Source organism: Budorcas taxicolor, chromosome 18 (assembly GCF_023091745.1).
Source record: "Budorcas taxicolor isolate Tak-1 chromosome 18, Takin1.1, whole genome shotgun sequence".
NCBI lineage: Eukaryota > Metazoa > Chordata > Mammalia > Artiodactyla > Bovidae > Budorcas > Budorcas taxicolor.
The window spans coordinates 54,805,605-54,947,279 of NC_068927.1; the positions used below are offsets into that span (position 1 = coordinate 54,805,605).

The following is a 141,675-nucleotide window of genomic DNA, read 5'->3' on the forward strand; positions in this document are numbered from 1 at the left end:
TCCATTCACCCCCCAGATTTCAGTTCAAACGCCACCCTCCTGAGATGCCCCTCAATCCTGAGGATGAGGTCTGTAATGTCGTGACATCCTGATAGCACCTTGGATATCTTCTCCTGAGCACTTTTCACAGTTTTTTGTGGCTTTGCTGTCAAGAAAGACACTTGAGAATCAGGCCTAGTTGTGCGTTTGATCCTCAGTGAGAAGGGGATGAGTTTCGTCTGGAACCAAACAGATCAAGGGTTTCAGACTGAGGCAAACCACACCAGCCTTCACCCTGCATGCGCAGGTGGGACTCTGAATCACCCTGTAAAGTGAAGCTACTCAGGAAAGTAGCGGTCCAGCAACAGAACTAATCAAAGAGATTGGTCAGCACCAGTGTTGTGGACAGTTCCTTGTGTTCCCTGGACTGACACCATCTGCATTCAGACGTTTTTACTTTTCGGTTTTTAGAGAATTAAGTGTATTTATTTTTGGCCATGCTGGGTCTTCACTGCTGCGCGGGCTTTTGTCTAGCTGTGGCGAGCCAGTTATCTAGTTGCCGTGCAGGGGCTGCTCATCATGGTGGATTCTTCTGTTGCAGAGCACAGGCTTTAGGGGCTCTTGGGCTTCAACGGTTGTGGCTGCCGGTTTCTGGAGCACAGGTCCGCAGTTGTGGTGCACGGGCTTAGCTGCTCCAAGGCAGGTGGGATCTTCCCAGACTAGAGATCAAACCTGTGTCTCCTGCATTGGCAGGTGGATTCTTTACCACTGAGCCACCAGGGAAGCCCTTGATTTTCAGTTACAATTCTGGATATATTCTGGAGATTACCTTTCAGATCTTTATTAGATTTGTGATTTGCAAATATTTTCTCCTATTCTGTGAGTTGCATTTTCACTTTCTCGACAGTATCCTTTGATACACAGAACTTTAAACTTTTTTAAAAGTCCAGTATAGCCTGTCTGTTTTTTTTTTTTCCTTTCCTTCTTTGCTTTTGATGTCATATCTAAGAAATGATTTTCAAATCCAAAGCCATGAACACTTACTCCGTTCTTTTTTCTAAGACTTTGCTAGTTTTAACTCTTCCATTTAGGGCTTTTGAAAAGATACTTTTTATTTTATTGTTGCCTTTGCTTGTGCTGGGCTTCACTGTGGGCTTTCTCTCTAGTTGTGGCGCACATGGGCGTCTCATTGCGGTGGCTCCTCTTGCGGAGCACAGGCTCTAGGCCCACGGTAGGTGCAGTGGGCAGGCTCTCGGGTGTTCGAGCTTCAGTGGTTTGGGCGCCTGGGCTCAACAGTCACGGCACATGGGCTCTGGAGCGCAGGTTCAGTAGCTGTGGGAACAGGCTTAATTGTCCCATGATACGTGGGATCTTCCCAGACCAGGGGTCGAACTTGGGTCACCTGCATTGGCCAGCGGATTCTTATTCATTCATTAAAAGCTTTTTAAAGCTTTTAAAATGAAGACAAAATTCATGGAATATAGGAGAGTGTGCACGGCAGAGTCTCTTCACAAATACTTGGTAATCACATATTTTTGGATTGTGTGTAACTCACTTAAGGATGTAATATCTATTTTTCCCAGTGAGTCACATACAAAGATTAATAAACAGACAAGAGATTGGAAAGACTCCAGGCACAGGCTTGCCTGCTGCTTTCCAAAGTTCCGGTGACTTGCTGTCCCACTGTGTCTTTTGAAAAAATGGTCTCAGCTCTCACGTCGTCCATCCCAGGTGTTTGGCACCAGCGTGGTGTTTCTACCAAAAAGACGGTTGAGGCTGGTGAGGACACGGGCCAGTTCCCAAGGGAAACCAATTGCCCAGGGCAGGCTTGGAGTTGGTGTCGCTTAGGAGTGAGGAAACAGTCCTCTGCCCATCCGGAGTTCACTCTCCGGGTGGCTGAGTCATTTCCTGGGTGGACAAGCAGGAGGAGGTCAGGGCAGTGGGGGTGGGTTTGAAAGGCTGTACCCCGGAAGGCTGTGGGGGGCCCAACCAGGGCTCCATAGACAGAGGACACCAGCCCCCAAAGTGATGAGGGTTTGGAGTCAGAGAGCCCTGGGAAAAAGCCTTCTGCGCTTTTTCCAAAGGGCCAAATAGACCATTTATAGGCAACAGCTTGCGTGAGAGGAGGGTCAGTTTCTCAGGTTTGACTCTGACAACTTTAAAAAAACATTTTTTAAAAATTTATTTATTGGCTGGGCTGGGTTCATCGTTGCTGCACGGGCTCCTCTCTAGCTGTGGCGAGCGGGGTTTACTCTCTAGTTTCAATGCTCAGACTTCTCACTGCGATGTCTTCTCTTATTTCTGAGCCTGGAGGGCTTCTGTACTTGTGATTCCCGGCTCCAGAGCACAGGCTCAGTAATTGTGGCACCTGGGCTCGGTTGCTCCGTGGCCTGTGGGATCTTCATGACCCAGGGATCGAACTTGCAACTCCTGCACTGGCAGGCAGATTCTTTACTACTGAGCCACCAGGGAAGTCCAAGCAGCTTTTTATTTTTATTTTATTTTGTTGAAGTATAGTTGATTTACAAAGTTGTCTTCATTTCTGCTCTACAGCCAAGTGATTCATTGTACATATATAAACATTCTTTTTAATTTTTTTTCCATTATGAATTTGCAGGATATTGGATATAGTTCCCTGTGCTGTACAGCAGGACCTTGTTGCTTATCCATCCTGTATATGTGAGTTTGCAACTGGTAACCCCAAACTCCCAAGTCTGTTCTCTATATTTGTGTGACTTTTGAGCTTTTGAGCTTCACCTCACTCACCTCCAAGGCATTTCTGGGGAGACCGCGCTCTCCTTCTCTTGGGGGCAGAAGGAAAGTCACACGCTCGACTCCAGACACATTCAAGAACCTCACTGTGGAGCTTCCCTGGTGGCTCAGTGGTAAAGAATCTGCCTGCTAACGCGGTAGACATGGTTCTATCTCTGATCCGGGAAGATTCCACATGCCTGGGAGCAACTGAGCCCGTGGGCTGCAAATATTGAGCCTCTGCTCTGGGGCCAGCGAGTTGCAACTACTGAACCCAAGTGCCTTGGACCTAGTGCTTGGCAGCAAGAGAAACGCTGGCACAGGAACAGAGACCCAGGACAACCCAAAACAAATAAAAACTGAAAAAACAAACCTCACCCTGACCCCAGATCCTGGACCCAAGAACAAAGTCAAAGTCACTGTTCCTTCCCGCTTCACATGGCACTGAGCTCCTTGGGGGAGGCCTGTTGCTGTTGTTTAGGGGAAACATAAGCATTATTTTAAGTACAGCGGTGCCTGCGTGTTGTTCTGTCCTCCAGGACCATTCCTGGGCAGTCATCGGCCCAGTGGGCAGCAGAGGCAACTGAAAGCCCACATCCACAGTCCCCAAACACAGGGACTTCCCTGATGGTCCAGTGGTTCAGAATTCACCTGCCAATGCAGGGGACACAGGTTTGATCTCTGGTCTGGAATCTAAGATCCCACGTGCCGCAAGGTAACTGAGCCCGAGCGCCACATCTGCTGAGCCTGCAAGCCCTAGAGCCCGTGCTCCACAAGAGAAGCCACTGCAATGAGAAGCGCATGCACCGAGAGTGGAGAGTAGCCCCCGCTCGTTGCAAGTAGAGAAAAATCCAGGCAGCAACGAAGACCCAGCGCAATGAAAAATAAAATGAGTTAAATTTAAAAAAAATAGCCACAGTCCCCAAACAAGTTGCCTGTCATCTGGGGTTGAGTCTGGGATCTCTATTGGACCTGGAGCTCTGGGAAGACAGGGACCACGGCTGCCTCGTCACCACCATGGTCTTAGGTGCTCCCACTGGCAAAGGATGCTCAGAAAACCATGGGAAAAAAGAGATGCTGGAGCCTCATTGGTTGTGATCTCTCACCTCAGTTCCCTGGAAATAAGGAAAACCCTGGCATAAGGCCCCACTGCAGGTCAGAGACACAGTCCGGACTGGTCCCAGACACCCAAAATACCAACCAGGGAAACTCCATCAGGCTCAAGCCCAGCCCCTGGGAAAGTGCAAGGAGGTCCTGCATTCAGGGACTCCTGAACAAACCCCAGCAGTGCTTCTGGAATGTACCGCTAATCTGCAGAGTCAGGGACTTCCCCTCAGTACCAGGCTGTAAAAAGACTGAACTTCCTCCTGGGTTGTAGGAAATTTTATCACCATCTGGCCTCAGGGATCCCCTACTAGGGAGCAGGCAGGAACTTGGTGGAATATATTTTCTGAAACGATGTCGGGTATGCAGCGTGCCCGTTAGGAGGTGAGACCGGGACTCCCCAGGGCCAGAAGGCCCCGACCTTTGATGTCTGATCATGCTATCTTTCTCCCTGCGGTTGTCATTGTCACAGGCTGGTCCCTGCTCCATGTAACACAGGCGACCCCCTGCCACACCTGAAGGCCAGGCCAGATCCCTTCCTGCTTTCCGATACTGTGAAGCAGCAGAAGCAGCAGTCACAGTGACAGAAAAAAGAAGCTCCTCAAATGACAAATGGCGACAAATAGCAGGACTTTTACAGCGAATGGGATCCGACTCATCTCTGGCAGGGCTGCAAGTGTTGGATTCATGTTCAGACCCCCCCCCAGAGATGACCTGTAACAACACCTCTGAGCTAGAAACTTTTAACTTTTTTTCATTAACATTTTTTAAATTTAATTTTTAAATTTTAATTACAAAACGTTAATTGAAGTATCATTGATATACGATGTGGTGTTAGTTTCAGGTGTGATTAATTCATTTCAAAGTGAACAAGGAACTCTGTTTCCCAAGGAAGAGACTGGGGCAGGGACTTCCCTGACGGGGCAGTGGTAAAGAATCCACCTACCAGTGTAGGAGACCCGGGGTTCAATTCCTGATCCGGGAAGACCTCACATGCCACAGAGCACCTAAGCCTGAGCGCCACAGCTATTGAGCCTATGCTCTAGAGCCTGGGAAGCGCAACTGCTGAGTTGTTGCCACGAACCGCAACTGCTGAAATCCGCATGCCCTGGAAACTGCTACGCAACAAGACAGCCCACCGCAGTGAGACGCCCCTGCACCACCAATAGAGGGCAGTCCCGGCTCTCTTCACCTAGGAAAAGGCCCGCGCAGCAGCGAAGGCGCAGCACGGCCAAAAAAAAAATACAGAAAATTATTTTTTAAAAAAGAACCCGCTTTGCAAGGTAGGGAATCAGGTTTGATCCCTGGTTGGGGATCTAAGATCCAGCATACTTGGGAGCAACTAAGCCCAAGCGCCACAACTCCTGAGCCCACGCGCCGCAACTAGAGAGACCGTGTGCGCTGCAGCGGAAGATCGCATGGGACGCAACGAAGACCCTACGCGCCGCAACTGAGACCTGACGGAGCCAATTTTTAAAAACTGGGACATTTTTGGGTAGGATGTAAAACCAGTTCACTTGGGCATAAACAGTATTATGTTTTCCGTGAATAAGAATAGACTAGAATAGCAGAGAAAGTGCTCTGAGCAGAGTCCTCTGCTACGTCGGTTCATGCGCTTTTCTCTGGGACTGTATGTGAGCCGCATAATGATGTAGTATCTGTTTCCCTGCTTGAGTCACTAAACCCAGCTGTTACTACACTTGGGAATGGAGAAGGTTTGGGGGAGTCACCTCCTCTTTTCTTGAGAAACCCTAACTTACCTGCCCTGTCACGTCATGTTCCCATGACGGGGTTCCTCTCTTTGGTCCTCAGTGTTACCAGGAGTTTTCTGGAGGAATGCAAACCTGGTCAGCATGATCAGAAAGGGGCATGAGGCCAGACCTGGCTCCCAGGGGGGTGAGGGAGAGGAGCACTGCTCGGAGGCCAGCGAGGGGGCTGGCATCACTGAGGAGGGAGGAGCCTAGCCCCCCATGCCCCGGCCTGGAGTCTAGTGTCTCAGGACCGCTGCATCAGTCCCTGCAGTGGGACAGAGGAGGGGGACCCCGACACCGCAGGGGAGACTCAGAGGCTGTGCTGTTAGGAGGGCAGCGGGGGGGCCAGGCCAGGGCTCGATGGACTCTGAGAGCTCTGATTCCGCAGCGATGAGGCTTCGGGCTGGCATCCTGCCTCTGTTCCTTCTCGAGTGTCGTAAAAGCTGTTACACGTGGTGCTTTCCCATGCCACTGCCAGCTCCCTCAGAGACGACCCCCAACTTCTGCCTGATCTCAGGTGGCCTCAGCCTGCAACGGCTTGAGGCAGGATTTCAGTTCCCTGCCGGAGACTGGAATCAGTTCAGTTCAATTCAGTTCAGTCGCTCACTTGTGTCCGACTCTTTGCGACCCCATGGACTGCAGCACGCCAGGCCTCCCTGTCCACCACCAACTCCCGGAGTTTACCCAGACCGCCGCGACAAGAGCACCAAATCCTAACCACTAGCCCACCAGGGACCAGGGGTCAGTGACAAGGCCCAGGCCCATCAGCTGTGTAGAAATATGAAGCGAGTCGAGTGCTTACTGAGAGGAGTTAAGAGTGTGAGTGGATAGACAGGTGGGAGGGCTCAAAGACAGCTGCCCCCTCAGGGTGGTCTGAATCACTTGTGTGGGGCGTTTCCCCCAGGTATCCTGTGGCCAGTCATCTTGCTCCCATGTGTGGACACGCATCTCTTAGCCAACATGGATTCTAGTGAAAATGGCTATGGGTAGGAGGACATCACTTACTAACAGGTGACACCCCCTCCCTTTTGGCCTTTCTGCGCATGTGGATGCTTTGAGGGTGAGGAACATGTGGTCTTTTGTCTCTTATCTGGGCACGGCCTCTTGCTCCTGCTGCTCTGGAGTTTCTGTTCACAGGGAACCGACTCCAGCTGTTCACGCTGGGGCCCATCTGTCCCCTGCCTTTTGCCTGCCTGGGTCCTCTGTGTGCGGATGGCTCTGACTTCTTCTCCTGAGCCCAGGCTTGTGAGGATGCTGAACAGAAGCTATCTCAGCTGTTGGGACTCTGCCTCTACTGTGTGTAAAAGATGCTGGGTTTCTGGACGGTAGATATGAAATCAATTGGCCATTTATTGAATTCTTTCAACCTGATTCAAGCAAGACACTGAGCTGAGGTCCCATGCTGGTCAGTGATACAGGCTGGAACAGTCCCCAGGCCCCCTGAATCCTTCCAAGAGCCTCCAACCCCGCTGGCCCAGCCCATCTGGGAAAGGCAGGCCGGCCCTGGTCACAGACACCCCTGAATAAGCCCCGCCATGTCCTTCCCCCAGCTCCAAGTCCTGGATGTGAAAGGCAGGATGATGCTGTCAGTTCCCATTTCACCTGCTTCCTCACTGGATTTCCCTTTGCCCCAAGAATAAATGGACTAAATCTTCCTCCTGGCAGCATCTAGGTGTTGTTTTTATCTGGCCAGAGAGAACCTCTCCCAGGAAACTTACAGGAAGACAGAGAGAGTGTCAGGTATGCAGGAGAAACTGGGGCAAGAGCATGACCTAGAGACAGACACCTGGTTTTTAAGGCTTACAAAGGCCTTTGAATACTTCTGTTTGTGTGTCAATGCGTGACCCAGAAATTTCCTTGTTTTTTTTTTTTTGGCTGTATAATTTCTATTTTTAATCATTTTTATCAGAGTAGAGTTGATTTACAATGTTGTGTTGATTTCTGCTGTACAGCGAAGTGACTCACACACACATATATATATTCTTTCCCATGATGGTTTATTACAGGATACTGAATATATTTCCCTGTGATTTACAGCAGGACTCTCTTCTTTGTCCAGTCTGTATATACCAGTTTGCAACTGTTCATCACAAACTCCGCTCCATCCCTCCCCAGCCCCCTCTCTCCCTTAGCAACCGCATGTCTGAATCTGTTTCTCTTTTGTAAATAGGTTCATCTGTGTCAAATTGTAGACTCCACGTGTAAGTGATATCACACAGTGTTGGTGTTTCTCTTTCTGATTTATTTCACGTTGCGTGATGATCTTTAGTTGCATCCTTGTTGCTGCTGGTGGCATTGTCTCATCCTCTTTTACGGCTGAGTAGTATTCCATTGTATATATGCACCACATCTTTATCCATTCATCCCTTGATGGACATTTAGATGGCTTCCTTCTCTTCAGTTCAGTCGCTCAGTCGTGTCCGACTCTTTGCGACCCCATGAATCGCAGCACGCCAGGCCTCCCTGTCCATCACCATCTCCCGGAGTTCACTCAGACTCACATCCATCGAGTCCGTGATGCCATCCAGCCATCTCATCCTCGGTCGTCCCCTTCTCCTCCTGCTCCCAATCCCTCCCAGCATCAGAGTCTTTTCCAATGAGTCAACTCTTCGCATGAGGTGGCCAAAGTACTGGAGCTTCAGCTTTAGCATCATTCTTTCTGAAGAAATTCCAGTTTTCATTCCAATCCCAAAGAAAGGCAATGCCAAAGAATGCTCAAACTACCACACAATTGCACTCATCTCACATGCTAGTAAAGTAATGCTCAAAATTCTCCAAGCCAGGCTTCAGCAATACGTGAACCGTGAACTCCCTGATGTTCAAGCTGGTTTTAGAAAAGGCAGAGGAACCAGAGATCAAATTGCCAACATCCGCTGGATCATGGAAAAAGCAAGAGAGTTCCAGAAAAACATCTATTTCTGCTTTGTTGACTATGCCAAAGCCTTTGACTGTGTGGATCACAATAAACTATGGAAAATTCTGAAAGAGATGGGAATACCAGACCACCTGACCTGCCTCTTGAGAAAGCTGTATGCAGGTCAGGAAGCAACAGTTAGAACTGGACATGGAACAACAGACTGGTTCCAAATAGGAAAAGGACTACGTCAGGCTGTATATTGTCACCCTGCTTATTTAACTTATATGCAGAGTACATCATGAGAAACGCTGGACTGGAAGAAACACAAGCTGGAATCAAGATTGCTGGGAGAAATATCAATCACCTCAGATATGCAGATGACACCACCCTTATGGCAGAAAGTGAAGAGGAGCTAAAAACCCTCTTGATGAAAGTGAAAGAGGAGAATGAAAAAGTTGGCTTAAAGCTCAACATTCAGAAAACGAAGATCATGGCATCCGGTCCCAACACTTCATGGCAAATAGATGGGGAAACAATGGAAACAGTGTCAGACTTTATTTGGGGGAGGGGGGGCCCCAAAATCACTGCAGATGGTGACTGCAGCCATGAAATTAAAAGACGCTTACTCCTTGGAAGAAAAGTTATAACCAACCTAGATAGTATATTCAAAAGCAGAGACATTACTTTGCCAACTAAGGCAATGAAACCAAGCCATGCCTGCGGGGCAACCCAAGACAGGCGGGTCATGGTGGAGAGGTCTGACAGAGTGTGGTCCACTGGAGAAGGGAATGGCAAGCCACTTCAGTATTCTTGCCTTGAGAACCCCATGAACAGTATGAAAAGGCAAAATGACAGGATACCAAAAGAGGAACTCCCCAGGTCATTAGGTGCCCAATATGCTACTGGAGATCAGTGGAGAAATAACTCCAGAAAGAATGAAGGGATGGAGCCAAAGCAAAAACAATACCCAGTTGTGGATGTGACTGGTGATAGAAGCAAGATCCAATGCTGTAAAGAGCAATATTGCATAGGAACCTGGAATGTCAGGTCCATGAATCAAGGCAAATTGGAAGTGGTCAGACAAGAGATGGCAAGGGTGAACGTCGACATTCTAGGAATCAGCGAACTAAAATGGACTGGAATGGGTGAATTTAACTCAGATGACCATTATATCTACTAGTGCGGGCAGGAATCCATCAGAAGAAATGGAGTAGCCATCGTGGTCAACAAAAGAGTCCGAAATGCAGTACTTGGATGCAATCTCAAAAACGACAGAATGATCTCTGTTCGTCTCCAAGGCAAACCATTCCATCTCTTGGCTATCACGAATAGTGCCGCTATGATCAGAGGGGTGCATGCATCTTTTTGAATTGTAGCCTTCTCTGAATATATATGCCCGGGAATGGGATTGCTGGATCATACGGTAGTTCTATTTTTAATTTTCTGAGGAACCTCCGTGCTGTTTTCCATAGCGGCTGCACCAGCTTACATTCCCACCAACAGTGTAGAAGGGCTCCCTTTTTTCCACACCCACTCCAGGATTTATTATTTTTAGACTAAATCATGGCCATTCTGAGCACTGTGAGGTGGTACCTCATTATAGTCGTGTTTCTCGCAATGGCACCCCACTCCAGTGCTCTTGCCTGGAAAATCCCATGGATGGAGGAGCCTGGTGGGCTGCAGTCCATGGGGTCGCTAGAAGTCGGACACGACTGAGTGACTTCACTTTCACTTTTCCCTTTCATGCATTGGAGAAGGAAATGGCAACCCACTCTGCCGGGAGCCAGCGTGAGGAACTCCGCCCATGGCAAAGGTCATGAGGAAGGAGGCTTCGGCATACGCAAAGGCGGGTCGAGCCTCAGGAAACCCCCTGTTCCTGAGCATCTACCCCCAAAACCAGAGTCTGCCTACTTTACTGTTTCATGCTCTCATCTACACCTCTGACTTTAGGGGGGCTGTTCCCCACCGGTTCTCGGAGAAGAAGTAATCTTGCAGCTCCAGTCAATGAAAATTCCTGGGCGTGACAAGGGTGTCTCAGGTCAAACCTCTCTGCTGGCAGACTAGCTTGTGTGACAGGATTATCCACACTCCTGCCACTATACACATGATTGTTTACTACCTCTCAACCATAAACAGCACAGAGAGTTTGGACTATTTTGAAAGTCTTAATTAGCATAGGGCTTTTTCTCATTGTTGAGTCAATGATTGCCGCCAGGCCTCCATATCCTTAGGCACCTGGGAATATATTAATCAATGTATTTGGAATATAGAAAAGGAAATATAGTAGTTTTTGATGTTAGCAATACTATACTTTTTTAGTTAATGAATTTCTCTTTTGTAATAGATCACTGTACTTTGTTATAAATCACTGTGTCCTTGCTATGTAAAAATGTAACTTTATCTTACCACTAAATAGATCTTAAGGGGAACATTGGTGAAGGGTTTTCATTTGTTGGGCTGGTGTTTGCTGCTAAATCTCCATATTCCCTGCCCTTATAATGAATGTAACTAGCATATAGGAGAAATAAGTATTAACCTTTAAGATTAATCATGTTAACCTTAGGTTAAATAAATTCCTTTCTTGATTGTAACTCACTACACCCTCACCCTATAGGAATGCAACTTTATTTGGAGGGTGGTGCCTGGTGTAAGAAAAAAACACCCTTGGAGAAAATAAGTTTTTTTGTTATAAGAAAGAAAGGATCATAAAATGTCAGCAGGCCTCATGGCCAGAAGATGATGTAAAACCCCTAAGACCTTTTTTTATATTTATGTGAAGCACCTGATTTTGATAAAGGTCAGGACTGCTGACCCCCGAATGACTCTGTATTCATCCCTATGTATAACAAAAGGTATATAAGCAAACCTAAAAATAAAGAAATGGGATCAGTTTCTGGAAAGACTGATTCCCCCATGTCATTTCTTTCTTGCTCTCTGTCTTTCTGGCTGAATTCCCATCTGGTACGTGGGTACTCGCCAAGCCTGCTAATTTTGCCTGGGCTTCTAAGATCGGACAGGGGAGGCCTCAGTGCCTCCTCTCCTTCCAGAGAACGGAAAGACGCCTGTGGCCAACGTAGGTGGTGATTGGTATTCCACGTAAACCAAGTTATTCAGCCTCTTTTTCTCCACTAATTTTCCTACTACACTATCCGTTTCTAATCTCTCTATATATCTGTAATTAAATAAGTTTTTTGCTAGGACGCCTACTCCGTCTCCCCTTCGAATTACCCTGGATCCACCGGGGCTGGACCCCGGCACCACTCCAGTGTTCTTGCCTGGAGAATCTCAGGGACGGGGGAGCCTGGTGAGCTGCCGTCTATGGGGTCGCACAGAGTCGGACACAATGGAAGCGACTTAGCATCAGCAGCGGCAGCAGCAGCAGCAGTAATTCGTGATATCAACCAGTTCATATTTTTACAAACAGAATTAGTGATTCTGAGGGATTCCTGTCCTTGAGCACATGCTCCTTAGGTGCTGTGTGTGCAACTCCCAAACTTCTATGTCATCTATGATTTGGTTTTGAGTCCCTCAGGCTGTGAAGACCGATCATTTAATGAGAACACACGGAGCCTCTCGTGTCTCTACAGACCTACTCTCCGCCTCTCACATACACCCCTGTCCAAACCTTAACCCTGACGCCCTGCTTCTTTTACCCCCTGATCGGACATCCCCAAATGGTGCCGCCAATATCAGATTATTATCTTGTCCTAGATTAGATTTGTCAGAAATCCCTCTTCTCCAAGTTGATCTTACTTTTCATGTCCAAGGTTCTTACCTCCAAGAAGAGTATGGGATTTTCTAGGCAGGATACCCTACCTGTAATCAACACAACCTCTTGAATAGTAAGCCCTATGCTGTGCTCTTGGACACGACTGAGCAACTTCACTTTCACTTTTCACTTTCATGCATTGGAGAAGGAAATGGCAACCCACTCCAGTATTCTTGCTTGGAGAATCCCAGGGACGGGGGAGTCTGGTGGGCTGCTGTCTATGGGGTTGCACAGAGTTGGACTCGACTAAAGCGACTTAGCAGCAGCAGCAGCAGCAGCAGCAGCAGCAGCAGCAGCAGCAGGCTGTGCTCAGTTGCTCAGTCATGTCTGACTCTTTTGTGACCCCATGGACTGTAGCCCGCCAGGCTCCTCTGTTCATGGGATTCTCCAGGCAAGAATACTGGAGTGGGTTGCCATTTCCTTCACCAGGGAATCTTCCCAACCCAGGGATCGAACCAGCGTCTCCTACACTGGCTGGTGGATTCTTTACCACTGTGCCACCAGGGAAGCCCCATAGTAGGTCCTGCTAAGTGAGTTCAGAAAGGTGAATGAATGACTTTCACTCGAATTGCCTTAAGGGCGGAGGAATGAAGATTAACATCTATACTGACAGCCTTTATGCCTTTGGGGTGTAAAGGACTTGTGCCTGTTATGGGAACAGACAGGATTTATGACAGCACCTGGTACCCCTCTCCATCTGCTAAACTGGATACTACCCAACTCATGAGTATTTGAATAAAACCAATAAGATCTTTAAAATGAACTCAGTTGAACTTTGTCTTCTGACACTTTTCCCCTCCATGGACAGGAAAGAAAAGGACAAGCCCTCTTCCTGTTACAGGATCAGGGAACCAGGTCAGTATTATGAGAATTGGTCCCCCCCAAAATCAAGTATTTATTTTGCCTTTCACGTAAGACCTGGACCTCAGGGCATACAGTTAGTGTAGAAAGAATTTTTTTCTTCATAGAAGTAATCCAAGTTAAAAAAGGCTGGAATAAAGGGCAGGATTACATGATTACTATTTTTGTGACTCGTGGATGAATGGATCTAAGCAATAACTGGCGATGAATGGCTGTCGACATTGTAACTTGAAGGAATGCTCTGCGCCACCTGGTGGAAGCACAGACCACAGGGGGAAAAGTGCCTCTATTATACACAAGTATTCTTCCCGGGTGGGCTTCCCTGGGCTCAGCAGAAAAGAATCCGCCTGTCAATGCAGAAGACACAGGTTCCATCCCCAGGTCAGGAAGATCCCCTGGAGAAGGAAGTGACAACCCACTCCAGTATTCTTGCCTGGGAAATCCCATGGACAGAGGAGCCTGGTGGGCTACAGCCCATGGGGTCACAAAAGAGTCAGACACAACTTAGCGACTAAACAATACAAAAACAAGAGATATTGACAGGCTCAAATCATTAAAAGTAATCAAAGTTAATTTCATGGATAACGATACAAATCAGAATCACGTGTTCCAGGAAAGGACGCAGTAAGAAAACTGAATCCCTTCTGTAGTGTTCCTACCAGAGATACATATCCTGGAGCGAATGATGAGCAAACATCAGACAACCCCAAATCGAGGGCCGTTCTACAAAATAATTGGCCTGTAAGAGTGAAGACTGAATTTCCCTGGTGGTCCAGTGGTTAAGAATCTGCCTGCCAATGCAGGGACCGTGAGTGGGATCCCTGGTCCAGGAAGATCCCACATGCCACTGGGCAACTAAGCCCGTGGGCCACAACTACTGAGCCTGGGAGCTGAAACGACTAAGCTCACGAGCTGCAAGCACTGAAACCCGTGCCCTCTCAGCGCGTGCTCTGCGACAAGAGACGGCACAGCAGCGAGAAGCACGCACACCGCAAGGAAGACCCAGGACATCCAGAAGTAATAAATCAAGTTATAAAAGTAAACGGAAAGTGTTAAAATACGTAACCAGTGTGATCTTTACGTGTACATTGCTGTTTCACAACCAAGCAGACACACACACACACACACACACACACACACACACACACACACACACGCACGCACTTTTTAGGTGTGTATGTTTGGGGTGTGTATATCATCACATCCACCAGGGGGCGCGTCAGGCTTAGATTAGGGCTTGATGGCTTTCTCGTTTAGATAGAGGACTGGTTCTGATATGATTTGGTCTCAGAATGCCTTCATATTCTTAAAAATTATCGAGGAAAGAAGAATCATTTTTATAACATCTCTTTATTTCTTTTAGCCACACTGGGAAATATGCAGGATTTTAGTTCCCTGACCAGGGATCAAATGGGTGCTCCCCTGCTTTGGGAGCATGGGAATCTTAACCACTGGATTGCCTGGGAAATCTCCAGGATCCTGAAGAGTCTGTGTTGGTGTGGGTAGTACACAATATGGTGTGATGTTCATCCAGCTCTCTGAAAAAAAATCCGTGATATAATGCCTCTGTGGTGTAAATCCTCCAAACCATGACCCATTTCATGCTACCAAAGATTTAACAATCGGCACATATGATCAGAAATTAAACAATTCACTCTCCCGAGCCAGTAAGAGCTGGCACCACCACACTAAAGGACAGGTCTTCCAATTTACCATATATAAATCTAAACTGAACATTCTTAAAAATTCTTATTTATTTGGCTGTACTGGGTCTCAGCTGTGGCAAGTGGCATCTAGTTCCCCAACCAGGAGTTGAACCCGGGCCCCCTGTACTGCACTGGGATCATGGAGTCCCAGTCATCACTGGATGACTAGGGAAGCCCCTAAACCGATAACTTTTTAAAGATTTATTTATTGATTGGAAAGTAGCAGTGATAAATACACTGCATGTTAATATCAGAGCAATGACATAATCAAGTATCACACAGCCTCTGGAAAACTTTACCTTATAGCGGGAAGTAGCGTAAGGCCAGGGGACTTCCCTGGTGATCCAGTGGCTAGTCTCCACACTCCCAATACAGGCGACCTGGGTTTGAACTCCGGTCAGGCAACTAGACTCCCACATGCTGCTAAGACCTGGCACAGCCAAATAAACTTTTAAAAGAGTAACACCAATAACATCTTAGTATTCTGATGCAAGTAGTTTTGATCCTACAGAGCTCATGAAAGGAGCTCAGAGACTCCCAGGGGTCTGCAGACCATGCTTTGGGAATCACTGGCTTAGTGATATAATCATTTCAATTGACTGTAATAATAGATATAAAATCTATTCAATCCAGTACCCCCTTTAAAAATAATAGATTTTAAAATATATTCCTTTTGTTACCAGGAAATGAAATTCATGCACAGACTAACTCATCTGTACCTATAATCTCTAAAAATTATGGTAGGACTTCCCTGGTGGTGCACTGGATAAGAAGCTGCCCGCCAATGCCAGGGATCCGGGTTCAATCCCTGGTGCAGGAAGATCCCACGTGTCATGGAGCATTTAAGCCCATGCACCACAACTACAAAGCCCAAGCTCTAGAGCCTGCGAGCTGAAGCTCCTGCGCCCACATGCTGCAGCTACCGAAACCCGTCCACCTAGAACCTGTGCTCCGCAACTAGGGAAAGCCCACCCAGAAACAAAGACCCCAGCGCAACCAAAAATAAAATTAATTTAGAAAAGATGGCAAGATATTATCTGTAGTTTAGAGACGAACCCAAAGAAAAATAAGCTCGACAGTCCTTTACTAAGCATGTGTGTTTAAGAATGAAGGAGGTGTTTGATTTTTAGAAAGGTGGTTTGTATACGTGACATGTATGAGGTCAGCCCACCTGGGTTCAGAGTGAGTCCTGGAAGCAAACAGATCAATATTCCCGCAGTGAAATGTGGGCTGTTTACACCACAGTGGGATAAATATAGATCACCAAAGTGGCCCGGGTGGGGTCAGCCTTTGCCATCAAGTGGACTCGATGGCACGCTCTCCTTTTCAGAGCTCTTTGGATCTCAGAATTGTGGACGACTGATGGTGAGTCTGTAATTTATGATAAATAGGAAGTGATCCACTAGGTCGACGTTCTCAGACATTACAGGGCCGGATGTCCCTGCTTTTGATGACTAATAAGTTTAGATTTAAAGTGAATAAGACAAGATCCAGTCAAATGTCTATCTTTCTTGATAGACAACATTTTGAAATAAGGGCTAAATGAAAACATTCATATATCTATTAAGAGAGAAGAAAAAACAGAGCGACTGGCTAATTTGTCTAACACTCAAATACCCTAAAGACAGGGAATGTCAGTGCTATGATTCTCTAATATGATGAGCATATTCAATTCAGTTCAGTCGCTCAGTTGTGTCCGACTCTTTGTGACCCCATGGGCTGTAGCACTCCAGGCCTTCTTGTCCATCACCAACTCTCGGAGTTTACTCAAACTCCATCTCATCCTCTGCTGACCCTTCTCCTCCTGCCTTCAATCTTTCCCAGCAGCAGGGTCTTTTCAAATGAGTCAGTTCTTAGCATCAGGTGGCCAAAGTATTGGAGTTTCAACTTCAGGATCAGTCCTTCCCATGAATATTCAGGACTGATTTCCTTTAGGATGGACTGGTTGGATCTCCTTGCAGTCCAAGGGACTCTCATGAGTCTTCTCTAGCACCACAGTTCCAAAGCATCAATTCTTTGGCGCTCAGCTTTCTTTATAGTCCAACTCTCACATCCATACATGACTACTGGAAAAACCATAGCTTTGACTATGCTTTTTAATATGCTGTCTAGGTTGGTCATAACTTTTCTTCCAAGGATCAAGCATCTTAATTTCATGGCTGCAGTCACCATCTGCAGTCATTTGGGAGCCCCCAAAAATAAAGGTCCAACTCTCACGTATGTACATGACTATTGGAAAAACCATACCTTTGACTATACAAACCATTGTCCGCAAAATGAAGCCTCTGCTTTTTAATATACTGTCTAGGTTTGTCACTGCTTTCCTTCCAAGGAGCAAGCATCTTTTAATTTCACAACTGCAGTCACTGTCCACAGTGATTTGGGAGCCCAAGAAAAGAAAACTTGTCATTGTTTCCACTTTCCCCCTTCTATTTGCCATAAAGTGATGGGACAGGATGTCATGATCTTTGTTTTCAGAATGTTGAGTTTTAAGCCAGCTTTTTCACTTTGCTCTTTCACCCTCATCAAGAGGCTCTTCAGGTCCTTTTCGCTTTCTGCCATTAGAATGGCATCATCTACATATCTGAGGTTGTTGATAGATTTTAATATATATGCAAAATTCTTGCTGGCTATAGGTAAAAATGGGAGCCTCTGTAGCCTAAGACGGTCGATAAGAGATTCTTCTTGCACCCCATTCGAGCAGGAACCCAGGAAACCCCCTTCTGGTCTAGGCCGCACTGTGCATCGCAACAATCTGGATTCCCTGGCCACCAAAATGTCAGAAGACTTACAGATATACACACATCTCCCAGGATGGCTGCAAGTGCTGAGACTTGCTCAGTGAACCGCGAAGGAGGGATGTACCAGGGAGCAGGGGGGCTTCGAGAACTGGGGAGGGGCGTCCTGGCCTCCAGAGTCTAATGAGAGGTTTCACTGCAGGGCGTGCCAAAGCGTGGAGCGCTCGCGCAGGGGGACTTGAATCACTATCACCCCCGCGGCGGAGTGGTTTCCCACGTTTACACCAACATACACGTCAGAGTCTTTGCAGAGAACCATGTGATGCAAGAGATTTTTAGATGCATGTGCTTACAGTAATACATGTGAGTTTCACGTGTCTTATGGATGACAGGTGTTGTTACAGAACCCGGATACCTACACGCGTCACTTAGCTGTGTATGCATCAACACGCATCCTCGTGCCAACAGCAACAAGCAGGCTAACATTAAGGTATGCCTAAGGCCAAGACGGGCTTCCCTGGTGGCTCAGCTGTAAAGAATGCGCCTGCCAACGCAAGAGACCCGGTTTCCATCCCAGGGTTGGGGAGATCTCCTGGAGAAGGAAATGGCAACCCACTCCAACATTCTTGCCTGGGAAAGCTCATGGATAGAGGAGCCTGGCAGGCTGCAGTCCATGGGGTGGGAAAAGAGTTGTAGGACACAACTTAGCGACTAAACAACAAGGCCAAGACATAGATCTCAATCACGGTATGTGCTAGCACGTGCATTTGTCAGAATCCATGTGTTGCTACTGACTTGTGTGTTAATGGCAGCCTGTTACATGACACCTATGTGTGTGACATCAAAAGGCACATGGACATGTCTGCATGTGGACATGTAGTGACCATGCCTGTCTGAGCTATGCCCGTTCACCCTCCAGAATGGAGCCCCTTGACTGGCAGGGGAGTGAAGGTTTGGAAACAATAGTCTGATCTACTTCAGGGTTTTTCTTTTTTTAAACTAAAAGCATTTTACAGAAATGACTCAGTCACGGAGAAGTTAAGCAACATGCCCAAGCTCACACAGCTGGCAAGTGATGGAGGAAAAATTTGAACCCAAGCAGGCTGGCTGTAGAACCATGGGTCGTAACCACTGATCAGCAGGAAAATAATGGAGCCCACCTAATGGAGCTGTCCTGATGTTCCAGAAAGAGCAGGAATTGCTCGGCATAGAGCCCGTGCATAGCACTGAGGACTCGTCCTATTTAATCCATCGTCTAGTTCCAGGTTGGCTTGGCTCGAGTTTGGAGGGATTTTCTGCTCCTGGCAGTGTTCCAGGAATGCCAGCTGATCTTTATAAGCCCATATTGTTAACAGTCAGAGTCAGGGAAGGGGAGAGCTGAGATAAGATCAAATCACAAGATGGGACTTCCCTGGAGGTCCGGCAGTTAAGACTCAGCTCCTAATGCAGGGGGCCCGAGTCTGATCCCTGGTCAGGGAACTAGATCACACCTACCACAACTAAGACCAGGTGCAGCCAAATAAATAAATATGTTTAGAAATTTTAAAAAGAATTAGATCACAAGAGGTGGCAGCTGTAGAACGGCTAGGAGCTAGTCCCCCCAGGCTTCGACAGCAGGGAAAGTGAGTCATAAAGTGAACGTCAGCAAGTAAAATGCCCAAGCAGATGCTCAGAAAACAGTAGCCAGGAACGCTGACTCGTCAGACTGGGTATGTTCGTGGTTCTGGGGTTTTGTTGCTGAACCCTATTTCCCTGTTGATAAAAGACGAATTTTTTTCCTCCAATATCCCAAACCCTAAGACTCCACCTCCATGGCACTGCTTGTAGGCAGAACTCCAAGGTAATGTTCTGTAAAAAGTGTGGCAGATATTTCCCCAAAATAGCTGCAGTAATGTTTCCAGTTCCACATGTTCTTCCCTGTGGAAGCTTGATCTTTCCCATCGAGATGTGGAGTCTCTTTCCCTCCACTGGGCAGTATTTTGTGATTGCCTTGACGGAAGGAATGAGAGGGAAGTGACGCTGGATGACTCCCAAGGCTAGGTCATAAAGGAGACACAGCTTCTGCGTGTGTTCTCACTCACTCTTCCTCTCCACTGGGACTTGGCAGCCATGATGGGAGGAAGCCCAAGCAGCCACATGGAAGGACCACATGTAGATGCTCTAGCCACAATCCCCAGGGGAGGTTCTAGGTGACAGGCAGCATCAACCACCAGGAAGGTGAGTGAGGAAGCATCAGATCATTTCAGCTTCCCTTGCCAGGGGCCTGCCTGGGTTTGATCCCTGGTAGTGAACTAGGTAGGCTCGATCCCATAAGCCATGCAGCTCAAGCAAAAAAAAAAAAAAATTCACTCCTTTTTAAAAAATTAATCAATTTATTTGACTACATCATATCTTAGTTGCAGCATATGGGATCTTTGATCTAAGTTGTGGCATGCAGGATCTTCTTATTGCAGCATGTGAAACCTTATTTGTAGCATATGGGATTTGGTTCCCTGACCAGGGATTGAACTCGGGACCCCTGCTTTGGGAGCACAGAGTCTTAGCCACCGGACCACCAGGGAAGTCCCCCAGACATATCCTTTTAGCAAAACTTAGAAACTATTTCAACAAACACATTTCCTGTATTGCTTTTGCTGCCAGGAACAGCCAAGTGAAGTTTAATGTTAACCTAGATCATAGATGCCTGGCGCATCTATGTATATAAGTTTTAGTCCTGTTTTAATTTTGTTTAACATATGCTAGTTTTCCTTGGACACCGTAAGGCCTCAGATTGGCTTTCTGCTGTGAGTTGGATAACCCCTGCTCCCTTGAATAGGATACTGCTTCTCCTGCGGCCTTTTCTAGATTTGGCCTCTCATTCACACATCTCTCTCCTGAGGTTTAGGACATAGTCCCTCAGTTTATCAAGATTCTTTGGAGGGTAAGCAGCTGACATCAACTCAACTAATCTAAGCACAGAGTAAATAAATAAAACAATATTTAACAACAGCAACCACCAAAAACCCCATAATGGTTCCATGATTAAAATGGTGTTCAGGTAAGGCCAGATTCAGGCACCTAAGTGATAGTGTCAAGACTATCTTTCACAAACTTTCATTTCTGCTTTCCCCTGTGTTGACATTCATCTCATAAAGCCTTTCTTGGCAACAGAGCCCTGTAAGCTCCAGGTTCACATCCCACTAGCTTGGCAACTCCAGGAGAAAGAGAACATCTTTCACGATAGTTGCAGCAAATGTCTCAGGGCTGGTTGTCACTAGGCTAGGTTAGGTCACATACCTTCCCTGAACTAATCACCGTGATCTGAGAAACAGAATAAACTGGCTAGGTCTAGTCCGTGGTGGCTAAGTGATAAAGAATCCAATTGCCAATGCAGGAGACCTGGGTTCGATCCCTGGGTTGAGATGATCCTTTGGAGGAGGAAACGGCAACCCTCTTCAGTGTTCTTGCCTGGGAAATCCCATGGACAGAGGAGTCTGGTGGGCTACAGTCCATGGGGTTGCAAGAGTCTGACATGACTTAGTGACTAAACCAACCTATCACCAGTCCCTGGAGCTGGTGATGGGAGGGTTACGGCCAGTCCTGCTCAAATTAAATAGACCGAGGGACTTCCCTGGTGGTCCAATGGCTGAACCTCTGCACTCCCAATGCATGTGGGCTTGGGTTTGATCTCTGGTCAGGGAACTATATCCTACATGCTGTAACTAAGAGTTAGTATGTTGCAACTAAAGACCCCATGTGCTGCAACTAAGACCCGGTGCGGCCAAATAAATAAATAAGTAAAAGTATTTAATAAATAAATAGAGAGAAGTTCCCCAAAAGAAAACTGAACGGGATACTAGGGTGGGCAAAATCCACAGACTTTTTGCTATAGTGTCCTTTTCTCTGCCCAAAGCTGTATCCAGAATATTGACCTGCGGTGGATTAACACCCACCTTAGCCAATTGTAACACTCCCTGTCTACCTTCTTACTTATTTCACTGGTAGAAAGCTACCACAACTCCGCTCTTCTGAAAAGTGGGTGTGATTAAGTTTTGAAAATTTACCTGACATAAACTTAATCACTCACCAGAGAGAACCTGCAAAGAGAGTTCAAGAGGCAAGGAGGCGGGGTTGGGGACTGAGGGGTGCCAGACCAGAGGAGCGCGGACCAGGGGGTGTGGGGGCGAGACGGAGGGATGAGCGGGTGGAAGGAAGGGGCAGGGAACTGAGAGGGGACGGTGCAGTATAGAAGGGGAGGGACTGTAGAACTGGGGTGGGTGGGGTCGGGAGTTGGGGGCGAAGAGGAAAAGCGGGGGGCTCGGTGGATAGGGAAGACGAGACAGAGTAGGTGGAGCTGGGCGACTCCGGAGGCAGGGCTTGGCCACTGGAGGGGGTGGGATTGGAAGTCGGAGGGGCCCATCTGGGGGTAGAAAGTGGAGGGGTGAGCCGGGGGTGGGAGTTAGAGGGTGGGGGCTGGGGTGTGAGGGACAGAGCGAACTAGGTGGGTTCAGAAGAGTGTCGGTGTCGGAACTTGGCGGGATAGACTGGGCCAGAAGGCGAGGCCCGCCGACTGTGCACCGTGCGGGTGACACTGCCTAGAAGTCCGCGGCAAGGGGTGTGGCGGTGTGTGTGTGTGTATTCCTCGGTACCCGCCCCCTGCACACACACAAGCCTGGCGTTCTAAGGCTCGGTCTCTGGTCCCGCCTCTTTCTTGGAAGTGACAGACCCATCAGCCAATCAGGGCCGCGGGCAGGGCGCGGGGCAGCCAACCGTGCAGCGGGAGGAGGGGCTGAGGAGGGGGCTCGCGGGGCAGGGGAGGGGGCTAGGGGCCTCGAAGGGCTCCGGAGCTGCGACTGGCGAGTCATGGCGCTGGGACTACAGCGCGCAAGGTACTGGGCTTCGCGGGCAGGAGTGATGAGAATTGGGGGCTCTTCTTCCAGCGACCCCTGAGCCGGGCGGGGAAGGAGCGGGTGCAAGCCTAGGGTGCCCTCGGACGCGCGGTTGCAGGCACATCCCCGCCGCACCCTCCACCCTAGGGGATCGCAGGGGTGGAGGCATTTCCCCCAAGTCCAGGCTGCCACGCCCCTCTAGCCAGGAGCGACTTCGGGGTCTTGATCCCCGATTTCCTGCTGCTCCGGGTTCGCTTCCCTTTCTGATTAGGGGTGAAACTCGGGGTCCCCACGGAATTGGGGTGGTTGCATTTGAGCAGTTCCCGGGCTTTGCGGGAGGCATTTTCCTTCTTCAGAGTAAGTAACTTTTCTGGCCTCCGAGCCCCCAGAATTGAGGCTGTTCTTTGACACAAGACCCCTGGGGTCCTAGGAGATACAGGACGGCCCCGAATTGAGCCTTCCCAGATAAACGGAGTCCCTTAGAATTGGGAGTCGGCTATTGATTCAAGAGGGAACCTCCGTAACTGGACCCTCCCTGATACTGTTTCCCAAACTTGGGTTGCCTAGAAATAGGCAGATTCAGGAGCCACCTGGGGGACCCTTCCCAAGGGCTTTCCTTGTATTCTTGTGAAAGGTAGGGTCATCCCTTTAATAATAGGAAAACAGCCTGACCCACTTCCCAAAGTCTAGCCTCTTATCTGACTCCTCCAACCCCACCCAGTCCCTGTGACAGTGGGAAGCGGCACCCAAGCCTTATTTGGGAAGACCCCAGAGAGGGCTATGCCTGCTTCAGTGCGAGCTGTGATGGGCGCGCCCCCTGCTGCAGCAGCCAGCTAGGTCATCCTGGGCAGGGAGTGGGTTTCTGTGTTCCCTTCCCAACAGGTGCAGACCTGCTGGGCAGCACAGGGAACTGGTGTTCTGGGTCCACAGCCAGGGGGTCCTGTCTGGCCATGTTTGCATGGAACCCCGGAAAGTATCTCAAGCCCTTGAATTCTCCCGTCCAATCTGAGGCGTCCAGGAAGCCTCACCCCCTTCCCTCCTCCCTGGCTTCACAGGTCTGATTGGATCTGTCTACACCCCCATGTTTTCACATCCCTCCCCCCCTCACCTATACTCCCCCACCAATTCTATTCCAGTCTCTGGCTCTGGGCCTGCCAGGGAAACTCTATCCCACCCTTTCTGGGCCAGCCCTGGCCCAGCCCCTCCTGGCTGGGTGGGGGCCCCTCTTGGCTGAGCTGGGGGCACTCACCCCCTCCCCATCTAAGGACAGCCCTTTCCTTTGGTGTCATCTGAGCCTGCGCACCACCCACTCATAACTTGCACCCGGATCTCGGCCACGCTCCATCCCCTCCTGCACCCTTAGGATGGCATTTGGGCCAAAGAGGGTCTGGGTGATGGTGAGTGGGCCCCCATACTCCCTTACTGCTTCCCCCTCTTCCAGCTCTGGCTAACTGCCATCCCACCCCAGGCAAAGGTGATTCTCGGGAAGCCCCAATGGGCACTTGGCCCTGGGTGTCTCCTAGGTCAGAGGGTTCCCAGAGAACAGAGAACTTGGGGTACAGGCACCCCACTGGATTACCAGGTCCTTGGGAATGCGCGGAGTCAGGAGTAGAGAGACTCTCCCAACCCCCTGCCCCAAGTCCCTTCTCCAACCCAAACCCTGCCTCTGGCCTTTTCAGGCCACCTCAGGGCATTGCCAAGAGGATCCTTGCATGGGTTCAGCCTAAGGCCCCCCAGATCCTCTATACTTTTTGCAAGACCCCCAATACCCAGTTGATTGTCAGGAGCGAGAGGCCCAGGAGCAGCCCCGAATGTGGGGCCAGTGTCCCCACTTTCTCTGTTCCTTTGCTCTCAGGGGCAAGTTCTTCAGGGCAGGGAAGAAGTGAGCTTCTCCCTCTCCTGGTAGGGGGGGCACCAGGCCCTAGTCCCCATCCCAGGCCTTACCCTGGGGCCTCCCAGTCTGGCTCCACCCCCTGTTCTCTGCTGGAACACAGAGGAAGGGTGGCAGGGCTCCAGCTGCACGTCTCAACCTGGGCAGAGTGCCAAGGGGCTGGACCAGGGCTGGGCATGGGGCCAGCTGGGGAAATCCGGAGGCAGCAGGGGTGGGAGCAGGGGAAAGGACAGGGGTCCACTGGGCGGTGGAGGGGCTGGAGAGGGGTCCCTTGGGTGGCATGCTCACCAAGGCATGGCACTTAAAAGCCCAGGCCCCAAAATCAGGGTTCAAATCGTAGCTCACCCGCTTCCCGGCTGTGTGGCTTTATGCCAGCAGGCTGCTCTCTGAGCCTCAGTTTCATAGCCTGGAAAATGAAGGTTCTACTTCCCGTCTTCTGCACCAGATCTAGATGATGAGTGGTAATGGGACAGACCTTTGAGGCAGAATACTCCATAGGTGGGCAATAAACTGTTCAAGTCAGACAGGATTCTGGGCAAAAGCAAATGCGTGATTGGATTCACAGAAGCGTTGAGCATAGCTGCACATTGGTGGAGGGTCCTGGGATTACCAGCTTGGTGACTTGGGCTGATAATGCAATTGCTTGGAGACTCAGTTTCTGACTCTGTAAAAGGGAGATCATTTTTCCAGGTGCTTAGGGTTGCTGAAGGAGAAGGCAATGGCACCCCACTCCAGTACTCTTGCCTGGAAACTCCCATGGACGGAGGAGCCTGGTGGGCTGCAGTCTATGGGGTCGCTAAGAGTCAGACATGACTGAGCGACTTAACTTTCACTTTTCACTTTCATGCATTGGAGAGGGAAATGGCAGCCCACTCCAGCGTTCTTGCCTGGAGAATCCCAGGGATGGAGGAGCCTGGTGGGCTGCCGTCTATGGGGTCGCACAGAGTCGGACATGACTGAAGCAACTTAGCAGCAGCAGCAGCAGCAGCAGGGTTGTTGAAGGGAGTTAATGGGGTCTCTAAGCTCATGAGTTTTCAATACACCAGCGCTATCATTATTATTAGTATCACTATGATTTAGTCTTTTTCTCAAAGTATTGTGTAAAAGTCACATGTGATTGCACATGCACACCACACCACGGGGTTACCACCGAAGCCCAAGGGTTTCTCCAGAGCCTACGAGCCTAAGCCTTCCATCCCTGATGTGGACAAAGAGGGAATAATAAAAGTTGCCTGCAATGCCGGAGACCCAGGTTCGATGCCTGAGTTGGGAAGATCCCCTGGGGAAGGGGATAGGCTACCCACCCCAGTATTCTTGGGCTTCCCTGGTGGCTCAGACAGTAAAGAATCAGCCTGCAATGCAGGAAACCTGGGTTCGATCCCTAGGTTGGGAAGATCCCCTGGAGAAGGGCGTGGCAACTCACTCCAGTATTCTTGCCTGGAGAATTCTGCTGCAGTACATGGGGCCGCAAAGAGTTGAACCTTTATATAGCATTGAGCAATTGCCAGCCTCAATTCTAAGCCCTTGACATACAGTAACTCATTTAGTCTTCACAACAGCCCCATGAGTATTTGTGCTGTTCTTGGGCGCAGAGAGGCCATGCCACTTGTCCAGAGTCACACAGCTAATAGGTCATGGAGTCAAGACTGGAATGCTGAACCAGAGGAATTAGCCCCAAGTCTGTTTAAAGAGAAAGGCCAGGGACTTCCGTGGTGGTTCAGTGGTTAAGGCTTTGCCTTCCAATGCAGCCGGTAGGGGTTCCATCCCTGGTCAGGGAGCTATGACCCCACATGCCTCTGCTGCTGCTGCTAAGTCGCTTCAGTCGTGTCCGACTCTGTGCGACCCCAGAGACAGCAGCCCACCAAGGCTCCCCCGTCCCTGGGATTCTCCAGGCAAGAACACTGGAGTAGGTTGCCATTTTCTTCTCAGGGCCAAAGAAAAACCCCAAAACAAGAAAACAGAAGCAACATTGTAACAAATTCAATAAAAACTTTAATAATAATAATAAAATTAAAATATGTAAATAAATACGGGGAAAGGCCAGAGACCAGGAGAGGCCCACCCACATTTGCTGTAAGAATATCCGGAGAGCAGGCTGGAAGCCAGAGGGAGGGTCCCGCCGCAGCCACCAGCTAGCTCCTTCTATGAAGGGAGAAGGAGGCGGCCACAGAGAGGAGTGTAGAGCCCAGCTGCCCGGGAGGTGGGGGGGCCAACCCCACCCTTACCCCCGTCCCTGTTCCCATTCCCTGTTCCCTCCGTCTGGGCCCCCAGCTCAGTGAGGCCCGCCCACCCCCACCCTCTGGGCAGGAAGACAAACAAGGCTGGAACAGAACGGGACAGGAGGACGGAATGTCCTCTGGGCAGAGAAGGACTGGAGGCCCCTGCCCCCCGCCAGCCAGCAGGGAGGGGATGAGGGCAGTTGCTGGCTCCCTCCACCCCTCCACCCAGCCTGTCCCCTTCTGCGCCTCCCTCCCACTTGCATGAGATTTTTCCCATCTGTAGAGAGACAGGAGGCACCACACGCCTCCCTCCATTGTGCCTGGGGGTGGCGCTGCAGGGCTCCTGTTTGGGTGTGCAGTTGATGCCCCAGAAATGGCCTCTGGCTTTTAGGAAGGTCAGCTTCCCTTTCTCAGGTTTTGCTTCCATGGAGGTTGTGGAAGGGGCCGGGCCGGGGGTAGGGGATGGGGGGTTGTTGATTCATAAGAAAGGAATTAGAAGAATGAAGGCTTTGAAATCTCACTGCCCGAGTTCAGATCCCAACTCTTCCAGTTAATGGCTTTATGACTCTGGGGGCGAAGGACTTACTTTTTCAGTCTCAGTTTCCCCTTTGTGAAATGGAGGTTTCAGAGCCTAGGCTTTCTTTTTTAAAAGAAAAGTTATTTATTTGGCTGCCTCCGGTCTTATTTGTCCCATAGCATGTGGGATTTTAGTTCCCCTCCTAGGGATCAAACTCTTGTCTCCTGCATTGGAAGGTGGATTCTTAACCATTGGACCACCAGGGAAGTCCCTGCCTAGGGCTTTCTTAGGATTGAATGAGTACACGTAGGCTGAGTCCTTACTTAGTGCAATGTCAGATTCATAAATACTTAGCAAATTATAGCTGCAATATTATTAATGGTTTTTCATATGTCCACAGGGCCTTCCAGGCAAGGATACTGGAGTGGGTTGCCATTTATAGCCAACTCACTGGAGATCATGGGAATAATTGAAGGTCAAAGGAGAAGGGGGCAGCAGAGGATGAGATGGTTAGATAGCATCACTGACTCAGTGAACACAAATCTGAGCAAACTCCAGGAGATAATGGAGGACAGAGGAGGCTGGTGCTATACTCCATGGAGTCGCAAAGAGTTGGACATGACTTAGCAAGGGAACAACAAATTTATGTTTTTTTTCCCAATAGTAGTATCTCAATATAGATAAGATTACATATACTATACTATATGTAACATACTCTATCATTTTCCCCCCCAAAACTATAGAGTTTGGATTCAGAGAGACCTGGAGTTTGACTTTTAAGACAGTCCAGAAACAGGAAGAAGTACTAAAACCTGGAGATGATCCAGGGCCATACAACAGGAGATGAGGGTTTGATCCCTGGGTCGGGAAGATCCCGTGGAGAAGGAAATGGCAAACTACTCCAGTATTCTTGCCTGGAAAATCCCATGGACAGAGGAGCCTGGCGGGCTACAGTCCATAGGATCGCAAAGAGTTGGACATGACTGAAGCGACTCAGCACATACATACAACAGAGGAAACTGAAGAATTCAGGCAGACCAGTGTTCAAACCTTAGCTTCATTCCTTGCGGGCAAGCACTGCACCTCTCTGTGCCTGGGTTTCATAAGTTCAATGGGGAGAATGTTATCTTCTTCCTAGGGATGTCTGAGCTGCATAGGTTAAGTTACACACATGGCACAGGGTCTGACATAATAGTAAAAGCTGGATAAGTGGCAGATATTTCTGAAAACAAACAACCAACCAAAAATCATGATAACTTTCTACTTCCAACCCCAGAATTTCTAATTCCAACGAAGAATTCAAGTATTTGAAATGGATTAAAGGGCAGGGGTGAGTGGTTAGCCATTGGCTGAACAGAACCCCCCAGGACCCTAGGGATGGTTTGCTGTATCTCCCTGGCAGGGCCCCGGCAGATGGGTCGTTGGACTTTGAGTCTGTACTCCAAGATTCTGAGAACTCAGCTCAGCTGAGGAGGGAAAAGGGCAGGAGACGGGGTTCAGGGAGGTTGTAGGGCAGAGGGCCTGGAGGGGGCTGCAGGCATCTTCTTGCACCCTCCCTCCCCTGGTTCCTGGCCATCTCTGCCAGCCTCCTCCCAGCAGGAGGCCTCCCTGTTACCCAGTCGCCCCAAGCCCGGGGAATAATCAGCAGATAAGTCGGGGAGGGGACAGGGCGGCCCCGGGCACGCCTTGGAGAGGAGTGAGGCGCCGGCGGGCAGCATGGGCTGGCGCACGGACAATAAAACCGGAGGCTAGGAGCGACTCCATAGTATAGCCCACCCAGAGAGCTCCAGGAACTCGCCCGGGCCACACAGCGAGGCCTGCACAGTCGCGGCTCTGACTTCCCTGAGACCCATGTGGCAGCACCCCACGTGCTTGCTGCATCCAACTCTTTCCCTTCCCGGAGCGCCTCCAGTGAACGCAGGCCATGCCCGCAGGTCGAGCACGGAGCTGCGCAAGGAGAAGTCCCGGGATGCGGCCCGCAGCCGGCGCAGCCAGGAGACCGAGGTGCTGTACCAGCTGGCGCACACGCTGCCCTTCGCGCGCGGGGTCAGCGCCCACCTGGACAAGGCCTCCATCATGCGCCTCACCATCAGCTACCTGCGCATGCACCGCCTCTGCACCGCAGGTGAGCCCCGCCCCCGGGAATTCCCATCTGGGCAAGGCCCCGCCCTCGGAAAGGTACCTCCCGAGGAGACCCCCCTCCGCCGGGAAGCCGCGTCCAGACAAGGCCCCGCCCCCAGATGGCTTCCCGGAGGAGCCCCGGCCCTCTGGAATCAAGTCCCTGGATAGGCCCCGCCCCTTCGAGTTTTGGCCAATCGGAATCCAGTCCTAGGAATCCATCCTCTTCGAAGTCTGTCATTTGTTAGGCCCCGCCCGTTGGAATGCTCCCTTGCATAGCTCCGCCTCCTTAGAATTAGAACTCTAGGGAATAGAAGGCTCAGACCCTAAAGAATCCTCCTGCAGTGCAAGAGACCCGGGTTCCACACCTGGGTCGGAAGATTCCCCTGGAAATGGGAATGGCTCCTCACTCTAGTATTCTTGCCTGGAGAGTTCCATGGACAGAGGAGCCTGGCGGGTTACAATCCATGCGGTCACGAAGAGTCAGACAGGACTGAGCGGCTCCCACTTTCACTTCATGTTTCACTAAACTCCCTAAGGCACCTGGACCCTTATGATTTGGTCCCCTGGGAGATCTTCTCAGCTAGGCTCACTAGTTGTATTGTTTGTCCCCTTGAATTCCCACCCTGTTAAACTAAAATTCAGCAGGAGGCGTTCTCTCTCTCTTTCTCAAACACACACCCCTGGGAATCCCAGGACCCTGAAAAGATTTTATTATGGGGAAAGTGGAGTCATCCTCTGGAGACTCTGCCCCTTAGACTTTCCTGTCTTGTATTCTGTCCTCCTTAGAATTCTGTCGCTTGGGAGTCCCTGCTTCTTTAGAATTCTGCCCATCTGGAAGGTCCTGCCCCAAGAATTCTGAACCCTTGGCAAGCTTGGCCCCCTTGGAATTCTGACTCCCTTTATACCTTGGCCCCTTAGAATTTTGACCCCTGGGAATTTCATCCCGTTAGGATTCTGCCCTCCTCAGGGTTCTATTAGGGGCTTCGCAGATGGCTCAGTGGTAAAGAATCTGCCTGCAATGCCAGAGACTCAGGTTCGATCCCTGGGTTTGGAAGATCCCCTGGAGAAGGAAATGGCAGCCCACTCCAGTATTCTTGCCTGGGAAATCCCATGGACAGAGGAGTCTGGCAGGCTAAAGTCCCAAAAGAGTCACAGGACATTACTTATTGACTAAACAACAAGAGTTCTATCCCCCTGGGAGACCCCTGCCTTCCTAGAATTCTGTACCCCTGGGAGGCCTTGTTCCCTTAGAATTCCAGTCCTCCTTGGTCCTTCCCTCTTCCTTGGGACTCCCAGTCACTGGGATGTGCCCCACTCGCCTGGGGGTACCTGTAAGTCCCTCTGAATGAAGGAAAGCAGAGGGAGGCTAGCCAGGGCGGGCTCACGGCTGACTGGACACACCCCATCCATCCTGGCCCGGACACCAGGGGAGTGGAGCCAGGTGGGAGCAGGGGGCGAACCGCTGGATGCCTGCTACCTGAAGGCCCTGGAGGGCTTTGTTATGGTGCTCACCGCCGAGGGAGACATGGCTTACCTGTCAGAAAATGTCAGCAAACACCTGGGCCTCAGTCAGGTAAGAGGGACTCCTACTTTGTGCAGGCGATGCTGGGATACGGATGGCACCAGAACCACCTTAGCCCTGCTTTTACAAGGCGCACAGTGCAAAGGGGAGGCAAATATGTCACCAGAGAGGAAAATTTGGAATGGGTAGGGCTAGGGTGGGGCAACTTAAGGGGCTGTACAAGCCCGGGGTGGACGCTGGTACCTGACCCAGACTGGGAGGGAATCAAGGGCTTCCTGGAAAAGACATCTGAGCTAAAACCTGAAGGACTTACCCAGTCAAAGGGTATGGTGAATAGTTGGGACCACCAAAGGCTAGGAATGTACATGGCCAAGGAAACAGAATATGCCAAGACACAGATGTGAGATAAAAGCAGAACCTTTGGGGACATTTCTCTGAGTTAGGTGCAGAGTGCAGTGGGAGAAAGTGACAGAAAGGCTAGAGGTCAAAATTTAGGACTGAAATAGAAGGTGTGTCTCCAGGGCACTGGGGAGTTGTGGAAGGATTTTAAGCAGAGGAGAGATTGTGTCAGAAAGGTGCAATCAGATTTTCATTTTAGAAAGATCGCTCTAGCTACTGCACAGAGATAGAATTGGAGAGAGTGTATCTCGAGGCTGGAAACTCCATAAAATGGTGGATGTGGGGTCCCAAATGGGAGAAAAGGAATAGGATGAGGGGCCCGGGGATGGGGAGACAAGAGACTTAGGGAGTAGAACTAATTCCAGCTCATCTTACACCCAGTCCCATGAGAGGGCTACTGTTTTTTTTTTTCTTATATCACACCGATGAGCTCCACAGTTGGCATCTATTTCTTTCCCTTGCCTTGTTATCCCACTCTTTGAAGAAGAACATTTATTTATCTGCGTCAGGTCTTAGTTGCATCATGAGGGATCTTTTGTTGTGGCACATGGACTCTCTAGTCGTGGCCTTCCTGGCTCTCAGGTGCGGCTCTCAGTCTTAGTTACTCCTCGGCATGTGGGATCTTAGTTCCCCAACCAGGGATTGAACTCACATCCCATGCCTTGCAAGGCAGATTCTTAACCACTGGATCACAAGGAAAGTCCCCATCCCACTCTTGATGCCAACTTCTCTGTTAGTTTGAGCTCTTGAGCTCAGAGAGGTGAATGTTCCAAGGTCCCAGAGCTAGGAAATGGCAGAGCCAGGACTCCAAGATCTCATCACTCCCCCGTTCAGCTTTAGCTCTGACCACCGCCTCTAAGATAATGTTCCATCATTTCATCATAAGGGCTTCCCTAGTAGCTCAGCTGATAAAGAATCCGCCTGCAATGCAGGAGACCTCGGTTCGATCCCTGGGTCGGGAAGATCCCCTGGAGGAGGGCATGGCAACCCATTCCTGTATTTTTGCCTGGAAAATCCCATGGGCAGAGGAGCCTGGCGGGCTACAGTCCATGGGGTCGCAAAGTCAGACATAACTAAAGCGACCAAGCATGCACCCTACTACTCAGTAAGCTCTGAGAGTTAGGGGTTTTGTCTTTGTAGTTACTTCTGTGCCCACACCATCTAGAAGAAGGCCTGGCATGTTGAAGAAATGAATGAATGAATGAATAAGGAGACTAGGAAAATAATCCAGGTTCATGAATTGGGGCAGAGTGATGAGGATGGGAAGAGTGAGGTGGGTCAGAGGCCCCTGTGAAAATGCTTTTCCTCCAAGGCACCCCTCTGCTTCCCTCCCTCCCAGCTGGAGCTGATTGGACACAATATCTTTGATTTTATCCATCCCTGTGACCAAGAGGAACTTCAAGATGCCCTGACCCCCCGGCAGAGTGAGTTCCCTGGAGGTCTCTGCCTTTAAATTACAGAAACTGAGGCTCCATCCTGCCCTCAGCATATCTTCTCCCCTCTGGAATCAGTTCAGTTCAGTTCCATCGCTCAGTCGTGTCTGACTCTTTGCGACCCCATGGACTGTGGCATGCCAGGCTTCCCTGTCCACTGAGAAAAAAAGATGGGGAGAGAAGGACGCTGTGGCCCTGCCCTGGGGGAATGCAGGGGCTCACCCAGCTCGGGGTGGGGGGCGGGTCTTAAAGAGCAGCAAACCCCTGGGAGACCCTCTCTGGTTTCAGGTCTAGATTTTGAGGATGAGGCTGGGAAGAGATTAGTAACCAGGGTGCTGGAGGGACCTGGGCCCTGTCCTGAGCTACCCAATGACCAGCTCCTCCCTCTCCCGTGGCCCTCCTCAGGCCTGTCCAAAAAGAAGCCGGAGGCCCCCACGGGGCGGTGCTTCTCCTTGCGCATGAAGAGCACCCTCAGCAGCCGCGGGCGCACCCTCAATCTCAAGGCGGCCACCTGGAAGGTGGGCAGAATCTGGCCTGGAGGGGAGGGGCCCGCCGGGGCTGGACCTGAGCCCTGAAGTTCCCCTCAGCGGGTTGGAGTCCGGGGGTCTCCTGGGCCCGGGATCCAGTGGGGCTTTCTCAGGCTGGGTCTTGGACATCCTCTGGGTACTTAGGAGGTTGGGGATCGGGGGGTCCTTGTATTCTTTCTTAGTCTGGATCTCGGTGGGCCTGGTGCTGGGAGTCCTCAGCGTCCTGAGTCTGGAGTCTCCATGGGGTAGGAAAATTAGGTCCTCAAAGCTCCCTTTGTCTTAGAATCTGGAGACTGTCAGAACCTTCTTAGGTTGGGGTCTCTATGGGGTCGGGGTCTGGGGGTCCTCAGAGCTCCCTGAGCTGGGGCTCTGAAATCCTCAGTTCTCTAGGGAAGGGGCCCATAGGATCATTCCTGCCAGCCCCCTGGGTAGCCCCAGGCCCAGGTACATCACCCTCTTGCCCCCAACTACCCCCACCAGGTACTACACTGTTCTGGACACATGAGGGTCTACAAGCCCCCAGCACAGACTTCCCCGGCCGGGAGTCCCAACTTGGAGCCCCCCCTGCAATGCCTGGTGCTAATCTGTGAAGCCATCCCCCACCCTGGCAGCCTAGAGCCCCCGTTGGGCCGAGGGGCCTTCCTCAGCCGCCACAGCCTGGACATGAAATTCACCTACTGTGATGAGAGGTGGGCAGGAGTCAGGGGCCCACTCACCTCCTGCCAAGCCCGGCTCCTCCTCTTCCTTTCTGCCCAAGTTCACTCACCATCTCCTCTCCTACCCCCCACCCCCAGCCTCTCTCTGGTCTGTTTCCAGCTCTCTGACTCCATCTGTCTCTGTCTTGATATGTCTGCCTGCCTCTGAATTGTCTGTCTTTTTTTTTTTTAATTTTTGGCCATGCCTCTGATCATGGGGGATCTTAGTTCCTCGACCAGGGATTGAACCCGAGCCCCCTGCATTGGAAATGCAGAGTCATAACTTCTGAACATGCCAAGGAAGTTCCCTGTATGTGGGTCTCCTTATCTGGGTTCAGACTGTTTGAGTTCAAATGTTGGTTGTGCATCCTTGGCTTAAGGACCGCACCTCTCTGTACCCCACTTTCCTCATCCGTCCTGTGAAGTGAGAACAGAGCCTACCTAGAACAGGTGCTCTGAGCACTCAGTGAGTTGCCTGGTGCAGAGTACCCTAGACGTGCCTATTTTTTTAAATAATTATCATCATGGTTACTTTTTATTTCTATTCGTTCTTTTCTTTTTGTGATGTTCTTTCTTCCTTTCCCTACCCCTCTCCTATTTCTTTCACGTTCTCTTTTGTCTTTCTTTTCATCGCTCTCCCCATTTTTACCTTCTCTTTCCTCCCCTATTCGGGCTTTCCAGGTGGCTCAGTGGGTAGAGAATCCACCTGCAATGCAGGGCTGCGGGTTCGATCCCTGGGTCAGGAAGATCCCCTCCAGGAGGGCATGGCAACTCACTCCAGTGTTCTTGCCTGAAAAATCCCATGAAAAGAGGAGCCTGGTGGGCTACAACCAACAGGGTTGCAAATAGTCGGACAGGACTGAAGCGCCTGAGCACGCACACATGCACGCTCCTCACGCACGCACGCTCCACCGCTGTTAATTTCCTATGGCGGCTGTATCCGGTTACCACATACATAGCAGCAGCAGCAGCAGCAGCAGCAGGAGGGGCTCAGAACAACATATATTCTCTATCTCAGAGTTCTGGAGGTGACAAGTCTGAGAAGAGTCTTATGAAATGAAAATCAAGGGCTGTGTTCTTTCCAGAGGCTCCAGGGAAGAATCCGTTTCCTTGCCATAGAAGCTTCTGGGGACCCCCTACATCCCTTGGCTCATGGTCCCTCGCTCCACCTCAAAGCACATCACTTCCACCTCCGCCTCCATCATCCCATCTTCTGTTCTCACTCTGACCGTGTGGTTCCCCCCTCTTGTAAGGACTCCCGTGATTACACTGGGCCCACCCAGGGGATCCAGGATCATCTCTCCATCTCAAGATCGTTAACTTCATCACATCTACAAAATCCCTTTTGCCGTAGAAGGTAGTGTGTTTACAGGTTCAGGGAATTAGGACGGAGACATCTTCAGGGGCCATTATTCAGCCTGCCACACTCCTTTTCCTATTCCTTGGTCTCCCTTTCTCTCTGTTACAAGCCTGTCTCTCTCTATCTTGCTGGCTTCAGCCCCGTATCCCCCCTCTCCTTCCTTTCACCCACCCTCTACCTCAGCCAGTTGAACTGACCTAGGCTCCACTGCACCCACTTCAGGATCGCGGAGGTTGCCGGCTACAGCCCCGACGACCTGATTGGCTGTTCCGCCTACGAGTACATCCACGCGCTGGACTCGGATGCAGTCGGCCAGAGCATCCATACGTGTATGTGTTCAGGTTCCATTTCCGGTGCTGCGTGGCGCCAGCCAACACCAGCTCCGCGCTCCCCAAGCCCCAGGGAACATTCTCTTCCCTGACCCTTCATACCCCATGCCCCGCCCCATTGCCTTCTCTCCTCAGTTTCCCTAACCCCTCCCCATACCCCTCCCCAGTGCTGAGCAAGGGCCAGGCAGTAACGGGGCAGTACCGCTTCCTGGCCCGGAGTGGTGGCTACCTGTGGACCCAGACCCAGGCCACAGTGGTGTCAGGGGGCCGGGGTCCCCAATCTGAGAGTATCGTCTGCGTCCACTTCCTGATCAGGTAAGCGGGAAGGAGGTGGGATGTCTGTGTGCATGGGTCTGGTCTGCATATGTATGAACAGGTATGTGTGTATATGTTCACGTGTGCATGTGCACGTACACACGTGAGAGGAAGTGTGCACATGTATGTAGAACACGTGTGACTGATGGCACACAGGCATCTTCATGTAGACACAAATATATGAGTGTGTGCTGGTAATTTAAATGAAAAAGACTTTTCAGGTTATAAGACAGCTGAATCGTAGGGCCTTTTAAAAAACGGACATGTAATTTACATGAGAAGATTCACTCTTTCTTTGTATGTGGTTCTGTGAGTTTTGACAAATGCGCAGAATTGTGTAACCCCAACTACAGTCAGGCTATAGAGTAGAAATTTCCTGGCAGCCCAATGGTGAGGACTTGGCTTCTTTCTTGACTTTCACTGCTGGGGCCAGGGTTCAGTACCTGGTTGGGGAACTAAGGTCCCACAAGTTTCACAGCAAGGTCAAAACATAAAAAAAGCTATAGAGTAGTTTCATCACCCCCCCAAATTCTTATATAGTGAACCTCAGCCCAACCCCTAGTGGTCTCTGGGCACAAGTGATCTAATCTCTGACCCTAGAATTTTGCCTTTTCTAGAATGTCATGTACACGAAATTCTATAGTATGTAGTCTTTGAGCCTGGTTTCTTTCACTTAGCCTAATAGATTTTAAATTTATGTTGTGGTGTGTATCCATCAGTTCCTTTTTGATGCTAGGTAATCTATGCTATGAATATGTGTGGACTACGGTTTATCCATTCTTCAGTTGGAGGACATTTGAACTGTTGACTATGTGGGGTGATTACGAGAAAAGGAAACATCCTCATCCATGATATTGTGAGGTTGTATGTTTTCATTCCTCTTGGATCAACACCTCGGAATGGATGGGCCGTATGGTTGGTGTATGCTTAACTTCAGAAAAAATTGCCAAACTGCCCTCTAAGGCGGCTGTGTCCTTTTGTATTCCCATCAGCATTGTGTGAGGGTTCTAGTCCTCCGCATCCTTGCCAGCATTTTATTTTATATTGTCTGTTTTTGTCTTCATTGATATTCAGTCGCTCTGTCCCACTTTGCAACCATATGGACTGCAGCAAGCCAGGCTCCCCCGTCCTTCACTATTTCCCGGAGTTTGCTCGGATTCATTTCCATTGATTTGGTGATGCTGTCTAACCATCTCACCTTCTGCCGCCCCCTTCTCCTTTTGCCTTCAATCTTTCCCAGCATCAGGGTCTTTTCCAGTGAGTCAGCTCTTCGCATCAGTTGGCCAGAGTATTGGAGCTTCAGCGTCAATCCTTCCAGTGAATATTCAGGGTTGATTTCCTCTGTCTTCATCGGAACCATTCTAATGAGCATGTAGTGGTAAAGCATAGGCTCCTCCCCCCTTCCATCATGCATCTTAGAAGTTTTTCACCATGACAACATGCGACAAGGGCAGCTAATTATCACCCAAGACAGAATTACAGCTTTTCTTTAAGTCTGTCTCCCAGGACATGGCATTCATTTCTAAAACCATAGGAGTTTCCTTGTTTCTTTTCTTTTTTTTAAATTTATTTACTTGGCTGAGCCGAATTTTAGTTGTGGCATACGAACTCTTAGTTGCAGCATGCAGGATCTGGTTCCCCGACCGGGGTCAAACGGGGGCCCCCTGCATGGGGAGCACGGAGTCTTAGCCCCTGGACCACCAGGGAAGTCCCTCCCAGGGTCTTTTTGATCAAGAAGAGATTGTATTAGAAAACAGAGGCTGGTAACAGGAATATTTATGCAAGTCTTCATACACAGGAAAACAAGCCTGGTCATCTTCGAAATGCTCTCCCATCAATCTCCTTTCAAATCAGAATCTTTGAAAAACTTGCAACCTTGAGAAGAATCAAAGCAAAGGAGAGGGGACCTGCCCTCTTATCTCTTCTGGAAGCTCCTTTTATTCATTATGAAGACTTGCCTTTGGATGGCCAGGCCCTGGAATTTCAATCTTTCACCCTCTAAGCAAAGAGCATGGCTGGGGAGTTCAGTTTTACTGGCAGAAAGTGGATGAAGCATGACTAGGAGGTTACTCAGTAACAGTGAGGTCCCGTCTCCTTTGCTCTGATTCTTCTCAAGGCTACAAGTTATGCAAAGATTCTGATTTGAAAGGAGGTTAACTGTGAAATGAGAAGCACTGAGTATGAATATTGTGTGGCATGCAGCTGCGTGGGTCTCGGTGCCTGCTTGAGTGCTGACACTTTGTAGACTCCATCCTTCCTCTTCCACACCTGAGCCTCCTTCCATTGCCAGTAGCACCTGCTCCATAAAAATAAAGCTCACTTGCTCGGGGCACTTACAGCATTCTACACCGTGGGCTTTGTGCTCCCAAGAAGCCCATGAGGTATAGCCGCTATTTGGATCCCCGTTTTAACATATCATTTATTTATTTTTGGCTGCATCAGCTCTTAGTTCATATGCAGGGTCTTCGTTCCGGCGTGAGTTTCTAGTTGTGGCGGATGGGCTCCAGCGTGCCTGGGCTCAGTCGTTTGCTGCAAGCAGGCTCTCTAGTTGTGGCAGTGTGGGCTTAGTTGCCCTGAGGCATGGGGAATCTTAGTTCCTTGACTAGGGATTGAACCCGTATCCTCTACATTGGAAAGCAGATTCTCAACCACTGGACCACCAAGGAAGTTCCTCAATCCCTATTTTGGAGGAGGGAAAACTGAAGACCACAGAGAGGAAGTCCTTTGCCCGATGTCACACAGTTAGCTGAGTTTTGACCCAAGCAGGTCTGGAGGACCCTTCTCCTTTTGTCTTCAGTCTTTCCCAACATCAGAGTCTTTTCCAGTGAGTCGGCTCTTCACATCAGGTGTCCAAAGTACTGGAGCTTCAGCTTCAGCATCAGTCCTTCCAAGGAATATTCAGGGTAGATTTCCTTTAGGACTGACTGGTTTGATGTTGCTGTCCAAGGGACTCTCAATAGTCTTCTACAACACCACAGTTCAGAAGCATCAGTTCTTTGGCACTTAGCCTTCTTTATGGTCCAACTGTCACATCCATACATGACTGCTGGAAAAACCATAGCTTTGACTATATGGATTAATGTAATAAATAATAGACTATTAAATTATTGTACATTATGTTATAGGTACATGTGTACATATTCTAATGCATACAAAAATATCATTTCAGCATGTAATTGATATTAAAAATTATTATTTAAGAAGTTGTAAAGATTTCTTGGCCATGCTGAGTGGGATGTGGGATCTTAGTTCCTGCATCAGGGATCAAACCCAAGCCCCCTGCAGCAAAATCTCTGGAAGCTAGGAGTCTTAACCACTGGACTATCAGGGAAGTCCCCTAAAAATTATTGAGACTTTTAGATTCTTTTTTCATACTCAATTTTTCAATCTAGTGTGTATTCTGTTTTATTATTTTTAGTATTTTATTTATTTATTTAGCTGCTCCCAGGTGGCATGAGAGCTCTTTGATCTCCACTGGGGCATGTGGGATCTTTAGTTGCAGTATGTGGGATCTAGTCCCCTTACCAGGGATCGAACTCAGGCTCCCTGCATTGGAAATATGGATTCCTAGCCGCTAGACCATCAGGAAAGTAAGTCTCTGGGGTGTGTTTTACACTGACCTGCTCAGTCACTTCAGTCATGTCCGACTCTTTGCCATCCCATGGACTGTAGCCTGCCAGGTTCCTCTGTCTGTGGGATTCTCCAGGCAAGAAGACTGGAGCGGGTTGCCATTTCCTTATCCAGGGAATCTTCCCAACCCAGGGATTGCATTGCATGCAGATTCTTTACCGCTGAGCCACTGGAGAAGCCACTTACTCGACGATATATCTCAGTTCCAACCAGCCATGTTTCAAGTGCTTTGTTTACCAGAAAGGTGTGTAATACACTTTGTAATTACATAGATAGGGCTTCCCTGGTGACTCAGTGGTAAAGAATCCGCTTGCCAATGCAGGAGATGCAGGTTTGATCCCTGGGGCAGGAAAATCCCCTGGAGAAGGAAATAGCAACCTTCTCCAGTATTCTTGCCTGGGAAATCCTATGGACTGAGGAGGCTAGCAAGCTACAGTCAGTCCATGGGGTCACCAAGAGTCAGACGTGACTTAGCAACTAAATAACAACAATGACATAGATACATTTGCCAACAAATAATGTCTTTTACTTAAGGTCTGTCTTTTCCCACTAGCATTTCCCACCATGAGAGCTGGAAGTCTTGTCTGTCTTGTTCACTGTTGAAACTCCAGTGCCTGGCACATAGTAATTGCTCAATAAACAATGATGGCAAGTATATAGAGCTCATCCTGTGCCACAGTTCTATGCATTTGACATATACTAACTTATTTAGGACTCATGACAACTTGGGGAGGAGGTACTATTATTATCCCCACTTTACAGAAGAGGAAAATGAGGCCCAGAGAGGTTCAGCCATAGGCTCAAGGTCACACAGCTTGTACGTGGCAGAGTTGGAATCTGAATCCCAGGCTGCTGGCTTCAGAGCCCTTGCTCTTAACCACTAAGTATTTCTGGTTGTCTAGGAAAGGGCTTCTGAGGTGGCACAGTGGCAGAGAATCCACCTGCCAGTGCAAGAGGTATAAGAGACGTGGGTCCAATCCCTGGATTGGAAAGAGCCCCTGGAGTAGGAAATGGCAACCCACTCCAGTATTCTTGCCTGGGAAATCCTATGGACAGAGGAACCTGGTGGGCTTCAGCCCATGGGATCACAGAGAGTTGGACATAACTGAGCGACTGAGCACGAACAAGGAAAGGTCTGGAAGGAATGAATATGTGCATTCCATGTGGCATGTAGGCACATGTGTTGGCCCCAGTGTAGAGTATGTGTGCCTACCTGACCAGGAATACACCTGGGGGTATACGAAGGTTCCTGTTTGTGCCTGTGAGTACAGAGTGTGTGTACATGTGACTGTATGAGCCTCTGTTTTTCTAGAGGGGTGGAGCAGCTTTGGATCCAGCCTCAATTGGGATGTTTCCAGCCCAGAAGGGGTGGGTGAGGATGGGGCAGGGTCCCAGCTTCTGGAAGAGCTGGTGTAAGGACCACCCACACTCCGTCCTGGAGATTGTTATGCAAATGAGATGCAAATAAGGGCCTGGTCCTCCACCCTGGGCCCCATTATCCAGAAGCCAGTTTGCAGAGGGAACATTTGGATTGCTTCTGCAGCTAGAGACTGGGGAGGGAGGGGGCGGCAGGAAGACACGAGGGACAGAAGCATGTATTTATAAATTCGTTCGTTTGAATGTGGCAAATGTCTATGAATAGAAGCTTCCTAAATAAAATCTTATTCATAAAATATATCCCTATAAATTCTTCATATTTGGTAACATAAGAACATGGTACATATATAGTCTTCATCAATACATTTATAAGAATGCATTTATAAGTAAATGTCTATAAAGAGAGTATTTAGTTCTCATGCCTTTCAGCCTCCCTGTTCTCTGCCGCTCATGGCTCCTCAGTCTCTCTTCCCTTTCTCTCTTCCCAGGCTGTGCTAAATGCCAACTCTTTTTTTCCTGCCTTTCCTTCCACAAAGGGAATTTGGGAAGACACCCTTAACTTTCTTTTCAATGCTATTCTTAATATAATTAAAAAAGCAGTCAACAAAATTTAAATCTTTAAAACAAGTCAGCATGGCCAATTATTTTCTGTACAATGCCCTCCCACCCCTGGACGAGATGGCCTCCTGTAACAGGACATCACTAGGAAGGGACTGCCTAGGGGTGGGGCCAGGCACCCTGTCTGACTCCCACTCCCCTTTCTGCCCTGTACCCCAGCCGAGTGGAAGAGACCGAAGTGGTGCTGTCCTTGGAGCAAACGGAGCGACACTCTCGCAGACACGTTCAGCGGGGCAGCCCCTCTCAGAAGGATGCCCCTAATCCTGGGGACAGACTTGGTATGAGGCCGGGCTGGGGCTGGTGGGGTTGTGTCCCCAGGATGCTCGGGAGAAAGCCCAAGTGCCTTCATCTGACCCGCTTGGCCCCGTGTGACCTGCCTCCTGCCTCCTTCCCTTTCTCACTCTCTTAACCACACCAGCTTCCTTAGTGCTCTGGGAACAGAACAGACTCTTTCCTGCCCCAGGGTCTTTGTACATGCAGCTTCCTTTGCCCAGAATGCTCTTCTCTCTTCTGCCCTCCTTCTTCTCCTGTATTGCTTGTCTTGTCATCCTGTGCTCTGAATCCTGCTGTGACTCCCAACTGTCCCCACTTTCAATTTGTTCCCTGCTCCCACTTCACTATACTTTGGCTTCCAATAATCTAGACCCTTCCATATCTGGCTTCTTTTTACCTCTTCTTTCTCTCCTGCTTAATAGCATTGCCCTCCCCATCCAATCCTGGAAAAATGAGTTTCCCTCCCTGACTGTTCTTTAGGGCTTCACCATCTGCAAAGGATTGCTAGCAACCCATGCTCCTGGGTATGGTATGAGGTCACCCACACCCTTACCGTTTCTGACTCAGAACTGGCTCGGGACCACATCTTGACCTCCAGGGTCCTTAGAACCTCCTTGAGGGTCTTGGGCCAGCTTCCTCCCCCAACATGCCCATTCACCTTCCCTCCACCAGAGCCAAATGGCCAAAGGCTGTTTTGTGCTACTGGAGAATCAGGTGTTTTGTGCCCCAGTCCAGCTGTGTCAATCTGAAATATTAAAACACGTCCCCACCACTGGGCAGTTGCTACTGTCCCTGTCTACTGTGTGCCCCCGCTCCCCTAGGACCCTTCAGGGTGACTGAAGGGATGGCACCTGGCCCAGCAGTTCTCCAGCACTCAGCTCCCAACGCTGTGAATGGGGTCCATACTGATTACATCATCAGCTCTGCTCCCGGAGGTGCCCTCAGCCCTGAGTGGCCCTCCTGCGTCCTACCCATCTTGATGTGTTCTGCAGACGCCTCTGGCCCCCAGATCCTGGCTTTCCTGCACCCCCCTGCCCTGAGTGAGGCCGCCCTGGCCGCTGACCCCCGTCGGTTCTGTAGCCCTGACCTCCGTCGCCTCCTGGCACCAATCCTGGACGGGACTTCAGTAGCTGCTACCCCCAGCGCACCCCCAGCCACACGGCGCCCCCAGAGTCCTCTTCCGGTAAGCATTCCCTCCACTTCAGCCCTCAGGATCCAGGCTTTTGGGTCTTTGGCTTGAACCTTGCTTTTCTCTGGGCATCAGTTTCTCCCTCTGTGGAGTGGAAAGGTTGGGGCTGAGATGGAGTTGGGGTTCCTTCAAGATCTAGATTCCAGATTCTTTCAACTGTTATCTGGATCAAAATGTAGGATGTTTGGGACTGGCAGGGGTAACCCCTTATTGCTTGTGACTGAACATCTGAATTTTTTTTTTTTTTTTTTAATTTTTACTTTGTGGCCGCACCACACGGCAAGTGGGATCTAGTTCCCTGACCAGGGATCGAACCTGCACCCCCTGTAGTGGAAGCACAGAGTCTTAACCACTGCACTGCTCGGAAGTCCTGGGTTCTCTGAGTTTTGATCTCACAGAGACAAGAATGCCTGATGTTTTAGATTACTCGAACCTGGATTCAAACCCTGATTCTGCCACGTAGAGCTGTGTTACCCTGGACAAGAGGGGCCTCGGTTTCCTCACATGTAAAATTAGGGTAATAGCACGTAGCCACCTCATTGGTTATGGCAAGGGTTCAGTGATATCATTCATGACAAGCACTTGGTAAAGACTTCAACAGACCATAATGGTTACTGTTTTTACTTAAGAGTCCAGAAAGCTGACCTTTGACTCAGGGGTCCATATTATCTAGTCTTGACTTTCCTTATCCCCACCTTCATGACCCCTCAAAATATCTTCTCTCCACCAGAGAAACAGACTGTGATCTTTGACCTCACCCTTACCCTTGGGACACCTGGACTCGGCATTGTTTCCCCCCAGACTCTAGGATCTTTAACCCGCCAGGGCCCAAGTATCTTGGCCTCAGACTTCGGTCTTTTGAACCTCCGATGTGTGTTCTGTCAATCTACACCCAGGCACTCAGACTTTTGCACACCCAGGTTCAGAAACTCACATTTGCTGTTTGACTCGCTTGGTGTCCCAGCTGTCTGACAACTGACCCTCACTTCCAGCCTGAGCTCAAACGTTTAGACTGCCGTACTGCCAGCATGTCCCAGGCCCAAGATTTCCTTGAGTCTCTACTCTGTCCCCGCAGGCTGATCTCCCAGATGAGCTCCTTGTGGACATGGAGAATGCACACAAAGTCTTGGCCTCTGGGAAAGACCTGCAGACAGTGGAGACAGATCTAGATATCACTCAGGTAAGGGCTGGCATGGAAGGAGCGGTCTTTACCTCTGGGTTCTAGGTGACGCATCTAAGCTTGAGAGAGGGATGGTGGAGTGGTTAATGAATAGATAGATGGATCACTGAATTCACTAGGCGGGCGATAGTAGAGAGATGGCTGGGTTGCGGGATAGACAGACTGTTGGATGGATGGTAGATGGAAAGTGTTTGGATGATTGGTGGTCTGGAGAGAGAAATGACAGTGGCATGATGTATTAGCATCTATCCCTGTGTAACACGTTACCCCAAAACTCAGTACCTTAAAGCAAACCTTCATTACTTTGCAGTTTCTGAGAATTAGAAATCTGGAAGCAGCATAGCTGGATGGTTTTGTCTGAGTCTTTCATAAGGTTGAAATCAGGTTCTGTCCGGGCTACAGTCGTGTGGGGCTAGAGGATCCACTTCCAAATTCAGGCACATGGCTGCTGGCAGGCTGCAGGCCCTCTTGGCTTTGGCTGGAGGCCTCGGTTCCTCACCATGTGGGCCTGTACAGAGGCTGCCTAACAGCAGGCCAGCTGGCTTCCCCCGAGGCAAGTAATCCGAGAGACAGAGTGAACACAAGACAGAAGATGCAGTCGCTTATATCCTAACCTCAGAAGTGACATCCCATCACTTCTGCTGTATTGTATTGGTCAGACAGACCAACCGCAGCACAGTGTAGAAGGCAGTCACAAACAAGTGGGAATGCCAGAAGGCAGTGATCCTTGGGATCACCAATGATTCATGTCTCCCCCTCACACAAGGTACACTCACCCCTCCCAAAGCCCCCCAAAGTCTCTTCCCATTACAACATCAACTTTAACTCCAGAATCTCATCACCCAAGTCAGGTCTGGGTGTGGCTGAGCACCTCCAATACAGTTCCTCTCAATCTGCTGGCCTCTGAACTAAAGAGACAAGTTGTCTGCCACCCACATTCCCAACATCCAGTGATGGGACAGGCGTAGAATAACTGCCAAAACATTCCTATTCAAAAAAGTAGGGGGAAGGAGAGCACATGGATCACTGATCCACAGCAGTTTTGAAATCCATTTGGGCAAATATCAAAAGTCCCTCGTCATGTTGATGTATGGCAGAAACCAATTATCCTTCAATTGAAAAAAAAAAAAGTTCCTGGATCAGAACTCATTCCTACTATTTCCCAGTAGTTTTCCTCCTTGGTTCTTGGCTCCACCCTTTGGGCTCTTGGCAATTCACTGTCATCCTTCCTAGAAAAAGGTAGCCCGTGTTTGCAGCTGAGTGGTTTTTGTAACCTGCTTTCTGCTTGGAGAGTTTTGATGGTCCAAAGGTCCCTTTTCATTTTGTACCATCCCTTTCCCTTTCAGTCCAAGCTGCCAATACTTCTGTTCATGTCTTTGGAGTTCACTCCACTAGACAAAAGCCATATCCACTAATCTCTGAGATAAACCCTTCTCTACTTCAGGCTTCTGTTGAGATGGCTGAGTGACAGGGCTCTGAAGTTTAATAGAAGTTCTATTGTTTGATTGAGAAGACCTGAGAGGTACATCCTTAAACTCTAGAGTGCCTTTTGTCAGACTAAGGATATTCTAGACCCCACCTTTTGTCTTCCTAAGGTCTTCATTGTTGTTCAATCACCAAGTTGTGTCCGACTCTTTGTGACCCCATGGACTGCAGTACACCAGGCTGCCTATTTCCCAGAGTTTGCTCCAACTCATGTCCATTGAGTTGGTGATGCCATCCAACCATTTCATTCGCCCCCTTCTCCTGCCTTCAATCTTTTCCAGCATCAGGGTCTTTTCCAATAAGCTGGCTCTTCGCATTGGGTGGCCAAAGTGTTGGAGCTTCAGCACCTGTCCTTCCAGTGGATATTCAGGGTTGATGTCTTTTAGGATTGACTGGACACAGTAGCTGGGGACTAAACTAGGGCCTAAATACGAAGAGGTGAGGATCCTTGGGGGCCATCTTGGCAACTGGCTACCACAGAGTCCTTTTGCTCATTTTACAGATGAGGAAACTGAGGCTCAGACCCTTGACCTCAGGCACACAGAAGTGGTGGAGCTGGGACTCCAGCCCAGGTCCACCCAAGGCCAAAGCTCACGCTCTTAACTCCCTCCTGCCCTCTGCAGGACGTCGATGCTCTGGATTTGGAGATGCTGGCCCCCTACATCTCCATGGATGATGACTTTCAGCTCAACTCCAGCGAGCAGCTACCCAGGGCCTACCACAGACCTCCAGGGGCTGTCCCCCGGCCCCGTGCTCGGAGCTTCCACGGCATGTCACCCCCAACCCCTGAGACCTCCCTGCTGCCCCGCTGGGGGAGTGACCCCCGGCTGAGTTGCTCCAGCCCTTCCAGAGGGGACCCCTCAGCATCCTCCCCCATGGTTGGGGCTCGGAAGAGGTGAGCTGCAGTTGAGCAGGGATACAAAGGCAGTGTAGAGGGAACTCGCTGACAGTCCAGTGGTTAGGATTCTGTGCTTTCACTGCCGAGAGTACGGGTTCAATCCCTGGCCGGGGTAGATAAAAGGGAGGTAGAGAGAAGGTCCCTGACCCCATCTTTCTCCTGCCCCCTACTTCCAGCCTCACCCCTCTTTGTTCCTCCTATCCTGACCTCTGTTCCAGCCAGGCCCTTGATGTCCCCAGCACTTGCCATGTTTGTTTCCATCTTTATGTCTTTGTCTGGGCTGTGCCCTCCTTCTGGAGCTCCCTCCACGGTTCTTATTGTTTATCCACATCCCACCAGCCAACCTCTCCTTTAGGATGTATTTCTGGCCTAGTGACAGTTTTTGTCACAGTGAAGAGGACACTGCCATGGTGTCAGAGAAACTGTCCAGAACCAAGTTTCCTAAACACCTCTGAGAATCTGCTGAAAGCCACGAACTCTTCCCAAGAAACTTGACACACACACACTGACACACGATTTCACGTATAATTTCAGAGGCTCCGTGTCCCCCTTTCAGAGATGTTAGACCATTATTTTTCTGTAACAATTTTATTTCTGGCTGTGCTGGGTCTTCATTGATGCCTGGGCTTTTCTCTAGCTGCAGACAGCAGGGGCTAGTCTCATTGAGGTGCTTGGTCACCTCATTGGGGTGGCCTCTCTTGCTGTGGAGCCCCGACTCTAGGCACTTGGGCTTCAGTCGTTGCCGCTCCCGAGCCCTGGAGTGCAGGCTCAATAGTCGTGGTGCACAGGCTTAGCTGCTCTGCAGCATGTGGGATCTTCCCGGACCAGGGATCGAACCCGTGTCTCCTGCATTGGCAGGTGGGTTCTTAACCACTGAGACACCACGGAAGCCCCCTGGATCACTATTATTAATACTCAAGTTTCCGCTCTCCAAGTTGCAGGCATGAGCCCATTAGTTTCCAGGGTGGTCTCGTAACTATTCTTATGAGGCTTTCATGGATACATCTCATTATTTTCCAAGACTCTCAGCCTGGAGCTGGATACAGTGGGTACCTAACAAGGATTTGTGAAATGAGAGAGGGAGAAAATTAGTGAGTATAGTAGGTGGATGGATGGATAGGTGGATGAATGGAAGGTCAGACGGATGGAGGCTGTACAGGTATGTGGGTGAGTGATGGGTCACTGGATAGATGAATGGGAAGTTGTATTGACAGACGAATGAATGGACTGGTGGGTGTATGAGTAAAAGAATAAACGGGTGCTTGGGGGAGTGAATGGATGCTCCTCACTTGCACATACTGGGGCCCACACCTGCCCAGGTTTGCTGGGCCCTGAGATTCTTGCCTGTCTCCCTCCAGGGCCCTGGTCCCGAGCTCAGAAGACGAGGCAGAGAAGGTGGAGTTCCTGGGCATCAGGCCCCCCAAACGGCCCCCCAGCCTAGAACCTGAAAACTTCCTATTGCCTCCCCTCAGCCTGGTATGTGTGGGGTTGCGTGGGATTCTCTGGCCCTCAGAACCAGAGAGGCTTAAACCTACTGTTTTCAGAGATGGAAAAACAAGGGGGGGGCAGGGGCTGGCTGAAGGTCAAATGGATGGTCAGTCATCCCATCAAGGGCAGGACCTTGATCTGCTGGCTCAGGCAAATAGGTATGAAAGGGCTTTGCAAATAGATGTAAGTTGGTGGTAAGTGCTAAGAAGATAAAAATAAGCAGAGTAAGGGGAGAAATGACAAGGGTGAATATCTGTAGGAAACCTCACCTCCCATGCGAACCACTCCTCCTCCCCCTTCCCCCCACCCCCTGGCAAATCTAGCGCTGTCCTGGCCTTGGATTATTAGTGTAGCTTTAAGAGTACAGACACTAGAGTCAGACTGAGTTGGGTTCAAATCCCAGGTCTGTCACCTAATAACTCTGACACCTTGGGTGTGTGGGTGCTGTCACCACTCTGAGCCTCAGTCTCATCTGCAGAGTGGGGACAGTTACATTCCATGGGACTGGCATGAGATGCAATGAAATCAGGCCCTTAGCTGCTCCTTAGTGGGCTGCTGATAAATGGTCATATAAAAACCAACCAAACAAAAGCCTGAATTCTCAGTCTGAACAGAGCTGTTTGAACATGAGGGTATAATATCAGGTTGATAAAGGTTGATAATATCAACAGTTTCTTACTTACTGAGTATCTACCATGTGCCAGATGCTGACTACACTAAATGCCTAGCATGAGTAAATTATTCAGTCCCTACAGCCACTCGTGAATAGTAATAATTATTTTAAATTTTTTTCTTTAAATTTATTTGTTTTTGGCCATGCCAGGCAGCTTGTGGGATCTTAGTTCCCTGACCAGGGATTGAATCTGGGCCCTCAGCAATGAAAGTGCACTGGACCACCAGGGAATTCCCAATTATTATTATTCACATTTACACTCAAGAGGTTAAACAACTCTATCAGTCAGAGTCTGGACAGGACACAGAGAGCTACTCAAGAGGTTAAACAACTCTATCAGTCAGAGTCTAGACAGGACACAGAGAGCATGCTCAAATGGGGGTATTAAGGAGAATTTAGTAACAGGACTGTGGGTAAAGGTGTGGGCAAGACCCTGGGATTAGCAACACCACCTCTAGCCTGAAGGCACAGGGCAAGGGAGTGGTGACCCAATCCTTGAGAGAGTAGGGTCCACCTTGTAAGAGCTGAAACCTTCAGTGGAGGGACAGAGTCAACCCATGATAAGCCAGCAGGGAAGCAGCTAAAAGATCAAATACCCCTGGTCTTCCTCCTCCCACCTGCTGGTTATCTCCCATCACATGAAACCCAAGGGAAAGCAAGGAGCAAAAAAAACCAAACAAGGAGCAGCAAGGCTGCACCTAGATGGAGTCCATGGGAGCAGGGTAGCTTGCTGGGGCCCAGGAGAAGGGAAGAACAAGGCTCTGGAAGGAGCTGCAGAGCATGTCTGGGACAGCAGCTCACCCAAGGTCACAGAGCTGATAAGTGGCCATTGAGCCCCACGGTGCCCTTAAGCACTGCACCATCCTGCCTCCTTGGATATGATGATAATGACGGTGGCTTTGTCTCTGTCCCCTAGAGCTTCCTTCTGACGGGAGGACCAGCCCCAGGGAGCCGGCAGGATCCCACCACCCACCTCCTGGAACTGAATGAGCCCCTGGGTGAGTAGCAACCTGGGTAGATGGGCCCTGGGTCCCTGTTTCCCGTGAGAGGTGCCTTAGATGGCTGAGAGAAGGTGGGGTGATCCTGAGGGTGGTGATGGGGTGTCAGTGCCTGCACATGTGGAAACAGAGCCCCTCCCGCTTTCTCAGGGGTTGGGAGGCACCGTGGGAGGAAAGAAGAGGCCCTGAGGGAGACAGGGGCAGGCCAAAGCTGCCCCCTGAGGTGGCAGTGGAGCCCAGGTCTCCCCAAGCCCTTGTCTGATTGCGCCTTGGTCATTCCCAGCTTGTGACCTTGGGAGATGGTTTCTGCTTCTAGAGTCTCGGTTTCCCGCCTCTGTTAGTGACAGTGTGCTCAGCCGCTCAGTCGTGTCCGACTCTGCGACCCCATGGACTGTAGCCTGCCAGGCTCCTCTGTCCCTGGGATTTCCCAGGCAAGAACACTGGAGTGGATCACCATGTCCTCCTCCAGGGCATCTTCCCCACCCAGGGATCGAACCTACTTTCCTGCTTTGGCAGGCGGGTTCTTAACCACTAGCGCCACCTGGGAAGCCCCTCTGTGAGGGCCTATTGTAAGAGTTCACACTTTAAGGAGATGTTCTGAGGTCTTGTAGAGATGCTCCCGAGACTGGTTTCATAAGAAACACTCAAGAAAGCTTGCCCTTGCGGTGATGCTGTTTTCAGAGCCCCTCCGCAGAGCGGGACAAGCTGCTGTGTCTGTGTGGCCCCAGCCTCACTGTCAACAGCCATGGCTCCACCTGAAACCTCTAGGCGTCAGCCAGAGGGAGCTTTCCAAAGCGTGAACCTGACCCTGGTCTTCCTCTGCTCAAAGCTCTTCCAAGGCTCCCTAGTGCCCTTCAGAAAGAGGGAGGCCCTCAGCTTGGACTCTAGTCTCTGTGGGGTCTGACTGCTCCCTCATCTCAGATGACACTCTGCGTCACATCCTCCGTTTCAGCCACGGTCACTGTCCCTCAATTCATTCTTTTCCTTTATACGTGCAACAAATATTCACTGAACATACAGTAAGTGCCAGGTGCTGTCCGAGGAGCTGGAGACATACCTGGAAGCGAAATAGGCAGAACTCCCTGCCCTCACAGAGCTGACACTCTAGTGAGAGAGTCAGTCCAGAACAAAGAAGTAAATAATGAAAACCAGTGCCACTGGGGGAAAATAGTGCATACAGGCGGAAAGGAGTTTGGCAGTGGGACGGTTGCCATTTTATTTTTTTTTGGCTGCACTGAGCAGCATGCGGGATCTTAGTTCCCCGACCAGGGGTGGAACCCGGGTCCTCTACATTGGAAAGCAGATTCTTAACCACTGGACCACCAGGGACGTCCCAGTGGTCAGGCTTTTAACTGTCTGGGAGGGAAGACGGGGTGGGGTGATAACTCTCCATTGGTTTTCCTTCCATCTTCCCTCACAGGCCCGGGCCCCTCCCTGCTCTCTCTCTACCCGGACGAGGATGCGCCCCAGCCCAGGAGCCACTTTCAGCTAGCGGCAGGCTTGGCCCAGGCCAACTGAGTCAGGTGCTCCTCTCATCTCCTTTCTCCTCCCCAAGAAAGGATGCCAACCATACTCCAAGCCAGCAGCCAACGCACAGGATGGCGGTGCCCGGAGAAGGGCTCCCTCTCTCCTCTCGGTGACCCCGCCCGCCCTGGGCCTACCTCAGCCCCCACCCTTCCGCCCCCCACCATTTGGGGGCGCTCTGGGGGTGGTCTCAGCTCAGTGACCTCTGGGAGGGGGTCCCTGGCCCCCTCCTGCTTCACTCAGGACTTCCCTTGAGGTTCTCAATCCTGGTTACCTCATCCTTTTCTTCAACTCTCTCAGCTTTATTTTCGGTAATTAGGGGTGGGGGAGGTTGGGGTTCAGATCTGTATTTCTGGGCTTTGGGGTGTATTGATAATCATATTCATGTTTCTATCCACCTTTCTTTCACTCTTATTTTTGTTGTTTTCATGGTATGTTTTTAATTGCTACAAATTGCCTGGGGTCTGTCTATAAGAATGTGGGACTCTGATCTCCCCGCCTCATCATAGGTGTCAATGGGGAAGGGGGGCCTCTGGGCCAGGCCTAACTGCCTAACCACCCCCTCCTCCATGCCCCATGCCTTCTCATTGAGCCCTTAGTCTCCCAAGCAGCCACCTAGCTCTGCCCACACCTCCACTCTGGACTTCCAGCTGGTTCTAGCCTGATCTGGACACCAACTCCAACGCTGGTTTTCCTATCACTGGTGTAGCCTCCAGCCTCTGCTTCCAGACCATACAACCTCCAATGCTTTCTGGTTCTAGTCCACACTCAGCTTTTGACCCTCTGTGGTTCTAGACTGTGCCACTCCCAGCCTCCTCTGGTTCTAGACTGCACAACCGTCAACATTCTCTGGTTCTAGACCACAAACTTCAGGCCTTCTCTGGTTCTAGATGGTGTGCCCCGCCCCCATCCATCTCTGGTTCCAGACTGCACGATGCCCAATGTGGTCTGCCTTAGCTCGCCTATCCTCCAAGCCACTGGGATTCCAGATCTCCCAGTCTTCAGCTTTTTCTCATTCTAGAGTTCACACGTTCCAACTCTTTCTTCTTCACAGTCTCCAAAGCTGTCTGGTTCTAAGGCTCACAACTTCCAACCCCCTCTGGCCCAGGACCACCAGAATCCTCTGCTTCTAGAACTCACTCTCTGCCTTCCTCTGGTTCTAGAGCCCTTCCCACACTTCTCCCTTGTTCCCAATGGCACATGCTTCCACTCCTGCTGATTCCAGCTCTTAAGACCAAAGATTTCCTCTGATGTTGTACCTCACAACCCCAAGCTCTCAATCGGTGCTACTCTTCCTGATCTTTGATGCACTTCTTTCCAAATCCAGGATCTGTAACGTCTAGATCATTTTGATTCACGATGCCCAGCTTGTTCCTTTTCAACTCTAGACTTGAGACTTGCTTTTCCCATCAAAAGGAAGATATGAGTTTTATGTCTTGAGCTTATAGTTAGTCCTTTCTGAACTAGACACCAGATTCCAGTTCGCCTTCACTCTAGTCCTCATGATCTCTACCATGAGGTAGAGATTTATTGCTTCTTTATTGGTTCTGGACTATATATAAACCTCTACGTCTTGAAATTTACAAGACTCTGATTCCAGATCTGATTCTCTCTCTCTTCTCTGGTCCTAGAAACTGGCTTTAAATGTCTTCTGATTTCAGACCTCGTCCTAGAAATTCCCTTGGTTCTAGACCTTAAAATCTCCAATTCCCTCTTATTCCACAGTTTATGACTCCAAATTGCCCTGCACCTGGAACTCAGCCTTCAAACACCTTCTGCTTACAGACCTTGCTTTATGAACTTTTCTGGTTCTAGGCCTTATAGCCCTAAGCTTCGGGTTCTAGGATTAAGCTCGCCCAAATCCCTCTAGTTCTAGAACTTGGTCTTCTGATTTTCTCAAATTCTAGTCTTTATTCTTTATCACTACTTCTAGATCTCACAGCCTCCCAACTGCCTCTGATTTCAGATCCACATTCCTGTGGTTCTAGAACTCAGCTGATTTTAGAATCTGGACCTTGCCCTGTAGATTCCTCTGGTCCCAAATCTTAAGACCGCTAACTCTTTGATTTCAGACCCCACCCTCCTAATTCTATTCTGGGCTTCCCACCCAACTCAACTAGCTCCAATTAGTACTCTCTGTCTTAAGCCTTCCCATTCCAGATCCTGACCCCCCCAGGTCCTTGGGCTAATGGGCCTCTCTGTTCTCAGTCTCATATCCCTAAAAATTCTCTGTCCCAGACCCCCCCTCCACTCCCCACCTCAGTCCTCCAGACATATACTTACCTTAACTCCAAGTATCTGGGGAACCCAGGGCCCCCTCACAATCCAGGAGACTTCCCCAGCCGCACAGGCACACACACAGCCCAGTCTACATATCGCGGGGTGGGGAGGAGGCCCGGACTCCTCAGTTCTCTGCCACCCCATGTCCCCGCCCCTCTCCAGATTTCTTTCTACGATGGTGCTCTTCTTGGTCTCCCACAGGAGAAAGCCTCTCTCTCTGTACCAAATTCACTCCCCTTTTTGGAAGGCACTTCTCATCGTTTCATCAAGAGATGGCCTGTCCAGATCGGTGCTATGTCTGGGGGAGAAGGATCTGACCCCTCTCTCCCTCAGGGGGTGACCTAGGCTGGGCTGGGGAGGGGGGCGGGACCGGACCAGCCATGCTGGCTCTGAAACCCGTTCATCTCTAAACCTCCATAAAGATCTTGCCTTGGCAGGCACCAGAGCTCTGTGTGTTGACTCATCTCTAGGGTTGCTTCAGGGGGTGTGAGTGCACTGGGTGTCCATTTGTGATTCTGCGGGTGACACTGTTCCTTCGTAGGTCTATGTAACATCACGAGTCTGCTGATGTTTTCGTTCTGTGTGGGTCGCTGTGGCATAATTCTGTGAACCTGTGTATGGGGAGGGCTGGAATTCCTCCTCCGTGTATTAGTGTCTGGGTGAAATGACTCAGCCTTATGTATGTTTCTCATTACGTTGGATTTCTGTGTTCCTGAGTGTAGGAGGCATTGTGGTTTGTTTTTTTTTTTGTACTTGTGTGTTGTCTGTGTTGTGATTCTGGATGCACATATAGGAGTTTGACACTGCAGTTCTGTGTACTGGTGTTTATCTGTGTGACATGATTCTCTGTACTTGACTGTGCATGTGTGTATATACATGAAAGAGAGATTGTATGTTTAGAGACTCGTGTACATGGGTGTGCCTGACCTGCCATGTCACCATCGTAACTCCTCTCCTATGTTCCACAAAAGAATCTTTTCAAAGGAAGAAAACCACTTTTAAGCTTCGACACTTGCTGTGCCCTCTGCCTTTCTCCCTTCCCTCCCTCCTCACTTGGTTATCTCCTACTTATACTTTAGATCTTCGTTCAGACATCCCCTCCTCCAAGAAGTCTTCCTTGCCTACTCCTGCTGGTTAAGGTCCTCCCATAACCTCCTGAGGCTGCCCACTCTCCCCAACCCCCACCCCAACCATCAACTCTAGGTACTCTGTCCCACTTTGAGTACTTACAATGGAAAGGATATAAAAAGTACTGTGTGTTAGGCTCCCTGTCACTTTACATGTATGTTCTTATCAAACTCTCCTGTAATCCTAAACAACAGGCAGTTATCATCTCCATTTTGCAGAAGATGAAACTGAGGTTCAAACAAGATGATCACTGTGGCCAAGGTCACACAGCAGGAAAGGGCTGAGCTGTATTCGAATTCAAGATTCAGATCCGTTACAGCATCCCTCACCCTCAAAACAATCAAAAATCTAACCGATAGGGTAGGCTCTGAAGCATACACAGAGAGTAGGGTAAGAATGAAAGGCACAGGAATAAGGTGGGACAGGTTCATGTTCTGGCTCTGTGACTTTCTTATTGTATGACCTTGGGCAAGTGCATTGCCCTCTACCAATCTCAGTGTCCTTATCTGTAAAATGGAGGTGATACTAGCTTGTAGCTTCTCGGGTGACCGTTGGCTGTGCTAGGGTCTCATTGCCAGGACAAGAAGCTTTGAGGGTGGGATAGCTCGTGCTATCCCCAGGAGGGGAGCCGGAGCAGAGCCTTAAAGAATTTAGTGTTATACTTTAGCATTGAGTAGAGGCTGTGGGCTTGGGCAAGGTGGCCCGGAAGGGTGTACAGTGAATGGGGATTGGGGATAGGAGTGGCATCTGGAAATGTTGCCTAAGGCTAGACTATTCAGGGTCTTCTAGCTCATCAGAAAAAGTCTCGGTTTTCTCCTAACGGCACTGAGGAGCCATGGAAGGCTGCTGAATGAGGGGTGAGAACGGAGAAAGGAGATGGTGCAACGAACTTCTGAGTCTAGGGGATACAGGGTACCTTTAGTTAATAACTTAGAAACTCTGACCCTTTCTTCTGTCGGATTGAGAAACTGCCCATTTTCCAGAGAGGGATAAGTGAGGCCCTGAAGAGGATAAGAAGATTTGTTCAAGGTCACACAGGTACTTGACAATAGGGCTAGACACCCCCCGGCTCGGGTTCCACGTCAGGGACAGTACTGTCACAAAGAAAAGCCACACCCACTAGCAGCGTTCGCAAACCACCTACCATCCGGAGATGACGGCAGGGAGAGCCCACTCTAAGACCCCGAGAAACTTCTGTGGCTCGGAACACGGAACTTTGGGACCCGGGACCACGCCGGGCCTTTTTGCCCGCGCGCCCCTTTTCGCCTTCCTCATTGGCTCATTCTAGGGCGCCGTCGGAGGCCGTCTGGTCACCTTGTCCTCCGCGCGCTCTATGGCGAAAGCGCCCTGCGCAGGCGCGCGAAGGGAGCTTTCGGGGCCCGCGCTTTACGACACTTGTGCAGCAGCGGCAGCGGCAAGTCGGCACTCCTTCGCGACGATTCGGCCGGGTGCCGCTGGAGGCCGTTGCCAGGGTGGGGGTCGCTTTGCGGCATGGCGATGGCGGAGGGCGAGCGGACTGAGTGTGCTGAGCCCCCCCGGGACGAGCCCCCGGCTGATGGAGCTCTGAAGAGGGCAGAGGAGCTCAAGACGCAGGCCAACGACTACTTCAAAGGTGCGCCCGCCCTGGAGGGAGCGAGGGAGGGTGGAGAGCAGCCCCAAGTCAAGGGGTGCCGGGCCCGCGCGGAACCATGGCAACGCGGAGCGGCAGCCTGGGCGCGGGGCAGGCACTACCAAGTGACCGGGCGTGGGGAGGGCGAGGATGGCCCTACCAAGGGGCGACAGTGGGGGCTCCGGAGAGAAGGGGTGATACCTGGAAGTGGCGAGCGGAGCGGGTGCTAAGTGGGGAGACTGAGGAGGGCGCTTCCAAGTGTGAAACAGGAGGGGGACCGGAATGGGAGCATCACCAAATGTGAGACCCCAGAGGTGTCAGCTTATGGCGCGACCTGAAGAGGGTGCTACCAAGTCGTGACATGGGGCGGAGGAGTGATGGCGCTACCAAGTGGGGAGACTCCAAGTGGAGAGACACCAAGTTGGGGGAAGAGGGGGAACTGTCCCGGTAGAGCAGGCGATCGTGGGAATGGGAAATAGATCATTAGATGGGAGGGCCAGGAAGGAGGAGATTTGAGGTTACTCCAGGAGAGGGAAGGCTCTGGGGGTAGAGGTGAGGCAATCCAAGACTAGTATGACTTAGAGTCTTAGGAAAGTAGGATGTGGGCGCACCCATTCGTTCATTGATTCGGTCCGTTTATTGAGCATCCGCTGCGTGCTAAGGACTGTGCTTGACTTTAGGTACACAGCAGCAGTTGACACAGATGTGGCCCTGGCCCTAGGTAGTTTGTAATTTAGCAGGAGAATCAGACATTGAGCCAACACACAGAGAAATAATAAAATAACTTAGAAGCTATGATGAGCCCTTTGGAAAAACCCCAACAGAGACATAGAGAATAATGGTTGGAGGCCACGACCTTAGAGAGGTTGGTCAGGGAAAGCCTTACTGAGGAAAAGGCGTTTAAGTTTCAGAGGACAGTTGGGAAGGAGTGTCCCAGGTGGGTGGTGCTGCCTGTGCAAAGGCCCTGAGGTCGGAAATGAAAGGAGATTGGCTGGCTTGGCTGGAACTTTAACAAGTTAGCAGGGAAACAGATACAAGATAAGCTTAGGACAGGGGCCAGATATTGTAGGGGTTTCATAAGTCACTGCACAGACCAGTTCGGATTTTACTTGAGGCTCCCAGAGGAGCTCTTGAGTGGAGAGATGGACCAGCCTGGAACTCTCTAGTGAGGAATTTGGGCAGGATCAGCCTCTGGGTGGACTGGAACAGCCTATGGGAATGGAGGAGGTCACCTTGGAAGAGAAGGGGCTTAGGGTAGAACCTCAAGGAATTCTAGTGGTTAGAACTGAAGAGGCTGCGTTGGAGTGGTCCTTGAGGTGGTGGGGAAAATCAAGAAAGCTGAGAGAAGGGAGTGCTTCTGGAAGGAGGGGATGTGCCTGAGATGGGATGCTGCAAAAGCCAGCACCGAGCATTGATCGTTGGATTTGGCTCCGTAACGTGTTGGTGGTAGCCTTGACCCAAGCAGGTTCTAGGGGATGATGGGGCTGGTAGCCAGAGGGGAGGGCGCTGAAGAGTGAATGGGAAATGAGGAAGTGGAGACAGCCAGTGTTGACAGGGGTTTTGAGAATTTTGTTTCTGATGGGGAGTGGAGAAATTGGGGGTGCGGGGTGCTGCTTTTGGTTTTTAAAGAGCGGAAGAAACTAAGACTATAGACCAATAGAGCTGATCCTGCAGGAGAGAGAGGAGGCCCACAGCAGAGGGCCCTGGAGGCAGGGCGCTGTGGGAGGGATCTCCCACGTGGGAGCCTTAGCCGAGAGCTAGCCTCTGGTGGGAAGGTCAGGTCAGACCCGAGCAGTGAGAAGGAGGTGGGACTGGCGAGAGGTGAGGCTGGAGGTAGACCCTGGAGGCGGGTCAGGGAGTGTGGATGTCATCACAGGGGTGGCAGGAAGCCATGGGACGTTTGAAGAGAGGAGCAGCATAGGCTGCGTAGCGATGGAAGGGGATCTCCCAGTGGCCTTGCAGAGACCGGACCCAAGGACAAGGCTGGAGACCTGGAAAGATGGTGGACAGGTGAGTGGTGCCCACCGGGCCAGAGAGACAGAAACCGACTCAAGAAGTGTTTCAGAGGGAGAATGATAGCGGTCACCTGGAGAGAGGGAACCCCAGGAGGGAAGAGCGGGATGCCGAAGGCCCAGAGGTGAGCTGAGCACTGAGGAAGTGAGCGGGGCTGGAGCCTGAGAGGCCAGTGTTGATGGTGAGGCTGCAGGGGGAGCCTGAGCATCCCGCCTGGGAACTCTGAGGAGGCAGGGAAAGGATGGGATTGGGTTTGTGGCTTTAGGAAGACCCCTCTGGAGGTGAAGGACCGGGGGCTGGAAGAGCTTGGGGGAGGCTGAGGCAGGACCCTGGACAGGAGAGGATGAAGGCCAGACCAGGCAGAGACGGGCAGTCAGGATGGTTGTGAAAGAAGAGATTTGAGAGACTTTCTGGAGGTTGATCTGACAGAACAAGGTGACTGCCCGGCTTTGAGGGTTGCCGGATCAGGTGTCCCTGCCAGGGCCCAGTCTCCAGCTTGGGGCAGTGTGGAAGGTGAGACTGCCCCTGAAATGCTGCTTGAGAAGAGTGGCAAGCATAGAGACAGATGCTGAGATGAGGGGAGAATTATGGGAAACAGTGGGCCTTCCGGAGGAGCTCCTTGCTCCCCCAGGACCTGGGTTCTGAGCTCTGGGAGGCCTGAAACTGGGCGGGTAGCCAGCGGCGCTGGCACTGAGCTGGAATGGAGGGGGATGCCCCTCCTGGTCCAAGCCCCTTGCTGTCTGGCAGGCAGCTGTAGGCACAGAGCCCCAGTCCCCGGGCCCAGGGGAATAACAATAAAAAGATTAATTACAGCTTGCCTTAATTGAGCCCCCGCGGGGGCCAGGTACACCTCTTTGTCTAATCCTCCCCCGGGCGCTGGGAGGCAGGCAGGAGCGGGCCCTGTTTGTTTTATAGAGGAAGCTGAGGCTCTGAGAAGTGAAACCGCTTGCTCAAGGTCAGAGTGTGCGAGCGGCAAGGCCCGGATATCCCCCTTCCTCACCACGTGCTTGGCTCCCACATTCAGAGTCCTTACCCGCAGCCCTACCTGGAGCCGTCCTGGCCCCGGGGCGGTGAGCGGGAAGACGAGGGCCCCCAGGGGCTTGCAGGACCCTAGCTGGTTGACCCCTGGGAACTCAGGCCTGATCCAGAGGCCCTGGGGGGAAGAGCCTGGTCCCTCTTGTCATTCACCCCACTTCCCCTCTCTCTGAGCCTTATCGCCCCCCACCGCCTTCTGTATAAAGAGAGGGGTTCCGTTTAACCCCGAAGGAGGCCCGTGAGTCCAAGACTTCACCCGGTTAAGAGCTCAGGCTGCCCGGGTTCAAATCTTGTTTCTTTGTCTTAGCTGCTGTGTGACCCCTGGGAAGACCTTAACTTCTCTGTGCCTCACTTTCTCCTCTCTAAAATGGGGCCTCCCTTGAGGGTTAAGTGCACTCATATTTGTAGAGCAGGGCTGGGATCTCCTGTCCGATAGCTGTGTGAAGCCCAGGCCCCTCCCGTTTCCTCTTTTCTAGTCTCTTCTCCCCTCCAGTGAGTTGTTCAGTCAGTTCTTTTACGAGCATCTGCTGATCGCTTTCTCGGCTGTAGCCACATTTCATCTGGGAGTTCTTTTAACCCTCACAGCCAGCCCATGAGGCGGGACCGGTTGTGCTTCCCACATTTCAGATGAGCAAGCTGAGGTTCAGAGAGGGGAGGCTATCTGTCTAGGGTCTCATGGTCGGGATCCTCAGAGCCTGATGTCAGGCTCCCCACCCCGTGCCCAGAGGTACACAGCAGGCACGCTGGCCGCCGGCCTCTGGAACCCGGCCAGGAGGCTGGAAGGAGTCCTCGAAGGTGTTGGCATTCCAGGGAGGGTCGGTCAGACTCGGCTGCCTCGTTCTGCCCAGGCATGTTTCTGGGAAGTCCTGGGCCTGCCCTCCAGCCAGGGCTCACGGTCCTGGGGAGACACACCCATCACCTAACGGTGACTGCCCGGAGAGGGAGGCCTGGGAGAGCGGAGCCTCGGGGCGGGGGCAGCCCAGAAAGGTGCCTGACCCTGCCTGGGTGTCAAGGAAGGCTTCTCAAAGGAGGTGACATCCGAGCCATTTGAAAGATTGCCAGACATTCGCCTGCGGAAGGAATCGTTACATTGTTCCTGGCACCTCCCAGCACCTGGCTTCCTTCTCTACTGTTGGTGTGTTCGTCTTTCTCTTTCTTTCCTACCTTCCTTCTTTCATTCATTCAGGAACCACTCATGGAGCCGGGAGTCCTCTTCCGTTCTTTTCTCCCGACTCCTCCTCCTCCGAGTCTCAGCCCTGGCATCCCCACTGGGTAGCCCCAGCCACAGCACTGCGGGTGTCACGGTCTGGGGGGCGGTGATGTGTGTGCCGTCCCACCCTCCAGCTGGACCGTGAGCCCCTGAACAGCAGGGTGGGGGGCTGCTGTGTCCTCAGACAGGGCCAAGGTTCAGAGTAAGACAGACAGCGCCCCTGCCCTTACGGGACTTAAGTTCACATTGGGAGGCTGGGCAGTAAGCAAACACAACAAAGGAAGGTCCCGTTTTCTCAGATGCCTCTGGGGAAAAGAACAGTGGGAGTTAGGGCAGGAGTTCTCACTTTAGGCTGAGGGTCCGGAGGACTCTCTGAAACTTTAGCCCAGAGTGGGTACGTAAGTTGCCCCGGGACACACAGCTCACTGGGAGTAGAGCGGGGATGGGGCCCAGGCTGCCTGCCCCCATGTCCGTGTCTGCCCTGTGCCGGTCTCCCCCAGAGGCCACCTGGTACAGAGGATGAACGTGAGAGCCCATGGCGCTTGGCCTGATTCGGAATCCCTGTCTGCCACTTGCCTGGTGACGTGGTTTCCCTCTTAGAGCCTCATCTGGAAGTGGGGCTAACGCAGCCGTCCTCGGGGTGCCATGAGGGACCTGTGCAGGGACCTGTGTGCCAAGAGCCCCCCAAGGCACCTGGCACATCACGTACCCTCAGGTCGGGCGCTCCCCCTGGCTTCCGTCTCCTGCCTGTTGAACAGTCATGTGGGCCAAGACAGCTCTGCAGATACAGACTGAGCGTCTGACCTTGAACAAGACCTCTGTGGCTTGCTGTAGAAGGAGCACCAGACGGTGCTTGTGCCGTGGGGATGTGCGGATGCCCCGGGTCGAGGTGTAACATGCAGGGCACGGCCGTGGCTCATTTCAAATAAAATGGACTTTTCCCCTTGGCCAGATGTCACGTCCTGTCGCTGCACCCTGCTCTGGCTGTGGACTTTGGGATGCGTCCTGCCAGCTCCCCTGCCCTCACCTCCTACCCTCCCCAGGCTCAGCCCGCCCCAGACACACCACCCTCTCGCTGGTCCTAGAACTTCGTGCTCTCCTCCCCAGTGCCTTTGCACCTGCTATTCCTTCCATGGGGAACGCTCTCCCTCTGGTCTGGTTTATCACTTCCTTTGAGTCTCTGATGTGTCACCTTCCTGAGACCTAAGTAGGTCCCTTTTCTGTCCCCACTTCCTGTTTTACTGGAACCCCTCTTTGGGCTTGTATACTTGTTTTGGGGCTCAGGGCAGACTCAGAGTTGCTGATTACCATCTCAGGGCTGGCACTCACTAACATACCTTCTCTGGGGTACATTCAGAAGACCCTCCGGAAGTTCCGGAGGAAGTGTTGCCTAGGCTGGGGCCTTGGGGGGCGATGGTTGGGTGGGCAGGTATGTGGAAGTGATTTAGGGAGTTAGGGATTTGGGCTTGTGCCAGGGTGGGACAAGTCAGGAAGGGGAGCGGGCTGGAGAGACGTTTCTGAGCTCCATTCTGGGCCTGAGTTTCTCCATCTGTAAGTGGGGGGACTGGGCAGTCCCCAGCCTAGGACCCCTGCTGGCTGGGGGTGACACCCTTGCCTCATACCCCACCCTCCCTTCCTGCATCTTCACAGCCAAGGACTACGAGAACGCCATCAAGTTCTACAGCCAGGCCATCGAGCTGAACCCCAGCAATGCCATCTACTATGGCAACCGCAGCCTGGCCTACCTGCGCACCGAGTGCTACGGCTACGCGCTGGCCGACGCCACGCGGGCCATCGAGATGGACAAGAAGTACATCAAGGGCTACTACCGCCGGGCCGCCAGCAACATGGCGCTGGGCAAGTTCCGGGCCGCCCTGCGTGACTATGAGACGGTGAGCTGGGCCTGAACCAGGCTGGTGTTGAGGGCCAGGCGGGGTGGGCTGGGGCCTCCTGGTGCTTGGCCAGACCTGACGGGCAAGGCGTGAGGAGGCTGTGCTCACATTTACTCACCGCTCGCTCATCCAGCACACGCCAGCTGGGTTCACAGCCCAGCTCTGCCCTTGCTGCCTGGTGACCTTGGGCGAGTCACCTGGCCTCTCTGCGCATTCTTCCCCATATCCATGAAATGGAGGGGCAAAGACCTGCCTCTTGGGGTTGCCGTGAAGAGTAAATGAGCCTCTGCTTTTCGGGCATTTAGAACAGCACCTAGCACGTAGTCAGCACATGTAATTAACTATTCTGATTATTGTGGTTATTACCGTTGGTGAACAAGAAGCACACAGCCCTTCTGGTGGAGCTTATAATTTGGAGGAGGGCAAAAAATGAACCTGTCATTGGGAGGGCAAACAGTCATTGCAGGTGAGGATGTGAGCCTGGGAGAAAGAGAATGGGGTGAGGTGCTATAGAGGGACAGCGCATGGGGGTGTATTTTGATGAGGTGACGAGGGAGGGGACCCAGAGGACGGCAGGGGTCGCCAGGTCACTCGCTCATCCGCCACTCCTGCTGCTGTCACTGCTCTGGTCACGATAGTGGGAATGCCTCACAGAGCATGCCTGCGTGCCAGGCTCGGCCTCTCCCCTTCACGCCAGCCGGCTGAGTGACTTGTGTGGCAGCCCTTTGAGGCGGGAGCTGTGGTTACCCCCATTGTGCAGATGGGGAGACTGAGGCCCAGGAGGCTCAAGGCACCCGCCCACCTGCATGCAGCAGGCAAGCGGTGGAGCTGGGGTCTAAACGCAGGCAGCCCAGCCTCTGGCCGGCGTCTTCCCCCATCCAGAGAATAGCTTCTTGAGAGCGGGGGTTCTCTTTGTTCTGGGACGCTCCCTGGGACGGTGGTTGGCACCCAGCAGGGGCTTAGCGTTTGTCGTGCCCCCTTACACGTGCACACAGCCTCACTGCCTCCTTTAATTTCCTCCGTCACACACTCTGAGCAGCTTCTGTTGTGTCAGGTGGGACAACACGGGAGGCCGAGAGCTGCGGGCTGCAGTTGGAGGGGGCAGGTCAGACGGCTGGGGCGGGCTGCTGGTCGCTGGCCCAGAGAGGAGGGCAGCCTTCAGTGCAGGTTCACGCTGAGCCCCGGGCCAGGGCACCTGAGGCAGGGCAGGGTAGGGCAGAGGCAGGGAGGAGGAGATGATTTAGAGCCCGGGAGTCAGAGTGGAGGCGGGGGCTGGGGTGACCCCCTGGGAGGATGGAGGAAGGAGCTGCAGAGCAGGGTCCTGACAAGCTTGGGCTCCCCGGTTGTTGTCCAGCCGGTCTCCTGCCTGGGCCCAGGGTGTCCTCATTTGGCAGTGGTGCCGAGAGGCATGGCCACCTCCCGGGTGGCTGTCGGGTGCTGCTGAAGTGGTGTGAGCACAGGTCACGGGGTCTGGAGGGCTCAGTAATGAGTAACTCAGGAGGGCAGTTGGGGTGGGTGGGGTCAGCTCTCCAAAGCGGGGGAGGGGCTGGGGAGAGAAGGGAGGGGGCAGAAGATGAGAGGAGCCCCAAGTGCGGATCTGCGCGGGGCCTTCCCTCCTGGGTTGCAGGGCCGTCTCCCCAAGGCCCGAAATGGAGGTTTTCTTGCTGCTCTGACCCAGCCTGGGGCCTTGCAGCGCGTACTCCTGGAGTCTGAGATGGTCACTTCAGCCATCTCGCGGGCATACACAGCTTTATCCCAGGCCTTGTGGGATTCTGAGGGGCTGGGTCACGACCACTTTCCCTGTGGGGTCTCTGCCAGCAGCCCTGGGGACCCCCTGCACGAGCCTGAGGTCCTTGCCTGCCTGGACCATCCGCCTGCCTGCAGGCTGTCCTTTCTAACACGTTTCATCAGACTCTGGGTGCAGGGCAGAGGGGCCAGCCTGGGGTGGCTCCCCATGCAGTCTCTACTTCCAGAGCCATTGTATGGTGACACGCTAGGGATTCGCGGAGAATGGGCCCAGACCCCTCTTCAGTCGTGGCACCTCTGCAGGCAGAACCAAGACGCGACCTTGGTTAGACAGCATTACATGGCCTGGCCCTCAGGTGAAGGGCCTTTCCTTTCTCAGCCTCAGTTTCCTCGTCTGCACGCTCACTGTGGGCCCAGCTCTGTTGTGAGCGCTTTACATGCTTTGTGCATGAAGGAAAACGGATTCACTGTTTTACAGCACGGAAACTGAGGTCTAGAGAGACGCTGTCCCTTCTCCAAGGTCGCCCAGCAGAGACGAGAGACGTGAACCCAGAGTCCATGCTTGTAACGCTCAGTGGGGTGATTGAGACCAGCGCGTCTGTCTTCATCAGATAGACCAGAGAAGACAGCAGTTCAGTTTGGAGGAAGTACACACGTGTGTGTGCGTGCATGTTTTTCATTTCTGTGAATACGGGTGTGTATTAGGTGTGAATTCTTACCTTGAGTCAAGGTCTCCAGTTCTGCAGGTCACTCGTGCAGGGGCTGGATTCACCAGCTCCATGGTCAGAACGCCAGGCCGTGAGCTGTGTAGCTCTGAGCGCTTTGGATCTCCTGCCTCAGTGGCTTTGTGAGGACTCAGTGGAGTAGAGCCCCCACTCAGGGGCACTTTCTGGGTGTGCTTTCTCCTGGGGGTGTCTGGGAAGAGCCCACGGGCCCCCAGGAAGGGCTGTGTGCAGACACAGGGCCTTGTTAGGGGCTGGAAGCTCGGGGGTGTCTCCACTCTGCTCCACCTCTAGGACAGAAACTGATCCCCCCTCTCCAGGTCCGTGTTGAATCCCCCCTCCAACACCTCTCCCTCGTCTCTAAGTTCATTCTTTCATGGGGACCTTGGCTCCAGGATTCCGTGCCCCTAATGGGTCCTCTTCTCACAAGATTCCACCTGTGTTCTCTCCTGTCTGCAGCTGGAGCTCAGACGGTCACGAGGGCCCAGGCTGGGTCTGGGGGACTCCTTCTATACTCACCACCTACCCCCAGGACTTTCTGGGTTTGGAGGGTTTGCAGTCCCATGTGGTGCCTCTGGAGGTTTCGCTGCAGAAACAGGAGTGAGCCACCCAGACTTCCTGAGGACGTCCCGTTGCATGGAGCGTGTGCTCTGGGTCACCTTCTTGAACTCCAGAGAGTTCCCGTTTCCCAGATACACACTGGCCCCGTGGCATTATGTGGGGGTCAAAAGCCCATATTACCATTTCATCGGTCTGAGTCCCTGGACTTACTACCCAGGAATACTCGCAGCTGAAACCACTTTGTAAAAACAGCTGTTTATTCTGAGAGCGTTGTGGTTTCACATGCAGGTATAAGGAGTAAGGCAGAGACCCCACCGCCCCACTTTCCCCCAGTGACATGTCTGGCGCCACTGTCACAGGATGCTGACCGGACACAACCCAGACCCCACTTGCTGTGAGATCCCTCTTCTTAAAGAGAAGTCCAGCATTCAGTTCTGAGCCAACAAGCCTCGGGGCCTCCTCTCACTGCAAGGCCTGAGGCCTGGCCCCAGAGCCTGCTCTTAAGACCCAGACCTGCAGCGTGTCTCTGGAAGGCGTGTCAGGCGCTGTGGGGACCGTGGCAGTAGGTGGGGAGGGGTCCCGTCCCAGCGTGTGCAGTGGGAGCAGGATCTTCAGCAGGGAGAGAATGGAATCCTGGCTTCCTGGGTCAGTGAGTTCACCTCTCCCAGCCTCAGTTTCCCTCTCCATCCGTGAGGTGCAGCTGTCATGACATCACAGAGAGCTGCTCTGAGGAGAAAGTGAGCGAGGTTGTCGCTTACAGCCTCGGGCACAGAGAAAGCTGTGCGCTGTTACTGCTCCGTTCCTTTGTTCCCGGGGTCATCAGTGTTTGCTTCCGGCCCACACCCCCGCCCGTGAGCTCTCTGAAAAGAGGGCGCTGGCTCAGAGGAAATGCTTAGTGGGGCATCCGCCCACTCGGGCACTCCTTACACCTGGGACACAGCCTCAGCCCTGCCCTCTGGGCCATGGCCACCTACCGCTGGGCAGGTAGACCCGTCTCCTGCGGTGCTCAGGGCTGGGGCGGGGCGGTGGGGGGTAGCCCAGGGCCCTGTGGGAGCCCAGAGCGGGTTCCTGACCCAGCCTGGGAGATGGGAGAGGGCAGGGGCGGGGAGCGGAGACCTGGAGGAGGAGGAGGCAGGGCTGGAGAGTCACTGAGGGTAGACATGAGGTGTTCTGGGCCAGGGGTGTACCAGCCTGCAGCTGAGAGGGGGCCAGCACGTTTGGGGACTTCTGGCTTTGGCCTGGCTGGTTCGCGTTGGGCAAGCAGGGAACACAAAGGGCTGGGCGGGCCCTCGTGGGCCAGGTGGAGTGGCGGTTTGGACTTCATCCTGGGCCGTGGACTCCTAACCTCTGCTTGTTGGGAAGGACTCCAGGGACTGTCTGGGGCGGCCTCTCTCCCAAGCCTTGCACCACACCCCGCTGCAGGTGGAGGCACCTGGCAGGGCGCCTTGGCCCAAGCCTGTCCCGACCCGCTTCCTGCCACTCAACCTGGTCTGCACACCCATGCTCGGGGCTGAGCCACACTGACCTTCAGGGCTCATCAGCAAACACCTTTGCCCCAGCTTCTGACGCCCTCAGCCAGGCTTTCCACCAGGGTGCATTCGCTGCCTGGCATCCCCGTTTTCTGTGCCCTGGCACAGGGCTGTGGGAGCCCACTCCTGGGGAGGCCAGCATGGGGGCCAGGTCAGGCAGGGTCCACTGATAATTACAGGAGGAGTTACAGGTAACTGAGGCTCAGAGGGGTGAATTCATTTGCCCAAGGTCACCCAGCACGTAAGTGGCAGAGCTGGGGTCTGAATGCAGCCCCCACTCCCTCTGGACTTGGGGGATCAGAGTCTGTAGGAAGCGAGACGGAAGGTAGGGGGAGGACAGGGGATGGGCTCCTCTTCCTGGGACCTGAGGGTATCTCATGGCCAAGTGCCCAGTGCTTCCTGCATACGATCCCGTGTCATGGACACGGCAGCCCGTGAAAGGGGCCATGGGCGGCCTGCGCTGCTGCACGCCCTTCACAAGTGTTTGCTCGTTCTGTCCTCCTGGCAGCCTCGGGGTTCATGCTCTGTCGCCTCCACCTTCCTCAGGAGGGAACCAAAGGAACACACTGGTCCTGGGTCTCCCCAGGGCCTGAGGTTGACCCCGGGCGCCTGACCACCAGGTGCCGGCGGCTGCCCGCAGAGCTCGGGCTGCACGCCAGGCCCGTGCTGGTTCTTGATCCTCCCCAACAGCCTGTCACCTCCCCCACGTCGTAGATGAGACAGCTGCGACTCTGTGTCATCCGGCCAGTCATTGCCTCTTTGGTTGAGTCGGGCTGTAAATCATGACTTCGGATCCAGCCCACGGGGAGCTCTCAGCCCCTCTGGTTCCAGCGATGAAGCTGGAGCAGGGCCAGTTTTATTTTGATGACGGTCAGAGCTGCAGTGTATTAAGGAGCATTTGAATGGGTTAATACGTTTTCCCTCCCGGCAGCCCTGTGTGGGCAGCTGTCGCGCCCAGTTTGGGGACACAGAAACCAAGACCTAGACGGGGAGCGAGTCCAGGCTTGCACCCCTCGTGCACGCGGCTGGGTGCTCTGCTCAGTGTCCGCGGAGCCCCGGGCCGGGCCAGGCCAGCCAAGGGCAGTCATGGTGCCCCCGCCTCCCAGTGACCCCTCTGCCCTGCGCCTCGCCTGGGTGCTGATGCCTCTTTTCTTCCTTCTGTCCTCTCTTGCCCACCTTGCGTACCAGGTGGTGAAGGTGAAGCCCCATGACAAGGATGCCAAGATGAAGTACCAGGAGTGCAACAAGATCGTGAAGCAAAAGGCCTTCGAGCGGGCCATCGCAGGCGACGAGCACAAGCGCTCCGTCGTGGACTCGCTCGACATCGAGAGCATGAGTGAGTCGGCCCAGGTGCCCTGCTGTGCCCGGCCCAGAGCCTTCCCCGTCCTCACCCGGGCCCTGCGTGGCCGTGCGTGCTGGGCGCCTCTGGTCCCTGTGCCCCCGCGCTGTCTGTGCTCCTGGAGACCCCGCCGTCCAGCCTGGGGGCTGGAGGTCTCGGGTGCGGGCAAGCTTCCTTGCTGCATCCATCCCGCAGTTGCACCACCCGTCATGGGCCTGATTTGTCCCCAGGTCCTCTGGGCGCTCAGAGGCGTCTGTCATACATTCCACGGATGACTATTGGGTCCCTACTGGGTGCCGCCATTGTGGGCACTGGGGATACAGCTGTGACCCGCACAGCCCCTGCCCCCTGGAGTGGGTGTCCTAGTGGGGAGAGAGGACTGATAGTCAGTTCACATGTTAAATGCTAGCAGATCAAGTCCGGGAGAGAGGCTGCCAGAGAGGGGGTGCCCCGTAGGCGGGAGGTCAGGGAGAGGGCCTGTGAGCCCGCCTGAGCAGAAGGGGCCGGCCACGAGAGGCCCTGGCCGAGGAGTGGAGTCTTCACCCCGTCCCCTCTCAACCTGTGTGTCTAGCACCGAGCCTGCCCCGTGCCTGGGGGCCAGGCCTCACTTCCCATCCTGGCAGTGGCCGCGGCCCCTGACTCTCCTCCCCCCTTCACACGCCAGCCATCGAGGATGAGTACAGTGGGCCCAAGCTGGAGGACGGCAGGGTGACAGTCACCTTCATGCGGGAGCTCATGCAGTGGTACAAGGACCAGAAGAAGCTGCACCGGAAGTGTGCCTACCAGGTAGCGCCCGCCAGAGCCCGGGGCCCGGGGTAGCATCAGGGCGCTGGCCCGGCCTGAGCCCTGCCACTGCGGGGGCGCGGGAGCAGGGCGGTCCCGCCGGCTGGCGCTTGCCGAGCCCACGGTGTGCTGGGCACCCTGCAGATGAATTCTTCATCTCCAGCATTTCCATCGGTTACTTTTTTAATAGCTTTCGTCTCTCGGCCCCATATGTTCATGCATGTCATTTACCTTTTCTGTGAGATCCTTCAACACGTTTTCCACACAGTTATTTTAAAGCCTCTGTCTAGATCTCCCACCATCTGGGTCATCTCTGGGTCTGCTTCCGTTTGTCTGCTCTTCCCGTCTTGGCGCTTTTTTCTCGTGGGCCAGACACTTCGTGTAAGAAGCACAGTAGCGATGGAGACAGATTCCTCTCCTGCAGACACGGGCAGGCCCTGCTTCTGTTGGGCTGCCACAGTGAGGGGCTGTGTCCGTCCCCACTGCAGGTCAGGGGCAGCTCGAGTTGGAGCTGGCTTCAGATATGTCCAGAGGGGAGCCAGGACTCCGCGGGGGTGGGGCTCGGCATCTCCGCCCTGGCGGAATCTCAGGGATGCCTGCAGGCTCTCAGGTCTCCCGCTCCCGGAGCTGTAGGAAAGCGCTCTGATGTTCAGCCCTGCCGCCGGCTGCTGGGCTGTCTGAGGGGCTCTCTGCTCTCAGTCTCGCCCCCACTTTTGTGCCTCAGGTGGCTCCTGTCCGCCACGTCGCCTCGCGCCCTCTGTGCGGCCGTGGGAGAGAAGACGCAGGCTTGGGCAGAGGCCTCTGCCGCGGGGCCCCCAGGCTCTCGCTCCCGCTCCCCTCAGCCTGGCCCTCGCTGCACCGCCGGTTGGTGGGGAGCACAGCCGCCGCCGCTTTCCCAGGGAAGAGCTGGTCGCCTCACTGTCTTGTAGTTTGACTCATTTAGGTTTCTTTGAGTCCTCACTCTCAGATGTTTTAGGGTGTTCTTTGTTTTTTCTTTTTTCTTCTTGTTTCTTGGCTTGTTTCCATCATTAAGGCAAGAGTGACAGTCTTTTGTAACTTTCTACATTCTGACCGGAAGTGGATACCTCCTGCTTCTCTTTGTTAGCACTGTTTTCCCAACTTTTCACTTAGCAAATTGTTAAACCTACAGAAAAGTCGAAAGACCAGCACAGTTACCATCCATAGCCCCTTCACTTAGTCGCCAGTTATTAAGGTGTTGACACTTTCGGTTTATCTTTCTATGTATATGCATGTGTATACACACAGTATTTTGTTTTTCCTTCTTTCTGGACCATTTGAGAATAAGTTGCACCATAACCTGTATCCCCTAGCAACAGGACTTTCTCCTGCATGACTGTAGTCATTCCCACCTTGGGAATTCGGTGGCGATAGAATACCACTGACTGAAGCAGATGGGCCGCAGGCTGGCCGCTGCTGCAGACACGCCTGGTGTGCACAGTGCTGCCGCGTCCGTCTTCAGTCCGCAAGGACTAGTACTGATAGTTCAGCTTTCCCCAGTTTTTTCCCCCAAACATCCTTTTTAGCGGTTCTTTTTTTTTTTTTAATGCAGAATCCATTGAGGGATCAATGACTGCATATGGTCTGCTGTTTTACTTTTTTGTTCGTTTAGAGCAGCCTCATGCCTTTTGGGGAGGTTTTTGTGACTTTGACACTTGGATGTTTGCAAGCCAGCTATTCTATTAAACGTTCTGTATCTGGATTCATCCCACGTGGTTATGCCTGATGCTGATTGTTTTAAGAGAAACGGAGAATCTGGGTTTTCCCGTGAAATAGTTTTAATGCCGCATAGCCCACTCAGGTCACAGACTCTGTTCCCAGCGGGCACGCGCTCGGCCGGGCCTCCCCTGCCCCTCCCTCCCCTCTCCCCTCCCCTCCACCCAGCAGCATCTCCTGGCCAGTCTGGTCTCCCCGGGGCCGGGGTGGGGGGCTGGCCCTCCAGCTGGCCCCGCTCACAGCCTGCCCTGCCTTCCAGATTCTAGTACAGGTCAAAGAGGTCCTCTCCAAGCTGAGCACGCTCGTGGAGACCACGCTCAAAGAGGTGCGCGCTGGGGGCGGTGTGTGGACGGGCGGGTGGCTCCCTGGCTGGGGAGGGTCCACGGAGCTCAGAAACTCACAAACCCCCCTCAACCTCCTCCCCACCCCCTGGCTTGGTCTCCTTCCCCCCACCCTGTGTCTCTCCTGTCCCTCTCCTCCCCTCTGCGTCTCGTGCTCCCCGCCTGTGTCTGTGGCATGGTTCTTCTTGGTCCACTGTGACCTCTCACCCCTCCTCTCCCCTCTGTCCCCTCCCCACGTCTCTCTCTGGGCCCCTCCCTCTCCGGCGGCCTCTTTTCTTCCAGACAGAGAAGATTACGGTGTGTGGGGACACCCACGGCCAGTTCTATGACCTCCTCAACATATTTGAGCTCAACGGTTTACCCTCGGAGACCAACCCCTACGTATCCTTCCTCAGAAGGGCCAGCCCCCCTCCCCGGCCTCTCCTCTGGGTGTGGAGTACGGGAGGGAGAGGACTCCCTGCCTGAACCTGAGAAGGGAGAGGCCTGATGAGTGCCCCAGCCCCGAGCCGGGGTGGAACAGCCGCCGGCCTTGCTCTCTGGGCTCCGGGGCCAGACAGGCCCGGGCTGGTGCGCGCCTGCTGTGACCTGGGCATGAGGCCAGTGCGTCCGAGCCCCGGCTTCTCCTCATCTTGGAACGGGGCTGGATGTGTGTGCTGCTGCAGAGCGCGTACGTGAGGGTGGGCAGCCCTGCCCACGCCTGGCTTCCCTCTTGGCCGTGCCCTTTTCCGGCTGTGTGACTCGGGCAGGTCTCTTCACCTCTCAGTTCCTCAGATTTGTCGTTTGTAAAATGGATCTGCCTCATCGGGCTGCTGAGAGGGGTAGCAGGTTCATACCTGTGACAGGCTCAGGGCCCCCGGCCCTCATTGTATACGTATTTGCTCCTGTTAGGATAATTGTTTCATGAATGGCCACTGGGCGGGGCTACCAGGCCCATGTCCTGATTGCCCTGTGACTTTGGGCCTGTACTGGGGGGAGAGCTGAAGCTGGCTAACCACCTAGGGTCTCTCCCTCTGCCGTCAGTTCACCTAAGAAGCAGGTGAGACTGGGGACCTTGGTACCTCCTGAGGCTCAGAGAGGCCAAACCACTGGGCCAGACCCAACAAGTGAGGAGAGCCCGGGTGCCCCGAGCCCTGCTGGCGTTCTTGGCCCCAGGGTGGTGCCGACAGGAGCGGGCTTGGAGGGGCTGGGGGGGAGTACTCCCCCTTGTTTTCCTTAGCAGGGCAGATATTTAATGGTGACTTTGTGGACCGTGGCTCCTTCTCCGTAGAAGTGATCCTCACCCTTTTTGGCTTTAAGCTCCTGTACCCAGATCACTTTCACTTGCTTCGAGGTGAGCTGGGGGGTCAGCATGGGGCCTGGGGGGTCAGCATGGGGTCTGGGGTCAGCGTGGGGCCTGGGGTCAGCACGGGGCCCTGGGCAGGGCATGTGCGGGATAGTGACTACAGGTGTGTTTGTTTTGTGCCTTCACTGAGGCCATGCACGGGACCGCCCTGACAGGTTGGGTGGGCTGGGCACTAGGCACCAGCATGGCGTTAGTGGAACTCTGTGGGCCCCGGAGAGGACTTTGGTCATGGGAGGCCTCTGAGCAGAGGAGGGTCAGGGGCCGTCTCTGGTATTAATAGAATCTTGTGGGCCTCCGTATGGGGAACAGACAAGGGCTAAGAGAGGGAGCAGGGAGACTGGTGGTAGCTGGACCCAGGTGGGAACAGTGAGTGGTTGGATGGGGTCGCTTCTGAAGTAGAGACTGAGTGTCTGCTGGTGGGCTGGATGCAGATGTGAGAGAAAGAAGGGCTTGGAGGGGGCACTCCTGGGTTTTGCCTGGAGCATCTGGAGAGCTGCAGCTGCCACTGAGAAACTTGAGGGGTGTCGGGAAGAGCAGAATATAGGCTGGAAGCTGGGGAGCTTGGATCTGGATGTGGCTGTGATGCGGAGAGATGTCTAGGTGGCCTCCGGGAGCTATAAAGTAGGGGTTCCTCAGCGTACATGTGGCATTGGGCTGGGTCAGCTCACCAGGGAGTGAGGACCAATGGGGTGACCCTGCCTGCCGAGAGGGGGTCAGTGCAGAGGAGATGTGACCAGGAGCGGAGGAGAAGCAGGACGGAGTGGGGGCAGGGGCTGGGGTGGGGGCTCTGCGACGCACGAGGTGCTCCAGTGGCAGAGACTCTGCACTCGCAATGCAGAGGGCCCAGGTTCAATCCCTGGTCAGGGGACAGCCGTGCTGATGCCCCCCGGGTTCATGCCCAGGTTCAAGGAGTTCTCACAGCGCTCCTGGCACGTGGCACAGATCCCATGAGCGCCTACTGCGGGCTTCCTTGGAGGAGGCGGCAAAGAGCTGGACTCGAACAGTCCGGACTCGGTAGCTGTGGGGGGCCTGGCCGCTCCCTGGCCTCCCCCGGCCCCAGAGGGAGGAGGATGGTTTCTGGTGGGAAGGTAGACGCCCAGGCATGGGACTGCCCCACAGCAGGCACTGCAGGGGCGCCTTTCTTCCGCTCCAGGACCCCCCACCGTTGCCTGATGCTTCTAGCATAAGTGTGGCTGGTCCTTCAAGAAGGAATCTGAGTCTCATAGGGACAAGGGACGTGCCTCTGGTCATCAGGGTCGGGACCAGGGCTGAACCCGTGGTGATCGGAGCCGGCCTGGGCCTTGTGACCACACACCCGTGAATCTTCTCAGCCCGTCTGCCCCTCTAGACAGGACTGAGAACAGCGTCTCCACCTCGCGGGGTTTCTGGGAAGGACCTGCGAGCTGCTGTGTGGATGCCACTGGCTGGGGCTGCCGGGAGGTCCTCCTCGGCCTTGGCTGGGGTCTGAGCTGGAGGGCGCCCCGCCCAGCGGTGGGGTGCTGAGGTTTCATTTCATGCTGCTGTCGGCCAGGCAACCATGAGACGGACAACATGAACCAGATCTATGGTTTCGAGGGGGAGGTGAAGGCCAAGTACACAGCCCAGATGTACGAGCTCTTCAGCGAGGTGTTCGAGTGGCTCCCGCTGGCCCAGTGCATCAACGGCAAAGTGCTGGTGAGGCAGGCTCCCCAACCCGGCCACCACACGAGGCTGCGAGGCAGAGGGTGGGGTGTGGCCGGCCCCTCCCCTTACACTGCTGTTCCCGCCTGAACCCCAGATCATGCATGGGGGCTTGTTCAGCGAAGACGGCGTCACCCTGGACGACATCAGGAAGATCGAGCGGAGTCGGCAGCCCCCAGATTCAGGTGACCGGGTGGCCGGGGACAGCCCCACCTTCCTCTCCTGCATGTTGGCTCCGTGCACCTCCCTCGTGGGGCGGCGCTGGCCAGGGAGCAGGAGTGTGTGCAGCGGTCATTTATTTAACTCCCTCCAGGGACCTCCCGGGCAGTCCAGTGGTTCGGACTCCATGCTTCCACTGCAGAGGGCTGGGTTCCATCCCTGGTTGGGAATTAGAATCCGGCGTGCTGCGCGATGCAGCGGAGGAAAAAAAAATACTCCTTCCAGCTTTGGGGGTCATACAGATTGAACGGGGTTTGGCGGGGAGGTTGGTGGGGAGGCCCGTGGTGGCCCAGAACCCCGCCTCCTGTGCCCCGTGCCCTCCATGGAGGGCAGCATCCTCGCCCAGCCCCCGACGCTCGTCTCTCCCCTCCAGGTCCCATGTGCGACCTGCTCTGGTCGGACCCGCAGCCGCAGGTCAGTCTGCCCTGGGCTGTGGTTGGCAGGTGCGGGCTGTGGGCAGGGCGGACAGGGCGGAGGGGAGTAGATGCCCTGAGCTGTGTGTCTCCCCAGAACGGGCGCTCGGTCAGCAAGCGGGGCGTGAGCTGCCAGTTCGGGCCCGACGTCACCAAGGCCTTCCTGGAGGAGAACAAGCTGGACTACATCATCCGCAGCCATGAGGTCAAGGCCGAGGGCTACGAGGTGGCGCACGGCGGCCGCTGCGTCACTGTCTTCTCTGCCCCCAACTACTGGTACGTCCTCACCCCTGCCCGCCGGGCTGCTCTTCCCAGCCCACTGGTTTTCTTTTTTTTTTTTTTTTAACTTTTCATGATAGAGAATTCCAGAGATACATCAGATACTGTAATGAACGCCCACATACCCGTCACCCAGCTTCAACAATTACTGACTCTCACCCCACCCCCGCCCCCACTGTGGGCTCTTAGGAAGCTAATCCCAGGCATCCTGTCTTCCACCCGGTGATGGCCCAGGGCATTGCTGAAGGAAGGAATTCTTCTGTACACAACCGTGATAACCACTGTCAGTCCTTCAGGTCGCCAGAACCCCGCCAGAGTTCCCTTTCCCCACGTAGCCCTCCTCAGTGTCTCTTACCGGTTGATTGCTTCCAAGAAGGACCCAGACGCGGACCACGTTTTCAGTTTCCTGGTCTTCGAGTTCCCCGTCCGTCTTGCCGTCCGCTTTGCTAGTGTTTGGTTTAAGAAGCCAGAGTCTCCCATGCTCTGGGCGAGCCCAGAGACCGAGTCCTTCCCAGCTGGCCGGTCACCACGCTCCTCTGTGCCCGTGTTGCCTGGTGGAGCCAGGGCGCGGTTGGCTGGGAGACCGTGTTTTGGCCTGAGCCCTGCCTCCACCCTGCCGCTGCTGGCACTGCTCCCCGGGCCTGCTCCCCCCGGCGCCTGGCCCCCGCGAGGCTCTCCCCTCCATCCCTGCTCCTCTGTCTGGGCTCCCAGGGCCCCTCTCCACCTCGATTCCTCTCTCCTGACATCTGTGTCCCTGTCTCTGTCCGGGACCCTTCTCCCTGCCCCTTCATCCCCCAGCCCCTCCCAGCCTCTAACTGACCACACGGCCCCTCTGCCCTTGTCCCCACAGCGACCAGATGGGGAACAAAGCCGCCTACATCCACCTCCGGGGCTCCGACCTGCGGCCCCAGTTCCACCAGTTCACAGCAGTGGTGAGTCTGCCCCCCAGCCTGGGCCAGAGGGGAGAGCCGTTCCCCGGGGAGGTGGGGGGGGCTGGTTTCTGCCTCTGGGGCTCCAAGCCCCAGCCTGGCTGCCAGCCTGTTTCTGTATCTGACCCTGTGCCTCTGATTTTGCAGCCTCACCCCGATGTCAAGCCCATGGCCTACGCCAGCACGCTGCTGCAGTTAGGGATGATGTGAGGCCCACGTGGCAGGGCCCAGTTCCCCATCGACCCCAGGCCCGGCCCAGGGCAACGTTGGACCCCCTTTTACTTTGTAAAGTTTGTATTTATTCCCCTTTAGGTTTGCAGAGGGGGTGGGGGTCTGGCCAGATGGTCTGCTCCCCCAACAAAGAAGAAGGAGGTGGAGAGGCTAAGGGTGGGGCGCCGACCGGGCATTCTGGAGGAAGGCCAGCACAGCCGTGGGGGGGTGGGGCCCAGAGGCTTCCCTGCCCTCCTTACTTGCATGGCCCCTCCCCTGCTAAAGCAATAGGGCCCCGCCATAGGAAGACCCCTGGAAGGAGGGTCGTCAGGGAGGCCTCACCTGCACCCCCCTCCTGGCAGCCCCAGGGTGGGGCTTGGCTGGGGCGCACCCCCTTCCCCAGCTATTTTATGTCTGTAATTAAATATGTTAAAATAAAGTCATTATTGTAAGTCAGCTCATCTCGAACGGTGGGGCCTTAGGAGCTGCTGGCATTGGGGTGACCACTTCATTAGGGGACCTGGAGGGATGCGGGGGGCCCATGAAGTCCTGTCCCCTCGCCTCTCATCTCCCTGGAGCTGGACAGGCCCGTCCTGGGGCCACCTGGCCAAGCAGCCCCTGTGTCTGCTGTCCTAGCAGGCTCCTGGGGGCGAGTTGCCGCCTGGGACAGAGAACCCCATCCACAGTTCACGTCACCCCTCATCAGCAAGTGTTCACTGAGGCTGCTCAGGTCAGCCTTGCCTTCGCCCGACCCCTCTCAGGGAAGGCCAGCCTCGGTTCTCACCTCATACAACGAAGCAGTTATCTCCCTACGCCAAAGGAGACTGGAGGTGTTTTCTGCCCCTTTCCCTTTTATTCTTCGTTGGCAGTTAATAGTGGATCCCATCTATATTTCAATTTTTAAGTCTGAGCTCTAAATGAAGCGACTTCAGTCCTGATTCCGTGGGGCATTCAGAACAGCCCTGCGGGTTGGTCTGCTTCTCCAAAGCCAACTGGGTGGCTGTGAACCAGTGGGCGTGAGGCCCTCCCTGGGGGAGCGCGCTGTCTTGAGGAAAATAAGCACAAAGTTCCCGTGCGCTGATTGCGTTTGCTCCTCAGTCCCGAGGGCCCTCTGGATCTGCAGGTGGAATTCCGGCTGGTGAGACGCCACAGGGGGCCCTCTTGCCACTCTAGTTCCGGCGTCCCCAGTCCCACTTTCGTGTCGAACCGCTTGCTAGAAGAACTCAGGCAGAACTCAAAAGAGCTGTTCTATGCATGCTTACAGTTTATCACGGCAAGAAAAAAAAAAATCAGAAGAGAGAAGAGACACATGGGCAGAGAGAGAGCGGGCATGGGCTTCTGGTGTCTCTGCCTGGGGAGTCGGACAGCGCTGACCTCCTAGCAGCAAGGTGACGACAGGGAAGGCCGCCCGGGCCTTGGTTCTCAGGGTCTTGACTGCAGTTGGTCATGTGGCTGACCTTAATCTCCAGAGAGATTAACTGATGCCGTGGGGCCCAGGGTCCCCAGCATAGATCTTGGGAAAGTCTAGGCCACCCAGAGGGAAAAAAGAAGACCCTCATCAGGGAGGATGTTCCTCGGACTTAGAGGGCCCCCTTGGCTAGACCTTCCTTTGATCAGGATCAGTCCTCTGTTGCACTGCAAACCCTGAAGCTCACTGGCTCTAAACACGGGGATATATCCATCTTTCTCTTTTCCATGGGTCGACAAGGCCGGGCCACACAGTTCTCCCTCGAGCTCTTCTGGCAGCTGTGGTCAGTGGCCTTGGGCTGGACTCGCCAGAAGACTGGCCTGGCTGGTGGTCCAGGTGGGCTCACTCCAGTGCCTGGTAGCTGGGAACTCACTGGAGCGCACATCCAGCTGCCCTGTGGCTCAGGCTGCTCACAATGCAGCGGCCAGGGCCTGCCAAGGAGCTCCCTGAACCTCATGACCTGGTCTCAGAAGTCCCCATGCGTCCCTTCCCCCACATGGTGTCTGTGGAGCAAGTCGCTTAGGCCAACCCAGATGTAAGGGCCTGGGCGACAGATGGCAAACCACCCCAGGGCACTGCCTGCCGCACAGGGCCTCGCCGAGACCCATGCTGACGGCACTTACAGAGGAAGCTTTTTATTTTTGTTGCTTATTTTTTGAAACACTTAAAAGTTTATTCGTTTTTATTTTTTGGCTGTGCTGGGTCTTCGTTACTGCACACAGGCCTTCTCTAGTTGCGGCTCCTCTCTAGTTGCGGTGCGTGAGCTTCCCATTGTGGCGGCTTCTCTTCTTGCTTCTTGGGCGCCTGGGTCTCTGTAGTTGCGGCCGCCAGGCTCAATAGTTGTGGCACCTGGGCTTAGTTGCTCTGAGGCATGTGGGATTTTCCAGGATCAGGGATTGAACCACTGTCTCCTACGTTGGCTGCTGCTGCTGCTGCTAAGTCGCTTCAGTCGTGTCCGACTCTGTGACCCAATAGACGGCAGCCCACCAGGCTCCCCCGTCCCTGGGATTCTCCAAGCAAGAACACTGGAGTGGGTTGCCATTTCCTTCTCCAATGCATGAAAGTGAAGTCGCTCAGTCCTATCCAACTCTTAGCGACCCCATGGACCACATCGTACCAGGCTCCTCCGTCCATAGAAATTTTCCAGGCCAAGAGTACTGGAGCCTACATTGGCAGGCCGACTCTTTCCCGCTGTGCCAGTAGGGGAGCTCTGGAGGAAGTTTCTAAATCTCACTTAAATTTCTTTCTTTGTTTTTATGCTGACCATTTTTTTAAGTCCTTGTTGAATTTGTTACAATGTTGTTTCTGTTTTAAGTTTTGCTTTTCTGGCCTTGAGCCATGTGGGGTCTTAGCTCCCCAACTGGAAATCAGACCCACACCCCCTGCTTTGGAAGGTGAAGTTTTAACCACCGGACCTCCAGGGAAGTCCCCTTAAATTTCTTTCTTTCTCTTTCTCCTTAAATTTCTGATTAAAAGTAAATTTATGGGTTGGTCCCAAGATGCTTAACATTAACTTGAAGCCCAGAGATGCCATTATTCCTATAGGAAGAGGCCCGTAGCTAGCATTTAACTTGTCAACCGTTGGATTTGGCCTTTTCTTTTAAGGATGAATCAGTTCTGGATTGCATCCTGCTGGCAGTATCCTCTTAAGATACTGATGGTTTCTCTTTTTTAACTTAGTATTTGGAGACAACTTTAAATAGAGGTACTATTTGGAAACAACTTTGAATAGAGAAAGTTGCCCAAAAGGTCCAAAGAACTCCAGGTCCAAAGAACTCCAGGTCCAAAGAACTCCCTGTGTATGGGTCAGCTGGATTCACGTATTACAAAACATTTTGTTCCATTTGCTCGCACTGCATTGGGGTGTGTGCATTTTGTGTCTGTGTACACACACATACTTTTTTCCTGAGTCCTTTGAGAGTAAGTTGCATAGCATACATCATGATACTTAACATATTTCCGTGTGTTTTTCCTAAGATTCAGGCTGCTCTCACGTAAGGACCCTACATTTACCCACTAGTAAATTTAACATTGCTACACTATTTGTATTTAAACCTACTGACTTTTAATCCAGTTGTATCCGTTGGCCCGATTGATAATGCCCTGGGTTAGGGACTTCCCTGATGGTCCCGTGGTTAAGAATCCACCTTCCAATACAAGGTGTGTGGATTCGATCGCTGGTCCGGGCACTAAGACCCCACGTGCCTCAGGGCAACTGAGCCCAACTAGAGAGAAGCCTGCCTGCCTCAGCAAGGATTCCAGGTGCCACAGTGAAGACCCATCAGAGCCAAATAAATAAAAATTTTTGAATGCTCTGGGTTACCTTTAGTTCGGTCTCTCTGTCTTTTGTGATATTGGCATTTGTGAAGAAGACCATCCTTCTCCCCATCCTCTTTGTTTAAAGAATGTTTATTAGGGATCTGTCTGATGTTTCTTCCTGATCAGACTCTGGTCATGGATCTCCAGCCGAAACAGGACACAGTTCAGTTCAGTCGCTCAGTCATGTCCGACTCTTTACAACCCCATGGACTGCAGCACACCAGGCTTCCCTGTCCATCACCAACTCCCAGAGTTTGCTCAAACTCATGTCCACCAAGTCAGTGATGCCATCCAACCATCTCATCCTCTGTCATCCCCTTCTCCTCCCGCCTGTAATCTTTCCCAGCATCAGGGGCTTTCCCAATGAGTCAGTCTTTGCATCTGGTGACCAAAGTACTGGAGCTTCAGCTTCAGCATCAGTCCTTCCAATGAATATTCAGGACTGATTTCCTTTAGGGTGGACTGGTTTGATCCCCTTGCTGTCCAAGGGACTCTCAGGAGTCTTCTCCAACACCACAGTTCAAAAGCATCAATTCGGCGCTCAGCTTTTTTTTTTTATGGTCCAACTCTCACATCCGTACATGACTACTGGAAAAACCATAACTTTGACTAGACAGACCTTTTTTGGCAAAGCAGTGTCCCTGCTTTTCAATATGCTGTCTAGGTTTGTCATAGCTTTTCTTCCAAGGAGCAAGCATCTTTCATTTCGGAGTCCAAGATAATAGTCTGTCACTGTTTCCATTGTTTCCCCACCTATTTGCCATGAAGTGATGGGACCAAATGCCAGGATCTTAGATTTCTGAATGTTGAATTTTAAGCCAGCTTTTTCACTCTCCTCTTTCACTTTCATCAAGAAGCTCTTTTGTTCCTCTTTATTTTCTGCCGTAAGGGTGGTGTCATCTGCATATCTGAGGTTATTGATATTTCTCCCAGCAATCTTGATTCCAGCTTGTGTTTCTTCCAGTCCAGCGTTTCGCATGATGTACTCTGCATATAAGTTAAATAAGCAGGGTGACAATATACAGCCTTGACGTACACCTTTCCCAATTTAGAACCAGTCTGTTGTTCCATGTCCAGTTCTAACTGTTGCTTCTTGACCTGCATACAGGTTTCTCAGGAGGCAGGTCAGGTGATCTGGAATTACCATCTCTTTAAGAGTTTTCCACAATGTGTTGTGATCCACAAAGTCAAAGGCTTTGGCATAGTCAATAAAGCAGATGTTTTTATGGAACTCTTGCTTTTTCTGTGATCCAATGGATGTTGGCAGTTTTGTCTCTGGTTCCTCCTCCTTATCTAAATCCAGCTTGAACAACTTGAACATCAAGTTCTCAGTTCACGTACTGCTGAAGCCTGGCTTGGAGAATTTTGAGCGTTCCTTTGCTAGCCTGAGAGATGCATGACCCTGTCCTTGTGATGATGGTGGTGAGGCCTCAGTTGTGTGCAACTCTTTGTGACTCCACAGACTGTAGCCCACGAGGCTGCTCTGTCCATGGGATTTCCCCAGCAAGAATAAGTGGCTTGCCATTTCCTCCTCCAGGGGATCTTACCCACCCAGGGATCGAACCCGAGTCTCCTGCGTCTCCTGCATTGCAAGCAGATTCTTTACCACTGAGCCACCAGAGAAGCCCTGGATTTGTGATATGTATTAGAAATAATTTTCTCTCAGCTTTATAATTTTTGGCTGCGAGGCTTGCAGTAGTTCCCCGACCAGGGATTGAACCCAGGCCCCTGACAGTGAAAGCACTGAATTCTAACCACTCACCAGGGGATTCCCTATTTTTAAGAAATCAAATGGGTTGGTTTTTCTGCTATTGCCTCTGGCTTTTGAGTCAAAGCTAGAATGCTTCCCCTGCACCCAGGGAAAGTCCCTCTGGCTCCTTCTGGTGCTTTCACGGTGACGGTGAGGGAACGGACCGCTGGCCCGGAGCACCCGCTGAGCAAGGAGTCAGGACCGGGCCCCCAGATCTGCTTACGCCCAGAGTTCACGTGGTCATGGGGCTAGGGGCCCAAAGAATGACGGAGCCAGCTTGAGGAGCTGGGGAAAGAACATGATGGAAGCAGCTGAAGCTGGAGGGTGACAGGAGGGCTGGGGTGAAGGTCCGTCTCAGGATGACTAAAGGGGCAGCTTCAAAGAGGCCTCATGCTTTTCAGCCTGCATTTTAAAAACCAGCATCAAAATAAATAAATAAATAAAAACCAGCATCAAGGACCTCCCTGGTGGTCCAGTGGCTGAGACTCCACACTCCCTTGGTTCAGGGAACTACATTCTACATGCCATAACCAAAGATCCCAAGTGTTGTAACTGAGACCCAGCACAGCCAAATAAGTAAATATTTAAGAAAAAAAAAAAAAAAACAGCAGCCACCGGGACGTAGGAACCCTCCTTTGGTAGTGGGACTGGAAAACGACACAGCCACCGTGCTAGACCGTTTAATGAAGGTTAAGCAGAACTGCCATTCCTAGGCACAGTCCCGACACACAGCAATTCTACCTATAGGTGTATACCTAAGGAAAGCGAAAACAGGTGGTTCAAACAAAAACCAGTACACGAATGATCATAGCAGCATTATTCACTGTAGCCAAAAGACACAAACGACCCAAAGGCCTGTCAAACAAATGAATAAAAAAAATGTGGTCTATTCATAGAATAGAATATTAACTCAGGCTTACAAAGGAACGAAGTTCTGGGACTTACCTGGTGATCCAGTGGTTAAGAATCCACCTTCCAATGCAGGGTACTTGGGTTCTTTTCTTGGTCAGGAAATAGATCCCACAAGCCACAGGGCAGCTAAGCCTGTGCCAGCTAGGAAGCCTGTGCGCCACAAGGAAAGAACCACATACCAGAACTAAGACCTGATGCAGCCAAATAAATAAAAAAGGGCGGAGGGGCGGGGATGAAGTTCTGATCCATGCTACAACAGAACCCTTGAAAACATGATGCTAACGGAAGAAGCTGCACACAAAAGGCCACATATTGTACGATTCCATCGGTCAGAAATGTCCAGAAGAGGCAAATCCATAGAGACAGAAATCAGACTAGTGGTTGCCGGGAGCTGGAGGGAAGGGAGAAGAGGAAGTGACTGCTTAACGGGTCCGAGGGTTTTTTAAGAGTGATGGAAATGTTATGGAACTAGACAGACATGAGTTACACAATGATGTGGATGTAATAAATGCACTTGAGTCATGCATTTTACAGTGTGGTAAGTTAATTGGTAAATTGCATGTTACGTGTTTTTTGCCACAACAACAACAAAAAACACATGAGACCAATATTTAGAAAAACAAAAATGCATTCCCTTTAAAAACAGGGAAGCAGGGGTGCAGACATAGGGAGAAAGAAATCAGCCAGGAAGGGATGCTGGAGGACCACCGCCCAGCTGGAGAGCGGTCTGCCCAGACCTGTGGGGGTTTCTCCCACCAGCATTGTGGAAGGCCTTCAAGGGAAGCACTCGGATCCTTGCAAACTTCAGTTTCCTCGTCTGTAAAGTGAAGACCTTGTCAGGTAACTCATAAGGAATTGCTACGTGGCTGGCTCTAAGTACTTTACATGTATTAACATTTAATTCTTATGCCAACACTATGAATAGACACACTTTTAAAAAATGCATTGAAGAATATGTAATTGATTTACAATGTGTTAATTTCTGCTGTATGGCAAAATGATTCAGACATATATATGTAGACATATATATGCACATTTCTTTTCATATTCTTTTTCATTATGATTTATCACAAGAATGGAATCTCATTCCCTGAGCTATACAGTAGGACCTTGTTATCCGTTCTATACATAGTAGTTTGCATCAGCTAACCCCAAACTCCCAATCCTCCCGTTCCCCCCTCTTCCTCCTCCTTGGCAACCACACAGCTGTGCTTTAGGCCTGTGAGTCTGTTTCTGTTACATAGAGAAGTCCATTTGTGTGGACAGATGCCCGTTTTACAGAGAAACAAATTGAAGGGCAGAGAGATTAAGTTCTGTGTCCTGGCCCACATAGCCGTCAAACAGCAGAGTTGGAATTTGAACACAGAGCTGGCTCAGGTCTGTGCCTTTAACCATTTTGCAGTAATACTGAGCATGTCAGGCTGTTTGCAGGCAGGAACGCGCTGGCTCCTCACAACAAGAATCACCATTTTACAGATGAGGAAACCGAGGCACAGAGTCAAGCAAGCAGTCTGCCTGAGGACACAGCGAGGAAGGGGCCGAGCTCTTTGAATGGGTGGTAATAAGACCTTCCACGCTAATGCTAAAAGTGGAATGTGTGGGGGAAATCTTTTGACCCTTTGCCACAAACAAAATAGACAAACTGAATTTTCATGACTATCAGACACAGAATACATAAAGATTTAAGTTAAATAAGAGTTCATCCCACCTGGATAATCTTTTTTTTCTCCATTTAGGACAGATGGTTCGCAATCTTACCATGGATAATAAAGGCTCCTAAATCCCTCAGGGCTTTGCAATTCTCAAAGCATTTTTGTTAACCATCTGTCCTTTCAAGATTTCTCATTAGATAACTTTTGTGACTGGGAAAAGACCCTGTTGCTGAGAAAGATTGAAGGCAGAAGAAGAGGGCGACAGAGGATGAGATGGCTGGATGGCATCACTGACTCGATGGACGTGAGTTTGAGTGAACTCCGGGAGTTGGTGATGGACAGGGAGGCCTGGCGTGCTGCAGTTTGAGAAGAGTCGAACACGACTGGGCGACTGAACACCTTCTGGGACTGAGCTCTTTCAGGTCTGGGGGCGCCGTAAAGGTCATGTGTGTGTGGTGTGTCTGACTCCTTGGGATCCGTGGACTGTAGTCTGCCAGGATCCGCTATTCCTGGGATTTCCCAGGCAACAGTGCTGGAGTGGGTTGCCATTTCCTTCTCCAGGGGATCGTCCCTACCCAGTGATCGAAGCTGGGTCTTCTGCACTGGTAGGCAGATTCTTTACTGTTTGAGCCACCAGGGCCGTCGTGTTCTATATTTGTAACAACACTGTTCCAGCAGATGGCAGTACAGCACCAGGGTAAAGCGAGTACCCTTTCTATTCATTCGTTTGATTTGGCTGCACTGACTCTGTGTGGCCGCACACAGGCTTTCCCTAGTTGTGGAGCTTAGGCCTCTCACTGCGGTGGCTGCTCTTGTTGCAGAGCACGGGCTTCAGGGCGGGCTTCCGTAGCTGTGTCCTGTGGGCTCAGCTGCCCCGAGGCATATGGAACCTTCCGGGACCAGGGCTCGACCCCATGTTCCCTGCATTCACAGGAGGATTCTTAACCACTGGACCACCAGGGAAGTCCAAGGGAGTATCTTTTCTCTATTTCACTTTTTTTTTTTTTTCAAATAATCATTTGTATAAGATGCATGTATTTCTAATTTGCATCATTTGATTTCAACTACCAATTTTAACTGAGCCAGAATCAAAGAATTTGACGTTTACCCTTCTTTATGTCCCCGCCTATCTGGACCTCAGTCTTCCTGTCATTAACACAGGGATTTTTTAAAAATTTATTATTTATTTACTCGGCTGCACCAAGTCTTAGTTGTAGCATTTAGGCTGCAGCATGTGAACTCCTACGTGGCTTGTGGGATCTAGTTCCCTGACAAGGGACAAATCCCAGCCCCCTGCATAGGGAGTGAGGAGTCTTAGCCAACAGACCACTAGGAAGTCCCAAAAGGGATGTTTAAAGGAGTTTTCTTAGCCTCTTTGCCAAATCTGCCCCGTGACTCATTTGGGGCAGTTTCTCTCTCTTTGGATTTGGTTTAAAGGCCTTGGCTGCTGAACCCTCAAAATGGTATCGTGGACACTCCCCTCCCCACGCTCCCTAGTGGCCCAGCCCACCCCTCCTCCCCCAGCCCTTTCTACTTCCCTCCTCTTTCCTGGGCTCCAAAGCCCTGTGTCTAACATGAAGACAGTTATCAGCATTGAAAGGAGAGGCAGACTGCTGGCAAGGCATAAAGACAAAGCAGGATTTATATGAGAAAGATAAGACAGAAAGCTTCCGGCCAACTGCGAACAAGTTTTGTTTTTACACTTTACGTGGGAGGGCAAAACGATTATCCAGAAAACTTGCAACAGAAAAGAGCAAGCTTGGGACTTTCCTGGTGGTCCAGTGGTTGAGAATCTGCCTTCCAATGCAGGGGACTCAGGTTTAATCCCTGGTGGGGGAACTAACATCCTACACGCCACGGAGCAGCTAAGCCTGCACCACCACCACGCTGCACAATGAAGGCGCAGCACAGCCAAAAATAAGAATAATAAATAACCCATCTGTGTGTATGCATGCCCAGTCGCTCAGTTGTATCCAGCTCTTTGTGACCCCATGGACTGTAGCCCACCAGGCTCCTGTTTGTCCATGGGATTTCCCATACAAGAATACTGGAGCGGGTTGCTGTTTCCTTCTCCAGGGCGATCTTCCTGACCCAGAGACTGAACCTGCATCTTGGCAGGCAGATTCTTTCCCACTGCACTGTCAGGGAAGCCTATAACTCATCTCTAGGTTACTTACTTTAAAAAAAAGAGAGAGCAAACTTGCTGGAGCCACTAAAGAAAGCCATTTCAGATACTCGGATTCTCCAGAAAACCTTGAGAATTTGGTGGTGGAGTGTTTGTGGGAGGCTGTGTCTGTGACTGCACGGCAGCTTCCCTTTGGCAGTGAGTACCCCGTGCTTAGCCCAGGGGCTCCACTCCTGGGTCAGGGTTTCCTCAAGATCTTGTTCTCTCTGTCTATAGGTCTCGATCTAAGCACGTGCATCCATGTCCACACTGACAGCTGTATCCTCATCTAGAGCTACAGCCGTGTCTACAGCTGTGTCCTTGTCTGTGTATCTACAGAGGCATCCAGGTCCTATCTAGATCCACCTCTGTGCTAGTTTCCTAAGGCTGTGTAACAAATCCCCACAAATTGGGTGGCTTAAAGCAATGGAAGTGTACTCTCTCACGATTCTGGAGGCTGGAAGTTCGAAATCAAGATGTCAGCAGGGCTCTAGGGGAGATTTCTTCCTCTCCTCTTTCAGCTTTGCTCTCTTGGCATTTCCTGTCTCCAATCAATGCCTCCATCTTTACAAGGGCTTCTGTCTCCCATGATACTTGTCATTGGATTTAGGGCCCACTTGGCTAATTCAGGATGATCTCATCTTTTCTTAAAAATATGAATATGTATTTATTTTTATTGAAGTATAGTTGATTTCAGATGATAAACGATCCGCCTGGAATGCGTGAGGCCCAAGTTCAATCCCTGGGTCAGGACAATCTCCCGGAGACGAAAATGACAATCCATTCCAGTATTCTTTCCTGGAGAAGAATCCCACGGACAGAGGAGCCTGGTGGGCTCAGAGCCTGCCTCAGAGCCTGGCTGGTCCATGCAGTTGCACAGAATTGGACTTGACTGAGCGACTAAGCAGACACATATAGCTGATTTACAGCGCTGTAGTAGGTTCAGGTGTATAGCAAAGATAGCAAGAGTGGCCCAGCATCCCTGATCTGAAATATCTGTAAAAAGTCAAATAAGTGTTTGGAGATTCAAGTAACAAACTATCTGCTCTCATTTAGCCTGACTTCCCAGAGTTCTTGCTGAATTTCAGCCCACAAGCCAGCAATCACACAGCAACTTGTAAATCCCCTTCCACACTCAGGCAGGTCTTTATGTGAACTCTGAAAAGACTGCCCTCTGAAGAGGCACTTGCAAAGCTCTGTGTGTGTGTGTGTGTGTGTGTGTGTGTGTGTGTGTGCGTGTGGTGGTGGTGGGGGCACGGAGATTCCACAGTCATTGCCCTTTTTTCTGTTGGAACACACTCAGTAACATCAGTCTGCCAAGCCTGAAGAAATTCAGGTCTGTTTTTTCCTCTGGCTTCGGACAGCAAATACTTCCTCACGCTCCCTACACAAAACTTAAAATGAATGCCTCAGAGATCGTAAAATGCAATAATTTGATTAGAAAGTGTCAGCGGAATGAAAAATCACGGACTTCTAGGCGAGTGGAACCAACAGAGGACACATTTTAAACAAATCCACCTTTTCAGTCCATCATTTTGCTCCATGATACCCTTTGGTCAATCAGCTGTCAATGAAGAAAAAAAAAAATGTTGAAGAAGTGACCACGGCTCCCAGAAGGTTCTGGTCCAAATTTTTATTAGAATGACCTTACAGCTGTGACCTGCAGTCAGAACTCTTCTCGCTACAGTTTTCTATTCAAGCCAGTATTTCCCCCCAGTTTATTACCGGCCCTTGGCGGATGCTCACACAGGTCAGGAAAGTGGCTCTGAAGCGGAACCCACTGAGTCTGAGCGCGTCTCTGCCATCCGCCGCCAGAGGGCGCACTGCAGAGATTCGTCTCCCAAATGGCCAGTGTCAATTCTTCCCCTCCCCATGTGTGCCTGGTACTTCCCCCATCTAGAAGGGAAGTTTAGGGGTTTACGTGGTGGTCCAGCGGCTAAGACTCCATGCTCCACACGCAGGGGACCCAGGTTCGATCCCTGATCAGGGAGCTAGACACCACATGCTGCAACTAAGAGTTCCCATGTGGCAGATTAATGTTGCTACAGCTAAGACCTAGGGCAGTCAAATAATTTTTTTTTTTTTAAGAGGTGGAGTCTGTTTCCTCTCTGCTTGACTCTGGCCTGGCTTATGACTTGGTTTGACCAAGAAGTCAAATCCCAGTCAATCACGTCCTTCCCCAAACCCTTCCTATAGTAAGGTAAAAGCCAAAGTCCTTTATGGAGCTCTAGACCTGCTCTGTTCAATAGGGTAACCAATGGCCACGGGGACGGGGGAGATTGAAATTAAGATGTAATTAAAATTCAGTAAAATTGAACATTCATTTCAGCCACATGACAGCGGCTCAAAGCTCCACGTGACCTGTTGCTACCATACCAGGCAGGTACAGGACGATTTCATCACCACAGAAAGTTCTCTCGAACAGCACTGATGCCAGTATTCCTGCTTGCAAAGGTCCCTAGAGTCGGCTGTGGGTCTTGGCCTGCAGATAGGCCGGGAGGGTGCCCCAGGCTCGGACTTCAAGGAGGAACTGTCCCCTCTCCCCAGGCCGAATCAAACCGACGGGGGCTGACTCCCAAGAATGTGACCTGGTCCTAGACGTGCCTGAGGAAGAAACCAGGGCTCCAGGAATAGAAAAATGATCCCCTACCTTTCCCTCCATCGGGTTCCTTAAAGCCTGAGGCTCAAGGCCCTGCCTTCCTTATTGCAAGACCCGCCCTTCACACAGGAGGCCCCGCCCCTCCTGCATGTAGACCTGCAGTGTGCGTGCGTTAGTTGCTCAGAAGTGTCCGACTCTACAACAACATGGACTGCAGATTGTCAGGCTCCTCTGTTCATGGAATTGTCCAGGGAAGAATACTGGAGTGGGTTGCCATCTCCTCCTCCAGGGGATCTTCCCTACCCAGGGATCGAATCTGGATCTCCTGCATTACAGGGAGATTCGTTATCTTCTCCAGGGAAGCCCAGACCTTCGGAGACAACTCAGCCAAGTTGCCGTGACCCATGTGTCCACCAGGTGGCGCTCCAACCCCGCTGGTTAAAATCGCTCCCCGGTGGCTACGGGTGCGCCCACGGTGCCCACCAGGAGGCGCTCTGGGACTGACGGTTAAATCCAGGTGGTTAAATGGAAAGGAGTATTTTAAAAGAATGTGTATATGTGTACAACTGAGTCACTTCGTTGTACAGCAGAGATTGGCAATGACATTGTAAATCAAGTACTGTTCAAAGAAAAGATCATGTGACTGACGGAGTTTCCTGAGTGCTTACGATGTGCAGGGCACTGGTCCATCGTCTTAAGCTCCAAAGTTCTGCCTGTGTTTTGAACGTCTGTGGAAGGTGGAGTTTACTGTAGGCCAGCAGTTCTCTAATACTTTGGCCACCTGATGCAAAGAACTGACTCATTGGAAAAGACCCTGATGCTGGGAAAGATTCAAGGCAGGAGGAGAGGGGGACGACAGAGGATGAGATGGTTGGATGCATCACCGACTTGATGGACATGAGTTTGAGTAAGCTTCAGGATGGACACGGAAGCCTGGCATGCTGCAGTCCATGAGGTCGCAAAGAGTCTGACGTAACTGAACTGAGTGGTTTTCCAAGTAAGGTCCTGAGACCACCTGGATCAACTTAGAAATGCATATTGTCAGGCCCACCCGGAACCTAGAGAATCACAAACTCTGAGGGAGAGGCCTAGCAATCTGTATTTTAAAAGGCTCTCCAGGTGGTTTTGATGCTCCACCCATTGGAGAACCCCTGCTGTGGATTCTCATTCTCCTCTGGAGCCTTAGGGTAGCAGTTCCCAGTCCCTGGCACACTGACACAATAGCTTCTTCAATTCTTACATCTACACTGGGAGGAAAGCTCTATTATGATCCCCCTTTCAGATGAGTAAATGGAGGCACAGAGAGGTTGAGTAAGTAGCTCAAGGTCACACAGCTTACGAGTGGCATCACAGGGGATGGGCCAGGCTCCAAACCCCTCTTCCAAAAATCTCTCTTAATTTTATCCTCCCAGTGGCTTTCTCTTCCCCTGTCACACCACCATGGGCTCTAGGATGGGGTCCCAGGAGGTCTCCACCTCCTGGAATCCAGGAGGTCTCCACAGGGCAGTATCTATTGCCTCCACATCTGTGACTCACTGTTTTTTTTCCTTGGTTGTAGTGAGTGACAGCTAGGCTGGTCCAGATAAGGGTTGGGTTGGAGTCAAAACTCCAGTTCTGGAGCTTCCTCCCTGAAAATCTTGGCACACTTGAAACTACAACCTGGGAGGCACTAACAGGCTGCATTTGAGGACGGAAGCCCCCTATGATTCAAAAAAACACTGGAGGACTTCCCTGATGACACGCTGACTGAGAATCTGCCTGCCATTGCACAGGTTCAATTCCTGGGTTGGGAAGATCCCCTGGAGAAGGGAATGACTTTATTTCATTTTTCATCAACCTGGTAAAGGGCCTCTGATTAAAAAAAAAAATGCTACATCATACACTTCATCATACTTGATTAAAGAGTTTCCTCCTAAGATTATGAACATGGCAAGGCAATGTCCCCATATCTAGTTAATATTGTATGAAAGTCCTAGCAAGCACATGGTGTTTTAAAAGGGGAGGGTAATGGTTTGTGAGTTTGTGACTGTCTTTGTGTCTTGGTGTGTGTCTGCACATCTGTGACTGTGTGACGTGTGGGGGGTGTGTGTGTGTGAATGAATAGCCTGTTCATGTGACCAAGGAACAGAAGGACACTCAGTAGGCTTTGAACAGGGTTTACCAGAAAACGCCACAGCACAGGCTCCTCTCTGAGCCCAGCGTCTCTCCCCGTCTCTCTTCTCCCACACCCTCCCCCCTTGCAGAGTCCCAGAGAGCTGAGGCCCCTGAGTGTGCGCCCAGCCGCCCCTCCCTCCAATCCCAGCACTCAAGCCTCCTCCTCATAGGCTCCAGCAATGTTCCCTGCGCTGCTTGTTGTTTAGCCGATAAACTGCGTCTGACTCTTTTTGAGACCCCATGGACTGGGGCCCACCAGCCCCTTCTGTCCATGCGTGGGATTCTCCAGGCAAGAGTACTAGAGTCGGTTGCTATTTCTTTCTCCAGGAGATCTTCCCGACCCAGGGATCGAATCCACGTCTCCTGCATTGCATTGGCAGGCGGATTCTTCACCACTGAGCCACGTCAGAAGCCCATGTTCCCTGTGGAGTAAAGGGTTAACCTAATGAGCTCCATCCCTGCATGTTCAAAAAAAAAGAACTGGTCTCCTGGGAGGGAACCTCTAAGCCCTTGGAAAGTCCTGCCTGATAAGAGCGTCTTTGTTAACCTGGAGCATTGGGCCAGAGAGTCTAAGCTAACGGTGTGATTTATGCCAAACAGCTGTTTTTGTTCAGGGAGGAGTGGGGTCTTAAGTCAGGCTGCTTGAATTTGCTCTCTGGAGGGGCTGGAGACTGAATAACCAGGCTTGGGTGACCAAGGCCCAGGCAAACTCTCCAGGGTCCCTCTAATTCCCCAGAAAAGTCAGAACCACATCCACATTTTTCAGAAACCCCCTAGCTCATTAAAAAATGAAGGTATGTCGGGATGTTCCCTGGTGGTCTAATGGCTAGGATATGGAGCTTTCACTGCTTTCAGATTTAACCCCTGGTGGGGGAAGGAAGATCCCACAAGACACATGGCCAATGAAAAAGAAGAAGTGTCAAAACATTCTGAGCACACCACTAATTAGTGGTCTAATTCGACCTGTTACATTTAAGGAAGAAAGGCTTGAGTACATACTGCAAATTGAGACAATCACTGCTGTGCAGGAGACAATTAGTGGGGTGGGGTGGGGGGAGTGAAGGTTTCTAGCGCAACGCAATCCAGGCTGGGTTGGGGCTTGGGTTTCAAGAATCAGGATGGCTTATCTGTGTGGGCAGAATATCAGAGACCCTGGGAAATGGCCTTGCTGGGAGAGTGGCTAAAACAATGGTGCAACAGCTCCCTGGGGTCTTCTGTGCTCAGAATGTACGGACTGGGATCCTTTAGAGTAAGCACAGCAAGAGCCATGAAGGGCTGTATATCACAGGTCTCCCCCTTTTTATTGTGAAAAAATACCTCAAATAACCTCTGTATCTCTCTGGGTGTCCACGAACAATGAGAATGTGAGGACGGCTGTGTCAGGCAATAGAGGTGTGTCGGGCTATGTCAGATTCGAGCACAGCCACATCTTGACTCAGTGAGCTCTCTGGGCCTCAGTTTCTTCATCTGTAAAATGAGGATAATAGTATCTGCCTTGCAGGGTGACTGGGAGATGTGTAAATGGCTTCTAATAGCTCTTGGCACACATGAAGTGTGCAGTAAGTACAAAAGTTATTAGTTAACCCGGTTAAAGGGGAAAGGGAGTATTTATAGGCAAAATGGGGTGGGGGATGGAACGAAATCACAAAGAGCACAAAAATCACCACCCACATGATCTTGTTTATCCAGTCATGTGAAGTGATGCATCCGTAGAAGGAAATTAAACAGAACTACTATCTAACAGACAAATTCCAAGATAAGTCTCTTCTTTTCAAGCTGTCAGAATCTGTCTGAGCCCACTTCTGAACCTTCCAAAAAAAGCCTTTTCTGCTTAAGGCAGTGTATTGGGTTGAAGAGTGTCTTTTAAAAATTCAAGTCCAAGGAATTCCCAGGTGGTCTAGTGGTTAGGGTTGTGTTTTCACTGCCTAGAGCCTGGGTTCAATCGCTGCTCAGAGAACTAAGATCCCACATGCTGAGCCTTAGCAAAAAACAAAGCAAAAAAGATGCAAATGAACTTATTTACAAAACAGAAAGAGACTCACAGACACAGAAAACAAATTTATCTGGGGTCCTACTCTCGCTTAAAACCACTGACTCCAAACCCTAGATAAAGGATGGTGATTCTCAACCTTGGATGCTCATTGGGATTCCTTGGGGAACATTTAAGAAATCAGGATGCCCTAGTCTCACCTTCAGGGAGTTTGAAGCTGTTGTTCTGGGGTGGGGTGCAGGCATCCATGGTTGTAAAAGCTCTCTGGATGACTCTGCCATGCGGCCAGGGTTGTGAACCATTTCTATACTTTCTCCAATCCTCCCATTTCACAGGTAAGATGCTGAAGCCAGATAAGAGGAGGAACTTGCTAAGGTCGCAGGGCAAGTTGGTGACAAGGCAGGAGCAGAACCCAGGAGTCCTGATCCCCACACAAAGCTTCCTTTCTCACATATGGCAGCGCTGGGCCCCGGTGGTGACGGTGTTGTTTTTACTATTATTGTTATTTTTATCAGTGGCTTCCCTGGTGGCTCAGATGGTAAAGAATCCACCTGCAGTGCAGCAGACCTGGGTTCGATCCCTGGGTCAGGAAGATCCCCCGGAAAAGGGAATGGCAACCCACTCGAGTATTCTTGCCTGGAGAATCCCACGAATAGAGGAGTGTGGTGGGTTACCGTCCATGAGGTCTCAAAGAATCGGACATGACTGACTTTCACTTTCATTATTATTATTATATAGCATGAGAAGACAGATATAGCTTATTTTAAAGTCCTCTGTAGAATTGAGTTTAACTCAAAGACTTAAAACCAGTATTCTTACACCCGAAACTAACATAATATTGTACATCAATCATATTTCAATTAAAAATATATATAAATGAATAAAAATTGAGAGATTAATTATAAAAACCGGTATTCCAACTTTAATTAGTGAAATTTTCTACAATAAAATGTTAAAATTGTGTCTGGTGCCAAAAAGAGGGATAGTTTTTCCATGTTTATTGAGGTTTTTCCATAGCAATCATACATTATTTTTAATTTTCTTTTTTTGGCTGCATAGCATGTGGGATCTTAATTCCCCAACCAGGGATCGAACCTGGCTCACCTGCATTGAAAATGTGGAGTCTTAACCACTGGACCACCAAGGAAGTCCCATACATGAATTTTATAGTCAGATAAAGAATGGCTATATAATTGGCACTGGGAAAAAAAATAAGTGGGCTAAATAGGGTGAGATGATCATGGAGCATTTAAATGGAAATGCCACCTCTAGCCAGGAAAGAAAAAGAAAGATATACAACTGATTCATTTTTCCCTTTAACCTCTAAGCTCAAAACCTTCCTGGTGTGTGAGTGGGTGGCCTTGGAGGTGGCCTCATTTCTGAATAAATCTTAGTTCAGTTGGAATAAAATCTCTCTAGTCATGGGTCAGCTGTGTGTTCCTCATTCCCATGACCCCTCTGTCTTTTTTTTTTTTTTTTTTTGTCTTAATGTCCTCCACAGCCCAGTTTTTTGGCATTTAGGACTTAAATATGTCATTAAAAGAAATTGAAATATAATTAATTTATAATGTTGTATTAGCTTCAGGTGTACAGCAAAGTGATTTGGTTTCAAATATATTAAATATATTTTTTCTGTATGCTTAAAATTATATATATAATTTTTTCAGATTCTTTTACATTATAGTTATTACAAGACATTAAATATAGTTGCCTATGCTATACAGCTGTTTAGTTGCTTCAGTCACGTTTGACTCTTTGTGGCCCTATAGACTGTAATCCTTGGTCCGTGAGATTTCCCAGGCAAGAATACTGGAGTGGGTTGCCATTTCCTTCTCCAAGCGATCTTCCCAAGCCAGGGATTGAACCTGTTTCTCCTGCATGGGCAAGCGGATTCCTTACCACGGAGCCACCTGGGAAGCCATGCCACACAGTAGGTCCTCGCTGTTTATCTTCTTATGTATGGTAGTGTGTATATGTTAATTTCAAACTTCTAATTTATCTCCCCCCCCCCCACTTCCTTGCTATCCCCTCTGGTAACCATAAGTTTGTTTTCTGTCTGTAAATCTATTTCTATTTTGTCAATAAGTTTGTTTACATCGTTGTTTTAGACTCCACATACAAGTGATATCATATATTTGTCTTTGTCCGACTTACTTCACTTCATATGATAATCTCGAGTTCAATCCGTGTCGCTGCAAATGGCATTCTTTCATTCTTTCTTGTGGCTGAGTACGAGTCCATTGTACACACCACATCTTCTTGATCCATTCATTCATCTTCCAAGTCATTTCCACATCTTGGCTATTGTAAACAGTGCTGCTATGGACACTGGGTTCATGTGTCTTTCTGAATTAGAGTGTTCTCCGGAGGTATGCCCAAGAGTAGGGCTGCAGGGTCATATGTTAGCTCTAGTTTTCGTTTTTTAAAGGAAACTCCATATTGTTATTCACAGTGGCTGTACCAATTTGCATTCCCACCAACAGTATAGGAGGGTCCCTTTTCCTCCACCCCCAAATATATGTGATTTTTCCCCTCCACATGATATCTTTCAAGCCCGGGAGAAACTATGATCTGCTTCTCTTCATGCTGTTTCTTAAGCTTGGTTTACCAGTTGTCCTTCTGCCATGTTGCCATCTTCAGGTAGATATCTGTAACCTTTGGCAAATGTAAACACAATTTAGTATTCAAAGAATTCAAAGACAACAAAACACATCATCTTTTAGAAAATAAATAAGACAGTTGATTCTCTCTCTTTTCCCCTTTACTTAAGGATTAGTCCCCGGCCAAGACTATTCTCACCATGGGACATTTTCCAGACACCGGGAAGAAATGCGATCGGCCTCCACAACACAAACGAGAGAAGCTTCACCTGACTGTTTTGTGCATTTGTTTTATGAGTGCTTTTAAAATGTGTGCTTGTACTGCTAGGTTCAGATTTTCATTCGTGGGATATTCTAGAAGACAGACGTAACAGGCACTTTACTACTGTACCCTGAATGAGTGATTGCTTGTAAAAAAAAAAGGTTTTAAAAGTCATGGAATATGTAACATGCATACAGACATGTGCCCCAATCATAGTTTAACAAATAAACATAACAAACTCCATGATACGATGACTCATCTAGAAATGGTGGGGGCTTCCTGGTGGCTCAGTGGTAAAGAATCTGCCTGCCAATGCAGGAGACCCCAGTTCAATCTCTGGTCTGGGAAGATCCCACATGCTTCGGGGCAACAAAGCCTGTGCATCACAACGGCTGAGCCTGTGCTCTAGAGCATGGGAGCTGCAACTACGGAGCCCTTGAGCTGCAACTACTGAAGCCCCTACACCCTTGAGCCTGCCCCCCTCAACAAGAGAAGCCACTGCAATGAGAAGCCTGCACATCGCACCTAGAGAGGAGCCCCCGATCGCCAACTAGAGAAAAAGCCCGTGCAGCAAGCAAGACCCAGGACAGCCAAAGAAAAAAAAGGGGGGGGGGGTGTCACTTAAATATAAAAAAGAAAAGAAAAAAAAAAGAAATGATCAGCCCAGAAGCCCCATGTGTCCTGTTCATCACAGACTCCTCCCTCTCCCAGGGTAAATCATACTCTGCTTTGTGATAAACAATTCCTTGGTTTTCTGTAGATATGTATGTTTTTTACAAAATCATGCATCTCTCAACACGATAGCTTTGACTATCTTTGAGCATTGGATTCATGCAATCTTACCATATGGATTATTTTGCCGCGTGGCTGTTTTTTTTAGGAAAAATAAATCAAGCAAAGAAAGAGAACATGGGGCCTCCCAGTTTCCTGGCCACGTTTCCTCCCTTGGAAGCTTGTTTCTTCGCCTTAAGAGTGGAGAGGGCTGCCGGAGAAAGTTCAGGGACTGCAGCTGGCGGCTGTAACCTGAGCCCCAGCTCAGATGAAAACACATCTTCTCCCCGCAACACATAATCCCAAGGTTTTGTTGGTTATTTCCAGAGAAGGGGAGAGAGAGAGACAGAGAGCTCAGATCAGCCCTGGGAGGGGATAGAGTTGCCAGGTCTGTGTTATTGAACCATTGGGGTTTATTTTAGATTCTTGTTCCACGCAACGAAAATGTACAAGCCAGAGAACGTGTCTCTGAAAAAGCATAATTGTTTCAAACAAGTCAAGAAGTCCCATCTGATTCCAAGCAATGTACAAACCAAACCTCCTTGCCGGCACTGCTCAGCTCTTCATCTGAAATAGCACACACACAAAAAAATCAGCAGAAAACCGCCAAGTTCATCCACAGGGGAGTAGTTAGTTAGGTTGTGTTGAATAGGACTCCAGTGTTCTTGCCTGGAAAATTGCATGGACAGAGGAGCCTGGTGGGCTATAATCCAGGGAGCTGCAAAAAGTCAGACACACACACACAAACACACACACACACCACACACACACATCACACACACACACACACACACACCCCACCCACCCCCCCAACACACACACAGAGTGGCTTTCACACAACATTGACCATGGTCCATGGTAAGAAATATATTTTATTGTGACCCAGAACACAGACACACCCCTTAGAGAATAAAGCTTCCTAAAACATAATAGGTGAGATGAATTCGGATATTTTGTATTCTGTTGTTTCTGATGGGAAAACTTGTGAAAGACCTTGACATGTATTAAAAAGCTGACAGGTGGCTTTGCTGGAAAATTCGACATGATCTGCCACCCTTCTCAGATTTTCTGATTCTATGAGGTCTCTGAATCTTTCAGTTCTTCACTTCTCTGTAAATTGCAGATAACAAAACAATGCAAATGATCGCTGTCCTCAGACACGTGAATGAATTTTGTCTTGGTGGACAAATAATTTTCCTCTCCTGATGTGGGGAGAAGCCAGTTTTCTAGGTATGAAGGAAATTCATTTTAGCTTTCTTGATGTTTGGCGTGTGTCCACTTTATGATTGTAGGAGAGTCAAGATTTTACCTCTAAAAAGATGGTAAAAAGATTCTCCATGCAACACAAATTTGTGGGAAAAGAGTACTGAATACTCTTTTCAGTGTTTTCTTTCATAATAGCTATGGATCACTCTTTTTAAGTGTTCTATAATCAGATTTAAAAGTTTATTGCTTAGGAATTCCCTGGTGGGCCAGAGGTTAAGACTCTGTGCTTTCACTGCAGGGGATACAGGTTTGATCCCTGGCTTCCCGGGTGGCTCAGAGGTTAAAGCGTCTGGCTGCAATGCGGGAGACCTGGGTTCGATCCCTGGGTGGAGGAAGATCCCCTGGAGAAGGAAACGGCAACCCACTCCAGTATTCTTGCCTGGAGAATCCCATGGACAGAGGAGCTTGGTAGGCTACAGTCCATGCGGTCGCAAAGAGTCGGACATGACTGAGCAACTTCACTTTCACTTTCAGGGGAACTAAGATCCCATATGCCACTTGGCAAAAAGGCAAAGGAACAAAAAAAAAAAAGAAAACAAAAAACCCACCACTTATTGCTTGCTCCCCACCCTACCCAAATTAGGTAAAGACAAAACAAGCGTCTGTCAGGAAGATCATTCATTTCCCCATCTTGGATGATGATAGTAAAGGAAGCTGACATGTGCTGAGTGAGTTCTGTGTGCCAGACCCCATTATTCGTATCATCATCCCCCGGAATCTTCCAGCACCCCATTTTGCAGGCAGAAAATCTGAGGCTTAGAGAGATGAAGCAACATGTTCAACATTTCCCAACTCTGATGTCATGCAGTCTGGGTTTGAGCCTGAGCTTGACCTAAGTTGTCTTAACCATCACCTTAAACCTCCTTCCTCTTGCATTAGTGTCTTTGGGGAATTTATGGCAAATTTTTTCAATAAGAGTATTCCCCTAGCCCTTCCTCTGTGTCTGACCTGTGCTGGGGAGACAGTGGTGACCAGTGACAGCCCCAGCTCGCCCTTCCCAGGGCTCACGATCCAGTGGGAGAGACAGACCCATCTCCAGAGTGGGCAGAGTTGGGCCAAAAGAGCCTTAAAGGGGTACTGGACCCAGTTTGGGCAGTCAAGGAGGGCTTCCTGGAAGAAGCTGAGTCCTGAAGGACAAGGAGGTGTGATCCAGGTCACGCGTGGCCCAGGGCTTGCATAGAGAAGCCCAGGGGGCTCTGAGAGTCCAGAAAACCTTACAATGATGGGAGGAATCCAAGCTGAACAAGAAAGGTAAAGTCCAGATCCTCTCCAGGGAGGTCTTGGATAATCACATTTCTTAGGACTGGCCATGAGGCTTGTTCTCTGGTTGGCACGCAATGGGACAGAGGAGGGTCTCTAATGAGAGCAGCTGGCCATCTCTGCCAGACACAGCGCTGCTCAGGGAACTCTGTGGATCTTCGTTTTCCCCAGTCTGCTCTGCTCAGTTCCGAAGCCGGGGTCACCAGACTGCCCCCTTTACCCTCTCTGCTTGAGGTCCAAGTCCCCAGTCAGAGGCACAGCAAGTCAGACAGTTGTAAGTTCAAATCCTGTCTTCCCTACAAACTGGATGTGTGGTTTCTGAGCCTCAGTGTCCTCATCTTTATAATGGGTTGATAATCTCTAGTCCACATGCCTGTCGTGAGGGTTAAATTCAGATCAGATCATACCTCTGCTTAGAACCCCATGGTGTCTCCCATGTTACTCTGAGATAAAGCCAAGTCCTCCCGAGAGGACTCTCTGATCACAACTCCCACCTCTGATCACAACTCTCATCACAACTCGCAGCTCCTCCCCCTCCCTCCCTCTGCCCCAGCCACACTCGCCTCCTTGTGTTGTGCTTCCTCACTCAGGCGTGTCTGACACTCTGCGACACCGTGGACTGTAGCCCTCCAGGCTCCTCTGACCATGGGGATTTCCCAGGTGAGAACACTGGAGTGCGTTGCCATGCCCTCCTCCAGGGGATCTTCCCCACCCAGGGTTTGAACCCAGGTCTCCCGCATTGCTGGCAGATTCTTTACTGTTCGAGCCACCAGGGAAGGCCACTAGCCTCCTTAGCGTTCCTCAAACATCTCATGCTCTCCGGCCCTTGGGCCTTTGCCCTGGCTGTCTTCCTCGTCTGGAAAGACTTTATTCCACTTATCTGCCAGGCTCCTGGATTTTGTCCGCCTTGTTCACTGCCATATAAACAGTACTAGAACTGTACTTTAATAATAACAGTAATTTTACATATTAATATCATAATGATAGTAGTAATGATGATAATGATTACAAGAGCCTGTAGGCATATTCAGGGGCTCAGATCCATCCCTCAACTCACCCTGTTACAAGTCTAAGCTTGTACTTCTTACCACATGACAGGCTAATAAACTGAGAAGAATCACTGGGGCAAGGAATGGCAACCTTATTTGGAAAGCCAGCAGGCTGAGAAGATGGTAGACTAGTGTCCCAAAGAACCATCTTCCCTGGGGGGATGCTAGTTTATTCTATAGAACAAAGAGGGAGCGGTAAGGAAGTAAAACAGGTGACGATGTTTAGTCAGTCATGACCACTCTTCTGAGAGCCAGTGGGCTGTAGCCAGCCAGTATTCCTGCTCCATGGGATTTCCCAAACAAGAATACTGGAGTAGGTTGCCATTTCCTCCTCCCAGGAATCATCCTGACCCAGGGATTGAACCCAGGTCTCCTGCATTGCAGGCGGATTCTTTTCTACTGAGCCAGGAAAGCCTCCCCAAAATGTGGTAAGTTATTTTAACTATTTCCTGGTTCCAGCCAGACTCCAGAGGAGAAGTGTTCATTTCTTCCTGCAGCCTTTCACAGGTGAGCCTGATCAGGAAGTTTCCTGTGAGCTAAACAAAGGTATTTTATTTTATTTATTTATTTTTGGCCACACATCATGGCACGTGGGATCTTAGTTCCTCGACCAGGGATCAAACCCTCGCCCCTTGCATTGGAAACACAGAGTTTTAACCACTGAACCACCAGGGAATTCCCTAAACCAAGGTATTTTAGCTTGATGTTCATTCCTGGAGATTGGCCATTATGCATACTTTAAACCATAGGCGACATTCCTTTAGAAGCAATAAAACAAGAAGGTTAAAGTAAAAGAAAAAGATCCAATATGGAGTCAGATTTGTTCTTCCCGATTACAGCTCCCCTACCTCTGGCCCTTCCTGTCTCTGGGTCCCAGCATGCACTGCAGCCAGACCAACAGGGGTTGTCCTAGAAGATGGCTCTCACTGACACTGATCATCTGGCAATTCTTTTAGCTGGACCAATAGGGAGAGGGAATTCAAGAAATCTGTGGGAAAGCTTGCCAGGATAAAAAGTAAATTTTTGTGGTAAGATCTGTTACAAGCAGTGGAGATTTTTGAAAACACACGTATGTGGGGTGATGGGGAAGGGGGTGAGGAGAGGACGTGAGCTGTGAATATTCATTCCAACCTTGATTTGGCTACGGGGACCTGAATTTAGAGAGAGGAGGCAGAGAAACGCAGATCGGGAAGTTTCCCGGGAGTGGCCACCCACAGAATTTATGGCTATCTGGAGTGACTGGCCTCATTGAGTATGATCAGGGGGGAAAAAATCTCCCTCTTTCAGGGCAGGGCGGATCTCTCATGTGGAGTTTACTATTTACCTGTCTACACTGAAGAATAAGCACTTCTTTGTTCTGGCTTCCTTCCCAGCACTGCAGACAGAGGCAACCCTCTCTCTTCCTTCTTATTTATTTATTTTTAGAGAAAGTGTCTCATTCTCTGGCTTCAGAGTTCCAGTGGTTGTCCAAGTGGCTGACTTGATTTCCAACCCAAGACAGTCAATGGACATAGTCATTTATTCATTCAACAGAGAACGATTAAATGCCCCTCTGTGGCAAACACAGTTTCGATTCTGGGAATCTGATGGTGAAGAAGACAGGCACAGTGTCTACCCTTAGGGGGCTTCCACTGTAAAGGGGATTACAACTTTAGATGGTGTATGTACTACCTTTAAACCACTTTGGGAACTGTTTGTTACACAGTGATGCTAACTTATACGCTAATAAGTCAGTATGGTGCGATAGTGATTTTGTGAAGGTATGTGAGGAGGAGAGGGCTTCTCAGGTGATTCAGTGGTAAAGAATCTTCTTGCCAATACAGGAGACTTGGGTTTGATCCCTGGGTCAGGAAGATCCCCTGGAGGAGGAAATGGTAACCTACTCCAGTATTCTTGCCTGGGAAATCACATGGACAGAGGAGCCTCGGGGACTATAGTCCACAGGGTCAAAAAAGAGTTGGATATGACTGAATCGACTTAGCTCAGCACAGCATATGGCTGAAAGAGACCAAAATGAACACAGAAATGCTCCAGTTCTTAAGCTAGGGATGGGGTGGTGGATAAATCACCAGGCATTCATTCCATTATTATGTATACTTTTTTCATATATCTAAGTACTTAATAATGACAGTTCTCTAGAATTTGAGAATAATTATTTAAATAAAGAACATGGCATGTATTTATTTGGTTAACGATTTCAACAAAACAAGGAGAGGTGGGATGTCTCTTTCTAACCAGATAACAATATGAATTTTACTTTTAAAAGCTGTCATACTGGAGCTTCCCTGGTGGTCCAATAGTTAAGAATCTGCCTTGCAGTGCAAGGGACACCAGTTGATGTCTAGTCTGGAAAGATCCCACTTGTCCAGGACAACTAAGCCGTGCGCCACGACTACTGAGCCCTCGCACCTAGAACCTGTGCTGGGAAACAAGAGAAGCCGCCGCAATGAGAAGCCCGTGCACCTCAACTCGAGAGCAGCCCTCGCTTGACGCTACTAGAGAAAGCCCAGGTGCAGCACTGAATACCCATTGCAGCCACAAATAAAAATAAACAAATAAGTCTTTAAAAAAAAAAGCAAGAAAGTTGTAGTGCTGAAGTAGGAAACAGATGGGCCTCTGGTCTGGACACCGTGCTTGTCAAGTGGAGTAAAATCGAAGCTTTGTCACCCAGACACTCCAAGGACAAAGCTAGTGACAGAAGCTGAGCTCTGCTGAAGCAAAGAGACAGGATGACCACTCCTGAGGTCAAGGAAGACTTTCCCTGTCTATGCAGGAAGTCTCCTTGGGGGTCAAAAAAGGAGGGGGGCTCCAGCCTAAATCAAGTGTGGACGTGCCATGTCCAATCCTCTGGACCTGTGGTGAGACCCATCTTCGAGAAAAGTTGCGCACGCGTCTTGGGGAGGGTCCTGAGACCACGCAGGTGTGAAGAGAGAAACAAGATAATTGGTCAAATGTAAACAAAGACCAGGAAGGATTGTCCTGTAAGAGGGATGTAAATCACCTCTTTACTGCGCTCCTCCTCATTCAGGAAGCCCGCACACCTCTCTGGGTGTGTATTCCTGCCCTGCTTCTGACTTAAATGAATAAACTGCTTCTCTGTGTGCTCTCCTATACGTTGTGCTGTGTCCCCGTGTCTGTAATAATAAACTTTGTACCTGTTTGCAATTTTGCCTCCTTGAAACATTTTTGCTTTCAAACAGGGTAAGAATTGGGGAACTTTGCTTCTACCCTCTAGCCCCTGGTGGACTGGCCGGCTAGGTTCAATCCCTGGACAGGGAAATAAGATCCTGCTTCAAGACTACTGTCTCTCTGATAAACAGTACAAGATGTTTTATGATATTTTATTTTCTATTTTATGAGTCAGGATCAAAACAATAAAATCCTGTGGGAACGACTTTTATTCTTTCTGTAAACCATTTTAGCGAAAAAACAATAACAAAAAAAGAAAATACCAAAGACAGAAGGCATTTTCTTTCTTTCATTAACTTTTTTTCTTTTTTTCATTTTGGAAACTTTAAAATGAAAACAACAGCAGAAAGAATAGTGCAATGACCTCCATCTATGACAAAGTTTTTCAAGGTCAATTCTCAGCCAGTTTGTTCCATCTATCCCCCTATCCTCCTGGTTTTTTTTCTGGAGTATTTTAACAATACTTTAAAAAATATAAATAAATCATTGGTATTTGAAAACAGTCTGTAGGTTTTGTTTGTTTGTTTGCTTTGGCCATGCTGTGAGGCATGTGGGATCTTAGTACCCACCCGGCCCTCTGCAGTGAAAGCATAGAGTCCTAGCCACCGGACCACTAGGGGCTTCCCTAGGGTCTGTGTATTTTTAATGATTACATGGGTTAGAGAAATATGTGTAGAGACTCACATCAGATGCTGAGGCTGGCAGTCTGGAGGTTAGCGGTGAGGGGGAAAGCCATGTCCTGGGACATTTAGAAAGTACAAACTGAAGAAACTCTGGAGCAAGAAGGAGCTCTCACAGCACAAACTGGCTAGAACCAGTCAGATGAGTCACAGAACCACCAGGGTGGGTTACTACAACTTACTCGGGAGGGGAAATCTGGGTGGAAGCCCAGAGCCCCTGGGACCTTAGTATTTATGGAAATTATGTGGGTTCTCATCCAAAATACACAGGAAAACAAAATAAAAACCTTAAGGTGAAAAGGAGAAGAGGATGCCAAGGTAACTCTAAAGTGCAGAGATAGGTGAAAGGGTTGGGGCTGCAGGGACCCATCGTCATGGAAACTGCAGTTGGAAGTGTTGTCATGGAAACCACAGACAGGACTCCTACCAAGGGTGCTTCAGAACTATTTTTAGATCCACTGGTAATTGTGGGTGGTTCACTGATGGGAGAAGGGGCAAGTGGCTGACTTCTCTTAACACACACACACACATATAGACATGCGTATATACATACATACAAATATACATTTATAATTACATGTAATTGTATATTATATATGTAATTACAAATAAATATTTGTATGTTCATACATATATATATATATATATATATATATATAACAAATTTAAAATTGTCTCTCAAATATTTTGGAATGCGTAACCAGAATCTTCTTTTCTGACTGAACCCTGATTGAAACACTTATAGGCATCCGTGCAGTGAAGACTTAACAGCTCTGGGTTGTCCAAACTCTGTACCTTTCATTTTATTTTTTGTTTTTGCCCACAGTGCATGGCATGTGGGATCTTAGTTCCCCTACCAGGGATTGAACCCATGCCCCCTGCAGTGGCAGCCTGGAGTCCTAATGACTGGACCACTAGGGAAGTCCCCAAACCCTGTCCATTTCAAAGAACCAACTAGCCCTTCTGTGACTCCTGGGTAACTGCTAAGCCTCCTGTACTGAAATGTGAGTGATGGTCGTGGCCTTGGGCCTTGCAGCATCTCTTCGATTTCTGAAGATACTGAAGGCTGAGTAACTAAGGTCAATCACAAGTGTGCTCCATGCACATGAACTCAGGAAAAAATAATTCTGGACACTAAGGCCAGGTGAGCTTCCCTGGTTAATACTCCCTACGTGTTGTCACATGTTGCTGGGAAAAGTAAGCCCATCCATACAACTCTCTCCCAGACTGCCCTTTTCTTTCCCTTTGCTGCCCTTAAGCAGTATACTTTTCCTGTAATAAACTATAATTGCGAATAAAGAATGGAGAAGGCAATGGCACCCCACTCCAGTACTCTTGCCTGGAAAATCCCATGGATAGAGAAGCCTGGTAAGCTGCAGTCCATGGGGTCGCTGAGGGTCGGACACGACTGAGCGACTCCACTTTGACTTTTCACTTTCGTGCATTGGAGAAGGAAATGGCAACCCACTTCAGTGTTCTTGCCTGGAGAATCCCAGGGACGGGGGAGCCTGGTGGGCTGCCGTCTATGGGGTCGCACAGAGTCGGACACGACTGAAGTGACTTAGCAGCAGCAGCAAATAAAGAATCTGCCTGCCAAGTAGTACGCTTAGGTTCAGTCCCTGAGTCTGGAAGATCCCCTGGAGGAGGGCATGGCAACCCACTTCAGTGTTCTTGCCTGGAAAATGCCATGGACAGAGGAGCCTGGCAGGCTGCAGTCTGTGGGGGGTCTCAACAGTGTCGGACACGGCTTGGCGACTAAGCAACAACACCGTAACTGTGAACACTGTAATTTTTCTGAGTTGCAGGAAAACTCTCAGCAAATCATTGAACCTGTGAAGAAGAGCAAGGAACTCAGAGAGCTCAAAGTATTAGTCTAATATCGAACAGTTAGGAAGCCTCACTGCTAGCTGTATCACTGAGGGCCTGACAGAAAAACCCAAACTGAGTCACTGAGGAGCGTTTCATTAATTGTTAATAAAGGTGTTCAAAACAAAACAAAAGGGGTTGCCTGAAGGCAGGAGGTTGAAGAAACCGGCAAGGAAATGGGAAGCACTATTCCCAGGCTTGGAGGGGAAGGGGGGAAGTCAAGACATTTCTAGAAACTTCTGGATATTGCAGGAACAAAAAAATGTAGCTGAGATGGCTCTCAACAAGAACTGTGGCTTTTGTTAGGGAAACTCAGGGGGCTTGAAGGCGCTCTCTCCTCTCGCCTTACGCTTTCTGATGTCTCCTAGGGGTCCTGTTGGCTGAACCCAAAAGGAAGGAGGAGAATAAGAGGGGTAGTTGGCATAGCCACTTAAGTCAGCGCCTCCAACCCCCATCCTGGAGGCCCACATTTTGAGTAGAGAAGGGTTGAAAGACTGGGTCAGGAGGGGCAATCGGAGAACATTTAAATCCCTGGCTCGGTCAATAGGTCAACAGTCGCGTTTCCAGCCGCTCCCCAGGCCCAGTTGCTTGGCTCACGGGCTCGGAGGCAACCACCAGTTGCCATGGAGACCGCGGGCAGATGGCGGGAGCAAGTGCGCAAGCGCGCGTTGAGATGCCTGCCTCGGCTCCGCGCGGTTGCTGGGACCTAGCCGAGGCGCCTGGAGTCCTAGCGGGGGCGGACACTGGCGTCCCGGGCCATTCGTCCAGAGCATCCGTGCTGGAGCGGCCCGAGCTGGCACCTGGCCAGCCCGGAGGCTCCTCCTTGGCTCGTCTGGGCGTTCAGAGGTGGGGCTGCCGTATCCCTGCCGGGCGGGCCCGGTGGGAGGGGCTGAGCGCGGTTTTCGGCAGATTTCAGGACACGTGTGAGCACCCGGGGCCCGGTTTGGGGAGGAAGGCCCTGGGAAAGCGCGAGGCCTCTTGCAGGCCCACCTTGGAGCGGGCAGCTGAGATCTCTGAACCTGGCCGTGTTTATCGGCTCTCTGACCGCCCTCTCCTGTCACCTTTCAGGATTGCTGCTTAGGGACCGCTGCAGGAACGGTCTGCCTCGTAGACGCTTCAGCACACCTGGGAATTGAGCCCCGCGGTGTCCACGACCATGGCGGCGAACCTTTTGGAGGACTGGTGCCGGGGGATGGAAGCGGACATCCACAGGTCCCTGTTGGTCACGGGCATCCCAGAGGACTGTGGCCAAGCGGAAATCGAGGAGACCTTGAATGGGGTCCTCTCCCCGCTGGGCCCGTACTCCGTACTCAACAAGATTTTTTTGAGGGAAGAAAATGCCAAAGCTGCCCTCGTTGAGGTTGGGGAGGGTGTGAATCTGAGGGCCATACCCCGGGAGTTCCCAGGAAGGGGGGGCATCTGGAGAGTGGTCTGTAGGGACCCCACCCAGGATGCTGAGTTCTTAAAAAACCTGAATGAATTCCTGTACGCGGAGGAGCCCACCTTGGAGGATGTGGTGCGCCAGCTTGAACTCAGCAGGGCCTCACCACCCCAGACCCAGAATCGGTCCCCCGAGAACTGGGCAGAAGCTTTGGGGGTGCTTCTGGGGGCTGTGGTGCAAATCATTTACCATATGGATGCCGAAATACACAGCCAGGAGGAAGCTAGGGCGCAAGAGCTTGCCAAGCCCCGAGTGGTAGCATCCTTGGCTTCAGCAGCAGGGGGGAAGGTCAAGAAGGAGCCAGGGAGGGCCGCAGAGAGGGGCAGGGGCTCTGCCTTGAAGATGGAGAACCCGGATGGCTGGAATGACATGGCAGATGGGGGTGACGGTCCTAAACCTTTGGTTCGAAAGGCTGGAGCTCTGATTCACTCCAGGAGGAAGAAGCAGAAAAAAACTCCCAAGCAGGAACCAGTGCCCTGGAAGAAATCCCAAGGCAGCCATTCCCCCAGCTTGGCCTCCCTGAAGCATCCTGCAGCTGATGGTGGTAAAAATAGGGAGATGTTAGAACGTGTCAGGAGCAACAAAGAGCCATGTGTGAAGCAGGAGGGGTCGGCTTTGAAGAAGCCCCCAGTAAAATGTGCCTGGAAGTTTCCCAGCAACCCACCTCGTGTAGCTGCAAGCCGGGGAGTTGCCTCTGAGTCAGACCAAGATGGTGTTCTGGAGGGCCCCCCAAAGAAGAACGCCATGGGCTGGGCCTCGGCAAAGAGCCCTGCCCACATGAGGAAGAAAAAGAAGGTGAGCTTGGGCCCTGTCTCTTATGTCCTTGTCGATTCAGAAGACCCCAGGAAGAAGCCAGAGGTTTCAAAGAAAGGGCCAGGCCTTGGCCGGGATGCACTGGACCAGAAGGCCCCCGGGGACCCTCAGCCCCATGAGTCACCAACCTCAGCCTCACAGGGTCCAGAGGCCAAGCCACAAGGCCCTCCTCATGCCTCCAGTGGTGAGCATGACATCAGAAGTCATTTGGGGTGTGTCAACAAGTGGATGGAGGGGGAGGAGCAGCAGGGGAAGGCGGGGGCACAGGAACCCAAGGGGGCAGAGGGGCAGATGGTGGGTGAGGACCCCAGTGCAGTGGAGGAAGCAGGTGAGCCACCAACTGAGGCCTCAGAGGCCGAGAGCCCTGACCCCCCGTCCTAGGTGCTCCTGAAGGCCCACACTTGGGGACACCTGTGGAGACAGGAGGTCGGAGCAAACCCACTCAGCCATCCCTTGTAGATAAGTGTGTCTCCGTGGCACTCTCCAGTTATCTCTCCCTTTGTCTGACCCGTCTCCCTCCATAAGGATGGCAACGTTTGGGGTCATGTTGTTTGACAGAGTAGGAGGCCTTGAGGCTGGAGTTTCTGGAGGCCTGGTTGGGAGATCAACATGTTCAAAGACTTAGAAAGTCTCAGGAAGTGAAAAATCTTTCCCAACACACCCTGCTTCTCCCCTTGAGCTGTTCTGACTTATCCACAGAACATAGTGGGGACCATCTGCACCTGAGCAGTTGAAAGAAGACCAAAAAAGAGGCTCAAAATCAGGAACAAAGTTGCACTTGTTGACCTTTGACTGTTTTAGGAACTCACTTTGTAGAGATCCGACTCTCAGAGGTAAATGGTGTGTAAGGTCTTAGGTGGAAGGAGTTGGGGGGGAGGCATAGCCCTGTGCTTTTTTTCCTCGGCTGGGCCTGCTTTTTCACCTCTTCCTAGACACAGCCTCAGAGGATGGAGAGTCACGAAGTAGATTGGAAAAGTTCTAGAACATTCACTGTGACTCACAGGCTGGTTCACTGTTATGGCCGCCTATGTTTGGCCGTTCTCCCCCTTTGCCTGCTTCCTTTTCTGGAGGGTGAGCCAGCCTCTCTCTTTGGGGCCTGGCGAGGTAAAGAGGTAGGCAGCCCTTTGCTCCCTTGCATCCTCTCTCTGCTTCGACCATTGGGTGGGTTAAGTCAGGATCGTCCCTGCAGACCTCACTTCCTCACTCCTACTGGTTTTCAGTGTCCATCCTCCAGTTCTCTAACCAGAAGGTGGTAAGGTCCCTACCCACTTACGCCTTGAAGTGTTTGGTTTAAGGTTCTGTTACTAAAGCTGGTACTTGGATTCCCATTTGGGTGAAACCCTTGCAGGAAACCTGTAGCCAAAAAAAAATGATGGGGAGGGACGGACTCTGCCATTCCTGGGTCCCCTGGCTCTACTTCCATCCCATGCCCCCCCAGACTCTCTTTGAGGCTGAAGACCAAATCTCCCATCATAGGAAGAGACAGGAAAATATTCTTTTAAAATTGGCTGATCGTTGGTGCCCTCTGAATAGACCAGAATGCCTTGTCTCCTATGTGTGCAGGAGGAGAGGGAGGGCCAGGTTACCCGAGCTCAATGATTTCCAGACGGTATCCTGGGGAAGCCCACAGTGCGCTCAAAGAAGTAATCCAGATCTACTTTTTCACATATTTATTTTAAAAAAGTGACTATTTGAATGTATCATAAGCCAAACAAGTCACACTAGAGACTATCAAAATGTTACCTTGTGTTCATCAGTGTTTCAGTACAGGTATCCATTTTGTTGATTTCACCGTCTGTTTGCATATAATCTAATTTTCTTGTAAATATAGCTGATAGGAAAGGTTCCAAGTGGGGGAAGTTGGTCCTGCAAATGCCGTCATCAAACAAAATACACTGACAGAAGTTTCCCTTGGTAATCCACATGTTACTGTCCGACTGTGATGCTGCGTTGTTTGATGGCAAAACGTATCAACACGGCTCACAGTAATTCACATTCCGTTTTGTGGTCTATCTCGTGACTTAACGTTTTTGTGATAAAGGATGTGAACAGTTGTTAGGTGTTGTTAGTGATTGAGCGGCTTTCTGATGACAATTCATTTCAAAATTCTGGATGAGCCTGAGGATGCAAGAAAAAAGGAAACGGTTTCCGTTTGCAGCTCTTCGTCTGTGTGTATCACGGTTATCCTTGGGTCGAAGCCAAACAAAACGTGGGAGTGAACTGGCCTTTCAAGCCTGTGGCTCTCCAGCTCCTGGTTTCAAAATCAGGTCCATTAGGGAGGGCTTCATTGTGTTAACAAATTGATGCCATGATTAGTAAATGTAAATGTACATGTTATCAAATAAAGTTTAGCAAACTAAGTGATTGTTGAGTCTCTTATAGATGCCAGCGGCATGAACTGTTAAATTTGAGGAAAGGGTTCCCCCCACCCTGAACGATACACACTGTCCTGGACTCCCAGCCTGGGGCGTGTGCATGCTAAGTTGCTCCAGTCGTATTTGACTCTTTGCAACCCTATGGACTGTAGCCCTCCAAACTCCTCTGTCCACGGGATTCTCCAGGTAAGATACTAGAGTGGGTTGCCATGCCCTCCTCCAGGGGGTCTTCCCAACCCACGGACTGAACACTCATCTCTTATAGCTCCTGCATTGCAGGCCAGTTCTTTACCACTAGCGCAGCCTGGGGAGCCCCAGCGTGAGCTCTGGTCAAACCTGGGTTCAAGCTGGAAGAATCATCAATTTTCCATGAGACAAAGTCATCAAGATATCTGTCCCCAGACATATAGCCTCTGGAGAGAGCTGCAGGTGGCTATATGACCTGCTACCAATGTGAAAACTGCCCCCCACCCTAGATCCTGGGGTTTCTAGAAGTTTCTAGAACAAGTTACTGGTGGTGTGGATTACCTGAAAGGGCGAGTTTACTTTTAAAAGCAGCTAGAAGATGAAAACCCTCTCTTCCCCTCAGACAGAAATTGAGGGTTTTTTTCAGTGAAAAATCGAGTTAAATTTCCTTCTGCCCAAGCCCCTCCCCTGTTAGGGACCCCTGAACCATGGTGACCACTGTACCAGAGTTACATGATGCCCTGGAGACCAAAGGGAAACTGGTCAGACCCCTGTCAGAGGTTAATTTATTGGGTCCTCACCTCCGCCCCTCTAGGGGGAAAGCCGGATTTGGCCGAGATGTTTAAGTACCTCCCAGGAGCAGTCACTCCCTCCAGTTAGACCCAATCCACCAGGAAAGATTGGTAGTGGGGGGAACGTGACCCGAGGTGGGGGAAGACCCAGGGATGGGGCTCCGTGGGGTACAGGGGAAGTCTCCAAGGAAGCCTCTCAGACTGTCTCTTGGATGTCTCAGAACTGTCTCTGTTCTGTCTGTGGTGTACCCTGGAGCAAGGCCTGGCCAGAGGTGCTCCAGGGCAAGGGGGTGGGGGTGGGGCGATGCTGGGAGGAGCGGCCTGCATACAGCCAGGAGGGACAGAAGGTACAGTTTGGTCATCCACTCGTGACTCTGTTTAGCCAAAATTTATTGGTCATCAGAGGGCTTCCCTGGTGGCTCAGAGGTTAAAGCGTCTGCCTCCAATGTAGGAGACCCTGGTTCGATCCCTGGGTCAGGAAGATCCCTTGGAGAAGGAAATGGCAATCCACTCCAGTATTCTTGCCTGGAGAATCCCATGGACAGAGAAGCCTAGTAGGTTACAGTCCATGGGGTCGCAAAGAGTCGGACACGACTGAGCGACTTCACCTTCAACCTTGAGACAGCCAGGAACAAGACAGACCCCACGGACTGCAGCACACCAGCCTTTCCTGTCCTTCACTATCTCCCAGAATTTGCTTAAACTCGTGTCCATTGAATCAGTGATGCCATCCAATCATCTCATCCTCTGTTGCCCCCTTCTTCTGCCTTCAATCTTTCCCAGCATCAGGGTCTTTTCCAATGAATCGGCTCTTCGCATGAGGTGACTAAAGTATTGGAGCTTCAGCTTCATCAGTCCTTCCAATGAATATTTAGGACTGATTTCCTTTAGGATGGACTGGTTTGATCTCTTTGGTGTCCAAGGGACTCTCAAGAGTCTCCTCCTGCACCACAGTTCAAAACCATCAGTTCTTCAGCACTCAGCCTTCGTTATGGTCCAATTCTCAAATCCGTTCGTGACGACTGGAAAACTGAAACTAACACAATATTATAAATCAATTATGCTCTTTAATTTAAAAAAAAAGAAAGAAAGAAATAGACCAACAAAACAGTGGGACAGAATAATGAGTCCAGAAGTAGAAATTTATTTTGAGTTAGCAGGGGAGAAAGAGGATTCTCTAAGCCTAGCTAGTGTTAGGAAAACTGGACGGCCATTTGGAATAAAGGACTGAAGTTCTTTACTAAAGCAGGGTTCTCTACTTCCTGCTTTGTATGCCATTACCTTTCAGAAGGATCACAGTAGTACATTCAAAAAGAAATCAATAAGTGTTTAGATAAAAAGAGAGGTAATTGTTCTTTAGTCGCTCAGTTGTGTCTGACTCTTTTGAACAACCCCTTGAACTGTAGTCTGCCAGGCTCCTCTATCCGTGGGATTTCCCAGGCAAGAATACTGGAGTGGGTTGCCATTTCCTTCTCTAGGGGATCTTCCCGACCCAGGGGTTAAACCTACAGCTCCTGCATCGTAAGCGGATTCTTTACCGTTGAGCCACCAGGGAAGCCACAATATCTTATTTAAGCCTAATAATAATAATAACGGGGAGGGAGGTGCTTCTATGCTGCTCCCCAGTTTTATAGACGAGGAAACATCATCTAGAGGTCAATAACCAGGCTAAGTTCACTCCACCGGCAAATGACACAGCCCGGGTTTGGAGCCCGGGCTTCCAAGATAGGCTGTTATCCAAGATACCACCCTGCTTCCCCACCTCTTCCATGCATGATTAAAATAAGTGCAAAGCCAAACAGTCATGCGATCTCATCATTCACATGACAACTGGGCAATAATGCAAAAGTTTAGGGGTGCCCAGTGCTGGAGAGAGTTTGGGGGAGCAGGCTACCGGCTATTCCTTGTTTTGTTTTTTTTTTTAAGAAAATGACACGATGCATTCAAAGTGCTGAAAGGGAAAAACCTGCAACTTAGCAGACTCTACCCAAGTGTTCTTAATAGGCATGGAAATCGGTACATCCTCCTAAGAGTGACATGGTTCTGGCCATCAGAGTTTAAAACACGCTCATCAAACTGTGCTGAGGGATGCCAGGACTGCTGATTATAGTGCTTTTGTAAAAGGGAGGTGGAAACTGGAAATAGTCTTCCAAAGATTTAGGTGACACCATAGAAAAGAACACTGTGCAGTTGTCAGGATAAAATGGATCTCTGAGAGCTGATTGTCAGGCCATATTTTTAAAACCTTTTTCTTGAAAGGTAGGTGTATCATACGTGTTCAGCTGGATTCATTTTCACAAATGGAATCCACCTGTGCAGCCTCCTAAATGCCTAAGCCTCCCCCTCCCATCAAACTCTGTTTTGCACTCTGCCCATCCCCCACCCATCCCCTTCCCCATCCACCTTGCGGAGTAAGTTTCATCCAAGCCATATTATTCAGTGAACAAACCGTGCTACCAAAAAAAAAAAAAAAAGATGCCTTAGGATCTCTTTTGTTGAATATTTTATAAGAAGAAATAAACATACATTGTTATGTTAACAAATGCATACAAATATATTTGTTTCAGGAAGGTACAGGTACATACATTTATTTTATAGTGATTGCCCTTAGAATGGGAATGGGTTTTCCCCAGTGCCTCAGCTGGTAATGAAGCCACCAGCAATGTAAGAGACACAGGAGACGTAGGTTCAACTTCTGGGTCGAGAAGATCCCCTGGAGGAGGAAACGGCAACCCACTCCACTATTCTTTCCTGGAAAATTCCATGGGCAGAGGAGCCTGGTGGACTATAGTCCGTAGGATTGAAAGAGTCGGACATGACTGAGTGACTAAGCTTGCATGCTCACCCTTAGAGCTTGGGACTGGGTGGAGGCCAGCTGGAGGCCAGGTGAAGGGTGCAAGGGGGGGCTTCTCAGCTGTCCATACTTTGTTTTGACTGCCGCTTCTTTGTCGGTTTCTAACCGTGCACTCACGTTGGGTGTTTTGTCTGTTTGGCTGCACCTGCAGCTGGAAGGATCTTAGATCCCCAACCAGGGATCAAACCCGTGCCACCTGCAGTGTAAGCAGGAGTCCTAACCACTAGGCTACTGGGGAAGTCCCATATTGGGTGTTTTTTTAAGTAGTCAATATTCAGTCATAAAATGGTGTGAAGTGCTGACATACACTACATGGGGCTGAACCTCAATGCAGGAGACCTCGGTTCAATTCCTGGGTCGGGAAGATCCCCTGGAGAAGGGAAAGTAAGAGAAGCCAGGCGCAAAAGGCCACATATTGTGTGATTCTATTTATATGAAATGTCCAGAACTGGGAAATCTGTGGAGATAGAAATTAGATAATGGTCGTCAGGGCTGCAGGGAGGGTGAACGGGCTCCCCTAAGACTGTCACACTTCTACTGCTTAATGAGTTCAGGGTTTCCTTTTGGGGTGATGAAAATATTCTGGGTCTAGATAGAGGTGGTGGTTGCCCCAAACTGTGATTGCTGCTGCTGCTAAGTCGCTTCAGTCGTGTCCGACTCTTAGCGACCCCATGGACTGCAGCCCCCTAGGCTCCTCTGTCCATGGGATTTTCCAGGCAAGAATACTGGAGTGAGTTGCCATTGCCTTCTCCGAACTGATTACTAAATGCCAATGAACTGGACACTTTAAAATGGTTAATTTTATGTCATGTGAATTTCAATGCTATTTTTAAAAATTGTAGTAAAAAAAGTCTGGATCATGGACCTTTTCAGGGGGAGGTGGTACTATAGAGATTCTCCTTTATACTTTTCCCTATATTAGCACATCCACAAGGGACTTCTTTGGCAGTCCAGTGGTTAAGACTCTGCCCTTCCAATGCAGAGGGCACGGGTTCCCTCCCTGGTCAGGGGAATAAGATCCCATATGCCTCGGGGTGAAGCCCCTCACCCCCTAAAAAAAGCCATGGAGCCAAATGTCCTCATTGGCTGCAGACGCCACATCATCTCTGGCTGCCGAGTAAATGAGCCACGCTGCAGATCTTGGAAGAAAGCTTTTGCTATCTTCTTTCGATGTGTATTTGAGTCTCTTTTTCATCAATGTGTTTTCAGTTGGAAAGTTTTTAAGCTTCCCAAGGGTCAGTTTTTAAAATTCCAGCCTGGGCTCTTCTATTCTTGCAAAACTGGAAAAGCAAGAGGGTTTGCAGAGAGTACAAGTCTGGTCACGCTCAAGTAAAGTAAAGCCGTGGGGCCCCCACCTCAGTGGGAACATTGGTCAATGTGTAGCTAATGTCAGCGATTAAGGCCCACTCTCACGCTCCAGGCTTGTTCTGGGTGTTTCCCCTGTGACTTTCACACTTGATAAGAAATGGGAGTACTTACAGAACGTTCAAGGGCAAATCTCTGAAGCAAAACTTTCCCTCCCACTCTTTTTCCATGATTCCGTACGCCCTTAACTGAAGCATTTCCTATGAGGGCAGGCTGGCTGTTTTTAAAACCGTCAACATGTAGAAATAGGGAGGGAAACATCCAAAATAAACACGCAGAAAACAGAGAGATAGGTCAGTCGTGCAAGAGGCCTGGCTGCAGGACTATTTATCTGATGAATATTAAACTGTGTGATGAGCCTGCGATAATAACAATAGTTCAGTACAGAATGAAGAAACAGAGCAACCAAAATCTGCCAAGAGGGCAGTGTAGGTGGAGTCTCAAACTGGCCTGGGAAAGAGGAATTATGCAAAAGTAGTCTTGGGACAATAGGTAACTGGGGAAAAACCAGCTCACTCCTGATATCAAAATAAATTCCAGACGGATCAAATGTAGAAAATGAAATTGCAAAAGTTGCAGAGGGAAAGTTGGGTGGATCATTGATCATCTCGAAGGGGAGGAAGTTTTCCTTTTTTTTAAATTGTTTTCTTTTAATCTTTTAAATGAAGTACAGTTGACGTACAATGTTGTGTTAATTTCTGCTGTAGAGTAAAGCCATTCAGATGTATATATTCTTTTTTAGTGTTCTTTTCCATCGTGGTTTGTCATAGGATACTGAATATAGTTCTCTGTGCTATACAGTAGGACCTTGTTGTTTATCCAGCCCATAAATAATAGCTTCCATTTTCGAACCCCAACCTCCCACTCCATTCCTCCCCTAGGCCCCTCTTCCTTGGCAATAACAAGTCTGAGTCTGTTTCATAGATAGGTTAATTTGTCATATTTTAGATTCCACGTATAAGTGATATCATATGGTATCTGTCTTTCTCTTCCCAACTTATTTCACTTAGTATGAGCATCTCTAGTTCCATCCATGTTGCTACAGATGGCATTATTTCATCCTTTTTTATGGCTGAGTCATATTCCATTATGTATATCTTCTTGATCCAATCATCTGTCAATGGACATTTAGGTGGCTTCTGTGTCTTGGCTATCGGAAATAGTGCCTCTGTGAACACTGGGGGGCATATATCTCTTAGAATTAGAGTTTTCTCCAGATATATGCCCAGCAGTGGGATTGCTGGGATTGCTGGGTCTTGCGGTAATTGTGTTTTTAGTTTTCTGAGGAACCTCCATACTGCCCTCCACAATGGCTGCACCAGTTTACATTCCCACGAACCATGTAGGAGGGTTCCCTTTTATCCACATCATCTGGAGGGGAGGAAGATTGTCAAAGCTGAGTGGACTTGCAAAGTGCAAAGATCTTACTTAAATGTAGGCAACCCTGAGACCCAGCAAGGGGCTCCAGTCTCCTATAACCCAAAACCATCAAAGAAAGCCTGCTTCTTCACCACTGTGACTAACAGAAAAGTTAAAAGTTTTTACCTGAGGGGAAAAAAAGTAACATGAAGTCAAAAGGAAGTGACAAATTGGGGACAAATAGGGATTTTGTGCCTTCCTTTTCGTGCTTATTAAATGATTAAGAGAAAGAAGAACAGTTGAGACAAATAGGTAAGAACCTCGAATTGGAAGTTTATTGAAAAACAAGCGTCCACAGTAAACGCATAAAAAGAGGCTCAACATCACACTTAAAGAAAGAGTGCGTGCTTGATCAGTCGGGTCGGACTCTTTGTGACCCCATGGACTGTAGCCCACCAGGCTCCTCCTTCCATGGGGTTTCTCAGGCAAGAATACTGGAGTGGGCTGCCATTCCTTCCTCTAGGGGACCTTCCCGACCCAGGGGTGGAACCTGCGCCTCTTGAGTCTCCTGAAGTAGCAGGTGGATTGCTTACCACTGCGCCACCTGGGAAGCCCAGCTAAAGAAACAGTCATGAGATAAGAATGGACTGAGATAAGGATGACCTGAGAGATCAGTGGAATAGAGCTGAGAGTCTAGAAAACAACCGGGACATTCCTTTGTCCACTGATCTGACTGACAAACGTTCAAAAGTTGCGTAATAGCCAGTGCTGGCCAGGATGTGATGAAACAGTGTCACTCACTATTAGTGGGAGTGTGAACTGGTTTAAAGGCCATTTGGCAACAGCTGTCAAATGGTCAAAATGACTTTTGTTTGGGGTCCCAGGGAACCTGCTGCTAGCAGTTTTCTCCTGCAACGTAGTCGCAAATGTATCCCGTGGTAACTCCTTCAGGGGGCTTCCCTGGTGGCTCAGACAGTAAAGAATCCACCTATAATGCAGGAGACCTTTTTTCAATCCCTGGGTCAGGAAGATCCCCTGGAGGAGGGCATGGAAACCCACTCCAGTATTCTTGCCCGGGGAATCCCATGGACATAGGAGCCTGGCGGACTACAGTACAAGGGGTCACAAAGAGTCGGACACAACTGAGCGACTAACATTTTCACTTCCTACAAACTTTTTAGCATCACACTGGGTCATTTTCTCACAGAGTTTCACCTGCCCCGAAACAGCCCGGAACTGAGGCTGGTTCATGCAGGTGAGGAAACTGCAGTGGGTATTAAGGAAGACCTGGTGGAAAGAAGGTTCCAGAACCTGTGTATGAAGCCACAGCGGGGTGTAGACAACTGTGAGTTCCACCAGGGTCACACATTTGCCTACTGGAAAAGTCCTCGTCTTCATGTAGTAGACAATGGCGCTGACCTCGAACACACAGAATCCATCACACCCTCAAAGGGTGGAACCTTGTGGGCAGGAAGTTTATGGAGAAATTCAGGGATGTGGTTGGTTTGACCAAAATGGAAGTGGGGTGGTTCGGCGAGCACACAAAACTGAGCCCCACTGTACTGAGCGATCAGTTTTTTAAAATACAGTAAGTTCCCTATATACAAACCTTCAGGTTGCAAACTTTCAAAGACGTGTGTCCCGTGTATCCCATCAACGTCAGATGTGCGTGAAATTGCGTCTCGCCCTCCATCTCCTATTGCTGATGACCCTTCAGCTCTACCATCTCCCACCTCCCCACCCTCCTCCCGTCAGTAACTTTTCCTGCTTGTTCACTCAAAGCTAGCACCTGTATGCCAGCTGCTGTACTCTATTATTGTACTTTTCAAGGTACTGTGCTGTAAGGTTAAAACTGTTTTCTTTATTTTTGTGCTTTTTCAATGCCTCATTTGTGCAAAAGTATTATAAACCTATTACAGTATAGTACTATACAGTAGATTGTGTTAGTTGGGTACCTGGACTATCTTTGCTGGACATACGAACTCCATCTCAGAATGGAACTTGTTCATATGTAGGGGACTTATGGAGAAGGCAATGGCACCCCACTCTAGTATTCTTGCCTGGAAAATCCCATGGATGGAGGAGCCTGGTGGGCTGCAGTCCATGGGGTTGTGAAGAGTTGGACACAACTCAGCGATTTCACTTTCATGCATTGGAGAAGGAAATGGCAACCCACTCCAGTGTTTTTGCCTGAAGAATCCCGGGGAAGGGGGAGCCTGGTGGGCTGCCGTCTATGGGGTTGCACAGAGTTGGACACAACTGAAGCGACTTAGCAGCAGCAGCAGCAGGGGAATTACTGTATGTGTCCAGAGCCCGGCTGTCATTGTGATTCCTCAGAGAAAGGCAACACTGTACTTAAAAAAAAAAAGTGAAATTACCCCCAAACCACATTTACAGATATTGCTAAGTTAACCAGATTTTTCGGCTGTCATTGGCAGCATTTCCTACCATTTTATGGACAAATATTTGCACTTCTTATAAAGCCTCTTTGTCTTGGAAGGTGTATCCCTGTGGATGCTGGTTAGTTTTTAAACACTTTTGGTCTGGGCAGGTCCGTGCCTGCAGAACTCCACCAACTATTTCCACAAAGCGCATGCCTTGTCACGCTCAACTCTATGACAAGTAAACCTCAGGCACGGCCGTCCTGGAGGAGGTTCCAATCTCTAAGTAATAATTCTATAAGAGCCAGTGAATGTGTAACCACTGACTCGTGATCGTATGCTGTGGGGGACATAAGCTGGGTGCTTACCCGTGACTTTGACATTCAGGCTAAGCATCGTGAACAGCTGAGATTCTTATTGACTCTAAAATGAAAGTGCCCCACTGTTCACCTCCTGAAAATTGACATATGCTTGCTAGATAAAGTGTCGAAAATTGTTACCATACGAGAGTAACAAATAAGTTTTGAAGAAGCAAAATGCATGGTGGAGGCAAGATTAAGCCCTATCAGATAATAAAATGCGTCATCAATGGGTAACCATCCTAACCACTTGGGGCCCACAAGTACCAGATTTTCAGTTTTGAAGAAGGCAGTGTTGCAATTCAGCAGGCAAGATAAGAATCACGTGTCCAAACCTTTCTTTGGAGACTGAAGGGATAAAAGCTAGATTTCTGTGTTCCTTTCACTGAAATCCAGATGGATCCAAAATTGAAAGGCAAACCACGAAGTAATCAAGCACTCCACACACACACAAAAATGGTGAATCAAAGCATGCACTTAAAAGAAAACAAAACCAAACAAAACATGTACTTAGAAGTTGGCAGAATCTTTTTCTAAGCAGAAAAACAGAGCTCAGAAACTATGAGGGGCAAACTTGATACATTTGAATTTTAAAGCTTGGATAAGATCAAAGAATCAAAAAGTCTAAAAAGCTGACTGACAGACTGAATGGGTAGATTGGAAATCATTCCATTGATGTGTTTTTTCTTCCTTCCTCCATTTCCAAAACTTATTCATTGCTGTATTTTTTTTTTTTTTTAGCATTTTCATGGTTGTTAAATGAGCTGGTCTCAACTTGCTTTTCAACAATCTCCCAGCTCTGGTAACAATTTTCTTTGTTGTTGTTGTTAACAATTTGTAAACAGCTGTCAGTTCTAATCTCTGTTATACAGATCCAGAAGGATTCAAAGTGGTGTGGTGGGGGAATTTTTTTTTTTAATTTCTGATCAAATTGTGAAACTCTTGTCATTTCTAATACTGGTAACGCAGATCCAGAAGGAGTCAAAATGGTGCAGTGCGGTGAGTTTTTTCTTTTTTAGTTTCTGAGCAGAATTGTGAAACTCGTCATTTCTTACCACAAATGAGAAACTCACAAGCGAAATACTCTGAACTTGCCAACCTGAAGCCATCTAGAATAGAAAACCACTGTGCTCAAACTTGTTACCCAGGCATTTGTTACCAAGTTCTTAGGTCACAAGGCTGAATAAATCCTTAGCAGATGCTCTTGTCGGTTTTTGGAGCCTGAGGAATGTGAGAGGTGGCAGCTGCTGGATTAAACAATCTCACAGGCACGGGTGTGCTGGTACTGGGCTGTTACGATATGGCTGAAAGTGTTTTATTCAGTGACAGATTTACAAGAGCAATCAGAGATGCAGAAAAAGGAAGGTGGGGGTGGGGAGAAAAGAGAATCACTGTGGCTGCTGCCAATAATATGGTCTTGGCTTCCAACACATTTTATTTTTAGGTTGTGGTGGTTTGGTTTTATTTAATAAGGAACCATATAAAGAAGAAAATGAGAAATGACCCATTAACCCACTGCTGAAATAGCCCCTGTGGACATTTAAAAATAAGGTAAGCACAGTGTTAGACATTCAAGCAGTGCAAAATTGAAAATAGAAAGCAGCCACCCCATCACCCTTCTCCTCTGCCTCCGCTGAAGCCAAAGACCATAACATGTTCTCATTTTTCCTTCAAAAAGAGAAGGAATGTTTATGAATATCCCAGCACATCTCTCTCTCTACGTGTGTGCCTTGTGTACTGGTGTGTATGTTCATGTGTCTAAGTCCATACGTCGTATGTACGTGTGTAAGTGTATGTATATTTTGGTGTGTATGTGTGTATAAATGCATGTGTATTTATGAGTATTCATATGTACATGGCTGGATAAGTACACGTGTATATGTGCTCATATGTGTGTTCAACTGTATGCATTTATGTTGGTGTGATACATGTGTGTGTTTGTGTATATGTGTGTGTGGTAACAGGAGAAGTAGCCAGACAACCACCTTCGTGTACGCTTATATATCACACAGAATCTGTTAAGAAATATTAGCAGTTCCACTCTCCAGATGGACGCAGGATCCATCTACTTTATTTTTTTTTTACATGTACTTATTTGTTTGTTTATTTAGGCTGTGTTGAGTCTTTGTGACTCCAAGGCTCGAGAGCACACAGGCTCAGCAGTCGCAGCACGTGGACTCTCTAGCTGTGGCGCACGGGCTTAGGTGTCCTGGGGCTTTCCAGGTGGCGCTAGTGGTAAAGAACCCGCCTGCCAATGTGAGTGACATTAACATCCCTGCATCGGGAAGATCCCCTGGAGGAGGGCATGGCAACCCACTCCAGTATTCTTGCCTGGAGAATGCCGTGGACAGAGGAGCCTGGCGGGCTACCGTCCATGGGGTCACACAGAGCTGGACACGACTGAAGCGATTTAGCGCACATGCAGACGTAGACTCTTAGTTCCCTTACCAGGAAATGAACTCAAGTCCCCTGCACTGGAAGGTGACTTCTTAACCACTGGACCATCAGGGAAGTCCCTTTAACTTTTTGTTATTATAATTAGAGTGATACCGAGAGTGCCAGTAGTTTCATTGCATGAATGCCTGCTCATTCGCTCAATCATGTCCTACCTTTTGTGACTTCATGGACTGTAGCCCACCAGGCTCCTCTATCCATGGGATTTCCCAGGCAAGAATACTGGAGTGGGTTGCCATTTCTTTCTCCCTAGGGGATCTTCCCAACCCAGGGATGGAACCCAAGTCTCCCGAATTGTCAGGCAGATTCTTTTCTGCTGAGCCACCCGGGAATTAAATGGACATTAGTCCACTGCAAATAACAGAACCACAGTTCAAACTGGCTTACATAAAATAAAATTTTCGTACAAAGGGGCTTTTCAGTTTCCCTGATAGCTCAGTTGGTAAAGAATGCACCTGAAATGCAGGAGACCCTGGTTCAATTCCTGAATTGGGAAGATCTACTGCAGAAGGGATGGGCTACCCACTCCAGTATTCTTGGGCTTCCCTTGTGGCTCAGCTGGTAAAGAATCCACCTGCAACTCGGGAGACCTGGGTTGGGAAGATCCCCCCTGGAGAAGGGAAAGGCTACCCACTTCATTCTGGCCTAGAGAATTGCATGGACTGTATAGTCCATGGGGTCACAAAGAGTTGGACACGACTGAGTGACTTTCACTACAAAGGGATTCTTTTGGCTAACAGAATTCAAGGATAGTCTGACTTCAGGCATGGCAGAGTCAAGGCACTGAGCGATGGTCTCTGTCTCTAGTGTTTTGGGCGTTGGCTGTGTTCACAGCACAGTTGCAGCAACTCTGGGCTTCTGTCCTCCCAGATTCATCCAGGGGCAAGAGGAAAGAGAGACCCCTCTCTGAGTCACTCTAGGAAAACCCCCAGGTTGAGCTGTGCGTGACTCAGTGGGTTGTGTGCTGACCCTGGGACCAGATATAGAGTTCATGTTGTGGGAATAGCGGGGAGGAGATGGAGAGAGGCATGATTTCCTGAGCAACATGAAGGTAGTGGTTCTAAACGGGGTGCTAGCTAGACCAACATCCCATTTGACCACATCATCATCATTATTATACGACCTGTGATTGTGTTTTATATTACTGCTTTAGGATTGTGCAGCATGACGTAGATTCCTAGCAGTTCTGCAAGCCCAGTTCCTTCTTTTGCTGTGCACACCTCTGGAAGACACTTTCCTAGCCTCCTTTGCATTTGTGACCACATGACTGAGTTCTAAGCCACAGGACATGAATGGAAGGGAAGTTAAACCTCCTGCCCATGATTTTCTAAATCTGTTCCTCTTTCAAGCCAGCTGGGACAGAGATGACCCCCAGAACCTCAGAAGCCAAATGGTGAACATGGGGGAGCCAGAAGGTGGAAGGAACTCGGGTTCTTGGAGTTCCTTGAGAACACCTTGAGGAAAATCATCTGCAATGAAGAACAACCGTGGATTTACATGAGCAAGAATGAATTCCTAACATTGTTTGAGTCATTAGACATTTGGGGGTTTGTTTGTTTGTTACAGCAGCTATCGTTGCCCTGACTGACTGATACAACAGGAGAAATGAAGTTTATGGTTTCCCCAGGTGAAGTCTACCTCATAGAAAGATACATATTCCTTTCCCAGCTCTGAACCTACAAGTCACAGGTAGATTCTGGTGTAAAATTCAGATAGTCTCTTTCCAGGGAAGACTGATAGCAAACATCTTCCCCTGTGTATTGACTGCACTGGGTTAAGAGGCTGTATTTATTAGGCTATTTTGCTTTCAGTCTACAAGCTTAGGATTCTGGTTTTTAATTTTTAATTGGATGGTAATTGCTTTGCAGCGTGGTGTTGGTTTCTGCCATACAACAAAGTGAATCAGCCCGTATTTTCCCTCTTTCTTAAGTCCCCTCCCACCCCAGGCTTCTGTTTTTAAAAAGCTGAATTGGCTGCTGGAAATACAATGTGGGCAGAGCAGGGTGGCTTTATCGTCTGTCTGCTGGCACTTTGAGGACGACTGGGCATGTACGTGGTTCTGTCTCTGACTCTTCCTGCATGTCTCTGCCTGTTGGCTTTATCTTTTGAATCTGAGACCAATTTTTGTTTTTCAGGAGAAGCTCCTGGCACATTCTAAGTCCACATTCCCCACATTCTCTCTCTTTTTTTTTTTTCCAAAGAAGAACTGAGGCTGTCTCTCTCTGGTCTTAAGGTCTGAGAGCCCATCCCCTCCTGTACTTCTGTCCTAGCACCTGCAACAACTGTCTGGGTAATGCTGAGTTTCAGCCCATGGCTCTCTGGGCCAGATTCTCTTCCATAAAGAATGTGTGTGATGGCAAATACTAGGAAATGATGATATCAATAAACAGGTACTTATTTTTCTCACATAACACAAAATCTGGAAGAAGGTAGTTTCAGGCATTGCTCCAGTGACATCTGATGTCCCAGGTTCTTGGTCTTTCTGCCTCATAATCCCTCAGAGTGTTGACTTTCACGGTCATGACTGTTGCCTCATGACCACAGGATGGCTGCCACAACTCTGACCATCACATCTACAGTCAAGGTAGGAAGAGTCTTGTTATTGGGGACACAAAGGTTTACCAGAAGCTTCCCAGCTGACTTCTGCTTTCATCTCTTTGGCCATAATGGTGTCACATGACTGTGAGTAGAAGTCAAGAATGCTGGAAAAATGAGTCCCTGACTTTCAGCCTCAAAACCAGAAGTGGGTAGTGAAGAAGGGGGCAGGGAACAATTGTTGGGTTACCAGAGTAACCACTGGAGTCCAGTGTCATGACTGTGATGAATAAGGGAGTGTGAGAGAAGGAAACAGGAGGTCCTGGGAGGGGTAAGGTTGATTCCGCTCTCTGGGGACTAGGATTCACAGCGTGGGGGACAATCCATGGTAAGCTGTGACTCTGAAATCTTCTGTGACAAGGGAGAAATAACAGCAACAACAATAATATTGCAACAGTAATAATTAGAGTCTAACATATGTGCCAGGCACCTGCTCTACAAACACAGCCTCGTTTATTGCTCCAACAAACCCTATTATTATTCCTACGATTGTAGCTTGACTGGGATCACAGATTTACTGTTATTCCTTGCGGTGTGTTCCCCACTCAGCAGCCAGAGGGAATCTTTAAAACTGAAGTTAGATTGTGTCTCTCTCTGTCTCACTCCCAATAAAAGCCAGAATCCTTGGGGCTTCCCTGGTGGTCCAGTGGTTAAGACTCTGCACTTCCAATGCAGGGGACGCAGGTTTGATCTCTGGTTGGGGAACTAAGATCCCACGTGCCACGGCCAAAAGATTTTTTAAAAGCCAGAGACCTTGCCTTGGACCCAAAGCCTCCACCTGCCATCTCTCTGGCCCTATATCCCCCTACTTCTCACTGCCAGCCACACTAGCCTTCTTGCTTTTTTCTCTTGAAAACTCCAGGCATGCTCCTGCCCCAGGGCCTTTGCACTTGTTAAAACCTTCTGCCAAGATTCTTTCCTGATTTCCACAAGACTTGCTCTCTCATCTCTTTTGGGTCTCTGCTGAAATGTCCCTTCCTCTACAAAGTTTCCCTGACCCAGTGCCCCAGCTCTATCAGGCCCCCTTCTTGATTTGTTAGCTAACCGGCACTTACCACCATCTTATCGGCCATAGAGTTTATTCATTTCTTTTGTTTTTTCTCCTTCTCCAAAATGGAGATGGTCCCTGATGGTCCAGTGGCTAAGATTCCATGCTCCCAATGCAGGGGGACCAGGGGTCACAACTAAAAACCCTGCAACAAAGATCCTGTGTGTCGCAACTAAGACCCGATGCAGCTGAATAAACCAATAAAGGCTTCCCTGGTGGCTCAGACGGTAAAGAACCCACCTGCAGTGCAGGAGACCTAGGTTTGATCCCTGGGTCAGGAAGATCCCCTGGAGAAGGGAATGGCTACCCACTCCTGTATTCTTGCCTGGAGAATCCCACGGACAGAGGAGCCTGGCGGGCTATGGTCCATATGGTCGCCAAGAGTTCGACACAACTGAAGCACCTTAGCACACAGAACACACACATATACATACACACACACACACACACATATTTATGGGACAGACTGAAGGCAAGAGGAAAGGGAAGGAGGTGGCAGAGAATGAGATGGTTAGGCAGCATCACCCACTCAATGGACATGAATTTGAGCAAACTCCAGGAGTCAGCAGAGGACAGAGGAGCCTGGCATCCTATAGTCTACGGGGTAGCAAAGAGTCAGACACCGAGCAGCGACTGAACAATGCCACCACCACAACAATAAATCACCACAAACTCAGCAGCTTAAAACAGCACACATTCTTTGTCTTAAGCCCTGGAGGTGAGCAGTCTGTGCAGGTCAGCAGGGCCGTGTTCCTTATGGAGCTCCGGGCAGCAATCACTTTCCTGCCTTTTCTAGTGTACAGGGGCCGCCTGTACTCCTTGGCCCAGGGCCCTTTCTTGCATCACTTGGAACTTGGCTTCTCTCCTCTGACTCTGACCCTCCTGTCTCGCTCTTTTCTTTACAAGGAATCTTCTCGATTCTGTTGGGTATCCACCTGGATAATCTAAGTTCCTCTCTCCATCTCAAGATCCTTAACTTGGTCACATCTGTGAAGTCCTTTGCCACAGGAAGTGACACGCTTGCAGGATCAGCATAGCAATTGGCACTGGGGGACATTACTGAGCCCTCCACAGAGCCTCAGGTTACATCCAGAAACTTGGATGTAACTCGCAGCACTGACATTCAAACTCCCATCTGGCTGACTCCAGAGTCCCGGGCCTGTTTTAGTCGCCAGAACCGTGGGCGGGGACCTGCCACAGCCCCACCCCTGCTCCTGTCCCCACTGTCCCCCCAGCCCCACCCCTACCCAGTCCCCGGGGGTTCAAAGCAAAGCTTCCAAATTCTGGGCCCTGCGTTCCCTCCATTCCCTCCATCCCCACAGCGCCCCACCCCCAGCCAGTGGGCTACCGCTCCTGGAGTGGAACTTGTTTCCTTTGGACCTTGGCCTGTGAACACCCTTCCAGGCCTTTCCCTCGCCCTCAGCCTGGGGACGTGCTCGTTCAGAGCTCAGCTCCAACAGCACCAGGTGGGCGGGTTGGACGGACCAATGGGCCAGACGGCGCCAGATTCCAGAGCGCACGGAGGATTTGCAGATGGGCTGGGGCCTGGGGAAGGGCCCCCTCCCGACCCTGCTGCTCGTCCAAATGCCATGGCCTGCCACGAGGCAGGGAGAACTCCCACAGCCAGCCTCCTCGATTTCACAGAAAGCCCGGGACCACAAACCTCAGACGCCTAACCCTCCTGTTTTTCTAGAAAATTTTCCTCTCCAAGACTGTGGCTGTGATTCTCCACTGTCCTCGAACCTCCAAGTGCCCCCACCGAGTTCAAATTCCCAACTGCTGAGCGCGCATCTTCCTTTGTTAAGAACAGAGGCGAGACAGGCAGAGGTATTATGGGGTAGGGTTTGAGTCGGATTCTGCAGCTCAACTGCCCGACTCCAGGAAAACTTGCCTCTTACCAGCTGTGTGACCCTGAGGAAGACACTTCCCCTCTCTGGGCCTCAGTGTTCTCATCTGCAAGATGGGGATGAAATTATAACCATATCTTTCTCTGAGGATTTTTTCTGCAAATAAAATGAGTCACATTTGCAAATTGCTTAGGACAGGGTCTGGTGTGTTAGCACTATATAAATTTTTGTTTAAAAATAAAATAAAATTAAAATTTGCTTCTTTAGATTCTCAGCCTGAAATTCACCTTTGCCAACATTTACTTGTCTTTCTCTTCTGTTCTTGGAGGAAAAGGCCACACTTCCACCAAAAGCCAGTCCCTTCTCTGCAGTGGGGTCCTGGAAGGTTCCCTCTCATGCTAACCTGTTTAACAATCTCTCTTGCATCAATCATTTCTTGTTTTTTCAGACTCCCTTCCTGACCCCCACCTCCAGCTACCGCCTCTCCTTTTCTTTAAAAAAAAAAAAATCGGGGGCAGGCTTGGAGACATGTGAGATCTTAGCTGCCTGACCAAGAATCAGACCGGCTCCCCTTGAAGCTTAAGTGCAGTGTCTTAACCACTGGACCGCCAGGGAAGTCCTTCCCCTGTTTTAAACACCTTTAAAGAAACACCATCCTTGGGTTTGGACAAATACACTTGTCACTCACTCTTCCAACCCTCTGTATCTGATTCTTGTCCCCAATTCTCAAACGGGGTGACTTTTACCAAAGTGCAGGGGCTTCCGTTGTGTAAAGTCAACAAAACAGCTGCTTTTCTGCCCTTGTCTGGCCATCCTCTCCTTCTCTGAAATCCTCTCCACTCTGTGCTGGTTAAATTCTTACTTTGAAATAATTTCAAGGTTACAGTTGAGGTGCAAACCGGGACTAAGAACTGCATCCCTGTAATTTTCTGCCATGTATAAATCATCATTCCCTCTCTCTCTCTTTCTCCGCAGCCCTCCCTTTTTCTTCCTGTTAGGAGATTTGTCCCTCCCCTCAAAATGATATATTGAAGTCTTGAAGTCATAATCCCCAGTCGCTCAGAATGTGAACTTATTTGGAAAGAGTGGTTGCAGACAGAATCAGTTGAGTGGAAGTTTTGCTGGAGTAGAACGGACTCCCAATCCCATGTGACTGGTGTCCTGTAAGAAGACAGTCACGTGAATCAAGCCTGAGGCCCACGTGACAGAGGGAGAAATGGGAGTTGTGCGGCTGTAAGCCAAAGAAGGCATGGCACCCACTCCAGTACTCTTGCCTGGAGAATCCCATGGGTGGAGGAGCCGGGAAGGCTGCAGTCCATGGGGTCGCTAAGAATCGGATACGACTGAGCGACTTCTTTCACTTTTCACTTTCATGCATTGGAGAAGGAAATGGCAACCCACTCCAGTGTTCTTGCCTGGAGGATCCCAGGGACGGGGGAGCCTGGTGGGCTGCCGTCTCTGGGGTCGCACAGAGTCGGACACAACTGAAGCGACTTAGCAGCAGTAGCAGCAGCAGCAAGCCAAAGAAAGCCAAGGCTTGTCAGCAAACCGCCGGAAGCAGACTTCCCTGGTGGTCTAGTGGTTAAGAGTCTGCCTTCCAATGCAAGGGCTGCAGGTTCAGTCCTTGGCTGGGGAACTAAGATCCACTTGCCGGCAGCATGCTTGTTAAGTCACTTCAGTCATGTCTGACTCTTTAGACTGTAGCCCGCCAAGCTCCTCTGTCCGTGGGGTTCTCCAGGCAAGAATCCTGGAGGGGGTTGCCATGCTCTCCTCCAGGGGATCTTCCCGATCCAGAATTTGAACTGGTGTCACCGCAACTAGAGAACCCCTGGAGTGCCCCAGCTCGAGAAATCCTATGCGCCTTGACGAAGGCCCAGTGCAGCCTAAATAAATAATAAAATAAAAGTATGTAAATTAAAAAATCACCAAAAGCTAGGAAGAGGCAAGGAGGCAAGAATGACTTCCCCTAGAAGCTGCAGAAGCATGGCCTTATTGAGTTCAGACTTTCGGCCTCAGAAAAGTGAATGAATATATTTTTATTGTTTTAAGCTATCCTGATTGTGGCATTTTGATATGGCAGCCCTAGGAAACTGACACACTGCATCCCCCATCCTTTTCTCTCTCTCTTTTTTTCAGAACCTTTTGAGAATAAGTTGCATACGTCATGCTTCTTTACCTCTCAGTCTGTCAGTGTTCCTTCTCTAAAAATAAGAGGGACTTTTTCTCACAGAACCATGGGAGTTATCAAAAATCAAGAAATTCAGGACTTCCCTGGTGCTCCAGTGGTAAATATTTCACACTCCCAATGCTGGGGCTACAAGTCTGATCCTTGGTCCAGGAGCTAAGAGCTCACATGCCACCTGGCAAAGACTAAAAATAAATGAAATAAAAGAGAGTAAGACCTAAATTAAAAACTATTTTTTTGACCAGACCAGAACCACCGAGCTCTAACCAGATTCTCTTTGTCAAGGTTGAGATCCGGGCGCTTCCAAGATGCCAGCTTACTACTCTTCCTTCATGGACCCTGACACCAAACTCACTGGAGACATGGCACTGTTGCCCATCAGAAGTCAGTTCAAAGGACCTGCCCCAAGAGAGACAAAAGAGACAGATACTGTGAATGAAGCTATTACTTTAAGGCCAATGTCTTCTTCAAAAACTATGAAATTAAGAATGAAGCCGATAGGACCTTGATATACATAACTCTACATTTCTGAGTGTCTGAAGCAACTCCAAAAGTGCACTTCTAAAAGCCAAGGTGAGAAAGAAATGTATACACTGGGAATCACTAATTTTCCCATTCCCAGAGAGCCTGGTTTTCCACTTAATGCCGTTTACACCAAACCTGCAAACAAACACGAAGATGAAGTGATGAGGGCCTGCTTACAACGGCTGAGGCAAGAGGCTGGACTGAGACTTTGTGAGAAAGTTTTTGACTCTCAGAATGATAAACCCAGCAAGTGGTGGACTTGCTTTGTGAAGGGACAATTCATGAACAGAGTCTTTCAGGACCTGGACAATATAGGCAGCCTTGGGCAGCCACTGTCTCCACAGCTGTGGGCAGTATTTGCAGCAAGATGTATGCAGTTCTTTGCCTTTATTTCCTAAAGTTTTATACAGAGGAGAGAAGAGTGTGTGTCTTTATTTGAAGAGCTCTTTATCAAGAATTTGGGGTGGGATGGGTGGGGAAGAATGAGTTGTTGACTGGTGATTTGAAATGTCTGCAGTATTAAGCTGATACTTAATAATGATAAAGAAAAAAAAACACTTTTAAAAAATTCAGGAAGTTCAACATTAGCACCGCACGCTTATCCAATCCAAAGTCCATATTCAGTCTCGTCAATCGTCCTAGTCATATCCTCTCCAGCAACTGTGTTTTCCCAGCCTGGGATGTCATGGGAGACCGGAAGTTGCACCGAGTCGTCTTTCTCACCTCCTTCACCGTGGAGCCCCTTCCCATCTTTCCTGGATGTTTGTGACCCCGACACTTTGAAGAGGGCAGGCCTCTTTTGTGTAATGACTTTGCATGTGGGTTTGTCTGGTGTCTCCCTGTGATCAGATGCATTTGGGGCAGGAATTCCCCGGAAGTGATTCCCTGGACATGTCCTCCTTGGTCTGTCACTGCAAGGGCACCTGATTTCAGTATATTCTACCCCTGGGGATGTTTGCTTTGATTACTGGATTACAGTCGCATCTGCTAGGTTGCTCTGGCATGGATCGTTTTCTCTTTGTAACTCTTCCCTTGGCTTTAAACACACACACCTTGCTTTGTTATGTAAGCAGTACATCTTGAGGATTTTAGTACATTGATTCCTAGAGAGGGAATTTTGCCACCCCAGCAAAGAGAACTCTCTCCTGCTTTTCTTTTACATGTGTGTGTCTCCCATTATATGGATGTACCATGATTTGCTAAACAGTCTATAGATGGATGGTGGGGGTGGTGGTTTAGTCTTTAAGTCAACTCTTGTGACTCCAAGAATTGTAACCCACCAGGCTTCTCTGTCCCTGGAATTCTCCAGGCAAGAATACGGGAGTGGGTTGCCCTGCGCGTCTCCAGGGGCTCTTCCCAACCCAGGGATCAAACCTGGGTCTTCTGCATTGCAAACAGAATTTTTTTACCGACTAAGCCACGAGGGAAGCCCCTATAAACGGATATTTGGGCCAGTTCCAGTCTTTTGCTATTCCTTTCTTTGTTCTTCAAATATATACTCTTGGGGTTCTCCCTTCTGGCACGATCCTTAATCCTTTCTCTCATTTTCTCCTCTTCTGCCTGACATATCCACCATTTTCTCTCCTTTCTCCACACTCTCTCCCTAGATGATCTCACCCTGCTCCTCAGCTTAAAATTCCTCCCATGTGCCAATGACTTCTAAATTTACATCCCCGCCCCATCTCTTCCCTGCAGTCCAGGCTTGTATGTCTAACTCTGTTTGGATGTCTGCTAGGCATATCAAATTTAAGAACCACCCCCCCAAACAGAATTCCTGACCTCATAGCTCATTTCTCCCTAGAGTTTCCCCATCGTAGTGAATAGACCCACCAATATTCTAAACATTTGAGCGAAAGAGAGAGTCATTTAAATTTTTTTTTAACTGAGGTACAATTCATGTAATATAAAATTAACCATTTTAAGCAGGAATGAAGTGTGGAAGTGTTAGTAGCTCAGTCATGTCCGACTCTTTGCAACCCCATGGACTGTAGTCCGCCAGGCTCCTCTGTCCATGGGATTCTCCAGGCAATAATAGTGGAGTGGATTGCCATTCCCTTCTCCAGGGGATCTTCCCGACCCAAGGATCGAACCTGGGTCCCCTATGTTGCAGGCGAATACTTTATCATCTGAGCCACCAGAGAAGCCCTTTCACTTTCACTGTTGAGCATGTGTGACTTTTATTTATTTTTAAAATACTTTCATTTATTTATTTATTTTTTGGCTATGCTGAGTCTTTGTTGCTGCAAGGACTTTTCTCTAGTCACAGCGAGCAGGGAGTGTTCTCCATGTGGTGTGTGGGTTTCTCATTGCAGCTGCTGCTCTTGTTGCAGAGCAGGGGCGGTGGGGCTCCGTAGCTGCAGTTCTGGGCTCCAGAGCACAGGCCTAGTGGTTGTGGTGCGTGGACTTAGTTGCCTTGAAGCATGTGGGATCCACCCGGACCAGGGATCAAACCTGCTTCTCCTGCACTGGCAGGAGGACTCGTCACCACTGAGCTACTAGGGAAGCCTTAAAAGTGACCATTCTAAAGTGCACATGAGTGGCGTTTAGCACCATCACAACGTTGTGCAAACATCACTTCTATCTAGTCCAAGAATTGTCATCACCCCCAAAGGAAATCTGATACTGATTCACTCCTCATTCCCCCCTCCCTCAATCCCTGGCACCTGCTAATCAATTTTATATCTCTACAGCTGTACTTACTTTGGAGAATTTTTTTTTTTTTACTGCATGGCATGCAGGATCTTCTCTGACCAAGGACTGAACCCATGACCCCACATTAGGAGCACAGAGTCTTAACCACGGGAACCCAGGGAAGTCCTGGAGACTTTATATAAGTGGAATCATATACATGTGGTGTTTTGTGTCTGGCTTCTTTGACTTAGCATACTGTCTTCAAGGCTTATCAATGTTAAAGCATGTATCACAATTCCACTCCTTCCTTTGGCTGAATAATATTCCATTCTATGGCTATACCATACACAACATTGTAAATAAACGTATTTGAATTTTTTAAAAAGTGGTTAAAAAAAATTAAATGACAGATGCCGGGCTTAGAATGTTGTCTGGCACACAGCATACCCTATGTAAGTTACGGTGATGACACCTTTTAAAAGCAATACTGTTGTTGTGGTTATTATGTGTGTCCTTCAAGATCCCGTCCAGTGTCACCTCCTCCAGGAAGCCTTCCCGGGTGAGTCCAGATAGGATCCATTGCTCAAATTTCCCCAAAATATTTTATTTAGTTTTTTTCTTTAAACCTCAGCAAAACATGTCCCAATTATTATACTCTGTATTCTACATCCCACACCAAGTATCAGAATATTATATTCGTGATAATTATAGTGTTTCTTTCCCTGGCTGTAAACAGGCTGGCCTGGCCAGTCATAACCACTGGATTAAACTCCTAAAAGCAGAGCTTGTTTCATTCACTCAAGTATGCCCAACACGTCGCCTGGAGCCAGGAACAGGGAGACTTCTCAGGCAATTTTGGTGGATCCAATAACCAAACCGTTTGGTCCCCTCCCTCTCAACTTGGAATGTGCGTAAACCCAGGGATATGCAATGGTGCCTCAAGGATTCATAAATTCATGGCAAAAAAAGTTTTTTTCAAGGAGTTTGTTAGAAATATCTTTATTACAAGTCTCTTTTTCCCTCAGTTTTATTGAAAAACAATTGACATACATCACTGTAAAAGTTTTGGACTTCCCTTGTGGCAAGGGATTCTTTCCCTGAGATTCTTTCCCTCAGATGGCAAAGCATCTGCCTGCAATTGGGACCTGGGTTTGATCCCCTGGTCGGGAAGAACCCCTGGAGGAGGGCATGGCAACCCACTCCAGTATTCTTACCTGGAGAATTCCATGGACAGAGGAGTCTGGCGGACTACAGTCCACGGGGTTGCAAAGAGTCAGATACGACTAAGTGACTAACACACACTGAATAAGTTTAAGGGGTACAGCATATAGGTTTGACTTACTGTATTGTGAAATGATTACCATAGTAATTTCAGCCAATATCCACCTCTTCTCAATAAAAAAAGAAGGAAAAGAGAAAAAAAAATTTCTCTCCTTGTGTTGAGAACTCTTAGAATTCTTCTTTTTTAAAAAATTATTTGTTTATTTGGCTGCATTGAGTCTTATTTGGGGCCGGCAGGATCTTCATTGCAAATGAGAGATCTTCACTGTGACATGCAGGATCTTTTTAGTTGAACACACTTGCTCCTGGACTTCCTGGTTGCCCAGTGGTTAAGACTTTGTGTTACCGTGGCACACAGCATAGGTTCAATCCCCAGTCTGGGAAGATCTCACATGCCACTGTGGCCCAGGAAGGTGGGGGGAGATATTTTTGTTCTTCTTGATTCATGTTTTGTACAAGAAAAAGTAACAGCCCACATTCTTCCACCAAACTTTCCATTTATCCATTTATTTATATCCACACGGATTTATGGATCCCTGTCTTATTCAAGGGGATATGATCTATTGCCCTCACTTATAACCTTGATGCTCAAAACATGCAGCTTTGACCCATAGGAGCCCTGTGGGAGCGCTTCAAGCTGGTTCTGTGCCCTTCCACCTGTTTTCATCATTTTTTCAGTATTTCCTTACTTTCTGACCCCCAAAATGTTACCAGATCATCTTGTATATTCCCTGTCCCACGATTTCTTGAATCAGTCATTTTCTCAAGGGAGAAAAGAGTGTACTTCTGAAGGCAGGTGGCTGACCCCCTCATCCCTGAATGAGCCCCTCGGACTCTGATTTCTACGAGACTGGGCAGAGTGACCAGCAGAGGCAATGCTCTAACGGTTGCCATGGAGACCGCTGGGCCTCGGAGCAGAAGGCGGTGACGTCACCGTGGGAGCCAGTGCTGCGAGCGGCTGCATCCATGTCTCGGCCAGGCCACAGGGAGGTGAGGGCAGCCTTTGGGCCAGTAGCAAAGAATGAGCTTTCCTGCCTGCTGGACACCCACGCACGATACCCCAGTGGCAGCAGCCCCGGAATGATCAGCAGTCCCAGATCTGCTAAGCGTGCCAGAGCCTGCCAGACCTTTGAAGACCACCGCCAAGAACGAGGGAGCAGCATCTTCAGACCCTCCACGGTGCAGCCTGGCCTAGGACTCAGGATCCCCCAGACCGCTGGCAGACACCCACCCCTGCTTCACACTGTTTAAGTCCCTAAGGAATTCCCAAGCACCTCCTCGGAGGAAGATTACAGAAGGCTGGACACCTGCAGCCCTGTGGGCAGGGCCAAGGGCATCTTTGACCAAAGTGGACAAACTGGGCCCTCTGAGGCCTCTCCCTTCACCTTTGAGCATGGCATCATGGATAATTTTTTTGATTCCCGAGGCAGCTCAGGTGTGCACCAGCAGGCACACTTGCCCCTCGGAGAGTTGGGCAAGATGCTGTTTGGGGGCAAGGACATTGCACTGTTGGAGCATGGGTGCCAGGCCCTTGCGGTGAACAGTTACAAGTCCCTGATGATCCGAGGTATCCCGGAAGACTGAAATCATGAGAACTTTGAAGAGATCACAAGTCCCCCACCCCGACCCTAAAACTTTGAAGTGGCTGGAAAGGCCTTTGTGGAAGAAGAGAGCTCTGGAGCAGTCCACCTTTAGGCTGGCTGAGGGCATCAATTACGCCGTGATCCCCAGGGAAATCAAGGGCAATGGCAGAACGTGGAGCGTGGTCTACATGCCCCAGAAGCAGTTCCTGACCAAACCGACCGTCTTCCCGCAGAGCGAGGGCGGGACGGTGAAGGATGTGTCCGGGGTCCTGAGACAGGAGCTGCGTCCAACAGTGATGGGCCCCAAAGAGCTTCCTGCCAGGAAGTGCACTGTGTAGGGGCCAGGGAAGAAGCAGGGGGCTGGGGCCACGGACAGGGTGATCCAAGTGCCACCTCTGGACTCCTCAGAGAAGCAAAGCAAGGCTGGAGATGGCAAGAAAGGCAAGGGGAAGCACAGAAAAACCGTTGACAGCACCACGCATCTGACAAGGAGCTGTGAGGTGACCTGGGGTGGGCGCTGGGGGCGGCTGAGTGAGGTTGGGCGTCAGCTGAGTGGGTGTGGGTAGCAACTTGGGAAGGTGGGTACCCTCTGAGTAAATTTGGGGAATATGAGTAGTGTGGATGATGCGGTGAGGATGGGTATCATTCAAGAGAGTGGGTAACTTTTGAGTCAGAATGGGTAACATCTGACTAGTGTGAGTGAAGGTGGGTATTTTTATCTGAGTGAACTCATGGGTGGCATCTTAGCGGGTGCGGTTAACATCTAGCTGAGTGGGGATCACTGGTCCATTCATTCGTGTGCATTGCACACCTACCATGCCCCAGGAGCTGTTCCAGGAGCTGGGGATATAGAACTGAGCGTACCCAACACAAGGTTCTACCTTCACACCCCTCCTGCTGCTGCTGCTGCTGCTGCTAAGTCGCTTCAGTCGTGTCCGACTCTGTGTGACCCCATAGATGGCAGCCCACCAGGCTCCCCCATCCTTGGGGTTCTCAGGCAAGAACACTGGAGTGGGTTGCCATTTCCTTCTCCAATGCATGAAAGTGAAAAGTGAAAGTGAAGTCGCTCTGTCCTGTCCGACTCTTAGCGACCCCATGGACTGCAGCCTACCAGGCTCCTCCATCCATGGGATTTTCCAGGCAAGAATACTGGAGTGGGATGCCATCACCTTCTCTTCACACCCCTGCTAGTGAGTGGTTAATGTTTGAGTTACTTGGGAACCTCTGAGTGGGTGTGGGTACCATGAGAACAGATGTGGATAATATCTGGTTGAGTATGAACCATTCATTCACTCGACAAGTGTTTCCTGGACACCCACAGTGTTGCTGTCCAGTCACTAAGTCGTGTCCAACTCTCTGCAACCCCCTGGATGGCAGTACACCAGGCTTCCCTGTCCTTTGCTATCTCTCTGAATTTGCTTAAACTCATGTCCATTGGTGATGCCATCCAACCATCTCATCCTCTATCTCCCCCTTCTCCTCCTGCCCTCAATCCTTCCAAGCACCAGGGTCTTTTCCAGTGAGTCAGCTCTTCACATTAGGTGGCCAAAGTATTGGAGCTTCAGCTTCAGCATCAGTCTTTCCAATGAATATTCAGGGTTGATTTCCTTTAGGAATGACTGGTTTGAAATCCTTGCTGTCCAACGGACTCTCAAGAGTCTTCTGCAGCTCTGCAGTTTGAAAGCATCACCAGGCACTATTCCAGGCACTGTGGATACATCAGGGAACAAAAGAGACCCAAACCTTGCCCTCGCAGCATTCATATTAAATATTTGAGTACACGTGGGTAACGTCTGAGTTGTTTGAATAGTTGAATACATATGAGCGAGCATGGGTCACTTGAGTGTGTGGGTGGCATCTCGAGTATGAGTGAGTACATAAACTCGAATGGGTAATATCTGAGTAGTTGTGCACAACATTTGGGGCTTCCCTGGCGGCTCAGAAGGTGAAGAATCTGCCTGCAAATGCAGGAGACCTGAGTTCATTCCCTGGGTCTGAAAGATCTGGAAAAGGGAATAGCTGTGGGAGTGATACCTGAATACGCATGTGGGTATTATCTGAGTGGGGTGAGGGTAACTTCTGAGTGAGGATGAGTCCCAAAGATCCACAGAGTGGAACAACCCGGAGATACCGGGGTACCAGCTGCGCAGTCGCAGTTGGAGCCTAGCAGCCAGTCCGAGGGTTGCTATGGAGACTGTGGGCTGCTTCTGGCGCCTGCGTAAACAGGTGTTTTCGAGAAGTGGAAGAGGAAATAGGGTCTGGAATTGCAGGGTTTTGCAGAAGGTCTCTTACCAGAGTTGAGGAATAGCCAAGCAGGAAGAACGTTTCAGGGAGATCCGTGCTTGGGAGCAAGGCCACGATCCCCTTTGCCATTCATGGCGGCAAACCCTCTTGCTGGGTGGGTATTGCGGGGAGGTGGCCCAGACCCCTTCAGCTTTGGGCTCTGCTGGAAATCCGCCCATTGCAAAGTCTAGAGCCATTTTTTTGTTTCATTTTGTCTTTTATAAGGATTGGGCTTCCCTGATAGCTCAGTTGGTGAAGAATCTCCCTGCAATGCGGGAGACCTGGGTTTAATCCCTGGGTTGGGAGGATCCCCTGGAGAAGGGAAAGGCTACCCACTCCATTACAGAGCCTGCTGTATAGTCCATGGAGTCGCAAAGAGTCGGACACAACTGAGCAACTTTGTCTTTCACCTCTAATATACATCTGGTACAAGCTTGTCCACAATGGGCCACCCTTTTGCACAAGGCAAGCAGATACCATGGCAGAGAATGTGAGGCGCCTCCTTACCAGGTATGGAAACCTCACCGCTCTGCGTGCGACTTGAAAAAAGCTGTCACTGTCTTCTACAGGCTGGGTCTCCCTTACAGGATTGATCAGTGGTGGGACCTTTCTGCTCTGATTGGCGCTTGGGGTGAGGGTACGTGTACGTGCTTAAGTCACTCAGTCCTGTCCGACTCTGCGACCCCGTGGACTGTAGCCCACCAGACTCCTCTATCCATGGGATACTCCAGACAAGAGTACTGAAGTGGATTGCCGTGCCCATCTCCATGGGATCTTCCCCACCCAGGAATCGAACCCACGGCTCTTACATCTCCTGCATTGGCAGGGGGGTTCTTTACCACTAGTGCCACCTGGGAGATCTGGGGTGAGGATATGGTTCTCCCCAAATTAAATCCCAGAAGCTCAACTTGTGCTCTACTCTCTAAAGAACAAAAGACGAGGATTCCAGGGAATGGTCCAAAACCAGCAATGATAGAGGTTACCTTCAAGAATGATCAATTTACAGACTTCCCTGGGGGTCCAGTGGTTAAGACTCCACCCTCCCATTACAGGAGGTATGGGCTCGATCCCTGGTTGGGGAACTAAGATCGCACGTGCCTGCATGGCAAAAAAAACAACTACAACATTAGTGGGTAGTCCCCAAGGCTATAAGCTGAGTCCCCCGTAATGGTGAGGGAAAACCACAATGAAAATCAATCAAGCAAAAGGCAAGTGTCTGTGGATAGACAGAGCTCCTGTCAGGACGTCTGACTTAGAAGTTTGCAAACTTCCATTAGCTCAAGGGTCTTCAAAGATGTGAGCTGAATCTCTTTTTTAAAATGCAGCTGGGGAATCCGCCTGCCAGTGCAGGAGACACAGGTTCGATCCCTGGTCCGGGAAGACCCCGCATGCCACGCAGAGCAGCTGGGCCTGCGTGCTCTGGGCCAGAGTATTGAGCGAGTCTGTGCTCTAGAGCCCGGGGCCGCAACTGCTGAAGTCTGAGTGCCCGAGAGCCCATGCTCCACAGCAAGAGAGGCCACCATAATGAGAGGCCCACACACTGCAGCTCGAGAGTAGCCCCCCTCTACAACTAGAGAAAAGCCCACACAGCGATGAAGACCCAGCACAGCCACAGATAAATAAATAATGTTTAAGTGCAATTTACAGAGACAGACTCAGATCCTTACCTGCCAAACTGTAATAGTGGAGACGGCGCCCCTCCCATGCCACTCAGTGTATTATGATGGTGGGTGTCAGTCATGTCTGTGAATTCCAGCATCCAATCCCCTTTCTTATTTCTGCAAGGCTACCTCCATTTTTCCCCCCTCCCAGAGCCGAGAGGTGGAAGTCCTTTTCCCATGCCCCCACCTTGGCAGCCAGGATGCAGGCAAGCCACCACCCTCAGGCAGTCAGAACCTCCTGTTAAGGCCTTGCATTTACAGCAGCTGTCAAGACAGAGGAAGTTTCAGAGTTCACTTGCTTTGACGTGATCCAAAGCCTGCAAGACTCTGATTTCTGTCCGTTCCGCAAGCTGGCTGTCTACCATCAGCCTCGGAAGCCTTTGTTTAGGTCAATGGTTGGGATAAAGCCATTCCTGCCATCCTCACAGGTATATTTGAACAACTTGCAAAAGCGTCCATGGTCTGAAAGTTTGGAGCTCTCTACTGATCTTTGTTGCTCAGTTGTGCCAGACTCTTTGCCACCCCGTGGACTGTAACCCACTCCTCTGTCCATGGGATTCTCCAGGCCAGAATACTGGAGCAGGTTGCCATTCCCTTCTTTAGGCAATCTTCCTGACTCAAGAACTGAACCCAGGTCTCCTGCATTGCAGGCAGATTCTTTACCATCTGAGCCACCAGGGAATCACCTAGTCAATGGACATGAGTTTGAGCAAACTTCTGGAGATGGTGAAGGACAGGAAAGCCTGGCGTGCTGCAGCCCACAGGGTTGCAAAGAGCCGGACAAGATTGAACAATTGATCTTTGTATTCCTTGTAAATTGCCAACCTGTGCATACTCACTCACAGAATATTGTACTATTTTGTCTCTTGTTCCCTCAGAGTTTACAGAATAAAGGCTACACAACCCTCAGGCACATTCATTTGTGGAGTATGTATTCTCCCATCAAGGCACATTCATTGTATAGCAACAAAGGCCAGTGTGACATTTCTTCTCATCATATTGCAGTATTAAGACTGCATTTGAAAAAAAAAAAAGACTGTGAAGAGCCTAAGCTATTCCATTTTGTAAAATAACTCCATTTTTGCAAAGGTACTAGACAAACAGACTTAGACTTTGGATATTGCCTAAACTTGCCCCGCTGTGCACAAGCCAATCAGCCCTTAGGATAAACGTCCTGACTTTAAGTTCAAGGATTTGTGATTTACCTTGGAAGTGATGATTTACCTTTGTGAAATAATGATTCACCGTGTAAGTGAAAAAAACCAATCAGAAATCCACACACAACCCTACAGAAGAGGGTAATCAGTAGTCCTTCAGCCTGAACACCCCTTTTTGTTACCCTTTCACCTGAATATTCCCTATATAAGCAGTATAACCCAAAACTTGGGGCTCCATCCCTATAGCCGCTGCGTCGGTGCCGGTGGGAGCCCCAGCTCGAGCTTGGTAATAAAAACTCTCTTGCTTTTGCATTGGATACCAGCTCCCTGGTGGTCTTTGGGAGATTTTGCGACTTGGGCACAACAACTGCATTTGTGCTTCTCATGGGCTTGGGGTGTTTCCCATAAACATTCACGTTTGTAGACACCACATGAGTGATTGTTCAACGCTGCTCATAAAACCCCAAACTCCTACCACTTCTCTTTCGAGTTTCTCTAGACCAATTGAAGAGTATCCTGAGATTGTAATGTGAACTGTTGCATGAAACAGTTGCCACTTGAAGCTACTTATCAGTGTGGGTCCAGACATGGCTGACACACTGCAAACCCTAAGTAAATTGGATGTGCTAGCTGATAGAAGGTTGCGACTGGCCTTTGTAAACCCGTTTTCAAAACGTGGGTTCAATTAAAAATCATTGTTCTTTGTGGTTGATGCTATATCATACAAATA

The 141,675-nt window shown here is 50.1% G+C and overlaps 4 protein-coding genes and 1 pseudogene across 4 annotated transcripts; all 5 read left to right on the forward strand.

The window, feature by feature from the left end:
• The first annotated feature begins 22,358 nt into the window (after positions 1 to 22,358).
• Positions 22,359 to 51,069, forward strand: HIF3A (hypoxia inducible factor 3 subunit alpha). The gene is made up of 15 exons (XM_052656291.1): positions 22,359 to 22,384; positions 28,946 to 29,136; positions 30,560 to 30,705; positions 32,393 to 32,477; positions 32,892 to 33,004; positions 33,494 to 33,702; positions 35,291 to 35,397; positions 35,565 to 35,712; positions 41,497 to 41,615; positions 42,603 to 42,793; positions 43,875 to 43,979; positions 46,088 to 46,359; positions 47,721 to 47,838; positions 49,440 to 49,521; positions 50,942 to 51,069. Exons 1-15 carry the CDS (start codon positions 22,359 to 22,361, stop codon positions 51,037 to 51,039), a joined length of 2,010 nt encoding a protein of 669 aa, XP_052512251.1. The 3' UTR covers positions 51,040 to 51,069.
• A 4,803-nt stretch (positions 51,070 to 55,872) lies between these two features.
• PPP5C (protein phosphatase 5 catalytic subunit) lies at positions 55,873 to 76,500 on the forward strand. The gene is made up of 13 exons (XM_052655692.1): positions 55,873 to 56,065; positions 61,971 to 62,212; positions 67,959 to 68,106; positions 68,774 to 68,895; positions 70,886 to 70,951; positions 71,250 to 71,348; positions 72,192 to 72,297; positions 73,841 to 73,983; positions 74,087 to 74,174; positions 74,582 to 74,622; positions 74,719 to 74,897; positions 75,751 to 75,832; positions 75,977 to 76,500. The coding sequence occupies exons 1-13, from the start codon at positions 55,945 to 55,947 to the stop codon at positions 76,037 to 76,039; spliced, it is 1,500 nt and encodes a 499-aa protein (XP_052511652.1). The 5' UTR covers positions 55,873 to 55,944; the 3' UTR covers positions 76,040 to 76,500.
• A 30,130-nt stretch (positions 76,501 to 106,630) lies between these two features.
• On the forward strand, positions 106,631 to 108,625 carry PNMA8A (PNMA family member 8A). Its single transcript, XM_052656810.1, has 2 exons — positions 106,631 to 107,017; positions 107,102 to 108,625. Exons 1-2 carry the CDS (start codon positions 106,631 to 106,633, stop codon positions 108,623 to 108,625), a joined length of 1,911 nt encoding a protein of 636 aa, XP_052512770.1.
• A 21,507-nt stretch (positions 108,626 to 130,132) lies between these two features.
• On the forward strand, positions 130,133 to 131,960 carry LOC128063988 (actin-related protein 2/3 complex subunit 3-like; annotated as a pseudogene).
• A 3,780-nt stretch (positions 131,961 to 135,740) lies between these two features.
• PNMA8C (PNMA family member 8C) lies at positions 135,741 to 136,343 on the forward strand. The gene is given in 3 exon segments (XM_052655318.1): positions 135,741 to 135,944; positions 135,946 to 136,294; positions 136,297 to 136,343. Coding segments are annotated over 3 exon segments (600 nt in total).
• Positions 136,344 to 141,675: the final 5,332 nt, after the last annotated feature.

Coding starts and splice junctions, on each gene's coding strand:
- HIF3A (XM_052656291.1), top strand. CDS start 22,359: ATGGCGCTGGGACTACAGCGCGCAAG. Junction 35,398..35,564: donor CGGCCAGAGCATCCATACGT/GTATGTGTTCAG, acceptor ACCCCTCCCCAG/TGCTGAGCAAGGGCCAGGCA. Junction 47,839..49,439: donor TATTGCCTCCCCTCAGCCTG/GTATGTGTGGGG, acceptor TCTGTCCCCTAG/AGCTTCCTTCTGACGGGAGG.
- PPP5C (XM_052655692.1), top strand. CDS start 55,945: ATGGCGATGGCGGAGGGCGAGCGGACTGAGTGTGCTGAGCCCCCCCGG. Junction 68,896..70,885: donor ACCGGAAGTGTGCCTACCAG/GTAGCGCCCGCC, acceptor CCTGCCTTCCAG/ATTCTAGTACAGGTCAAAGA. Junction 73,984..74,086: donor GCATCAACGGCAAAGTGCTG/GTGAGGCAGGCT, acceptor CCTGAACCCCAG/ATCATGCATGGGGGCTTGTT.
- PNMA8A (XM_052656810.1), top strand. CDS start 106,631: ATGGCGGGAGCAAGTGCGCAAGCGCGCGTTGAGATGCCTGCCTCGGCT. Junction 107,018..107,101: donor AGATCTCTGAACCTGGCCGT/GTTTATCGGCTC, acceptor TCTGCCTCGTAG/ACGCTTCAGCACACCTGGGA.